General features: G+C 32.4%; 5 protein-coding genes across 7 annotated transcripts in view; 3 read left to right on the top strand and 2 right to left on the bottom strand.

The window, feature by feature from the left end:
- Positions 1–20,814, top strand: part of LOC148622346 (uncharacterized) — a 37,486-nt gene extending 16,672 nt beyond the window's left edge. The window contains exons 5-9 of one of the 2 annotated variants that reach the window (XM_088572190.1): positions 5,506–8,080; positions 10,789–10,906; positions 12,192–12,348; positions 14,088–14,178; positions 19,107–20,814. In XM_088572190.1, coding sequence (XP_088428316.1) covers positions 5,506–8,080; positions 10,789–10,906; positions 12,192–12,348; positions 14,088–14,178; positions 19,107–19,223 — 3,058 coding nt within the window. In that variant the 3' untranslated portion in view covers positions 19,224–20,814. The remainder of the gene's footprint in view (positions 1–5,505; positions 8,081–10,788; positions 10,907–12,191; positions 12,349–14,087; positions 14,179–19,106) is intronic. The other variant, XM_088572191.1, reaches the window with a different exon arrangement.
- A 7,208-nt stretch (positions 20,815–28,022) lies between these two features.
- LOC148622345 (homeodomain-only protein-like) lies at positions 28,023–32,117 on the top strand. The gene is made up of 2 exons (XM_088572194.1): positions 28,023–28,430; positions 31,250–32,117. Exons 1-2 carry the CDS (start codon positions 28,263–28,265, stop codon positions 31,325–31,327), a joined length of 246 nt encoding a protein of 81 aa, XP_088428320.1. The 5' UTR covers positions 28,023–28,262; the 3' UTR covers positions 31,328–32,117.
- A 4,542-nt stretch (positions 32,118–36,659) lies between these two features.
- On the bottom strand, positions 36,660–58,504 carry LOC148622344 (xaa-Pro aminopeptidase 1-like). Its single transcript, XM_088572192.1, has 23 exons — positions 58,425–58,504; positions 55,391–55,510; positions 54,582–54,645; positions 53,955–54,059; positions 52,820–52,860; positions 52,523–52,574; positions 51,934–52,077; positions 50,899–50,994; positions 50,504–50,585; positions 49,845–50,004; positions 49,431–49,475; positions 48,531–48,617; positions 46,464–46,514; positions 45,947–46,005; positions 45,504–45,581; positions 45,015–45,086; positions 44,457–44,517; positions 43,933–44,002; positions 43,482–43,586; positions 42,633–42,704; positions 42,334–42,410; positions 41,409–41,507; positions 36,660–37,082 (listed from the first exon to the last, which is right to left on the bottom strand). Exons 2-23 carry the CDS (start codon positions 55,505–55,507, stop codon positions 36,963–36,965), a joined length of 1,857 nt encoding a protein of 618 aa, XP_088428318.1. The 5' UTR covers positions 55,508–55,510; positions 58,425–58,504; the 3' UTR covers positions 36,660–36,962.
- Positions 58,505–62,595: 4,091 nt separating this feature from the next.
- Positions 62,596–139,622, top strand: LOC148622342 (biotin--protein ligase-like). Of its 2 annotated transcripts, XM_088572188.1 has the most exons (12): positions 62,596–62,677; positions 72,161–72,438; positions 74,573–74,728; positions 75,746–75,899; positions 76,354–77,141; positions 79,153–79,332; positions 79,890–80,149; positions 93,142–93,209; positions 98,714–98,874; positions 128,792–128,906; positions 131,864–132,077; positions 134,602–139,622. In XM_088572188.1, exons 2-12 carry the CDS (start codon positions 72,202–72,204, stop codon positions 134,771–134,773), a joined length of 2,505 nt encoding a protein of 834 aa, XP_088428314.1. In that variant the 5' UTR covers positions 62,596–62,677; positions 72,161–72,201; the 3' UTR covers positions 134,774–139,622. The 2 variants fall into 2 exon arrangements, with proteins under 2 accessions (XP_088428314.1, XP_088428315.1); XM_088572189.1 differs by lacking the exons at positions 128,792–128,906; positions 131,864–132,077; positions 134,602–139,622 and adding an exon at positions 110,805–110,981.
- Positions 115,789–117,329, bottom strand: LOC148622343 (syntaxin-like). Its single transcript, XM_088572187.1, has one exon. It carries the CDS (start codon positions 116,930–116,932, stop codon positions 116,072–116,074), a length of 861 nt encoding a protein of 286 aa, XP_088428313.1. The 5' UTR covers positions 116,933–117,329; the 3' UTR covers positions 115,789–116,071.
- Positions 139,623–144,179: the final 4,557 nt, after the last annotated feature.

The following is a 144,179-nucleotide window of genomic DNA, read 5'->3' as shown; positions in this document are numbered from 1 at the left end:
TTTGTGAAGAATTTCTACAATTATCGTACTATTAGCATAATGATTTTGGAAGCCTTATTTTCCCAGCTTCGCAATGGTATGCAACTTTAAGATGTCATTTGTCCTGGGAATTCACAGTGAAACTTTTAAAATCACTTTTTTAACATGTTAAGTAATGGAAACGTTAGAAGTGGTTAGTGAGACCATATTAGTAAAAATTTTGATCAAACCTTTCCATGTGGTATGAATTAATCTGTAGTATAGCATTTTACCAGTCAATACCACAATGTGGTAATGCCTAGTTACGAGTTTATAGAGTTGCATCCCCTGATAACGGTATCAGTTTCAAGTTACATGTAGATGTGTCAAATATGGGGTCACAACCATAAAAATATCTGGTCTGATTATAATTCATTTATTATTTTATTGCATTTTTAAGTTCACTACCAGCATTTTTTAACTTTTAATACTGTAATTCTATTTTCTATACTTGCAAGTGAAAATATACATGTATAATAAGTAACTGTAATTGAATATAGTAGATATTCATTGTCATTGAGAACTTGTTCTTGGCAGCATGTCCTTAAAGTACCTGGATGGTCTGCACCTTGATGTGGTCTCTTCCTGAAAAAGAACAAGATAATTCGTGAAAACAATCCCTGTTCTGTCATTATGAAAGCACTGGTATTGTAGGTGATACACAGCAGAAATCAACCTGCACACATGTACATTATTTAGTGGGATTATTTTCTATTAATTAATAGTTACAATTTAAATTGATAAATGTATTGCTGTATCTTGAAGTGGTAGTCAAATATTAAATAAGTTTTCCTGATTTTTTATTTTTATTAAGTGACAATAATTCATTCCATTTTAGCAGCTTACTTATGTTTTGTTTGACCATATAAAAACAAAGTGTCACTTCAGACTCCCTCATGCCCCATCCAGGTCCGGGGGTCAAAAGAATGGGCTGCAGCAGCGCTAAGCTTGTCGTAAAAAGCGACTAAATAGTGCTCAGAAATCTAGCCAGGGGCTAGGGCGCTCTGCCCACAGAGCAACTGGGATGTGTGCCCCAGGTGGTGGAATGGGGCACCCCTGGCTTGTTACATGCAGGAGTTGTCAGGCTATAATACGGAAAACCTGACTGCAAACCATAGTTGTGCAACGTGTCGGGAAAGATGCCACGTTCCTCGCACGTGAAAGAACCCTGCTGTGGTATTCCATAGGAGTAGGAACCTTTGTGCTCCTCCACAGGAGGCTTAATTGCCCAACCCTACCCGTCCCTCCCCTTTTCTAGTGGCATTCTAAATTTGTCGACCCTGTTGCCCTTGTGTCCCATCATTTTTTTTATTTCATCATCATTTCATGATCATTTTATCATCCATTTCATGTTCATCGTCTGAATATAGCTGTAATATTGCTGCTCAGACGTTGAACCCCAACAATCAATCAATCAATCAGACCCCCTCACACACAACATTCTGACTAAGCTAAACCTGCCAATTATCAATTTTCTTGTCAAACAATTGTAAATCTGTGAAGTCACTCTATGCATTAACAAATTAACAAGGTTTGACACCTAACTTCATTTGTTAGGTGGCCAACTGACTACTTCAGAGGTAAAACAGGTAATGCATAATTGGTAGTGACGGTTCTGGTCTCAAGTCTTATGAAAAATAAGGCAAAATTTAGATAGCCCATAGGACTACCATGAAATTTTTTGGGTAGTCCTCTCCAAAATTAGGGTGGCACAGGACTACCAGACTACTGCAAGTGCCAATCCCTGATTACTTTGTCATCAAGTTAAATAGTTAATCCAGGAACATTTTCCTTTTGTGATTGTTTCCTATGATTTCAAACTCATACATTCAAATAGGTTCTGCTGGGTTAATGCATTATCCAAGTCCCCAAAAGGGGTAAAATATTCCCAGGATTGCTTGGAACTATACTAGGCATCACATAAATAACATATCATTTGAATTTGAAATCAAAATTGGCCTACTGTTTTATTGACACCTACCGATTTTTAAAATGTGTAAAATAACTTGCTTATTCATATCATTGTATATATACAAAATGGCTTCTCCATAAAATGTGAATTGTTCAAATCCAATGAGATTTTAAACCCATATCACATTGTTTACATTGTCAAATCGGCTGTTATTTTGTTACCAAGATGTTTTTTGGTTGTTGGTGGTTTGAAGAAAACAGAGATTTACCGCTTTATTTTGTGTCTAAAATTCATTTGTTTATTTTCAAATTGGTCATAAATTATATCTTTGCCAACATAGAAATTAAAAAATACAACTATCAGTATTTTGTCAACAATTTGCACTTATTAAAAAAATGTCAGAATTACAATGGAATTTCTCATAAGGAATTATAAAATTCTTTTTGATTGTGCATATCAATCATAAGTGCCGATGTTTGGTTTTTATTAACTGAGAAACACATAACAAATAACATGAAAGACAACTCTGCCTTGATAAAAGAAAGGCTGAAAAAAATTATCATGAAATCAAAAATGGGCTTGAACTGACATCGAGTATAATGAAAATTAAGTGAGCTTCTTCCAATTTCTTCTTTTTGCTTTGAAAATCTGCGCCATTTTGGTTGTTTATTTCCTGGAGTGCTAGAGTTATCTCTCTTTGGTCAAATTTTACAGCGACTTCACTTCTCTTGAAAATACATGAGTTTTAATTTTAACCATTTTTTAAAATTCTTGATGACTTAAATCTCAATTTCGTTGCCTAGATTATGCCCTGCATGTCCCCATCACATATTAAAACAAAACTTTTTTCAACTATTAAAATCATTTTTCTCAGTCATGGTTCTCAGGAATAGGTCTCAGTCTTGTATTCTTTGCCCCATAGGCTTCTGTAGTATACCTTAATTTTTCATGATTTTTTAAAAATATACAAGGAGTTTCAATCTTACTTTTAACCATGTTTTTCAATAATTTTTATGTCCATTTAAGAGAGAAAAGGCACGAACTTTGGTACACCAGGACAAGTCAAACTAAAAATAGACTTTTTCTACTTTCACTTTTATTTTGAGTTCATAAAATAGACCCCTTTTCTGAAGCATTATTTTTCATGAAAATACTGTTTTTCCTCCAAAACAAGTTTATTGTGTCATAGCTTGATATTTACCCTGTACTTTTGATGAAAAATGGTAGCCATTTGCCAAGAAACAAAAACACTAAAAGACAAAAAAGAAGGGCACTATATTTTTTAGCCTCCATGTTTTGACATACACCCGCTCAGGAATATGTAATACAAGACTGATACCAATAATGTTGAGTGAAGTTGGGATCTTCTTTTTTTTTTGTGAACTTTCTTACTGTGTAACTGTGCTTTTCCTTTAATCCCAAGAGTTTTAATATCCATACAACCAGTGGGTACATAAAAATCCCGTTTATAAGAAATTTTATTATTTGTTAAACCATCTGTTTTCATATCTTTACTGACACATAACTCGAGCAGATAAGGACTCTTAAACTAATTCAATGATTGGGATTACCGTGTGGCATAGTCGCATTTCATCTTAGAATGACACATTGAGTAACTAATGTGTCGCGTCATTTGCGTGCATAAAGTTTCCATCATTGGTAGTGGAGTGTTGTCCACTACTTATGGACCCCTGCAGGTCTGGGTGTCAAAAGAATAGGCCTGCAGCAGCGCTAAGCTTGTCGTAAAAAGCGACTAAATTGTGCTCAGAACCTTAGCTGGGGGCTAGGGTGCTCTGCCCACAGAGCAACTGGGTTGTGTGCCCCAGGCTGTAATGCGGAAAACCTGACTGCAAACCATAGTGGTGCAACGTGTTGGGAAAGATGCCACATTCCTTGCACATTAAAAGATCCTACTGTGTTATTCTCCCATAGGAGGCTAAATTGCCCGACCCTACCCACCTCTCCCTATTTCCAGTGGCAGTCAAAATTTGTCGACCCCATTATCCGTGTCCCATCTCATTTTCAATTTCATTATACTTTCATGTTCATTTTATCATCCAGTTCATGTTAATAGCCTGAATATGGCTGAAATATTGCTGCTCAAACGTTATACCCCAACAAACGAACATCCGCTACTTGTGACAGTAAAAAAAAGGCATGTACGTGTCTTTCAACGATGTTTTTATTTGCTACAGTCGGATGTTTTGATCGTCTCGTTTTTGAGGGGATTTGAAGACTGGGGAATGAAACGGTACTTTATTGATTTTTTAGGTAACATATTTTAATATGTTACGTGTTTGAAAGAACAATAAACATTTTTTTAAAGAATAAAAATAAGTTGATAATATAAAAAAAAGTGTAGATTGGCAGTTCCATTTGAAATTGAAAATGCCACCGAAGACATTTTTAAGCTCGAAGTAATTATCTTTTTCAAAGCCTAAAATATATTAATGATGGTAATTACCAGAATCAAACTGCAATTGTCGTAGAAACTTACTTGGCAGCTGGACACGGTTATGAACCCCCAATTGAAAATATTGATAATGGTGGAGGCATATTATCTGGTCCCGAAGCACCCCAAAAAAATCCAAAATCTGATTGCAGCTTAACAAAAAATAGACTCTTTCCTATCATTTGTGATAAACTCCTTTAATAGCCAAGTTAGGGTCTAATTGGTGGGGGGATCTGTGGACCATGATAAAGGACTAGACAATACATTAATATAAAAACTCAAACAACAGAAAAGAATAGTGATTTGATGTGACTATTAATTGACTTGTTTTAAAATTGTTAACTCTTAATAAAACATTTGATCTGCAGTGTAAATTAATGTTTATGTTACAAATGTACCTTTGGTCTGCATTGACTTTCTGGTTTTAGCTGCTAATCCAAATTTTGTCCCTTGTTTTTTTTTAGAATGGCCCATTGAAATTGAAGGATAAGGGGGCCATAGTCCCATTGGCAAAATTTTAATTCCAACTACTGTAAAGAATGATTTACTGTATTTTTCAGACAATAAGTTGATATTCTTTTTAATAAGTTTTTTTCTGTATGTAAAGATTTTTCAGCAGAAGTTTATGTACGATGCATTTCATTTGAACTTAGTATCTTTTTTCAGTTTTACAGATACATAGAATTGCTTAAATGAATCAAATTTATTGTGAATGTTCGTAAAAATAAACAATTATTTATGGTCAGACCTCTGTTTTCCATGTGTTGTTTATTAATAATTTATTAAGCAATCAAGTTTTGACTAAGAGTCTAGAGATGGTCAAATCTCCTGAACTTAGTTTTCATTCTTTTACATCTATGAATATTAGCTTGCATTTGAGTTAATTACTGTTCACCATTCAGAAGTAACTTGGTCAATGTATATTAATATTCTTTGCACAAATGATAAATAAAAAAGGGTTCGAAACTTACCTCAATAAAGAAACCAGTCGTTAATCTTGCACAGACATAAGGAAGCAAAGCTCTGAAGTTATATTTTTTTGTCTGTATTACATGTTCTAGAAATTTAATCGTTTTGCCACTCATTGTGTTTGCCCTTGCATTTTTTTAATTTTTTTTTTAAGGTATTATGCTGCATTTCCTGCTTTGACTGTACAAAATGAGAAGGCCAACTCGGAAGACTACCACCATCAGGATATTTGGAAGGATAATCCATTTACAAAGCCACCACAAAATAAACAGCATGGATACAAATACAAAGAAAGAAAAACATCAAAAAGAAGGGATGAAAAGAAATACAAAAAGAAGTCTCCTAAGTCAGACACCAAGAGGAAAACCTTAGAAAAACCAATTCCTAAGCCAAAAACAAAACCCAGCGAGAATTTCCATGCCCGATTTATGAGTTGGCCCCAGGCAGAATTGATCCAAGGCAGTGATATTCACAAACAATCAAAGGAGGAGAAAAAGCTTTGTCAACAAGTAGAAACTATTCTAAAGGAAATGTTACTGAATGGAAGGGATAAGAAATTGAAAGGAAGAGTTGAGTTTGACAGTGATGGATGTGTTAGTCCTGAGCTTCAAGAAAATGCCTTTTGGTACACCCCACAGTTTGCAAATATGATCAGTTCAGTTGAATCTAGTCATCCTTTGTATGAGAGGCGTAGTTGTCCATTTTTCTACAATGATGATGTTTTTACAGATCCAGATTATGCAGTTGATAGTACCAACCAAGTGTCTGAAGATGATCAATTTGGTTTACATGATTTGATGAAGAATCAAGAGTTACAAAATGTGGCAGAAAGTGTTTTACAAAATGTTGATGAAGATTTCTCTAAAAGAGAATTTGAGACTGAGGCTGAAGAAGAAATTCAACCACAGACTCCCTTTGCGTTAGGTCAAGATATTGATGATTTCCTTGCATTTGATTGTCAGATGGCAAAACCAACTCATTCACCATATGATAACCATGGAGATTTTTCTTTTCAAGATCTTAGTGAATGTCAAGAACATAATCAGAAGATCAAGTCTAGTTATGTTGAAACTCCTGATCTACCTTTGAAATTAGATGTCAATGAAGAAAATGTCAACAGTTACTTTCTATTTGAAGATCAACCTGCTGAAACTACAAGAAATTTTTCTGAAGATTCAAGTCCAAGTTTGGTTTTCCCATGCAGCAAGTCTTGCTTCTTTGAATTTGGAGATAATGTGGATTCTACATACAGTATTGGAAATTACTCACAACTTTGGGATATTAACCTTTGGAACAAAACCCACAGTCAATATCAATATCAGAAACAAAATAAGAGTTTCTTGGAGGGATTTGATTCCACCTTTGATGAGTTCAAGTCTGGATTAGGCCAATTTAAAGAGAGACCACTTAACAACAGGAATAGTGGAATATTTCAAATTAACATGTTAAATGAAGATTTAGAGCTATATGCAGGAGAAAATGTCAACACTCTTATACCAAAAATAACATTTGAGACTGTGGACAATGACAAAAATGTCCGTAGGCATGAAGAAATAGAGCCACAAAGAAGAGATTATGATAGGAGTATCTCACTGACAGATGTTCATTTGTTGAGATCTATGAGGGATGAAAACCAGTCGTCAACTGATAAGCTGTCCAAAAGTTTTGAATTAATACCATCCAATAACTCTGCTTTTAAAGATGTTATCCCAAGAAAGATAACTCATGTTCTCAGTGATTCCAATATCAGTTATTTCTCAGCTGCAATAAATTATGAAGAAAACTTACCCCAGGAGGTGCTTGAAGAAGAGGACAAAAAAGAGAATTTGTACCTTTCACCAAAAACACATTTTCGACCTATATCAACATTGGTAGAGGATGACTTATCTGACCTACATTTGAAAGATCTTTTTGGAGGTCACTCATCTTCAAGGACCCAATATCAAAAATATCAGGATGTGGCAGAATCTGGAGATGATGAATCTTTTGTTCCAATGTTTAAAGTTTGCAAACAACATGACAAGTACATACAGACTGGCTGTAGTATTGACAATCAACCTTCTTCTACTGAACAAATATGTGAGGATAAAGGAAGACCACCTGAATGTGAAGATGTTGAAGATGAAGAAACTGAAGAATTCACACAAGACTTTGATGTTTATGGATATGTTGATAGTCTTACTGCTTCAGCCCAAAATACTCCTCAGAATCTCCTGGATGTTGCATGCAATACTTGTTTTGATTCTGGCTATGAGGAAGCGATTGATGAAGATAAATTAGCAGAAGAAAAGATTAGATTGCTACCATTTAGTAAAAGAACTAAGTATCGTGCTAAAACTAGAGAATGGTCTGAAAGACGTAAAGATGAAGATCAACATGTAATAGATGATGAGGAAACATGGACTGTAACAGACTCTAACAAAGTCAGAGAAATAGGTAACGGTGTTCCTGAAAACATCTGGAGCTGTAATGAAGAAAACTACTTCCCTGATATGTTTTCTTTCTTCTCTGATGACTGTGATGATCTGAAACCATACAACACAGTGGAAGAACAAATTATGAGCCCATTGCAGTCCAGCAAAGACGCAGAGAAAATGTCTTCCTCTGACATTCAATCAAGTTGTGTTGATGATGATGTAACTAAAGTGAAACTTGTGATTGGAAATAAGAAAAAGGTCCTTCAAGACATAGAATATTGCACCAGAGAAAACATCACTCCTTCTAACCTGGTATGTTAATCTCATCCATTGTATGAATATTTGGAGTAAATGGACTAGTTATACAACCTTCTTAGCTCACATTGCCATAGGCCATGTGAGCTATTGCCATCACTTGGTGTCTGTCATTGCTAACAATATCTTCAAACATTTTCTCCTATGAAACTACTAAATGGATCTGGATGAAACTTAAGATGGTTATTTCTTAGAGTATTCTGCACAAAATGGATTTTTGATCTGTTAAAAAATATGGCCGCCATTACTAAAAATAGAACATGGGGGCAGACAGCAGATTTTTGCATATTTCTCCAAAATCGTAAGGTTTAACCAAATTCAGACTGCGTAAATATATTCAGCATAATGAGATCTATCTGTGGTCAAATTTGTGTGAAAATCTGTTGTCCCATGTTGGAGTTATTGCCCTTTTTGTACTTTTTTTGCCGTTTTTGATGTTATTCTTCTCAGAACCTACTATACTGAAGTCAATGACAGTTGGTATTTTTGTTTTTAGGGTATCCTAAACAAAATGATCTTTTGGATTTTTGATCTGTTAAGACATGGTGGCTGTTACTAAAAATATAACATAGGGGTCAGCAGATTTTTGCATGTATATCCAAAACCGTAAGGTTCAACCAAATTTTGACATGGATAAAAGTATTCAGCATGACGAGATCTATCTGTGGTCAAATTTTGGTGAAAATCTGTTGATCCATGTTGGAGTTGTGTTGTTTTTACATTAAAAAATCTCCTCCTCAGAAACCACTATACAGAAATCAATGAAAGTTGGTAATTTTGTCTTTAAGGGTATCCTAAACAAAATGAAATTAGAATTTTTTTATCCGTAAAAGAACATGGCTGCCGTTATTAAAAATAGAACATTGGGGTCAGAGAGTAGTTTTTTTCATATATTTCCAAAACAGTTAGGTTTAGGTTTCAGTTGCTGAAATGATCCTTATTATAAGGCCTACAAAAGTCTTTAGGGGTCAAAGATGTCAGACGACTCCATGTAAGAGTTATTGTCGTTGAGAGGTGAAAAATTACTTCTTTTTAGCTCACCTGGCCGAAGGCCAAGTGAGCTTATGCCATTACTTGGTGTCCTTCGTCGTCGTCATGGATAAATTTTTAAAAATCTCCTCTGAAACTACTGGACCGACAGGTTTTAAACTTAGCATGATTGTTCCTTAGGGTGTTCTGCACAAAGTGACCGTTGGGATTTTTGATCCATGAAAAAACATGGCTGCTGTTACTAAAAATAGAACATAGGGGTCAGATTGCAGTTTTTTGCAAATAACTCAAAAACTGTTGCCTTTAGCAAATTTCTGGCATAAGTAACATTGTTCAGCATCATAAGATGAACTTATGCCAAAATTTTCAAAACGATTGGTCAACTGATGTAGGAGTTACGGTCCCTGAAACAGTTTTTTTTTTTTTTTCAGTTTTCGCACGTGCAACTTCGAAAATCTTCTTCTCAAAATCCATTGCACAGAATTCAATGAAAATTGGCATATATGTTCCTTAGGATATTCTACACAAAATGATTATTGGGATTGTTGATTCATGAAAAAACATGGCCGCCATTATTAAAAATTGAACATTGGGGTCAGATTGCAGTTTTTTGCAAATAATTCAAAAATTGCCTTTAGCAAATTTCTGGCATTGGTAAAATTGTTAAGCATCATGAGACGGACCTATGCCAAAATTTTCAAAAAGATTGGTCAATTGATGTAGGAGTTACGGCTACTGAAACAGTGTTATTTTTTTTTTTGTATTTTCGCATGTGCAACTTTGAAAATTTTCTTCTCTAAAACCATTTAAGATCATTGAATGAAAATAAGAATAACTCTTTAGTGTATTGTGCTCAAAATGACTTGTGATTTTTTAATCCATAAATAGATATGGCTGCCTATACTAAAAATGGAATTTAGGGGTCATAAGACAGGTTTTTGAAAAAAATTCAAAAATTGTTGCCTTTAGCAAAATTCTGATTCATGTCATGAAAATGCTATGAATAATTTTAGTTGATTTTAACTTAAGCTGTCTCATTCCTCAAGTTTTTCAAATAAGCAAATGGTTATCCAGGTGAGCGATTCAGGCTCTCTTGAGCTTCTAGTTACAGTATTCAGTCAGTATCTTGAAAACTATGATAGGTAGAATGAAACTTTCAATTGATGAAATGACCCTTATGATAAGTCCCACCAAAGTCTTCATGGAGTCAAAATTGTTGGACAACTCCTTGTTAGAGTTATTGCCCTTGTAAGGTATAAATTTATCCAGGTGAGTGATTCAGGCTCCTGGGAGCCTCTTGTTATAATGTTAACTTCAGTTTTGTTATGTACATTTATTAGTGTATGGATAGCTTCTATGCCCTTGGTTTGTACAAATAGCACTGCAATATGCATTTTAACTTGAATGTGAACCAAAGTGTGCTTGTCAGTTAGAAAATAAACTGTTGGTAGATTACTAAAAATATTATAATACTATAAAGCCACTTTCCATGTCTCACTGGATAGAAATAACTGTTATCAGGATCCATTCAGATGATCAAATTTTTCCTGGCATGCATGACACACATAGATAACAGTCAATCAAAATAGTTTTTATCTTGGTTCAGTTTTTTAAAGTAAGCTATCAAAGTATGTAGTACTTATCACTGTTACATTTATTTACTTATAACACAATCATGTCAAATGCATGTGCATATATTTTGTTTTATATTTCAGTCATTGAATTCAAAAGGTTATATGCCTATGCCAAGTGTTGCTGTATATTCCTGTGAACTAGAAAAAGAATGGTTGGATAGTTCTATGCAGTGTATTGTCAAAACTAAATCTTTGAAAGGTACATGTACATATAGGTAGTGCTGTTAATTCTTTGGTTCAACATTTACATATTTTCAACACAGCCAATATTCTGAACATGGTCCAGTCATAAAGCAGTGACTAGCATATTTTGATTTGGTCTGGCAAATTTTTTGTAGTGACTGACTTAAAGTCAGACAAACAATTTAGGAATCCAGATTGTATAGCATTAATATTATATCATTACTAGATCAAGAAATCCCATTGTTTGAATAGTACATGTATTTCGATTTTTCAAACAAGACCACAATTAAAAATACATTTGTTTGCACTAACGCGACCGACCCGAAAAAATGGGGCCGTCTCAAAAAGGTTTTTTTTTTTGGTGAAAATGAAAAAAAAAAAAATTTCGAATTTTTTGGATTTTTTTACGTCTCCCGTCCAACTTTGTTCTGTGTGTAACTTTTTCGACATTTCTGAAGTCCTTGGTACTTGCCGATGTAACCTACGATAACTTCCGAGTGGAAGCAGAAAGATGGACAGATTCACATTGTCATCATCTGTTCTGCTAAAATATACCGAAAACAACAAAATCAAACCGTTGATTCAATTCCAACAAAAATGAAACCCAATGAACGCCTAACCTCCCTATAACTCTCCTCTATTTGAGTGGTATGATTACATCATTTATTGTTCATTGAACTTCCTCAAAATAATTAGTATTACATACCTAAAAATCCATTAGATATCATTATCATAATTTATTGTATGCATCAATTCTACACTAATCTAGTGTTTGGCGGTAATTTATGACGTCTACTATTTAAGTCATTCACATCAATTCAATGTGCATATAGGCCTGCCATCATCAGGGATTGTCCTATGTTATGAAAACAACTCATTCTTTCATTTTTGTTGATATTGACCCACAATTCAATGGTTCGATAACAAGAACCATTGAATTGTGGGTACCATTCTATGAACAATTAATAATGTAATCAAAACCACTCAAATAGCAGGAGAGTTATGGGGAGGCAAGGCGTGGATGGATTAGCTCTGATTTTATATGAGTGCCTGGTCAATCATTCAAAAAAAAAAAAAAAAAAAAAAGCCTAGCTACCTGCCCATTGATGAAAATCAGGGTCGGGTTAGTGCAAACTGAAATATTTGTAAGTGTGGCCTAATACATAAAATTAATTGAGGAAATCCAACTATGTCTAAACATTCACATGTATTTATTCAAATTGATTCCAATTTATGTAGTGTATAGTAATGATTCAGTTGTTTTAGTTCAGTTTTTAAATATATTATCCTGTATCTTGTAGGAACTGGTAAAAAACCATGTACTTTTTACATGGAAGGAAGCTGCAAAAGAAGTGACTGTAAATTTTCCCATGATTTGTCCAGCATTACTTGTAGATTTTGGGAGGAGGGAGAGTGTTTTAAAGGTGAACTCTGCCCATTTTTACATGGATATTATGTGTAAGTCATTGTTCTCCCGATAAGTCTGTATATTTGGTGTTATTACAATATATTTACAGTAGTAATGTAAAATAGAAACGAACTACTCCCAAAGAGAGCTAAATGGAAGAGTCCAAAAAAAATTTTTATGATGAAAATTATGGATCTAATATGTTAGGGGTAGAAACAATTGAGCAAATTGGCAAAAAAAAAAAATGGGTTTTCACCAAGATGATTATCTCAAACTCCTGTGATATGATGACTTCAGAAGGGTACATTTGAAAAGTGGAATCAAAATTTTATTGAGATAAGCTGCTTCAAAGAGGATTGGTGTTAAGAACATAAATATGTTTTTACCTATTTTACATTTCTCCTGTATCATATTATTACATACTGGTTCCATGTTGAAATTGGGCCTAATCTATACATCAAGGGCAAGGAGAAGTTTTAAGTACATTCTGTTTTAAAAAATGACAATATTGACATTTTTTGTCTAAGTTATCTATTACAAAATTTTCTCCCTATCAAGGATTATTGGGAAAAGTGAACAAAAATAACTTTTTTCTCAGTTCTTCTTCTAGATTAAGGTCTCACTAACCACTTCCGGGTCAAAGACCACCCCACCCCTTCTATGTAGTACCAAGAAACACTGAACCTAGACCTATGCATTATAAGTGTATTATTTGTGTGTATTCTAATTAAAAGTAGTCAAAGTAAAGCTGAGAATGTGCACTTAAAAATCATATATGTAATTTACTACAAAGGAGTATGAATATTGTTTACATGTTTGAGTAATTGGCCTCCATGCTGTCAGTTAGCAGAAAAGGTAAAAATGTGGATTTCATGTGAATGTTTTATTTATTCAAGTAAATTTTGTGAAGAATTTCTACAATCATCGTACCATTGACGTAATGATTTTGAAAGCCTTATTTTCCAAGCTTCGCAATGGTATGCAACTTTAAGATGTCATATGTCCTGGGAATTCACACTGAAACTTTGAAAATTACTTTTTTTAACATGTAAAGTAATGGAAACGTTAGAAGTGGATAGTGAGACTTAAATCCTTTGCAGAGTTGCCTTCCATTATGATTTTGTGTAAGGCTCACTATTTTTCAAGCCATATTAGGCCCTTCCCATTGTTGTCAGATTTCTTACAAAATGGAAAACTTTTTGAAAAATGGTCTGATTTCTGGATTTTTTTATTTGACTGAAACTATTGTAGAAATGTTCATTTAAAAAGCAAAAAAAAAAAAGTAAAAAAAATTGTTGCAACATAGTTGTGAAGAAAAATGTGATGACCCAGCTAAGAAAAGACCGACCCGATGGTCATTTTGATGATTTTCATTTATGATAAGATCAGTTTTTTTTTTGTTTTTTTTTTTTTTTTTTTAGGATAAACAATGAACCTTACTTTTTTCATTAGAAAGGGGTAGGCAAGCTTGCCTGTAAAATGATTATTAAAATGAATTTCTTATTTTTGTACTTGAAACTTCCTGTGTACAAAAAAAAGCATAGATTGATTGGAAATAAACTTTTTGGAATAAGTGAAATGCTAGTCTAGTTTGAAGCTACCTTCATTTTCTTAATTGGGGTAAATATAGATAGTATATTTACAATATACCTATTGTAAATTTATTAACTAAAATGTGGTATGTTTACTATATATTGTTTTTAAACTTTTAACTCAACTTTAATGCAAAATTATAACAGTACAAGTAATAGTTTATTTGTTATTGTTAATTTAATCTTAATTTTGACAGTTCTGATATTCCTGTAGAGAGCAAAGAAAACATAGATGAAAATTTTGAATTGCAAGAAGAAGAATTTCCTCACCTCTCTCTTCCCTCAAAAGTGAGTAAGGCATGTTTGTTCATTGAAAAGAACTGTTCTGAAAGATTAAGGGCCAAATTGTCATAAAATAAGCCCATTTTTCAACAACCTTGTGAAAGAAAATTGTTGATGCCATTCATACTAAAGTTTTTTTATTTGAAGTACGCAAAAATATGAGTACAAAACATTTGTTTTTATCTATGATCATTGCAATTTAGAACACTCTTGAGTGTTCTCTTTACCACCTATTTCTGGTCATTTCTTAGATAACACATTGCCCTCAATTTACCTAGTGCTTTTATATAGTTTAAAGTGCAGGTAAGATGTTGATTGCATGATATGAGTTCTTAAACCACTAGGATTTAAATTTATTTTTATCTATGAAGATCATTGTTTATTTAATTTTTAGCTCACCTTGCCAAAGGCCAAGTGAGCTTATGACATCACTTGGCATCCGTTGTTGTGGACAAATTTTTAAAATCTTCTCTCTGAAACTGCTGGACTGACAGGTTTTAAACTTAGCATGATTGTTCCTTAGGGTGTTCTGCACAAAATGATTCATCCATGAAAAAACGTGGCCGCTGTTACTAAAAATAGAACATAGGGGTCAGATTGCAGTTTTTTGCAAATAACTCAAAAACCATTGCCTTCAGCAAATTTCTGGCATAAGGGTAAAATTGTTCAACATCATGAGATGGACCAATGCCAAAATATTCAAAACGAATGGTCAACTGATGTAGGAGTTCCGGCCCCTGAAATTTTGCATTTTTTGCATGTGCAACTTTGAAAATCTTCTCAGAATCCATTGCACAGAATTCAATGAAAGTTGGCATATATGTTCCTTAGAGTATCCCTCACAATTATCGTTGAGATTGTTGATTCATAAAAAAACATGGCCGCCATTACTAAAAATAGAACATAGGGGTCAGATTGCAGTTTTGGGGTGGTATTGTTCAGCATCATGAGATTGACCTATGCTAAAATTTTCAAAATGATTGGTCAACTGATGTAGAAGTTGCAGCTCCTGAAACAGTTTTTTTTTGGGCATTTTTCGCATTTGCAACTTTGAAAATCTTCTTCTCAAAATCCATTGCACAGAATTCAATGAAAGTTGGCATTTATGTTCCTTAGGGTATCCCACACAAAATGGTGATTGGGATTGATGATTCATGAAAAAACATGGCCACCGTTACAAAAAATAGAACATAGGGGTCAAATTGCAGTTTTTTGCAAATAACTCAAAAACCGTTGCCTTGAGCAAATTTCTGACGGGGTAATATTGTTCACCGTCATGAGACGGACCTATGCCAAAATTTTCAAAACAATTGGTCAAGTGATGTAGGAGTTGCGGCCCCTGAAACAGTTTTTTTTTGTGCATTTTTCACATGTGCAACTTTGAAAATCTTCTCAAAATCCATTGCACTGAATTCAATGAAAGTTTTCATATATGTTCCTTAGGGTATCCCACACAAATTGACAGATTGGATTGTTGATTCATGAAAAAACATGGCCGCCATTACTAAAAATAGAACATAGGGGTCAGATGGCAGTTTTTTTGCAAATATTGTAAAATTATTAAGCATCATGAGAAGGACCTATGCCAAAATTTTCACAACCATTCATTGACTATACTCGGCGTCACATAAATAACATACTGTTAAAATTTGAATAAAAATATTATCTACGACTTTATTGACACCTACCGTCGTTTAAATTGTCTTAAATGACTTGCTCATTCGTTTAGCCAAACGGCTTCTCCCTAAACATTGAATCGTTAAATTCCGGTCAGATTTTAATTCTAGGTGCCAATATTTACATTGTAAAAAGTCAGCCATGTTTACAGTGATTGGGTTGCTAGGAGATGTTGTTTACATTTAAATGGTTTGTCCAAAAACCGAAGAACCCAGAATGCATTTCAGCGTTATTTCGGATATCTCGGATTTATTTTACGCGAACAACGTACAATACCGAGAAGTTAATCAAGCAGACGATTGTCACCGGAGTTCGACGGGAACTTACGAACTTCGTTTGTAAACAAATCGCCCCGTAGAAACCAACATGGCGGATATTAGTATGGGATTTTCCCTTAAGGATTTGTTACGCATGATTTAAGCTAAAAGCGACTTGTTCAGGGAGAAGCCGTTTGGCTAAACGAATGAGCAAGTCATTTAAGACAATTTAAACGACGGTAGGTGTCAATAAAGTCGTAGAAAATATTTTTATTCAAATTTTAACAGTATGTTATTTATGTGACGCCGAGTATAATGTAGGAGTTGCGACCCCTGAAACAGCTTTTTTGTTGTTGTTTTTTTTTTCACATATACAACTTTGAAAATCTTCTTCTCTAAAACCATTTAAGGTCATTGAATGAAAATAAGTATAATGGTTCTGTAGTGTATTGTGCTCAAAATGACTGTTGTGATTTTTAATCCGTGAATAGATATGGTTGCCTATACTAAAAATGGAACTTAGGGGTCATAAGACAGGTTTTTGAAAAAAAATAAAAAATTGTTACCTTTAGCAAAATTCTGGTTCAGGTCATGAAAATGCTATGAATAATTTTAGTTGATTTTAACTTAAGCTGTCTCATTCCTCAAGTTTTTCAATAAGCAAATGGTTAACCAGGTGAGCGATTCAGGCTCTCTTGAGCCTCTAGTTTGCATACAAGACAAGTACATTCTTTACCATTCCAGAAAGATAATTGACTTTTGAACTGATTAAAATTTGAAATTTGCAAGAAAGATTCTGGCAATGAATTCCAAAGAGCAGGTGCAGCATACCTGAAAGATCTCTTACCATAGCTAGTAGTTTTCACACTTGGAATCTGCAATAAATTTGTGTATCTAAAATTATACTTTTGGTCTTTCTTTTCAACAATATTTGATAAGATAGTAGGTGCTAAATTATTAAGTATTTTAAATATTTCTATTGCCATTGTTCTTTTTATATACACTGTTGGCATTTTTGCCTTGATTAAAAGATCTTCATATGCTGAAATAGTCTTCATAAACAAATCTTAGAGCCCTTTCCTGTATTTTTTCAATTTTTCGAATATCACCTTCTGAACAAAAATGCCATGATAGTGGGCAAAAGTTAAAATTTGTATAAATGTGTGAAATATCATTAGTCGATTTAATTTGCTTAAGTTTTTACCTATTCTTTTTAAAATATTTAACTGTTGCACAGCCTTTTTACACAAATTCTGTTTATGGAAATTAAAATTTAGTTTAAAGTCTATGTCTACTCCTTACAATTTTACAGTTTCATCACAGCTTATATTTGCAGATCCAATATCAAAAGTGGGTGTTTTATCAAAAGTCTTTTTGCCAACAGCTATGGCCTGAAACTTTTCAGGGTTTGCCTGCATACAGTTAAAGTGAAACCAGTTTATCAAAATATTACTTTCTGATTGTAGTACATCTATTACTTCATTAAAATTTGGTGAATGAAAAGATAACGTTTTGTCATCAGCATAGTTGTATCAATCTCCTTTTTGAATAAAATAGAAAAGAAATAAGAGATAAGAATGGCTGCCACATATTCATTATTATCTAACACCTGTTTCCAGTCTTCTAATAACCTTAATAATGTTGCTTGGCAACCACGAACCGTGGCCTTTTCAAAATACACATAAAAATTTATCAAAAATAGTTTCAAAGAAAGTAGACAACTGTTCAGCTAAAACTTTTTCGAATATTTTTGATGGAATAGGTAGTTAGCTGACTGGTCTGTAGTTGCTCTTTGTAAAAGGGTCGTTCTTTTTAAATAATGGAGTGACTTGTGCCTCTTTTAGTCTGTTTGGAAATACTGAAGTTTCTATTGAATGGTTAACTAGTTTAGTTATTGTTGGCACTAAGGATGGTTTGCCATATTTCATGAGTTTAACTGATATTTTATCAACTCCTGTTGCTTTCTTCACATTAAATTTGTCCGTGACCTTTGATACAAAAGATTCATTTGTTGGAACAAATTCAAAGTTGTTCTGTTTAAAGTCCTTTTCTTCAATCTTCTGAAGACTCTTATCAAAATTATAATCTTTACCTAATTCTTTGGCAACATTTACAAAAAAGTCATTGAATACCTCTGAGACTTCTTCATTTTTTGTTATAATCTCATTTTCTTCTTGTAATATAATTCTGTTTTGTGTACCTTTTGATTTTTTGGAGAAATATGGCTTGATGGTTTTCCAAAAATCAGTCTGTTAACTGCCTCCCTAACATCTTTCTTGAAAATAAACATTTTCAGATTTTCTTTTCAGTTTATTTACTAAATTTCTTTTTGTTCTATATTTTTCCCAATATTTAGCATTTATGACATTGAGATATTTATTATAAAGCATTTTCTTTTCATAGCTTGCTTTTCATAATTCTCTATTCATATAGGGGAACTGATTGTTTTTAACATACATCTCTTTGATTGGTACATGTTGATCAAAGACATTGCAAATATCTGATTCAAACTTTTCATAAGCCTGGTTTACTTGTGTTTCAATTGAATCTGAACCATGACTTGCAGATGAAGGAATAAATGGTTTTACATTTGATAAGTCAGAATTTAGAGACGCAACATCTACATTTCTGAAGCTTCTATATTTTATTTTCTGCTTTTAATTCGAAGGTGTATTATTGTTTATTATGGTACTAATCATGTTGTGACAGTCACTTGTACCATTTGCAACATTTAATGCTTTCATGCATAAATTTTTTGAGTTAGTCAACAGATTATGCCAAAAGTTATTTTAGTTGCTAGCCTTAACAATTGATTTGCAAATTATTTCCTTTAAAATCACCGAATTCTATTAGCCTGAATCACTGGATGCCAGTGTATTGTTGGATGTAAAAAAAACAAAAAACAAAAAAGGCTGAGTGAGACCAAGGTGACACCCAGCAATGTGGTCCCATTAATGCACTGCACTGAAGTAACCTCAATTATTTGTTTATCCATTTCAGAAACAGAAGATAAAGTCGCAAAATTTAGAAAAGTCACATTCATATGTAGAATCAAGGAAAATTTACAGAACAAGTGGAACAAAACACAAATCTGTGGCAAAATCAGCTGATCAATAATGATTCATTGAAAATATCATACATATCCGGTATCAGTGTAAAAAGTGTAAAGCCATTTAAAGTCTGTTTTTTTTTTGTTTTTTTTTTTAGTATTATTATTATTCTTTTATCTATGTAAACATTTTAAGAGTTGAAAATAATACCATTATACAGTAACATGATGTTGGAAGAAATAAAAATTAAATTATATAAACTTATTGCTTCTATTATATTTTAATTTTTGTTTCCTTTAGTTATCTCTTTTAAAAAGGATAGGCATTTCAATTGTTTTATGTCAGACTTCAAAAACAGAAAAAGAACATTAAATTTGATAGCTAAACATTTTTTTTGTTTATAGATATTTTGTCTTACAAATATTTGTTATTGAAGTAACATGACATTTTCTTCCAACTTCATGACATTTAGACCTGATGCATGTTATTAATTTGACACAGAAATCCATTATTAACTAGAACTACTTTTTCATTATTTCCATTATATTTGAGCCTGCCAGATTTTTTTGTGTTTGGTAGCTTCCAGTATAGTATAGAGAGAAAAAAATTACTTGAAAAAAATCTTTGTTTGTTCAGCTTTGTCTTATGCAGATTTTGACATAATTTGTATTTTTTTAGGTGGGGGGATGGATCATTTGACTTCAACAGTTGAAAGTCATTGCTTTTTAATTAAGTTTATCTGCTTTAAATGAGTTAAATAGAATCTATGAAAACTTTAAGTAATAATTCATTTATAAAAATATATTACAAAAATGTATCCTAAGAATATTATTAAGTTATGATATTGTATCCTTACAAATGTACTTGATTTAATGGAAAGAAGTTATAAAAATCCAATAATATTTAGATATTAATAGATTAAACAGCTTGTGCATAAAAGTGCTTATTGGCCAATTTCTATTGCATACTTATTGGTCTTCAGACTGCCAATTTATATTGCATACTATTTAGTTGCTTCTGATAAAATACAATATTGTAACTTAAATCTATGTCATGAGTGACATAGGCTGATTAGGTATCATTCATATTATGTCAAATGGTCACCAGCTGTTGTTTTAGACTTTTAATAAGATTATATTTTTATTGTGTTACCTGTAAATAGTGTTATTCATACATCTGAATGGAATGTATTTAACTTTTTATAAAGTATGTTATTGGTCTGAAGATGTCACAGAGGGTTGATCATAGTCAACGTCACTTTCATTGAAACTCTCAAAAATAAAAATGTCATGGAAGTTTTAAAATAACACAAGGTGTTTAATTCATATTTTTCCTTAAATATTGAGTTTAAAATCCTGTGAGAATTCGATGTTAACATTGTTCAATTTGCCATGATTCTCTTATCAAGGTCATTTTCAGTTAGTGGTTATTTGAGTAAAAATCTACTGTGCTGCCTTAAGTCCTACTAAAAGTTATTGTTCTTACCAAATGTTTGGTAATTTTTTAATTTGTTGTAGATTACTCATTTGTCAAAAGAGAAGTTAAAAATTAATTGATCATTATTTGTCAAAGGTGTAATCTGGCAGAGTTATAAATGTATTTTCTTGTTCAAAATTGTATTATTCTGTGAAATTGAATAAATATTTTTAATTAAAAAACACACACAAAATGAAAATAAAGACAACTCTCATGCAGGAATAGAAGTTTTGAATATACCCCTGGTTCAATCAATGAGATTAAATTGACGTCGACTATATTTGGTCTGTTTTGTTTACATTAGTCAGGGCACTTGAAGTTGATTGAGAAGATTCTTTACAATACATTTTTTTTTATTTTCTATTGTCAACAAGTATAAATAAGAAAGGATGAGGTACAGTTAGGAGTGACTTTGGCCCCTTTTTATATTGGAATTAATAAATGATATTGACCAGATTTTCTTCCACTTTGAAGTGAAATTCCATTTTCAAATTTTTTTATTAGGACTTTTTTTTTCAGTAATGTACTTCCAATGTTACCAAATTTTCACTTATTTTGATGACCTTGTAAAATCTGATAAGGATTTCTATGTAAGAATGACTAAACTATTCTTTTGGATTACCACCTTTGTCCAGTAATTTGCTTGGACTATAAATTTTCACAAAAATTGGGTCAATTTCACGTGTAAATGTACCTCGACCTTTGGTAATTACATCTAGTGATTAAAAAAAAAGGTTTTAAGTAGAGTTATCTTGTGATTGTTTAGTAAAATGTAGACAATGTGATTACATTAATGTAAGAAAAGATATTGTGCGATTTTATATTCCTGTCATAGTTATAATTGTGTAGTAATATTGTAATTCATGTTATCTTTGTATTTAGTTTTTATTGTTTTTCTTCTGATATCTGATCATTGCGGCTCATTTCTGGTCATTGTTTGTAGATATCTTAAACAGAAACAGTACAAGCCACTTTATCCCTCTCCCTCTTCCATAGTCTAAACTTTATACAATGTTTTTATTTCTAATCATTATGAGGGGAATTCAAGAGGTGCAGTTTTATTTTTGATAAAGTTATTGTATTTTACAAGTAAGACCAACGTTAATCGTTAATGGTTTAGATAAAGTGAAAAGGAACTCCATGTGTTTCTAATTATACTCGTGCTCTGTTTAAATAAGTCAACTGTTTATTTTCAGTCACTATAAGAATCTTTTAAAAATAGTTTGAATAAAAAGGACTGAGTCACTTTGTGACAAAATGAAGTAAATATGTCCCTTCTTTGATGTGGACAAATTGTTATCAGTGTATTTTGTGTTGAATGAACTAGTGTAAATGAGGATTGTTAATTTATTTATGGTTTGTGTTTCTTTTTTTTTTTGTTGATAATGATTGTTAAGTTTGAAAGATTTTTTTATTTTATTAACACACCTTAGAGTTAATTGGCTATGTTCAATATATAATTAGTTCCAAATTGATGTTTTAAACATTGTTCCAATGAAATACATAGAAGCAATGAAGTACCATGTTTTTTTTTTAAACTTATTGGTATAAGAAGGAAAAAAAACGAAAGTATTGTGTGGCTTCTTTGTCAAGATAAAAAGTCAAATAGTGCAATAGATAATAGTATAAAAATCAAGCGTAGAATTTCATTGCTTTTGTGCAAAAGTAAGAACAAACAAATCCCTGCCACATATGTTTAAAAGGGACAACATGCATGAACAAATCTTTAGACATTGTGTATAAAAGGTTAAGTGTGCATGTATTTGGTATAAAAGATGATTATACAATCAATGTTTTATATTTTTATAAGTAAAAGACATAAAGGTCATTTGTCATTATTGAAAGCTTTATAGGATATGTACTAAGAAGTAGGATGGACACTGTACAGTGAATTATCTAGTCACCATACAGCTAGCTCTAGTCGAACATGAGAGGAATAGACTGAAATTAGAAACTGGGATTTGTAAGTTTAAATGTCATCTTTAATTGTTAGGTTTTAACAGAAATGTACAGATTATGTATAAACAGAACGTAATGAAATCTAATGTAGACGGAACAATTTGATTTCAAATTTAATTGAATATTGTTATATTGTAGAAAATTAAGAGATGAGTTTGAAAAAAAGAAATATTTGCTCTGTCTACCAACCTTGATGTGAAATTAAAGTGGCTTGTATTGGATGTTAGCCAAGAACTTTGATTCAATTGTTTCAGTCAAGATGGTTATTTCAAATGACATTAAAGTGTGGTCTTGAAAAGTGAGTAATGGATTGAAATCCACCCACTGTTTGTTACTGTATTAAAAAAAAAAACGTGTTAGCTAATTACTTATATTTCATACTAAGTCGGGGCTTTCAAAGGTAAGTAGTAGTGGGCAGGTTTCCACACACAATTTTCCTTGGCATTTTTTTTTTTTTTCTTTTTTTTCTTTTTTTTTTTTTCAGAAACAGAATGTTTACTTTTGATTTTGTCAATTTCCATTTTCTTGTTTGCTTTGTAAATTTGTCTGTTTCCTTTAGCAACCTACTTGAGCAAAATAGGGGTTGAATTGTATTAGTAAGTAGCAGTCTTTACCAACTGGGCAGCTACTCAGCTAACTTTTGAAAGCCCTTTGTATTTTTATTGGTCTATGGGTGTTTTATTTTCAATCAAGAAACTACCCATTTGTCTTAATAGAGACTAGTTGATGAAGCATTGGAGATGGTTACATTTTCATTTAGAATAGTAATTCATTCATCACATAAGATGTCACTTATATGCAACGTAATATCAATAATTTACCTGAGTCCCACGAATCTGTAATTTTAATTCATATCCTTGTATTATGTATTTTTGTTCAAAAATGTGTTTCAACTCTTCAGTTCTTTATTATACCTTATACAGTTTCACCATAATTTGATATAAAGTAGACTTAAAAATGCTGTGCATGATATTGTGATATAAAATTTTGTATCCTTGAATTATTTGTTCATTGAACATGATACTGTTTTTATTATTACTAAATAACTATAGTCCATTGGATAGAATAAACAAAATTTGTTTTAGATATTAAGAAAAAATTCATATTTAGCTTACATTTTTCTAATTTGGAAATTCATGTTTATTTCAGAGCACTTCTGTTAGGATACTTTTATATCTTATCTGATAACTTAGTTTTATTAAACTATAATTTTTTCTCTGGAAGCTTATAACTCATCATAAGGTTTTTAATGATGTGTGATTTCAACAGAAGTTTTCTTGATACAAGTGTAAATTTCATTTCCATGTGTAAAAGTGGTGTAAATGTATGTCTCAGTAGTACCTCATTCTTGTAGTAAGTGTAAAAAATGTGAAGAGATTGAATGTTGAATCATTATAATCATCATACTGTTGTTATAAATGAAAACTAAGTAAAAAAAAGGTGATGTACATCAAAGATGTCAATATTAGGACTTGAAGAGTCCTAGCTAACTAATAGTTATTAACATTTATATTAAGTTAGGTCTGTATGTTTAAAGAAGATTTATTCCCAAGCCAAAAAGATGGAATATTTTTCTTTGATTGATCTATACAGACTGAAATTTTCGCTAAAATGGTGTAATAACCATTGTTTTCGTTACTGGGTTTAAATGAAGATGATCACTGTATTGAAAGGCTTGATTCTTTTTGTTATTTAGTGTTTGGATGAACCCAGAATGTTTTATAGTACATTTTAGTCTATAAACATATAAGTTAATGTATGCATTATGAAAGCATTGCCATGTGGTTTATTACTGGAAAATATCTTTTATTAACATGATGCGGTTTATTCTGACCCTTTGATAAGACCGACATAAATGAATGTTTGGTAAATTAACCAACACAATGCCAACCATAATGTTATACATTTAGTATTTTTAGCTGTGTTTTCCATTTTTTTTTTCTTTTGTTTTTCGTTATTTCAGCTATTAACATGATGGCTTTTTATACTAGAAAATTGTTGTAGCTTTTTAATAAATAGAAAAGTGTTGATCCAAAACTCTCTTATAATTATTTCTTTTTAAATTGATGATAAAAATTAGTCATTACAGCTAGCAAGAAAATTTTGGAAAAGGTCAGTTTAAAAAAAATAAACTCAGCAATGTTTATAAAGCTATATGTTGTATGTAACCCTTGACCTTTGTATTTAGAATTAAGTGTCCATAATTGTGTATGGACATGATTGTATGCTCTCAAATGCATTTTTGTTGCTTTGTCTTGTACTGATTTAATGATCTTTAGGTAGGCACTGAATTTCAAAACAGATTAAGTCTTGTGCATCCATTTACTTATCTATTAAATAATTCTGGATTGTATTTATTATATTTACATAATAGTTTTAATTTGATTAATACATGCTGAAAACAATCTTTTTTAACAAAGATTTTATCTAAATTTGAGTGTGTATCCTTAATTGGAAGAACTTTTGGATACTTTCTTTTACTTTCAAACACTGCTATTCAAATAATTATTACAAGTGGATGTTCAAGACTACATTATAAAATTTGTATTCTAAGTATCATGCTTGTACAAGTCCAAATGTATATTATTGTTTTGTTACAAAATCTGCATGCCTGGCTTGCATATTTTGTTGCATTGTTTTGTAAAGATGAGAAGGGGATAAAAACTGATAACCAATTTACTGTATGAGATTAGTAAATACTCAGAAAATATTTTAGAAGCTTCTAATTCATATTATTAGTCACTTCTAAATTCAAGCATTAAATGAAGAAACTTGAAATTCAGAAATGTATTGGTTATCATAAACTTGTGCTCATACTAGCACATCAATTTCTGCTCACTATATGAACATTCACTACAGTTACTTTGTAGCTATATCTCAGGAATTCTGAGGAATGTACATGTTCTGTAGTGTCTAAAAATATCAATTGTACATCAAAAATAAAGGTGTAGTGCACAACTCAAACAAGTGCATTTATTGTACAGAAATGATATTTGTGAAAGGGAAAAGTGGAAAAAATCACAAAATGTTTGAATATTCCAGAAAGTGGTATGTTTAAAAAAAAAACAATAAAAAGTTTGAAGAGTGATTTTGTTCTTGTTGGCCTGTTGGTATACCTTGTTTCAGATCTTTTCATGTGTGTAGGAGAATTTAACCACAAAAAAAAACAAAATTCATTTATTCATGTAAATGTATATATATAATACAAATCCAGTTGCAAGAAATCAAGCAATTAGATTTAATTGTTATGAACAGCGTAACAAGATGTTTCCAGTGCTTGCTTGTTGCCTGAGGAGCATTTTAAATCAGTTTCTATGGCTCCATGAATTTTCTGGATTTTTTAAACTTTTTGATCAGCAGCCATTTTTTAGATTCCAGCTGATCAGAAGCCCTTATGGTGACTAATTTTTAAACCAAGATTGATTCTTCTGCAATTTTTTGTAATTTTTTTTCACAATTTATTTTAAAGTTTGGATGGTGGCCATGTTTGAAATTTCAAAACCATTGTGCACATCTAAGAATTCTTTCAAAAAAATTAGAAAAAAAAATAGTTAAAACATGTTCCCCAACTTCGGAGAACATCAGTATAGCCAGTATGTGAAAGGTTTTCTTGGAATTGAGAAATGATGTCATTGTGGTAATTGCTTGCATTTGGCTATGAAAATTAGAGCTTACAAATGCTACTAAGACCTTAAAGACCATGTAAGTTTTTGTCACCACTTGGGGTCCATCGCCGTCTCCGTCGTTAACTTTTCTTTAAACGTCTTCTCCGATACCACTCAATGGATTACTACCAAAATTGGTCAACAGCATCCATAGGGTATCTTCTTTAAAAATGGTATCGATAATATAGATCAAGCGTATAAACATGGCTGCTTTTTCTATTTTTAGACCACTGGGGTCAAGTCACTATAAAGATATTGTAAAATAAATTAGGCCTCACTTCTTCAGCTTGAAGAGTTCTACAAAAGTCACTGAGTCAAAGTTGTAGGATGACTCCTTGTTATAGTTTTTGCCCTTGAAAGGCAAAAAAATCAAGTTTTATGCAGCTTTTGCCAATATCTTGAAAACTATAAAGAACAAACTTACAATTGATGAAATGATCCTTATGACAAGGTCTACTACCAAGGTCTCCATTGGGGGAAAAGTTGTTGGACGACTCCTTGATGTTTTTGGGTTGTTTTTTTTTTTCATTTTTGCGATATCTTGAAAACTATTATGAATAGGAAAAACTTTCAATTGATGAATAATCCTTATAATTAGGCCCACAAAAGTTTTTTTGGGTCAAAGATGCAGGACAAATTGTTAAGAGTCAATGCTAAGGCGAAAAATGGGGGCTTTTTGCAGTTTTTAGTCAATATCTTGTAAACTGTAAGAACTTTAAACAACTTTAAATTGAAATGATCCTGATGGTAATATCTATGCTGAAGGCGTCATTGGGTCAAAATTGTCGGATGGCTCTTTGTTAGAGTCAGTGCCCATGAAAAACAAAAAAATCAACCAAGTGAGCGATTCAGGCTTCTTAGAAACTCTTGTTATAATTTAGATGTCAATGTGTACTTTTTGAAATTCAGTTTAATAAGTATTTAACGAGGTAGAGTGGTGTTTTTAACCATTTTTGAGTTAAATAGGTACAAAATTGGGCCACGCCAAAAAAAAAAATCAAATTTATGAAATCTATGCCTGTGTGTTAACGCCAAGTCACACTTCATCGATTAATTGATTGATTGATTATGGTTAAACGTTTTATGGCGGATATTTCCAATCTGATTACAATCAGCTGTTAGGATACGCTACATTGTCTTGCGCTCAATCAATCGAATGAAGTGGGTTAACTTGGCATGATTTTGGGTAATGATTTACTCCGATGAGTTAAAGGGTCACTGTTTTTGTTCCTTTCCGTAGATAATTATGGAAGTTACTGTGTAACTTTCATGGAATGATAATGGGGAATAATCGGCGACTGATTGTACTTTTCATTTTCAGTGCACATACCTAAAAACTAACTGAACCGCAAATTATTTCTCCCATTCGAGTATTTTTACCTTTTCAAAACGATACCAATTAATACCCGACACATTTCTGCTTGAATGTCAAGCTATCAGATCCTAAATGCACACCAAACCTCTAATTTCGACCCAATAAAGAATGACATATACATTTAATTTGGCCTTTTATCGTCACCCTGTGAATGGCTTGGTCACATAATTACGGCGAATACCACAGCGAATCATTGAATAATGTCCCCTATTTGCATAAAATCAACATATTGATTGATTTATTCTTGTTTATAGCCCTAACCTTTGTATATGTTGGTACAAAGTACCCGGAAATTATTATTTTAAATCTTGCTTTGTACTAAGACACAGAACATATAACATTAGTCTTCAGGTTGGTTACGGTTTATTGGTTAACATAAACAAACGATTCTATCGAAGCTATCACTTGACAGAGCAAACGTGCGCAGGATATCACTCGGAAGAAATTATTGTGTTGACTTTCCAATCCGATTATAGAAATCGTAATTCACTTAAAGATAATATTTACTTTAAATACCGGTAGTGACTTAACGTTTATTTTCAAGTTGTAAAACTTTAAGGTGTATACTTTATAGGATTTAGGTAGATATGGATTAATTTCACTTGAAATAGACGATTTTGTGGCTTACAGAATGTCACACAAGCTTCAGGCGCACCTGACTCCAACCAATTTATTGCCCAGGATCCGAGCAGAGCAAGAGCAGGTTTTAGAGAACAATTTTCAAAGAAATAGGAATCCAAATGAATTTGATATAACGATAATGTCAGCTGAAGCAGGTCTTTCTGAAAGCGATGTGAGGGTAAGATGATAAAATGACATTTATTTTCGTTCATCAATTCATTGGCAATGAATTCTTTCAATTTTCTTGTACTAATGTTTCAGTTTATAACCAAAATATGGGAAAACCCAGTTCAGTTTAGAATTAGTTTGTTGCACCAAAGCGAGACATTCCCACGGGTACATGTCGACATGTTCAAATGGATTTTTATTACTTATTGACATGTCTTTGTGTAAAATAATTTCTACACGAGAGTGAATGTAACAAAGCGATGTATTGAATAATTTAGAGTGTTGACAAATGTGCCGTGTCACCTCTTTAATCAAGAAACCAATCGACTCTATCGATATTGCCTTTATTATATCTGGTGCATTGATAATTTCTCTTTTATCTCTGAAAATAAGAGGAGAATTGAGCCATGACTAACTAGGAACGAAGAGAGCAGAGACAGATAGGCTACAGAATTGATCTGTTAATTAATTTCAGTGCATATAACATAGATAATATATGATGAATCAGTACTGTTGTCTTAATGAGGACACCCGACTGTGTTAATGCAGACTTTAATTAGTATTATCGTAGAGAGTGAATTGGCTGTTAACCAAATCAAAAGAAAAGGGGGCTCGGGAAGGTGCAGTGTGATGCGAAGTGAAAGTGCATTCTTAAAAAAACACAAAAAACAATCAAATCCCCGAAAAAGTTAAAAACTATAAAAACTGGATGAAAAAAGTCTGAAGATGTTGCTGAGTTTTCCAGGCCCTGTAGCTCCACCACAAACATACTTTCATACCTTTAATAGCTGTGCCCCTGTAATAAAGATAAATTAAGGGGACAGGTTGTTTCCCCCTGGTAATAGTGTTTACGGTTTAATTCAATCATTATATACCGTATCGTTTGATCTATACCTATCAAGAGAAAATGGACTTGAATTATAAAAAGTCAATTTCCATAAAGATGAAATATCCTATAGTAAAAGAATATGGTGATGAAATAAAATTACATTCATTAAATTTCAATAACCATCTAATGGCTTTTCTTTCTTGTGATTAATAATTTCTGCCTGGAGGAAAATTATGAAAAAAAAACGTACGTGTATGCGTAAACTTTCTGTTAAACTCCAAAATAATCTCAGAAATATAAATTGACAAATTTCAAAAAATTACAAAATATACAGACACATTATATGCCCCTACCAAGAAAATGCGTCATTACGGTAAACCCATCATTTCTCGATTTTAAATAATCATGTTCTCAAGTTTTAGACGACACAGATAGCAGTTAAACTAATGGTATACCCTGTGTAGGTGCGGATCCAGAGATTTTGAAAAGTGGTGGCTTCAAGGCTACTATTTGCTCCTTTTTTTGCTTCGTATGAAATTTACAAAATTTTCCAACAAAAATGTCTCGCCTGGAATTAAACTGGAATTAAACTCCACTGCTTCTCTTAAAAACGTCGTCCATGTATAAGCAATGACAACCTTTTTGTTCAACTTAAATAATATAAAAGTTATCTCTGTTGTAATATTAACCCTTTTACCCAAATTAGTTACAAACCAGAATCTTTTTTTCGTGAAAGCCAAATCTAGAAACTGTTACATCAATGCTTACTTTATGTAGATATGGAGTATTACATAATAAGATATCCAAGAAACGTAACTGGCTTATTTATATTTGACAAATTAACAACTAGGAACATTGAACATTGTAAACCCTGGAGAGAAGACAAATAGCAGTACTGATATTTCTTTTAATCACACCAAACCGGGCATTAAATTTCAGTTTATTTACATAAATTTAGTACGTAACCTTCATAACTCGTGGCTTTCGTGTAAAGTTTGAAATATAATGAGAGTATTACACCCTGGTGTGATTCTAATTTATGCTGGTAATTAATGAAACTTTATATCAAAATTGTGTTTGATGTACAAAATGTACATCAATGTGCAATTCCATTTAAAAATCCTTTATTGAACAGGCCTTGGTGCGCAAGCTCTCACTACATAAATAACTTCGTTGACCTTAAAGGGTTTGATATTTGAATTTTTGATGATCTTTTAAGACAAAGTGAAAGTTCTTAGCCTTACTTTTGCATACTCTTAAACACTTGCAAGCATGTTTATCTAACTTAGTAACAGTTCACAAGAAATAAAAGTCTTATTAACGCCTCCGTGTTTACTTAGCAATAAACTACACGAACTTCAATGATTTCTAACTTGGTAACACTTCATTAAATTGATAAAAAATGGAAGGTTTGTAACACGACTTGGCCACACAAACTTGTAAATATAGACTTTTTGTCATTTAAACAATTGTTGAATTTCTATTACAACTCAAGCTTCACCAAAGGATATCGTTGAACGTAACAAAAACAGAAGGAAAGTGTAAAAGAGACGAGAATCTTACCAATCGGTAAACAAAATAGTGTTTTTCACTTGTTTTGAACATAACCACAGATTATTTCAATAATTAGTACTTTTATACAAAAGGGGGTATAATATTAAATTTCAAATGAAAAGGGTATTTTCTGAATTAAAAAATAAAAAAGAATGCCAGGTGAAGTTAATTGAAAAAAAGTGCAGTCTTGACAGAAATTATACACGAATGATAGGGATAAATATGATATAGCCAAAGTTTAGAAGAGATGCCCAGCATGTGTTTTTTCTCTGTTACATATAATATGACTATCTATTCCTACAACATAAGAGGTTAGAAATCCGTTCCTTCATACTACAATTTAAGGTGTCGCAAAGTAGGAAAAACGCTTGCCAGACAATCTCTAGCACTGCTGAAGTAGTTACTATTATACTTTAGAACTTATTCTGTTGTTTTTTTTTCTTCAGAAATGGTATCAACACCGACTGGCCTGCTGGAGACAACAACAAGGTCTACCCGCCAACAGTGGTTCCGTGAAAGATTAATTCCAGCATCCCCACAGCTATAACATGCTTTTATATGTCTAAACTGATTGACTGGCTTAATTCAATGTTAGTCTAAGGGGTTCATGCATGCATTTAAAGACAAAATACTGAGTAGTGAACTTTGGTTTCAATAACAAAAATGGAATGGACATGGGAAGTTTTTTTTTTTATTTTGCAACTGTTTTTATTCACTGCGATTGGGTTGTAGTGTAAACATTTTGCTTTCTTTTTTTAGTTTACTAGCTACAGTCTTGTAACAAAACCTGGTTTATAACTTTCGTTATTTCAATAGGTCAGACCCAACTGTAGATCAGTACGTTCAAAATAAGGAAATATGCGGATAGGTACTTTGTTTTAACAAGAGAAAAGTGGAGAGGAACTTAACTGCTCAGTATTACTATATTGGTTTAATCATAAATGGTAGTAAACTTTATTTTCTTAATTTATCCAACAAATTGTTCGGTCATAAATGGCAATGATTGTGCAATACTTTTGTGTATTTTTTTTTTTTTTCAAAAGAGCAGAACAGGTTTTCAAAATGTATACCGATTCACTTAGAAAACCTATCCTGCTCCTGTGATAATTTTCATGTAATTAATTTTGCTTATATGGACATTGTGTATCGGAAATGTGTATAATGTGCAATACCAGTTACCCCCTCAGGGACAAATTGTGTGTTTTTCTACCTAAAGTTATGCTGTGTGATTGACAGCTTTTATATTAGTGTACACATGTTGAATTTTCTGTGTTTACATTATTCAAGATATTTATTAAATATTTTCGTAAATAAGTTGTTTTTTTTTTCTAACAACAGCAACATCGCAGTGAAAACTAATCGCACTAGTTCGTCAATTGTTTGTAAACTGACAATTGAAAGGTCTTTCACTTGAAAGTTGTCTCCCTGTAATGTACATGTTATGTACCTTTTGTTTGATAAAAAAAAACAAGTTATTCGTCACAAAAAATTCCTTTATGCACTTAGTGACCTTGCCAAATGCAACATTCCAGGTTTTTATCATGATTTCTGTAATGTACACTTGATGGCCTTTGATATGCAACAACCCCACTTTCTACGAACATTAGCATTTTGCACTAATAAGCCCCAATATGATTCTTTTTGGTAAAACGAAATTGGTATTTTTAATGTGTTTGTTACGACCTTTCATTTGATATAAGACAACATAACAAAATAAAACACTTTTATTTTCAGCACTCCTTGACCACACCCGACCTATTGTTCGGGGATAAAACATCGATATTTCGAAGGTACCCTTTAAAACCTTTCATTTGATATACGACAAATTAACCTTCGAAGAAAAACCATTGTAAAATATGAAAATTTACAATCGCTGTAGTTTCCTTTTTTTTATATTGGTCCTTGGTATTGTGCCAAACAACTGTACTTGTGCAGATCTTTCATTCTGTGTAAAGATTATTTGTGTATCTGTTGTGAATTTTGAAATATATACCCCTGCTCTAAAAACTAAAATTTCAATAGATCCAAAAACAAGACAGCCAGGATATCTCAAATCTGAAAACTGTATGATAATTTGTAGTACATATACAACACACTGAACAAAACAAATGGGCAATTTAAGAGCCCATTTTGGGCACAATGAATAACTGAAATATGATGCAACAACAAACTCCAGAACCGGAAGCTGTAAAGACGAACAACTTTCAACACAAACCTTGGGATTACTTGACCTTGATAAAACTTACAAAGTCAAGGTCTTACAATCACGTCAAGGTCACAAATCTGGCCACATGAAATGATTAAATTGTCATATTTTTTTTTAAACAAACGGTTGGATTGTTGTACACTTGAACTCAAAATGTAGAGCTTATCGAGAGGGTCATTTCATATGCAGTATATATGCACTTATCCTTTATCATTTTCTTAATATCAAGGCCTGAAACTTGCAGTAGCATTCTGTGACCATTGACCCTGGGTGCAAATGAAAGGTCAATGGACCAAACCTCTTCGGTAACGTTCCCATGTCTCTATAGCTTTCAGTTTTCAATATATAAAATTTTCAGAAGTTAAGTATGATATTTCAAGGGATATTATTCCCATAAAATTTGATAACAAAATACATGTTTATGTTTGTTAATTAGGTCATCTGTTTGTGTACTTGTTACCGTTTTCAGATTGATTCTATCTATTATGTTTTCAAGGTATGAGCAATTGAAAGAAATTGTTTCAAAGGGACATAACTCTAAAAGAAGAAGATGAAATCCTTAGCTGGGTCGTCTGCTTATAGAACATGATGACATATACATTTTGTATATGTTAACCAAGTATGACCAAGACATCCTTAAAAAAGAAGAGGGCGACCATGTTGAAAAAATGCCAATAAAGGGGGGAAACTTCTATAACGGATGATGAATCCCTAACAGAGTCATCTTGTAAAAGTCCAAAATGAGATTAATCGATGGTCCAGATTCAGTAATGATATCTTGAAAGATGATGAAACAGGTCCATGTCAAAGTAAATGTTGAAAAAAAGACGAAAGCCAGTAAGGTCTTTCGGAAGGGAAAGATCTTAACCAGTAATGGTTGCTTTTTGTTCGTATCTTTTCCTAAGTTTTCAAAGGTTGATACTGTACTGACAGGACATTTGCCATGAGTACTGATGTCTGTCAAAAACAAGCTTTTTAGTACTGAGCATCCTGTACTTCCAAAAGTAAGTGGTAGGCGGCAATATCCACCTACTACATCTGAATCATCCCCATATTTTACAAACTGATGCATTCAAGTGTATATAGAGATAGCCTGTTACTCTTGAAATTTTTGAAAGCAGTGGGTGTGCACCTAAAAACTTAAAATTAGATACTGTCTCTGAACTTCTACACAAGTAGGTACACATTACAAGTACTTGTTTTGAGCATTAGTAGCTTTTAACAAAGAAGTGAACTCCTGTAATAAGTACTCATGTCATACCATATCTGTTTTTTTTTTGCCCTTATTTGCCACTTGGTACAAAATTATCTCTAATAAAGACACTTTTAAGACTGGCATCTTATAATGTAGAATGGTAAATAAATATTACATAGTCACAAGTTATTTTTTGTCAATAAATACCAGTAAATGTTGGAATAATTCAGTGAAGCAGTATTCCACTGTTAATTAATGTGTCTCACCCCTCAGTGTTTTTATTGGTTGTAAGTCCCTTGAGTCAAAAAACACAAATCAGAAAAAAATGAACATTCAAAGGGAGCTTCCTTCCACAAAGATGTTTATGAGTTTTTTTTCTAGATTAAGAGTGGTTTGTTAAAGGATGAACATACTGTGGTAGACCATGTACAAAAAGAAAAAATATGAAAAAAATAGTATCTTAAATCAAAATATAGAACAATGCCTATTTATGTGATTATTAATTCATACATATACTATTTTCAAGTATGGTAATAATTCAATGAACTCAGTAACTGAGTAATCTGACAGGAAAAAAGAGCAATAATAGAGTTCAACAAAACCCAAAATTAAATACACCTAATAACTCTGATATTCAATGATCTAGAACACAATATGTAATTGAAAATTAATCAATATCTTTGGTATACAAATGAAACCTTAACAAACAAGGGGATTTCACAATTCTACAGAAATCAATCAACTGACAGGGCTTTCTTCTAAGTAATAATCCCTGTGTAAATAAACTGATTTGTAATAATCAATAAATACTTTCAGAACTACTGTCATAAAGTATACAAGTAACAGTCAAGTACCATTCAAAGTATTTCTCTACAGATAAGACCTTAAAACAATAACAACTGACAAATCTATGGTACTACTCCTGGTAAAATTCAGGTTAGGTTATTAGTTTGACCTAAAAACAATAACAACTGACAAATCTATGATACTACTCCTAGTAAATATCAGGTTAAGGTATTAATTTTACTTAACAACAATAACAATTCACAAATCCATGGTACTACTCCTGGTAAAATTCAGGTTAGGGTATTTGACCTAAAACAATAACAACTGACAAATATATGGTACTACTCCTAGTAAATATCAGGTAAAGGTAGTAATTTGACCTAACAACAATAACAACTGACAAATTAGTATCAATTAGACCTTAAAACAATAACTAATGACAAATCTATGGTACTACTCCTAGTTAGAATCAGGCAAACAAAATTCATTAACCTTGAAAAAAATCTAAGATACTAATCAATATGATAGACGATAGTTGCAATGTAAACACTCACAAATTACTGATGTACAAGCAAGTTCTTGTAAAACAGATCAAGTTATGTATAAGAACCAATAAACCACCTTAATGAGTTTTTATTCACATAAAACATATGAATTCTAATGTCATGTACTTGTTGAAATACATGCAATTATAATAACAATGAGAAAATTTTAACTGGAATTACAATATACCACCAAATATTAGCACATGTACTTGGTCAGTCATTCTTACAGACTGAACTGGACTGGGATATTTTTCACACAGTGCTTTGATCTATTGTCAAATCTTCATCATGGAACACTTCCATAGCAAAAAAGAAAACCCCAAAGCTTACATGTAGCACCAATGTTCAGGACTAGATTATTATATATATGTTGTACAGAATTATTCTTCCTAAAATATATTTCACATACACTGCACTTCAAGTTCACTAACTTTGTGTATAAACCAAATATTTTATTTGGGAGGGGGAGACACTGTACCTGACCAGAACCTAACACGGATCCACACAAAAGGTACTTAGTTTCAGAGTATAAGACATCTTATGTAGAAATGGAAAATCGGGGAATCATTGCAATACTTCAGTGATTGAATTCAGTGATATCTCATATAAGGCACATATATCACATTAAATTGAGGAAATTAGATACTTTATCTACATATCTTTTCTATAGAATAGCACATAGTATACCTGCCAGTACATATCTTTTCTGTAGAATAGTACATGGTATACCTGCCAGTACATATCTTTTCTGTAGAATAGTACATTGTATACCTGCCAGTACATATCTTTTCTGTAGAACAGCACATGGTATACCTGCCAGTACATATCTTTTCTGTAGAATAGTACATGGTATACCTGCCAGTACATATCTTTTCTGTAGAATAATACATTGTATATTTGAAACTTATTTAATCTGTCATGATAGAATACTTAATGATATAAAGATCCTTCATGAACATGCCTACAACTCTAGTGGTTTCTACAAGTATTGCTGCATAAATAACAACCAACCAGATTTCAGCCAGGAAATTAAAATATCATAGCCAATCCTCCCACTGGTTTAAAAAGAAATATAACACATTGCCTTGAGAACACATTCAACTGAAATGAAAATAATTTTGAAGTCAAAATGTAAATTTAGTTTAATTGGTTTCAATATCATATAAATTCATTTTACCATCCCAAACTCAAATCACACCTGAAAGGTTACTATATACACCATGACAAAAAAATTTTCACTGATCAAGTCCTTTTCACCAATTGATCAGTCCAAATACCAAATGTTAAACACTGTCAACTGATTTCAATACAATCATACATTAATCTGATTAGTACCAGTTTTACTAAAAAACTATCAGATCAGAACTCATTGACGTTGTCATCAGATTTCTACTCATTTAACTGTATATCATCAGATCATGTGTATGTTATCCTAATGGTTGGGTTTCTCTGATGAGCCAATCTAAGGCCTCCTTCTTGTTTTGTTTCTTTAACTCAGCTCCTACTATATCCCTGCACTGAGTATGGTAGTCATTTATCCAACTAATCTGTAAACATAAAAAAGGTCCAAAGGCACAGCTTGATATTACATAAAATTTGAAGCTATTTTGAACACTATATCCAATGGACATCTGAAGCTATTTTGAACACTACATCCCAATGGACATTTGAAGCTATTTTGAACGCTACATCCCAATGGAGATTTGAAACTATTTTGAACACTACATCCTAATGGAGATTTGAAGCTATTTTGAACACTACATCCCAATGGAGATTTGAAGCCATTTTGAACACTACATCCCAATTTAGATTTAAAGCCATTTTGAACACTACATCCTAATGGAGATTTGAAGCTATTTTGAACACTACATCCCAATGGAGATTTGAAGCCATTTTGAACACTACATCCCAATTTAGATTTAAAGCCATTTTGAACACTACATCCTAATGGAGATTTGAAGCTATTTTGAACACTACATCCCAATGGAGATTTGAAGCCATTTTGAACACTACATCCCAATTTAGATTTAAAGCCATTTTGAACACTACATCCTAATGGAGATTTGAAGCTATTTTGAACACTACATCCCAATGGAGATTTGAAGCTATTTTGAACACTACATCCTAATGGACATTTAAAGCCATTTTGAACACTACATCCTAATGGACATTTGAAGCCATTTTGAACACTACATCTCAATGGAAATGTCAAAAGTTTGATTTTGATTATGTACAACAAAGCAAATTTCCTGAAAAAGTGAATGAGATTGTAAACCTTTAAGTACGCTATGTTATACTAAACAGTCATTCGGTGAATAAGTTAAAATTACTTCACACTTTATTCTCTACAAAACAGATTCATTCTCAATTAAAAAACTGCATAGAAAGTGTTTAAATAAAGTAAGACAATTAACAAAAAAATTATCAGGTTAGCCCCTCCTTATGTCATTATACAAATGAATAACAGGGGGAAAAATTTGAAAGTAACCCCATTAAGATTGGTGTATTAAACAACTTATGTAGAGATGATATTGATTTATCTCCCTTTACATTTTCAGAAAGTTAAGTTTTATTGCCATCTTGTATATGAATTTCATTTAAATCCATTCAATAATACTCATTTATGATAGAAAACACCTAATATTTTTGTTAATGGATCTTGAAGGAACATACTGTAAAAAACATAAAAAGCAAACTTGATTTTGAGATAATTAAGGTTAAATACAAGTGATTTTCTATATTTTATGTAGATTCTGTAGAGAATTTGTAGGATTTCACAGACTTTAAAAAACAGGTGTAATGAAAGACACTTAACTGACATTCTTTAATTTTTCAAATTTCAAAATTGGGCATCACCAAACCTTTGTTCTTGTAATATTAAAAAATTTGAAATTTCCTTTATATTTCTATAGAACATTTTCCAACCAATTATCTCCCCCTTGAGAGAGGGTTTTCAAAATCATTGCTTGCAATTTTACCGTAATTAATTTCATGTACAAATTTCTTTTTAAAATAATACAAAGACAATTTATTTACATCTCCGACACTATTTTCTCATTAAAACCACATACTTAGCGATGCTTTTGCATGATGAAAGAAAAGAACGTTTCATGTAATAGGTATGATCTACCTTTAAACCAAGTAACCACAATAATTTTGGTAAAAGACCTATTGTTTTTAAAATGAGATTAATAACAGGTAGCTTTAAATTTCTTAATAAGCCATATTCAATCTAAAGACTTCGAAAAAAAAAACTGATTTTAGACTGACCATGTTAAATGAATTTCATAGTAAGTTTGGTAAAATGTACCATATTGGCCCCTTTCGTCCCTGTTGACCAAAATCAATCCTAATCCTTCATTAGTGACAATTAACCTAGTTGTTAAGTTTTAAATAGGTCCATGAACCAATTTTCAAATTATCATTCCAAAAGAGAGTATCTACAGATATCAAAGACAAGTCATACCATTATATGATTTCAAATTTGTTTGGTGATTTAAAATAAGGGAAATAAAATGCTTCACTGAGTGGAGCTAGATAAGCCAGCAAAGGTTTATCCCATAACAAGTGGGGAAAATATGGACACAAAATTCAAGCTTGATACAACTCTAAATTTTGTTTGTTATATCTGGTACATGCTTTACACAAAATATAAAATGAGTAAGGTAACAGCCTTCATCTGAGCATCACACACTTTTCTTACGTTGATTAAATCACTGAAAAAGGCACCACAGCTGAAAGGGGCGAAATAGGATCTGTAAACTGTTGTCCATTTAAATAATTCAGCGTACCAGATCTAATTTCTGTAAATAATACTTTTTAACATTTTCATGGCTTTTGAATTGCATATTTCAATTTTAAATAAATTTAAAATGCTACTTTCACTTTGAATTCACTTCCATGACCCATTCCGGTTTGACAGAACATCTATAATTAGCCTTGCTTACGATGTTTGGTATAAAAACCAAAAGGGATTGCATTTAATAAAAATAAAAATTTAACCAAATTTCATGAAAATTGCTTGAAGTCTTTTCAAGTTATTGTGCAATTGTGGATAATCCCATTTTTTTTATGAATAAAAAAAAAAAAAAGAAATCAGAATTTTTTAACAACTAAAAGATGACATTGCATCGAGAAAAATAAACTATTTTTCAAAGCTTCATGAAAATAGCTTCAACCACTATTAAGTCATAGTTTAAACATGGAAAAAGGTGTCCCTTTTTTATGAATTATGTTCAATAGTTCTAAATAAAACTAGAAATACCATGAGCAAACTCACGAAAGAATCCCCACTTCAAATTGAACCCAATGCACAACCCCTAAGTTCAATCATCTCCCTTTCCTCATTCTCCTTCAGTTACTGCATCCTTTCATGCATATCTACATAAATGCCAAACCTTCCCATAAAATTTCATTAAATTCCCTAGAGCAGTTTAGGAGGAGTTGCACTAACAAGGTTTTAACATGTAAAACTCTTAAGTTGAATTTTCTCCCCTTGGAGTATACCAAAAGTAATTATACTGCCTCATCAACATCTACATATAATGTTTAACTTGCTTATAAAATATTATCAAAATCACTTGAGCGGTTTTAGAGAAGTTGCTCTAATGAGGTTTTTACATGTAAAACCTTGAGTTGGATTATCTCTTTCTTAGTGCTCAGGCATGACAGTAATTATATTCTGTCATGCACATCTACATATAGTGCCCAACCTTCCTATAAAATTTCATAAAAAAAACCTTTCAGTGGTTTAGGAAGAGTTGTGTTTACAAGAAATGTGAACAGATGGATGAACTGTAGGACAGGCTGACGAACTGGCTGATTTTCCTCATGTAAAACCCTTAAGATGAATTATCTCCCATCTGAGTGCTCCAATGGTAACTACATCCCTCAATGCATATCTACATACGATGCCCAGCTTCCTATAAAATTTCATCAAAATCCCTTTAGTGGTTCAGAAGGAATTATTCTTTCAAGTAATGTGAACAGATGGATGAACTTTAGGACAGGCTGACAAACCAGGTGATTCCTATTTACAGCACCAAAGTTTTGTTTCGAAAGGAGAATAAAAAAATGTGAAATTACAAAAACAAAAAGGGAGCTTACATCCATATAAATGAACAATGTACCAAAGCTTCATTGACATTACTGTAAGTTTTTAAGTTACAGTTCGAAAACAGAAAATGCAGTCATTTTTATCGGAATAGTCATTAATCAAAAATAAATAAATAAATATATAAAAATTGAAAAGGAGCTCATATCAATAGAAAGAAACAATTCACCAAACTTTTTTAGTATTGTCCTGTCTAGAAAGATATTTATATAAAAACTATTTTCTGGAAAAATTACCAACTTGTATTGCTATATTAATGATAAATAGTATGCCTCCTTTAAAGTTTTTATTGGCTATGAACAATGAAAAAAAAAAAAAACACCAAAAACTCATTACCTGTAGGGGCAAAAAATGAACCTCCCTCTTATGTTGATTTTCAAAGAAATGCATAACAAATATGTACCAGTACTTTTTTTGGAATAGCACTTGTAAATGAAATGAATCCAAATGCAGGAGTAATAAATTATTAAAGAACTATCATGCAGCTGATTAATTTTGCACAACAAAAGTGTTGACCTTCTGTAAAGGCAGATACAATAATGTGAAAGAAGCTACTTAAGAGATAGCATAAATAAAAAAAATTGTACAAGATCAGTTAACTGGTTTCTCATAAATCTAATCCTTTTCATTCCTAGCAATTTATTAGAGATTTTTTTAATTGAGAAACTCAGAATACATTATTACTACATCTACAACTATGTCTGTGTGATTACATAACATATTAATATGTTTTTTTTTCAAGACAATATAAACTGTATACCTCTTTCTGGGAGAGAAGTGATGGATCAATCATCTTCTGTTGTAGTGGGACTAAAGTTATGGTTTCAAATGTCAAAAACCCTTTGTCTTTAAAATTATGCTGAAAATATAGTTCAATACAAATTTGTACATTTTGTAATACATTTACAAGTATTTCACTTTACAATAGAAAACAAAACAGTTAGATCTAAAGGTGGAATAAAGAATGAAAAAGGGTGATGGACAAACTAAGCAGAATACACTGTACTAGCAGCAGGGGTATAGAAAAATGTTTTAATACCTAATGAATCCATCACATATAAGTATTAAACATTAATTGATTGATTAAAGCCTGATGTGCTATTGCAAATGTTCCATGTATTTCTGGATGAAAATGGTTGATCAGTCAAACAGACTATGATTTGTACTACTAAAATGATACATGCTTGGTTGAGAAGCAGTGACTACCAATATGCTACATGCTTGGGTGAGAAGCAATGACAACTAAAATGCTATATGCTTCGTTGAGAAGCAGTGACTACTAAAATGCTATATGCTTGGTTGAGAAGCAATGATGACTAAAATGCCATATGCTTGGTTGAGAAGCAGCGACTACTAAAATGCTACATGCTTGGTTGAGAAGCAGCAACTACTAAAATGCTACATGCTTGGGTAAAAAGCAATGACAAATAAAATGGTACATGCTTGGTTGAGAAGCAGCGACTACTAAAATGCTACATGCTTGGTTGAGAAGCAGCCACTACTAAATTTAAATTCTTTGTTACAACCATGCCCTGGATTAAATTATCACTTCCTTTACTCAAGGCAAGAATCCTACCGTAGAAACATTAAGATTTTTTTATAATTGATAACATTTAATATGATATTATTTATTGAATAGAAAAAAAAACTCTTACATGACATTTAACATTCTAAAAAAAACTAACCTCTGTATCAGCTTTCTTTACTATTACCAGATTTTCAATTCTAACACCAAACTTTCCATCTTCATAAAAGCCTGGCTCTGGAAATTTTCATGAAAAAATTGCAAATTTCCACACTTTATTGGAAAAAAACAGACATTGAGAAAATAAATCATACAAACAAATTTATTTACAGGACCTAAAATAATTCTGGAAGAATAATAAGGTAACAAAAGCCAGACAAACATTTGAAAGTAAATTAAAAATTCACATTAAATAAATGAGAAGAATTAAATCATGATTTATTGTTACACTCTACATACCATCAGATAAAATCATTCCTTCTTCCAATGCTACATCAGTAAGACTCACTCTGGGACTAATACCACAAGGACCTGAATCAATCAATCAATGAAATGACTAATTTAAAAAAATTACAAGCAACAGCGAACAGAACTTTATTTTTCCACTGAATTTAAATTATATCAAATAAAACCTATTAAAATTTCTATGCAATTATAATAAAAGCTGTTCATAAACTAAGACAAATGATATGCCAATCCATTCTCTTTTTATGCGAAATGACCAAGATTCCTTCACATAGCCATATGTTCTATGCAGCTGATAAGATCTGAAGTTGGCCAAGTCCAATAACTCCTTCAATACTTGTTGAATTGAAAAAAGCAGTGTAGAATGTGTTTCAATTCTTTGTAACAATGCATCCTACCAAATATGAAAGTAACCTACCATATGGATTCAATGGAGATACATACACAAGGGGTTGTAGACTGACAGACTGATGGAGGTAAGAATTGAGGATAAAATTGTCTTACATTGTCTTATCTTTGCTTCACAAAGGGGACCAAATATATATATAATAAAGAGGACATTTCTTTTCACTGAAATGAAAAAATCCCAGAAAGCATTCTAGAGTTACTGTACAACTTGTTGATAAATGGACAGTTAGATTGGCAATCAGAAAGCAGCATACTATAAGACATTTTTCAAAAGATAGATGCATAAATAGTGAAAACAATTATAGATTCCAACAAAAATATGAATCAGTCTTGAAACAATTAAATATGAAATATCTAAAATTGCCAAGCGGTATCTGGGTGCATTTAATGGTTTTATCTTTCCAGATACTATTTAAAGTATATCAATATGAATACCTTCATGTACATTGAGGAAAGCTCCAACACCATGGCCTGTTCCATGCAGGTAGTCTAATCCAACATTCCATAATGATGTCCTAGCTAAAGTATCCAACATGTGACCTGAAGAAATTATCAATGGATAGTTAACATAATAATATCATTAAGTTTTTGAAAAATACATTTACCATTTACCATTATCATCTTTTTGGTAAGGCAGTTGACACTAATTTCTAGTCATGAAAATAAAATGAAATACAATGTGTTATAAACTTATGTACCAAAATAATATAAATGTCCAGAGGTACAATATAATTGAAGCATGGTGGGCTAACCAACAAACAGATAAATGGAATATTTCAAAGACCAAAAATCTATATACCTTATGGGGACCAACCCACATTTTCTCTACATTAAATACATTGTACTTGTAGCTTATTTACCTGTGTACAACCATGTGTGTTCCTACCTTTGACACCTTTAGGAAATATAACAGTGGCTAAGTTGATGTTCCCTTTCAGTACTCTGGTAAAACACTCCTACAACCACATCAACATTAAATGCTTTAAAACTGGACTTCAATCAAATAGGAAGTGATCCATGTGCAGTACCAACATGCATGCATTGCCATGCTAGGAATACCACCACTTGTACAGGAAGTTGATGTTGGACAGTACCCTAAATCCCTTACAATATATGCCTGGTTCTTATAAAGAAGCACACTAAATCTGAAATCCAATTGGGAGTGGAGACAATTGTCATGAAATTTAGACAGACAGATGGAATGACATATGGACTAGGTGATTCCAATATACCACCCACTCATTGAGTGTGGGTATAATTTTTCTATATATCTATATGTATCCTCCTTAAATGCACATTTCTTATTTTTTAATCAATATTTTGAATATATCAAGCCACATAGAAATACCAAGTGTATAGCCTAATAGCAATAATAGCCACTCAATACGTCAATATTAATATCTCACTTACTTTCTCAAAAGCTGTAGGTGTACCAAAGTGCATGGTCCTAGTAACATCTGTTGTACCATCTCTATAAATATATAATTCAAGGTATCAAATGTTCATTTCTAGTTCTTTGTAAAATTGAAGATCTTTACTGATTCTTGAGATGGAAATAGAAATAAACATTGCATGCATTGTTGTGCTAGGTATACACTAAATTGTGCAAGAAACTGATATTACATGGCAACCAAATTGCTTACAATGTATGTCATATCTATTTAAAGCCACACACCAAATTTGAAATCAATCCATCCATTGGGAGCCAAGAATTTTGTGATGCAAATTTTCTCTATCATTCCAAAGTGAAAAATCATGAAGGCCCACAAAACATAGAGTTGATAATGGACAACAACCAAAATTGCTTACAATATTAGCTTTATCTATATGAAGCCACACAACAAATTAGAAATTGATCCATCCATTGACAGCAGAGAAAATTGCTATAAATAAATGTGTGCCAGACATTCCAAAAAACAGATTTTTTTAATTTGTAAAAAAAATGATACAATTAATGTCAGAACTCACTTATACTGAGCTCCAGAATCACAGAGGTAGATTTCTGACGTGCTGAGTGGTACATCTGTCTCTGGTGTAACTCTGTCAATACATTACATGAATCGTAACAAATATGCTTACATTGCTGTACCAATGTATTTATGACCCTTTTTTTAAAGTATTACATACAAAATGTTTTTGGATTATTATCATCACTAATGTAGATAAAATGGAAGTAAGAATTAGTAAAATAAAGCATAGTCTGGAAGTTTTCTAAGACCTTTTAGGTCATTTTGTCTTTCTCACAGGTCCACTTTTAACATTGTGATTTACATAAAGGTATAGCTTCACAGGTGGGTATTTCTCATGTAAGTGTGCAATATCTGAAGAGCTGATCTAGTATTAAAATGATTAAACATAGAGAGCCTGATACAACAAGTTGTTTTGTATTGTTTCCACAGATGATTGTACACTACTGGTGACCATATGGACCTTGATAGGAACTCTAATAGGACTTACTTGTAATGAATGACAGCTCCATGTGCCCCAGTACTGGATATAGTATCAAAACTTAAACTTATATAGTCTGTCTGTTCCCTAAACCAAATAATTAGGAAAATGATAAAAACTTCAAATTATATAGTCATTCCCATAACAAACATTGTGTGAATAAATAGGATACATTTTGATAGGGAGATATATGAATATCATTCAAAACAAATATCTTTACCTGTATTGATGTACATCAAAGATCAGAAAATTAGATAAACAAATAAAAATTAATATATGTTCTACATGTATAATAATATGGCAATTCAGTAAATGTTTGGCAGTGAAAAATTCATACAAAATTGTTCACCCAAAAATGCTGGGGAAAAATATTATTTACACAATTGCATTCACAATTGGTTATTTCTCATTATTTTAAGTGGTAACCATTTTTCCTTATTTGAGATACAAACCTTTTTATATCTTCTAGTTTATCAGCTGCAGATATCTCTGTAACCTTGCCTTTAGGAACCTTAGAAGAAAAAAATATATATATATTCATAGATATACTAATATAAAGATCAAAGCTAGCAACAGGAAAAGCATTTACAGTTATCTTTTTCAACTACTAATCAAACATATACCAGTACATGTATTGGAAAGTATATGTAGTAAATTATTAAAGTAATTGTCCAGCAAGGTTAGAAAATAGTCAAGTACCTTAAGACTACATTTCATATCTGACAAAATGAACTATATATTGAAATATGATGTTTAGTCCTGATGAACAACAGACTTCTAGAGTTTCTGTTTTTGTCCAGCACATTTTTACAACCTTTAAGATTTTTTGTTAACAGAAATTTATGTTTGGAGTACAAAAGTAAACCTTACATACATGTAACAAATACTGAAAATAAAATTTTGAGAAAATATTCAGTATTATATATGTAATATGTGTTATCGACATGTATAAAAAGAGTGTCAACTAACCTCTTTCTCTAACCAAGAAAAGTATTCACACAATGTAACAGCATCTTTAATCTATGAAAACAAGCATAAAATTGACTGATTAGGCCATGATAAAGCAAAGTTAGTTTGTCATTAATGCCATCAAACACAATAATACCCCTTGATTTATATCCCTACAGTTTTAATTTTGCACATCTATTTATTAATCTATTTGTTAAAACTATGAAGTACTAATATTGGTATGAAATTATTCTCAAAAAGAACAATAGTTTGAGACTTTACTAGTTTACTTCCGGTTTTTATTGTGTAAGAATTCATTCAAGCGAAAAAATGAAAAATCTTTAACTTTCTTATAGTTCATTTTATTTCTATCATTCAATGAAGAAAAAAAATTCTTGAAAACATCATTCAAATTCTGGCACTATAATCATCATAATTACAATAAAAAAGCTTTCCATTACCCTTAATGCAAAATTTTCACCAAAGTGTTCAGGTAAAAGAAATTGCGCAGGTAAATGTAAACAGAAATAGAAACCATGTGCTTTCAGTGCATGTTTAGCTTGACATGTGTTCAATCAATTGTGGGGCTTTTGTTATTTATAATAAGTCAACACATGTTGTGCTTAAAATAGACCAAAAGCACATGGTTTTTGTTTTTATTCATATTCAAAAGGCTATTACTTTTATCTGATCAAGCCTACAGAAGACATAGTCATACTAAATGAAAATTTTGCAATAGGGGTAATTTTAAACTTTTGTCAAAATTTCTAACTGGATTTTTTGGTAAAATACTTCATGACTTTGTATGATAAAAATATCATTTTTCCTCAACTTAACCTTCTTGACTGATCTGAAAGGTCATCAAAACAGGAAGTAGAATGGAGTGCTGTTTGATCCTACATGCAATGACTGAATGGAACAATTAATGGGTCTAATTTTAATTAGATTGGTGTTCAGTTTACCAAGGTTAAAAAATATGTTAAAACTGACACAATGGTATACTTGTCATTTTTTGAAGATTTTTAGGTGGGACAACATGTCAACGAACATTTTTGGGACATATTTTGCAAACTGCACGAATTTTACTGTAGTAATATATGAATGAGACAACAACTATAGTATTATAGAACCTTTTCAGTTGAACAACATGTACATGTACTATAACAGATTGAAGTTTGTAAGTCCCTTTTTTGTGGTGGATTCTTCCAAATCTAATTGAAATTCCAAAGTTGTTATTATATAAAAAAAAAAAAGCAAAACGTTATTTTTAAATAAAAGTGTTTATCCAATCTGAGGACATCACTCCTCATCTACTGAATGTCAATTGACAGGGTGATCATGAGCAGAAACAAATTTAAGAAAATGTATTTCCAACAGCCCACTGATTTAAATAAAAACCTTTTCATTAAATGCATACCATGAGGTTAGGTATATGAGGAAATGTAACTAATACTCAAGAATGTTGCTACCAAATTTCCAAAATCATCATTTTTTAAACAAAACTTTTTAGAAATATACTGCACTGTTGAAATTACAAGAAATGTGAAAAAAAAGAATTTAAGACTGCAGGGGAAGTAACACATTTTGTTTATGTAATTTGTTTACATACATGGTTCTAGAAATTTTAGACCTGTTAAATTGACAGTATTTGTCAAATTAATTGTGTAGAAGAAATTAATCTTTAGAAAATGATTGGCTGTTCATAAAACAGTCGCAGATCCAATCGGGATTCATTTTCTAATTATCAATCATCATCGATAACCCTGATCAGCTGATTGCTCCTGGGAGATCATTTATCTGTCATAAAACATACCCTTACCTGTTTAGACAGCACTTACACCTTTTGTCAGATTTATGACTCTTCTAATCAAAGAAATGTGATCGAAACACAAATTTAGGGGTTTGAATTAGGAGTTTTTAGGTAATTTTGACAAAATCGGGTTTTGGGACAAATTTGACCTGAAAAATACAAATGGTCAAAATTGTGTAAGTTGGCAGGTATGATAAAGAGTTTAGTTTGGATTTTTCAACGTTTTCGTCTAGATCAGTTTCACCGTTTAATTTAAAAGGACAAATAATGAAATTTACATGAGCTCTTCTAATTCCAGCAATTTCTGTGGAGTTCTTAACAACTTTCATTGCAGAGACAGGTGATGGCTGTAAATATCTTCTGTTCTGTAAAATATGACACATTTTTTTTCATTTCATTTAAATTTTTAAAACAAGAAACAGAACAATCATTATATAAGGCATGTAATAAAAAAAGTTGTGTAAATAGTTTAAATTTAACCTTATGCAGTCTAATATCATGCCTATCAAAATGTCTGTTAACCTGATTAAGGCCTTGTTTCATTAGAAAAAAAAGGATGATAGTCTAAAATGACTGATCAGTTTCCATTGAAGTACATGTATGTAAATTAGGCTACTTTTAGCACTACACTGACACAAGCCTTAAAGGAGCATTTTGGCAAAATAAGCCACATGACTCTTTTAAAGTTATGAACCCATAAAAACTGCTTTTCAAATCTACAAAAAGAACTTTGATCTTCTGTAAGTTTACATTCGGGATCTCAGGGTCCCTAGGAGCACTTTTGTAAATTATGTACCCAGTGAAAACCTGTCAATATCCTATAATCTAATTTGTTGGTTTAAACATAGTATTTCTTATTTCATAGCGGCTATGTGGTGTCAATGTCAATGAACTTCTGCAATTGAGAAGGGAGTGTACTAACCTATCTGACATTCAAATGCATTAATGATGGTGACTGTAATAAGGTATGTTAATGTTTGACCAGAAATAGATCTTCATTTATTTTCGTGATTTCTGTTCATGGTAAAATCATCAAATTTGTCACTAATCATCAATATTAAGTTGCAAAGTAATCATAAAAGTATGAGCTTTGTAGACCATAAAAACATTTTTTTCTGATTTAAACCTTGTAAGTTATGCCAGTTGTCTGAAAACGAATGAAGTAAAATAGTCAATACCTTTGGCACCGCGTTGAACACAGCAAAACTTGACTTCGGATTAATCTGAGATGAGAAGTACAAAAGACATGTAGAAGCAACAAATATAAAGATGCTTATGAATAAGAAAATTAAACTTTTATCTTAATTTCTTTAATTTATATTCCCAACAAAATGTAAAATTTTATTTGAAAGATAAAGTATTGTAATCAAATCAATTAATTTTGAAATTGATATAATTTAATAAAGCCTTGACTAAAAGTACATCGACAGTTATTGTTACCAGTATATTCATTTGGTTGCATTGTCATATAAACCAACAACTTTTGTAGACATTAAAAAAAATCTTTCAACCTTCTCAACATTTCAAAACTTTAATTCCACTTAAACAAGAACATGTTTTTAAATCTTGATATTAAATAAAGTACTACAAACCCAAATTTTTTGTTCGAGTTCATCAACAAGATCAGCTACATACTTGGCAACATCACTATATGGATGGATAGTAACATTGACTTTACTGCTAGCTCCAGAGCCATTCAGATGGAGATGATCTTTAATGTCTTGTGTCAGTCTGTCATCATTTATAAAGAAGCTGTGAAGGAAGTTTCATAAAAAAATATATTTTCTTGTACCATTGTTAAAACAGGGGTGGGAAAATTTGTAAATTTGTTAACTTCGAAGTAGCTCCCGGATATAAATCTTTTTCATATCAAAGTATCATGCTCCATTCAGTGAAGGCAGGAATAATTATAGAAACTAGAAAAAAGTATAAACATGTTATGATAATAACTCTTTTCTTAGTGGACACAACAAACTAGAATATCATCAAAAACAATCCCTAATGAAGATGTGACTGGAAATTTTTGGAGCTTTCAAAACTTTCTGTCTTGAGAAGTTTTCTACAATTTTTATTTAATGAACTTAAGATTTAGAAATACTTGTATTTGTGATTCCATATCTATTTATAACTTCACTTCACAACCATACTATATCCATCCCTCTAATTGTTTCGTATTTGTCATAAAGTCAAACCATATATCACATTCATAGCTAAATAAGTAAATAAATCTAACATTTTTTAGAAGACATACTCAACTGTTTCCATGGTTACAACAACATATCCAAAGAAAACTGGATTAAACTGGATATCAGAACCTCTCAAATTTAAGAGCCCTAAAAAGAAGTTCAAGAAATAAAAAATAAACTACAAAAAAGTATATTGTTTATATTATTTTGGTTTAAATGAACAAGAAATCTGTGAGCAATGGCTTACTAGTAATACCTGCTTTCAATCACAATATAAGGAAAATAAACAAAGTCCTTAATAAACAGGAAGTTTTTTAAACAGTTAATTTGTAAACTCATCATAGGTTAAAAATGTTATAAATTTGGCAGAAGTTTGTAGACACAATAATAAATACACAAGGCATTTCCATTATTTCTGAAATTTTAGTACAGGTATACACAATTAATATATAAGTCTTACAGGCTAGTTCATCTAGTGGAGTTACAACAAATGCACCACATTTTTTGGATTTCATCTTCTCTCTCAACTTAATAACTTTATCTTCCCAGCTAAGTCCTACAAAATCAAATATATAATAATAAGTTTATGTAACATTAAAAATCAAACACTGAAGTCTTCAAAGTTGCTAATCGTCAAATATTTTCTGTCACTGACTTTGGCTTACTTTCAACATACGAAATGGCACAAATGTGATATGCTCTAAAATCTTGGTTCCCTTGATATGATTGCATACTCTTTCGTAACCATGATGACCCAAATGTTTTCAAGTATCCGGAAGCAGATTAAACAACTGGCAGTAGCTATACATTGATATTGGAGTCCTGATAATATATATGACTTATATACAGATAATTGTAAAGAGCCCCTGTGTTTGAATCTGAAACTGGATAATATTACATAAATTCAATGCTAACCGATCATTTCATCTTAAATGTGAACTTCCCGTTCTCATGCAAGCATACATGTGTATGATATTTTTTAAAGAGATACGTTGTAGCGATCTTTGGGTTGCTTATGATATTGACCAAGGAACTAGTTTAGGAACCAAATTATACAACTGGCAATGAATATTCATAGATATTGGGGTCATGCTGATGTATATGACCTATATAGTCTTGTAACAAGCCCCTGTGCCTGAATGGGAAAATGTGTAATGTTCAATGCTAACCGATCATTTCATGTCAACGTCCTGTTCTTGTACAAGCAAGAAACACACGTAGTACACATGTGTATATTTAAGAGGTACATTTTTATCTTGTATGCTATAGCAGGAAACATGGCACAGATTTGTAGCATTTCGTGGAGTATAAATATATAATTATGCAAATCATATGCAAATATAAAGTACTGAATTACGAGTGCAAAAAGTTGCTAACAATATTAGCAATTAAAAATAACATTTAAAAAGTAGTTTCAATTTTAATAAAAACCAAGAAAGATGTGCTGCAAATTTGCATGAGAACCACTATTACAATATATTTAAAGGGAGATAACCTGTGTAAGAATCTGGGAGAATCATGATAGGGTTCTGAGGTGGAGCAGGACGATCATCCCATACTAAGTCTACTAAGTTCTGTACCACAGGGACCAACATATGTCCACTTTCTTTCAGGGTTTTAGACAAAGGTTTCCAAGTTTCTGTAAAAGATAAGTTATGTGGGTTTTAGACAAAGGTTTCCAAGTCTCTTTAAAAGACAAGTTATGCATGTTTTAGACAAAGGTTCCAAGTTTCTGTAAAAGATAAGTTATGCAGGTTTTAGACAAAGTTTCCAGTCTCTGTCAAAGATAAATTATGCGGGTTTTAGACAAAGGTTTCCAAATTCCTGTAAAAGATAAGTTATGCAAACAACTGAAGTTTGGATAAAATCATATCTTTCAAGAGTACTTGACACAACATGAAAACAGCTAGTTCAATAAAAAAAAAAGACATTATAATAAAAAATTGTAAAGAAACAATCTACTATTCGCTACCTAGGATAAACAAACTGATTTAAGAGTAACTGAAAAGTGACTTTGTACGATTAAAAAAAGAAACAGTTATACAAATGTAAACATTTTAACATCATATTATCAAAATATTTACCAGAAGACATCAAGTAAGGATCTACCCCCACTCTACCATTAACTGGCAATTCCTGAAAAAGAAAACATTAAGTAAATGTATGGAAATTCAAATCATACATACAAGAAAAAAGCATATAAAAAACATGTAGAGAAAGAAATTGAATTTAAAAAACTTGTATACTAAGAAAAAAATGAAACGAGTTACACAAAATGTCAAGTTTTTTTATGCCAATAAAAATCCTATTAACAGTAATATAAAGAATCTAAATCTTTGAATAAGTTGATATAGGTTCTAAAATCAATCTAGAATAGTTACCTTAGACAACCATTCGGCTTGTGATGGTGTATCTGATAATCCTGGTGTAATAGAAAAAAAATCAACTAGAAATTTTGTCAGAAAGCTTACAAAAAAGAATAAATCTGAAGTTGGATGATCAGACATTCATCATCTTGAATCAAGCACATCTGTACATATGATACCTGGATGATCAGACATTCATCATCTTGAATCAAGCACATCTGTACATATGATACCTGGATGATTAGACATTCATCATCTTGAATCAAGCACATCTGTACATATGATACCTGGATGGTCAGACATTCATCATCTTGAATCAAGCACATCTGTACATTTGATACCTGGATGATCAGACATTCATCATCTTGAATCAAGCACATCTGTACATATGATACCTGGATGATCAGACATTCATCATCTTGAATCAAGCACATCTGTACATATGATACCTATCTGATTTCTTTTTAATCAAAATCCACTGAGCTGTTTAGGAGGAGTTGCACATACAGAGTTTTAAGAGATGAATAATACCATATTGCAATAATTGGATAATTATATCTACATATAATGTCCAACCTTCTTTTAAAATTTCATAAAAATCCCTTAAGTCATGGTTAAGGAAGACTTTTAACATGTAAAGCTTTCAGTTGAATAACATGTATATCCTTCTGTAAGATAACAGATGAAGGGACCGACAAACAGAAAGACAGAACAGCTTCTGTATACCCCCACACTGGGGAATAACAATACAGAATCTTGGTTATACAGCTTGATCATTTGTGTGTTAGAATAGTTCTAAGAGAAAAGTCCACATTTTTGTTGCTGGGTAGTTATATTTTATGTCTTAAAGCAGTCCACATCTGTGTTGCTGGGTAGTTATATTTTATGTCTTAGAGCAGTCCACATCTGTGTTGCTGGGTAGATATATTTTATATCTTAAAGTACAGTCCACATTTGTATTGCTGGGTAGATATATTTTATGTCTTTGTTGCATAGAGTATTATTGCACAAAATGTGGATATTATAATGATAAATGTTTTGTTGAGAAAATGACATTTTTGTTTTAATTTTTTACATTATAAAAAACAATGTTATAAAATTTAAGATATAAGTTTTAATTAAGTAATGTTATACGACTGTTAAGGTTTACCATCTTTCATCAGTATCCAGTTTGAGTCGAGCTGTTTTTCTGCCTGTAGATAATATCTCCCATCAGCCCACAGTGCTGCCTTACTCTGGGTTATTACAGCAGTACCTGTCAAAAATAAGTATAAAATATAGATAAAGTCAAAGGCTGCAGTATATTATTAATAATCCCAATATTTAAATACCATTCTGTGTAAGAACCAGGCAATGGGTGGCACATATTTTTTCTCTATTTGATCTTTGTTGCCTCAAGTATATTCAATACATCTGTAACATAGATATTATTTTACTGCTTACATAGGGAAAAACTGCAGGAAAATTTTCCATCCATTTTTCCACTGTACATTTCAACTGAATTTGACATGTCAATATCTTACAAAGCCAAACCTTAGAAACACTTAGATGGTTATTTCTGGAGGTTTTGAGATATAAAAATAATGCAATAAAATCTACATGTGACACACTAAATATTTGATGCACTATGTTTCACACACACACAAATATAAATTTAAGGTTAGAATTAGCATATTAAAGATCACAAAAATTCTATATCTGATTTGAACTTTTCTCTCTTTGCATCTCAAATTATAAGAAGTACAGTGACTGTGATGAGCGCTGGTGTTGTATGTACCTGCCGATCCAGTAAAACCTGATACAAAAGCTCTCCTGTTGTCACATGGTGCTATATATTCACTCTGCAAAAACATCAAAAAGTAGATTAACTTTAATACATATTTACTATAAAGTATTTGAAAAAAATGGATATTAGATTTATTTAAAAATTCTAATCAATATACCTTGCACAAGTACATTGTACTTCAAAGATAGAAAAATTCTGTCAAAACAAAAAAAAAACAGTTGTGCTTTTCGGTGGTATACAATGTATAAAGTAGAAATGATACCATTAGACTTATGTGACATTATCCAGGTGCTGTTTTATTTATAGTGTTAACATTGTTTTTTTCATTTATATATACAGGTCAGAGAGTAGATCTTGCCATTTTCGAGACAGAAACAATTCATGCCAATCTTCTCACAAATTTTATTCCTCAATGGAAACTGTTGTATGATAGCTCATTTTTTGACAGCAACATGTTACAGGTTGTCTAAAATTAAGAGCATGAACTTGGTTCATAGGAGCGGATAAAAAATCTGTTGGCAAGAATTACTTGCTGGCAATAACTTCTCTTTGACCAGTACCATCAGTTTGTCATTTTTTTTAAAATTCATTAGTTAATGATTAGTGGACTGGACAGATTTACATTCTATTTACTGTTAGGTTGTTATTAAGTATAGGCTTGGTTGCATGTTATTAGCTGAATGTATTATCACTGTTTTACTCTTTGTCTTTTTTCAACATCTTTGAAATCTCTATCAAGAAAGATTACATTAGTTTTGACTTTTCTAAACGATTACATTTTTGTATTGTGATATACAAACCTGATGTGCATCTCCAGATGGTACAATATAGGCATGAATTTGTTCTGTAACATAACCAGTATTACTTAGTAATGCTCGTAATCGTTTCAAAATCTTAGTGGTATTCTTCACACCCATAATCTGAAAAAAAGACGTGAAATGATACATTACAATTATCATAATACAGGGTTATAGAACAATTTTCTTCAAATTGGTCTTGTATTATGTCTGAAGTGGTAGTGGGTCGTAGATAGCTGATTTGGTCTGAGGTAATGTTAAAGCCCAATACAGCTATTCCTGGTCCAATTTGCCTGGGGACATTTATAAGATCCCAATGTGAAATAAACACAATCTTTGACACCTTTATTAACCAGTTTTATAGAATAAAGAAAATGTTGCTTGGTGTACATTTTTTTTTAAATATTTAAGATCTTTTTTCTTAGTACAGATAATTATCTCAAGAAAATTTATCGACAGAACTTGTAGTTGAATGATGAAAGAAAGCACACAATAAAATGCTTTGAAGGGCACAGTTTGATAAACTGCTAAAGTTGAATCCTGAAGAGTAGGGGCAAGTATGGACACACCATTCAAACTTACTACATTTTTGAAATTTGATTGCAATTACACTGTAAATATTTTCCAGCTAAAAATCAGGTCTTTTTAGATAAATGAGCAAAAAAATCACCTTTTTAAAGGTTTGTGAAGATGATTTGTCATTGAGTGTTTGTGAAAACTACTGCTTCTATTAAAATGAAATTAATGTCAAATGAAAGAGGGAAATCTGCTGAATGGCAATGACTATTTCTAATAAATGTGCTTTGAATAGCAATAAAATGATGACAAAATAAATGTACCTACGTCTTAAGAAAGACATATAATTTTTTTCTTTTAAGAAACTATACGCCAGTAAGCTGCTAATCATCGTGTTTTTCTGTTGGTTTAACCATACAAATTTATTACCAATTAAAAGATTAAAGAAACCTCTCTAAATTATTTTTTTTTGCATAATAATGAGTCTGAAATTAATTAACAGCTAGAAGTTGACCAATTTCATCAATTTTCCCTGGGGCAATTACTAATAACTGATAAGAAATTATTGATTTTTACAGGTAATGTTGACATTTTTACTCGGAATTCACGTGAGTGGCTTTGAGTATTGTAAGTATAAGAATGACAAAAGGGCTTCCGGCAGATAACTTCACAGACGGATATGCTTTCTTCAAATTAATGCATGATTCTCTTTTCAACTTTAAATATTTCAGCGATATCCAAAATGAATTATATTTCAAACATTTTAAGTGTTAATTTTCAGCTAAATATTGTCGAACTGGTAGAATAGAGACGCCAAACTATTTTTTTGCCACTCAGCCGTAGTAATTTCATAGAAGATATTTAAAAGTCAATAAAATTTAATTGGAGTTATCTCTCTTTGGGTGGTGTTGGATTATAACTGTGCCCCGTGAATGGTATTATAATCAAAATCATTTTATCAAGAAACGTCACAATCAAAATCAAGTTTAAGGTCTAAAGAATGTAAACAAATGCAATAATCTTTCACGATATTTGAGTACATGTTTGTGTTGTTTTGCTGCAGGTTGCAAGGGTAATATGGGTTCAACACCAAAACATTCTCAAACCTTATACTCGGCGTCACATAAATAACACACTGTTAAAATTTGAATAAAAATATTTTCTACGACTTTATTGACACCTACCGTCGTTTAAATTGTCTTAAATGACTTACTCATTCGTTTAGCCAAACAGCTTCTCCCTAAACATTGAATCGTTAAATTCTGGTCAGATCTTAATTCTCGGTGCCAATATTTACATTGTAAAAAGTCGGCCATGTTTACAGTGATCGGGTTGCTAGGAGATGTTGTTTATGTTTAAATGGTTTGTCCAAAAACCGAAGAACCCAGAATGCATTTCGGCGTTATTTCGGATATCTCGGATTTATTTTACGCAAACAACGTACAATACTGAGAAGTTGATCAAGCAGACGATTGTCACCGGAGTTCGACGGGAACTTATGAACTTCGTTTGTAAACAAATCATCCCGTAGAAACCAACATGGCGGATATTAGTATGGGATTTTCCCGTAAGGATTTGTTACGCATGATTTAAGCTAATAAGCGACTTGTTGGTACTAACACGTCAAGCATATATGCGAACTATCTTCATATTAAATAAAAGAGAGACAACTCTAGCAGTAAGTCCCGACGGTTTAAAAAGTAGAGCTTCAATTCGAAAATGTGTTGTATGTGACGTCGAGTATAGTCCATGTCATGACCAGCACTCTAGCACATTGCTTAAGAAATAACCATCGGGAACCTATCTTGCAGGTTGCACACCAAGTGACTTCCGAGTTTCAGCACCTTTGGTGCTTTGATTATTATAGGATTTTAGTGTTGTGAGAACACACCCCTGCAATATTATCATCATAACTTTGTCATTATCATTTGTAAAATTTATATTGTATATATCTGAAATCCTGAATAATTTCTCTTTCCTCAAGTATGCATAAGTCACATATAAATTTGATAGGCTTTAAGTTTAATATGTATAAAGAACAAGGAGTTATTTTTTTTTTACATTATATGTACTATGTTCGGAGTGATCAGTCCCAGTAATATAAAGTCCCTGTACCACTAGAAAGGATCTTGATAAAACCCTGCAATTTATGCAAAACCCAGAACACTAAGAATGTCCTTTGCCTTCTCCCACGTATTACTGAACAAACTTGGCAAAAATGATAAATTGTCTTCCTCATAATATTCATGTTACTGCATAAAAACCAAATGTCTACGGACGTCGACGACAACGCCATATCCTTATACGTCGGTCGTATCGGTCGTAAATTTTGCAATTGTACAAAAACGTAAGTAGGTTCAGTGATGTTGGTATTTGTCTACTTTCACTTCATATTGTTTTTTTAGACAGCGTATAAAGAATTTTAAAATAACATTGGCATAAAAAGAGCATTTTGTCACAGATTTTGCTATATTTTTTTCTTTACGCATTGCTAGTTTATGAAATAAAACACTTAATGTACCAAGCCTGTGAGTAACTTGGTTTGCACAGGGACAGGGAGACCGGGAACCTTGCAATTCTATGTGATTCTGGCGCTTCAAATTTTTAGCTAAAATAATGATCCATAACTCTACCTTCGTATCCACTAGTTTCCGAGACGATAAAAAAAAACTTACAGGAAAGATTTAACCTGAGTTTTAAATTTTGAATTGTATCAGAGTTAACCCAATTAATTTAGATCATAATTAACACTGTCAATAGATTTACCTACTTTTCGCAGAGATGATGCAAAATTGTGTAATTTTATTAGTTCAACTTGATTTCAAAATGACTGAGCCTTTGAGTCGGCAATTTCCAAACAAGATTTTATATACATTATATACAAAAAAATCTGTTATAACAAATCTGGATTAAAAATAATACTTATTCGACATTCATTCACATATAGCTATTTTTATATTGTTTTTATTAAAATAGAAATTTGGGGTCAAATGACAGCACAACAATATACGACCGCAAATTATTTTAAGGTCGTATAATTAGTATATGCACTTTAACTGTTATCACCATTATGGAAAATGGAAGCAGTCCCTACACACATATATATAGCGCCCACACAAGACTCAACGTCACTGTTGGTTCGAGTTAGTCATGCATGTTTCACAAAAACCTCTTTGACTTCATCACATATAACTCTCACTTTACTACACTCTCTTTTCACAAAACAAGTACTGACACTCCAGTTCATGAGCATCCTCATTATTATAGACTTGTGGCCATCATTTTGGATATTGGTTTCCACAGAGTCTTTAAACCAGTTTATGTTAGATGTCAAAATGAAGAAAAACGTTTATTACTTCCTCTATCGTTTGTCATAATAGGTTTAGATATTTTACTATAATATCATCCATGACAACCATCTGTCTGTTTTTGCAAAAAATCCCCAATAAAATATGGTCCTTCCGGTCATGTCATTACGAGAGATTTCAACATCATACAAAACTAATCTCTCAGTAGGATCATTTTCAACTACTTTATTACAGTGAACCACGCTCCATAAACTGGAATTATAACTTTAAAATTCCTTATGAATGCTATTGGGAACTTTGCAAGAAAATGGGTAAAACGAGAACAAAAAGACATTGATTATCTGTCATAGATGGTAAAGGTTGTTAGGTCTTTAACTTTGAAACGAGAAATGAGTGCCAATGCTACATTAGTTTTCAAAGACAACACTGTAGCCAAAACATAGCCTACTACACATGTCTGCTGTCGTGCCAGCAGACAAAGCCCCAAAACAACATTGTTTATGTCTGCAAGACGCATTACATCAAATCCTTCTTATCGGAATTACGTAGAAGATAGTAACAGTAATAAGACTGATACTGTTTCAACACTCTCCAAAGAAGAGATAGTGGAAAACTGTAAACCAGTGCTATCCTCTATTGGTCTCTCTACTAGAAACGATGATTGTAAATTGGATTCCAAAGCTCCCCATGCAAGAATCCACGCAAACAAAGCGTGGTAGCTGGATCTGCAAAATATACCACCAATTGAAAATAACTCTTTCAAATCTTTTAACTTCTATACTCACAGCTGTCAAAGACGGTTTGCAGTCCTACCACGACACTTATTACTTCTGCAGTAGTATTTATTCAGTGTGGATCCTGAAAAGTTCGAAAGATCTACTGGAAACTCGATTCAAGTTTTTATTATCAGAATACAATAGCATCCAGACTTATGATTTTTCGACCTTTATATTCCCCATATTCAGTTAAAATCCCGACTCAAATACATTATACATCGTCGTTACTCTAGCAAAGACGGTACACCTAGACATATACAGATACGTTGTCCTTGGTAGAGATTCCTCTTACTTTGCAAAACCAATTTCTAATCATTATTCTTTTCCTTTCCTCTACCCCGGACTTGAATTTTATAAGCAACGCGGTCGGTGTTTCTTGAAAAGCAGAGGACCTCACCCTAGCAGTCTCTCAGTTTTTAGTGAAGTCCGAGTTGCTCATTTGCTTTTGTTTCTTTGTACCTGTTGTTTTGGTTTTTCATGTTCTTTGTTATGTATATCTGTTTTCTCTGTCTAATCTTTATATACCCTTGGATTGCATTCTTTTGATTTCTATTAGAATCTAGGTTCCCTTGAATTTTCTCTCATTCTCCCGTCAAGGTTTTGAGTTCATTTTCTATCCTTAATTGATTTAAAACCCTAACTAGGGAGGATGCCCAACCCACAGCAGAGTAGATCCTGGATCTTGATCGCCTTGAAGCACAGCACCTATTTGGACATGCATTGCTTTCCTTTACGAACTACTTCGATACTGAGGCACAATTGTAGTATATGTACTATGTTCGGATGTCATCATAATCTCATGATTCCCATATGCGTTGTATTGTATTTTTGGTCATTGATATCAGGGATTGGTTTAACGTAAAGATCTGAAACATTGCCCGTAGTTCGAAAGGATCACCTGACACTAAATTAATGTCATCAGCTACGGTAGGGATCCCGCAATATGCTAGCTGGAGTTCCCAAAATTTTGTAACAGTGGGTCTATGAATGCTTTGTATACATCATTGGGAATATAAGCATTTGCTAGGCTGAAACAATTGTGTACTGTAATGTTGAGTACATTGGGTGGGAAATATTGTAAAACAGGCTAATCGTTTGATCTTTTCATGTCAACATCTATTAACAGTCCTTTTGCGATAAAAAAGAACAATCATATTAGTGGTTATATAAGGAAGTCTTTTTTTAAAGTTTGTTATACAATCTTTCATGTTAATTTCAAAAAACCTTTTGTAAATACAAATACGACAAAGAAGTATTTTCAAAAGTTCCAACTGTTTTTCTTGTTTTATAGGTTAGAATTATGATAATATTGTGCTTTCAGGAAAAGTTAAGCTAAGTTGTTCATTGGACATACATATCTCACCGAACACAGGTAAACTTTTTATTTGAAATTTTTGTCGACATACAGAAAGTCATTACGACTGCTGATCGTGCTTATCAACCACCACTTGTAATGCTAATTAAGATGTTGAGGGTACGGTCCGAAAACCGGAGATTGCGTGACTGTGGTTGTACATCTTATGACTTCTCATGATTTCAATCCGTTTTGAATTAACTTCATGGTTGACGTCTGGTACATACAAGAAAAGAGTCACTAAACCAAACATGCACACAACGGTCGTTGAACCCTATCTTTATTGTAATTATCCTGTATTGAAGTTGCTCGGTATCGCTCTTTGCCGTTAAAGTTGCGATTTTCTGAGTTAACAATTGCGCTTTTCGGAAATTTGTTGATTGTACATTAGCGGATCCAGGATTTCAGGTTAGGGTGTAAATATATTACTAAATGCCGACCGAAGCGAAGCAAACAAATAGTTGGAGGCAGAATTTGAGAAAAATCAAGATTTCATGTAAAAAATCCCAATTTAAGGGGCGTACGCCCGACACACCCTTCCTCTGATCCGCGCCTGTTGTGTCATGGTTTTAACGGATCGCATCATAGGAATAAAATTTCACGTTCATTGCTACTTGTTTAAAGTCACAATACTACATTGTGGACACTCTGATTTTTTAAATAAACGTTATTATGCGAGAAGTCTCTGTGAGTAAAATTGATTGCCCCGACACGTCTTAGAGAGCAAAATAAGAAAAAGAAAACGCATTTGATTTTATCTGTGAACAACTTAATTGCATAACGAATTCTTAATTGATTAGATATTATTTTTTTTTTTGAGGAAATGAAAAATCAGATTAATTAGATGTGTATCTGATATTATATTGTATACATAATTATCAATTATGATTAAATTTTTTAATCATCCATTGAAAAAAAAACAAAACCACATTTCCCTAATTATTTAACAAGGCAGATTTTCAAATAAAATTATCGATTTTGCTGGCTGCTGAAATATAGATAAAAACATTCCACTTCAACCAACCCCAGCCCTTTGTGCCAAAGTTTTTTTTTGCACGTCCTTCACTATATTTACGAGTCTCTCACAGACGGTACACATAAGGCAAAGCTCACAGTGCTCGTTCAATGCCTTACTCAAGGAGTTAAATATACTCCACTGCCCTACGGCCTTGTCTTCGTAAGCATTTGAAAATTGAAAGACGGTTTGCGATAATTAAGAACCGTGATCGAAATGCACCATATAACTACCGATATATCGGAATCACACGAGCGTTTTGCTTCAACGAGGGAAGTAACCTGCTGTCTAAAATTGATTTGTTGATGAAGACAGTCGAAGGTAAAACCGCAGGGATAAGGTTTTCTTTGAGTGAAGAAAGTGAAGTAAAATAAATAATAATGATAATAATAATAATAAAAAAATCACAAGTGAAATTACAGCGAGCACTGCGAAGCCCTGTAAGCTCCATGGTCATAACTAATCCCTTTTCAGGCTTTAAGTTTTGGGATTCAGTGTCCAGAGTACATCAGAAAATAGCTTTGGACATTGAATCCCGAAAGGGATTACGGTCATAACCATACCTATCATTGGGGTTACAAATGTTGATATGTTGGATTTTGCTCACATTTCATGCCATGTACTGGTTAGGCCACTTAGGCCTAGGCTAAGGCTAAGTGCGGGAGTACATGTAGATCTCGCCGGCAAGTAATTCTCGCCAACCAACTTTTCATCCTCTCCTGTGAAATAATTTCATGCCTAAAATTTAAGTAAAAATTGAAAACGGTGAAATCTACTCTCTGACCAGTATGGATAGTCCCTACTGAGAAAATTCAATGTTTCTTCATATCAATCAAATAGAAACATAGTGGTTAGGATTATGTTTCGGTAAATAGAACTTTCTCTTTTCTGATAAAATTTTTCTGCTTTATTTTTGCTTATTAAAAGAAGTGAATATGATGTGTTTTTCAAAAAGATTGGGAAAAACATGGACGTGCATACATGTACATGTTTTTCTGCTGATTCACTGTTCCTGTTGTCAAGAACCAAACCAGTTACAGAAAAAAATATAACTCCAGTTGTATTATCCAAATTGAAGCATAGCTTTTATAAGATAGGAAAGGCAATCATTTCCATTTTAGCTATTGAACGTGGCGGAAAACCATGTGAGCTATTGCCATCACTGTGTGTCTGTTGTCTGTGGTCGTAGTCTGTTGTCAACAGGTAACTTTTCAAACATCTTCTCCTCTGAAACTACTTGACAGAATGTAACAAAACTTTGCATGAATGTTCCTTAGGGTGTTTTTAACAATCTTTGGGGATTTTTGATCTGGGAAAATAATGGCCACCATTACTAAAAATAGACCATAGGGATCAAATTGCAGAATTTTGGAAATAATGCAATAACAGTTGTGTTTAGATTAAATCAGGCTGCAAGTGAATTTTTTCAGCATGACGGGATGGACCAATGCCAAAATTTTCTGTATCAGTTGAAAATCTTCTCTGAAACAATTTGATATATTGAAACAAAACTTAGTATGAATGTTAGGTAGAATATCTTTAACAATCTATGCATGGGGATTTTTGATCTGGCAGAAAACATGGCCGTCATTCAAAAAATAGGCCATAAGGGGTCAAATTACGGAATTTGCACTCAACTGAGTTACTCAAAAGCAGTTGGGTTTATCTAAAATCTGGCATGGAGTTTTGGGAGTAAAATTGTTCAGCATAATGTGATGGACATATGCCAAAATTTTTGGAAAGATCTGTTGACAGATGAATGAGTAATTGGTCCTGAAATGGATTTTTCTCCTGAATTTTACATTTCCAACTTTGAAAATCTTCTCCTGTGAGACAACTAGTAGTATGGACTGTAACCAAGCATGGCATGAATGTTTGTTAGTATATCCCTAACAATCTTTGTGTGGAGATTTTTGATCTGTCGAAAAACATGGTCACCATTACTAAAAATTGAGGATTTGTGGTAATAACTTGAAAACCAATGGGTTTAGCCAATGGGTTCAGCATGGTGAGACGATCCTATGCTAGAATTTTCATTAAGATCTGTTAATCTATGTTGGAGTTATTGCTCTTGAAGAGTCGAAAAATGACTATGTGAGATTTATTTTACATAATGAAAACCTGGTGGATAATTAAGTAAGGTCAAGAGTCTAGCTTTAGAAAGCTAAAAAAGACTATTTTTGACCAGGTGAGAGATTCAGGCTCTCTGGAGCCACTAGTTGTTTCCAGGTTACATATGCTGTCAGGTTGCATCTGAATTTTGTTTATGTCACATGATACGTGTAAAATATTCCCACCATCTATGGAGACTATAGTATTTCCAGTATCTGTACAAATTATTCAGACCTTCAAAAACTAAAAAGGATGTTTCTAGAATTGCTCTGAAGGGTAAAAAAACTGGTTAAGTATGTTGAAGTGCTACTAAGCTGTTGACCATTTTGAAAGCAAGTGGGAAAAAGGGGGAGGGCTTGGATCTTTTAAAAAAAAAATCAATCCAAAAATTTTGAAAAACAATTTTTTTACTTATTCATCAGAAAAAAAGTTAAACATTTCCCCCATTATTAAAAAAAAATTTGATTTAACTTGCTGCTGAATTATAAATAAAAATATTGTGCTTGCAAAAAAAATTCTTATCTGAACTCCCTTTTTTTGTGTTTGGTTTTTTTTTTATTTCCTAGGTTTTTTTTATTTGTCTTGCACAGACAAATGGTAAAGCTCACTGTCTTCGCAAATATAGGGGATGCCTACTCCATATTAATGTATTTCTGTCATTTTTCTCTGTAACTTTATATGTTCACATTTGTACAAAGGAACCAGTGGCAGTCTTGTAGAACTAACTTTTTGTCTCATGATCTGTTTTTTGTCCCATAACCCATGACCTGACAGCAGATCGGACATTCTGTTGTCTTGTAAGTATGTGGTGTCCCCAGATGGGAATCTTAGCACACTCACATCTGGTATAGAAAGTGTGCCGACCAATTCAACTAAAAGTACCCAATCACACGTTCAGTCTGCGGACCATCTATTCCAGTACAAAAATTCTGACTATTTTAAAATTATCAAACCATGTTCCATCACTTTAAATGATATATTTGACTACAACGATGAGGAACCACATTGTACCATATCAAAATGTAGTATTAAAAATTGCAAAACATGCAACATTCTTATAACCAACCCTTACTTCTCCAGTTCCCTTACAAACAAAACCTTCTATACAAGAAGTCACAATGACTTAAGTTGCAAATCAACAAACTTAATATATGGATTAGAATGTGCAACTTATGTGGTTTAATATATGTCGGAGAAACACAAGAACAATTAAATAAAAGAATGTGCGGTCATCGTTCGGGAATTAACACCACCAAATTCCCGAGTTTATCAACACTTTAATCAACAAGATCATTCAATCCTCTCCATGAAAGTCCGTATTTTAGAAAAAATTTACCATCCTATGAACAGTCCCGTTCTAAGTAAAAACTATCATAGGGAAAGAGAGGAGTACTGGATACGCAGACTAGGTACTGCAATACCTTACGGATGCAATGACAACATCAAAAGTATAGGAAACCTTTCAAGCCAATATAACAATAGCATAAATGTGATGAATTTATTTGACAAAAATCCAAGACGGGAAAGGAGTCTTGGCCATCGCCACTGTTCGTCACCTAAGTTACATCATGTCTCCATAGATGGTCTCCTTCCTTTCATACAAAAACCTCTTGGGCTTCATCACATTAGAACCAAACTTTATTCTATACCTCTCACTCTACTACACTCCCTTTACAAAACAAGTCTTGACACTCCTGTTTCTGACCACAACTCATCATTATACAGACTTGTTGCCATCATTTTGGATATTGGTTTCCACAGACTCTTTAAACCAGTTTGTGTGAAAAGTCAAGATGAAGAAAAATGATTATTTCTTCCACTGCCGTTTGTCAACAAAGGTATAGATGCAATTAATTTGGCTAACATCCTCCATCACAAAAACATTACCAACAAAATTCCCCCATATTTCAAAGACAAATCCATACCAATTATTTCATATTCCTATACTTTACCCATCTCATCCAAAATTTTCACTTATAAAAGGCTATTGCAGAACCTCGAGATTGAGGACTTCAAGGCTAAACCACCTGACTGTTCTTGCAAAACCTCTCCATTCAAATATGGTCCTTGTGGTCATGTCGTTATGGGAGATTTAACCATTATCGAAAATGAATCTCTGCATAATTTCCTTTCTAAAGGTCCCAGGTACCGTGAACCACGCTCCATAAATTGGAATTATAACATTAAAGTTCTTATGGATGCCGTCGAGGACTATGCAAGAAAATGGATAAAACAAGAACAAGAAAACATTGATTCTCTGTCAGAGTGGTTAAAGGCCGTGAGGTCTTTAATTTTGAAACGAATGAAAGTTTTAAGTAGGTCAATGAGTGCCAAGGCTACATCAGTTTTCAAAGACCCCGATGTAGCAAAAACATTGTCTACTATACATGACAAGTATATTGTTGTACCAGCAGACAAAGCCCAAAACAACATTGTTTTTGTATGCAAAATGTTTTATATCCAATGTTTATTATCAGAGGTAGACATAGAAAATAATAGCAGTGGTAAGACCTACACTGCTACCACTCTCTCCAAAGAAGAGATTGTGGAAAACTATAAATCTGTGCTATCCTCTTTTGGTCTCTCTACCAAGGACGATGATTGTAATTTACGGTCTATGTACTGGATTCCTAAACTTCACAAGAATCCATACAAACAATGTTTCATAGCTGGATCTGCAAAATGTACCTCCAAACCTCTTTCAAAACTTTTAACTTCTATACTCACAACTGTCAAAGAAGGTCTACAGTCCTACCACAACACTTGTTACTCCCGTAGTGGTATTAATTCAATGTGGATCCTGGAAAATTCGAAAGATCTTTTGGAGACAATCAGTTCAAGACTATTATCTGAATATAATAGCATTAAAACCTATGATTTTTCAACACTGTATACTTCTATTCCCCATACTCAGTTAACATCCCGACTTAAAAACATTATACATCATTGTTTTTCCAAAAAAGATGGTACACCTAGATACCAATATATAGTTCTTGGTAGAGATTCCTCATACTTTGTAAGAAATAATTCCAAATCATCTTCCAAATATACAGAGGAAGATGTTTACAAAATGCTGGAATTTTTAATCGACAACATATTTGTCCAGTGTGGTGGACGTGTTTTTCAACAAACGGTCGGCATTCCAATGGGAACAAATTGTGCTCCTTTACTTGCTGACCTATTCCTTCACTCTTATGAGGCTGACTTTGTAGCTGATTTGATCAGAAAGAAAGAATATCGTTTGGCTAGATCCTTCAATCTCAGTTTCCGCTATTTAGATGAAGTATTATCTTTAAACAATCCTAATTTCGGGGATTTGATACATCGCATCTACCCAAAAGAACTTGAGATAAAGGATACTACAGACACTGTGAAGTCAGCCTCATATCGTGACCTACACTTAGAAATCGATGGTAAAGGAAAACTATTGACCAAACTTTACGACAAACATGATGACTTTTCATTCAGAATTGTCAACTTTCCTTTCATCTGTGGCAACATACCTTCGGCCCCTGTGTATGGAGTGTTCATATCACAACTCATACGTTATACCAGAGCTTACCGAAACTACGCAGACTTTTTGTATCGCGCTAGAACTCTAACAAATAGGCTTCTGGAACAAGGTTATGTTGCTACAAGATTGAAGTCATCACTACAGAAGTTTTATGGTCGTTATCATGAACTCATGGATCGTTATGGTGTATCCATTAGCACCATGAGAACTGATTTATTCAACGGGTCATAGTTTTCCTTTTGTCGTTTGTCTACCCCGGACTTGACTTTTTATGAGCAACTCAGCGGGTGTTTCTAGAAAAGCAGAGGACGCTTACCCTACCGGTGCACCTGGTCCGTGCTCCCAGTTTTAGTGGAGTCCGAGTTGCTCATTTACTTTTGTTACTTTGTATGTATGATTTTAGTTACTTTATGTTCTTTGTTGCGTATGTCTGTTTTCCATGTCTGGTCTTTGTCCCTGGATTACATTCTTTTGATTACCGCTATAACCTTGGTTCTCTTGATTACTCTTTGCTAATCACCTATGTTGCTAAATCTTTATTAATGCAAATTATCATTTATCAAAGCGTTTGATTAGGTCACAGCTGTACCTATTTTGGATCTCTTGTTCTTGGCAGGCAATAGTGGTATAACAAATGTTTTTACCAAAATTTATACAATACTGGTAGCCATAATGTTGTAGATCTATGAACTTGGTATTGTGTACTGGTATTGTATGTAAGATAAACATATAGGATCGTAATTTTATTAAGAAAATGTGATACTGGATAGTAAGATTGGCAGTATATTTAACCAGTTGCATGGAATTAGTCAGGAGCTTACATGTATGTTTTTTCATATATTCTACAACTGCATTCAGGTTTTTTATTGAAGATAGCATTTGGAGCTAAATTTGCCATACTGTTTATAGAGGAGACTTGTACTAAATGTTGATTTTGTATTTTGGTTGGTTATTTAAGTCAAAATATAGCCTGTTTTTTTTTCATATAGTTGAGATGGAAAGAATTCATTTTTAAATAACAATGAAAATTATCAAACATTATACAATTCAATTCCTTCACTAACAATTAATCAACAAACAACAAAGAATGCAAAATTATAATCACAACATCAAAAGACTTTTAATCAACACACCACAAGGATTGAAGCAAGAAGAACTAAACTCCCATATTTTTAATGCATCATTAACTTTGCTACACAAATTAACAGCTTATCCATGATATACTTGTATCTGATGTTGACAATATCAGTAGTAAGACAATAACAAAAAACGTCAGTTTCTTGCTACCCTACTGTGCCTACCCTACACATTTTATGGCCATTTTGGCTCAAGCACTGTTAAAGTCTACATTGTTTCCACATTTACTCAATGTAAAATGTTAATGAAAAATAAAATATTTTCCCTACCTACCTACCCTATTTTTTACCTGTTGGTGTCAGGAAACAAGACATTATTTTTTTTGTCTAATATTAATTATGACAATACTTACTATGATTCCACAGTAAATACTGAGAAAAAAAATCACAATACTAGAAGACAATACTTACTCCAAAACGACAGAATTCTTTTTTAAATAACAAAACTGGAATACAATACTGGAATTTGTTTTTGTACCAGTATTGTGTACAATAATAGTATTGTGATTGCTAAGTACAAGAAATCCCCCATTTCTATTATTTTAACACCTGCTATGATCTTAAACACTGGACCATTCAATTGATCAATGTTCAGATCCAGGGTTTCCAATTTCCTTTCAAGTCTTGAAAGCCCCGAACTTTTTTAAGTTTAAGTCATTGGTTAACTTGAGGAAAATCTAAAGACAACAATAAAGTGTCAATAAAAATGGTTGAAGGTCCAAGATGTAAGTGATTGAAATTTCAGAGGTCCTAGGTCAGAAATTTAGGGTCCTAGATCTTGGACCCAAAAACTCGGACCACTTCTACAAAACATGTAATTTGAACCCCCTGTTATTAGGATACACTCAAAACAGTAAATATTTATTAATTAATATTTACTTGTCCACCATTTTTATGTCTATTTATTTAGACCATATGTTGGCGAAGTTAATTATGCATATTGCATTGATAAACACCTAAAGCTCCCCATGCCCTTAAAGCACTGCGCTATACAGTGCTATAGAGTTTGAGCACTGTGCTATTGTTGTTGGTACAGTGGTATCTTGCTACCAGCCCTGTAAGGTGCTGTGATTTGTTAATTTGTGTGTTGTGGGGATCAAAAACCAATATGACAGGAAACCCATGTGCTCCAAGGTCAATTATGGCATCCTACAAGGTAATTAGCTGGATCATAGCAGTCAACAAATCACTGCATGAAGCACAGGTGTCTGAAACCAATCAATAATTATGACATTGCCAACAGTTTTTTTTTAATGAATCACCCCACATTGGCCACAAATTAATTTTAGGGAGGTGTCAAATCAAATGTAAATGTCTATTGAGCCAATTCAAAACTGACTATGGTCAAAGTTAACTCAACCCTGACCAAATGCACAAGTAGATGCCATAATTGACCTCGGAGCACATGGGTTTCTGTCATATTTATAAATGCAAGGTTGGATGCAGAGTCAATTTTTACACAATGTGTTACATTTAGAGACTGATTTACCTTCTGAAATTACATATAAAATTCCAAAATAATATTTATTCCATCAGGTACTTCCCAAACACTTATAATAAAAGAAGAAGGAAATTTTTCTTTTGTTTACACTGCCATTTTGTTGTGTATCTTCCTCCAATGTCAGGAGAATACATGCTTTTTGGGGGGAAAAAAATCAGTAAGAAATAATAAGTAAGGAAATAATATGGACTATTGTCCTGACTTCAAGAATGTAGATGGTGTTTCTATCATGAATGAACTCCATTTTGATAAAAACAGGCAATGTGTCAGCTTCATAAGAGTCATACTTATCTATTTTATTCTACCGACTATGCTGGCTCCATTTAATTGTGAGCCAAGCATAAAGTACTAAGTTTCTTTTTAAACAAAGTAGAGTTCATGTCATTTGCCACTTTTGTTGAGTGAGATAAGGATATTTTCATCAGAAGGACCAGGCAAAGGACATTCAAAATATTTGATATATTATTGATGAAACATTTTTTTTTCGTGTTTGGCACAGAAAGCAGGGTTTTATCACCAGTTCTTTAACCTGAAGTAGTATTTTTTACAATGGCTGAGTAGTTCAGATCAAATGACATATACATCTTTGAAACTTTTTGTTTAGGCAGTGTTTTTGACTATTTCAAAGCTTCAAAAGATAGCGATGCAGCATTTTGCTTCAACGAAACTTTTTCAAGCTGTCAGTATGAGAATTTTTAGACAATTTTTCTATACATTTAAGAGCAAGCTTCGTTTGCTTGTTGATTAGCACTACCTTATATTTTTTGTATCTGAAGTCAGATCACTTGCACAAAGTTTTTATCTGAAGTCAGATCACTGGCAGAAAGTTTTTTTATCTGAAGTCAGGTCACTGGCAAAAAGTTTTTATCTGAAGTCAGATCACTGGCAGAAAGTTTTTTATCTGAAGTCAGATCACTGGCAGAAAGTTTTTATCTGAAGTCAGATCACTGGCAAAAAGTTTTTTAAGTAGCATCATAGACACAAAGTTTGACATCTCTACTTTAATTACCTGCTTTGCTGGCAAAGGAAAATTTCAGAAAGAATGTCAAACAGTACAATGCTTCCTGGTACTTGTATACATAGTACCTTTGCAGTACACCTCATTAGAAATCCCCCTCATAGTACAGTATACAATAACACAATATAAGTATTCATTTTCTGTCAAGTTCAGGTATATATTTGCCTGTTAAATACATATTAAGTTCAATTTTGCTTGTAGAAATTTTTTTGCCTGGCTAAAATTTGCTCGTGGAATTCTGTATGTATTCGTTCAGTACAGAAATAACCCAAGAAACTGACATTTAGTGAGTGTAAATTTTCATTAAGTTAAGTTGATGGAAAAAATCTGAAGTTCGATCCATGCTGATAGGTAACAAAATTTTGCTGTAATTTTTAAAGAATACATGTAGTGAAAGTCCTGTCATGACTGCCAAGAAAGATAAATCAAATGGAATCAAGTGTCATAAACTTTGTTGAGAAAATTCATGTATTCCAAAACTGATTGCATGATTTAGATGAGTATAGTGTATTTACTTTTACAGCTTACAATGTAGGTCAAACTTGATTGGCTTCACTCATTGAGATGTTCTTGACTGCTGGATGTCTGTACTTGTATGCTGTCCATTGGTTACGAAGGACACGGAAGCATGCCCTTTATAAGAGGACAGTGACGGATATTTTCCAGAGAGGTTCTGTTCTTGTGCACAAATATGGTACCCACGATACATTAACAGATCAGTTATTGAGGGATGTAACATATTTACAACGAGTAAATCACATCAGTGATGTCAGTACTATACTGTCAGAAATCATACCTAAGGTATACATTTACATGTATGAAAGATATTTTATGGCATGTTAACTATAATTACTGGTATGTTCATTATAGATGGATATTTGCTTGTTGTAGAATACTTTTGTCCGGTATAAGTATTTAATATTTTAAATCAAAACTTTTTTTTCCTGATATTCATACCTGTTAACCTTTGAAATAGTAGGTTCTCCCCATCGACAAAAAAATACTAGAGGTTTCTGAACTAGGAAAGGCACAAATGGTGGGGAATCAATGTTGGCCCAAACCCTACCCTGTCTGCATTTAATGCTGACAGCAAATTACACAATAATATTAATTTAAGCTCATATAAAAACATACATGTATCAGAGTTCAATATAAAAATAGGAAACATAAAATAAATTTGATATTTTTGGCATTTGTTTGACTCATAATCTCTGGCCAGGTTGCACTCATAGAATGGTGAATGTTGCTTGGAGGGTCAGCTGGATGTATAAAATATATTTCGTTACACTTTTCTCAGCAACTTTAAGTCATAGCTACAGTGAGCTACTAGATATTTGGTACACAAAGTGTCTTATTGTGGGATGTGATTTCAGGTCTGTTGCACTTCTGCTTGCTGTTTACCAACTTGACAAAAACCTGGCCGTGTCTGTCTTCCACCCATTTTTATCTTCAAAAATTGTGTCAAGTTCAAAATCAGTCTTGTAGAGTAAATAGCATAATTTCTAAACTTATGAAATGTGAATTGTGTAATTGTAGTTTAAGCATTAGAATATCAAAGCTGTAAAAGGGGAACATAATCTGTGTGATATCAACAGTTAGATTCAAAACACGGTGTATACATGTAGAAGGATATCAACATTCACTCCGAATAATGCTATCTTTAAGGACTTTATAATGATATGATAACTATAACTGTTGTAAATGATTTAAAGGTTTAGGACAGATAAAGATGTTTTCCTTGTTTAAAAAATGATTTTAAAAATTACACTTGATACATGATTAACAATTCCTGGTCCTTATTGGTGAATATATATGCCCTCTAATTATAATTATATTCCTGACGTTGATGCAGATAGTGTAAAGTGATCATGGTCCATCTGTTTATTTGGGGTTACAGTTTCATATAGAACTACTCACAACAGCCTTTTGATGTTTTGACAGAAGCTTTATATTTATGTAACATATTGTAAAATTTGATTTTAGACTTGAGCAACTTTAATACCCTGACTGAGAATTAATATACCCCACAAAAATGACATAATGGGAGGTATATACTTCTCATGCTGTCTGTCTGTGTTCTTCCATTCTTCCATTCCCCCATTCCCAATTCTAATCCACAACTCATCTGCAACCAATAAATTTTAATGAAACATTTACACATTCTTCATCACATGATGCCTTTATGCACTTATTTTGTTTTTCCATATAAACCACTTTTGAGGTTCCTGATACTAAGCATGAACTTTTTCATTTTCCTAAAGGTGGGGGGGGCATCTTTTTACATGCAACTCCTCTAAAACAAGTGACTAGAATTTGATGTCATTTACTCAAATTCTTTATTGCATCTTCATGATTCCATTCACCTTCTAATTTACAAATGTATGTTCATATCTGAACGATATTTGGGGTTTCCTTATGCAAAACATTGACTGTGTCATTTGTTGGCCAAGGAGGGACCATGATATAATCTACAACCCCTCTGAAAGCGCTATACGGAATTTAATGAACATTTCACAAATTTTTATATGACCACAAAAAATTTACAGTTGTGTATTCGCTGTCATTGTCGTCATCTGTAGACACTTGGTTTTCATGACATAACTTAAGTATTTTTTGTTGATCTTTATAAAATTTTATAACATGGTTACAAACTACAAAAGGAAAGTATCATGCTGCACTCTGGTAAGCTTTTTATTTATTACATGATACCATTGTGCACATTCTAATTTGTTTTCCCATCTGAATGACTTATGGGTTATCCTATATTGTTTCTGGGGAGGGGAGTTGAGGGTATCACCAAGTGAGGTTTGCTTATGGTTTTTTTAGTTCCTAGTCTGTGTTTACCTTTGGTTGTTATCTGATGAGTGTTGTCTAAGTTCAACAGTTGCTAAGGTTAGAAATATATTTAAAATTGGTTTTGTATGTTTCTTTCTAGGTGAAGATTGATTTGAAGGATTGGACATCTTACTATGCCTTAGAACCTCACCATTACCGAAATACAGCAGAGAATATATGGGTATTACTGGAAGCTGTTCGCCCAGAAAGCTCACAACTATTTGCTGAAGAGGAATTTAATCATAGAAACATACATGTAAGAAGGAATTTAACAGCAACCATGAACTTCCTGGATTATGAATAGTCTGTATGGTCTTTGCCAAGGCCTTGGTTTAGGATAAAGATGAGCCATTTAGAAAATTCTGTAGGCCATTGTTGCATTTCACTGAAAGTCTCAATGGTCAATTTGAAAAGCATTTTGGCTTCTTTTAATCAAAATGTAAGGGCCATAGGATAAAGTAAAGGAACTATGGCCCCAGAGCTCCTCCCAAAGTAATCCCTGATATATGATTACTGTATGTTGGTCTACTTTGGCAAATGTTAATTTGCTGATTTTTAGACAAATGGAGGTACAAAAATTTGGGTCTTTTAGAATCTAATTTTGAAGTTAAATGCTAAGTGGTCTACTAAGTATAATAATTTTCAGAATTCATGTTTTCATTTTTAGACAGATCTTTAAAATATGTAAAAATTAGCAACCTATGAATTATCCACTGTATTGTACACAAACCTGTTATGGATTATTTTGTCATGTCTGATGATATTTGGCCAGAAGAAACAGGATATATACTTGCTGAGCAAAATTGTAATTTCTTTGACCAAAAAGGAGCATCAGTAAAGGGGGGAAGTTTCAAAATTTTAAATTGAATTGTAACTACAGTACAATTTGTACAGACTATATAAATTACTTTGAATAATCCATCGTGATATTTCTTTATCTATGTTTACTGCTATATACTTCTCAGAATATGTTATTCAATGCTGAAATGTTATTATTGTCTTTTTAACTTGCTTTGTTTGAAAATGAATTAAAAAACTCTAAAGGCCATCAGTTCTAAGATCTGTATGATAAAGAATTTGCCTAAACTTACATGTATATGTGTCATCTACATGTATAACAATAAAAAAGGCTTATTAAATGTTCTGTTGGGATTTGTTTGTATATATTTTTGAATTCCTTTCCTTAGATAAGAGGTATGTATATCATAAGCAGAAACTGTTTTAATTCATTTTTAAATATAGTATTAAAGCAGCTGAAAATTTTACTTGGCAGATGTTAGACCTTGGAAAGCCTATTGCATGGAAAACAGGGCCACCTTTTGGTATCATAATGAAATGTTCAGAGGAGAACTTTGTCACCTTATGTGTAGCCTTCACTGATGATGCCTTATCAATGGATGAAGATCTCTGTGTTGAAAAAGTTTTAAGTATGTACAAGTTCATGTAAAACAAATAATATCCATGTCAGCACTATTTTGTTCTGTTACTTTTATTTTCAAAATAAGACCATACAATTTGTTCAGGTGTTCATGGTCTGAGGTCAATGTCTTATCAAATATTGAAAGAAACCTTTGATATTAGGGTTACCTAGAATAGGGGCCTTTCTTGTATACTTATGCTCTCTGAAAGCAATATAAATTCTCATTTGATGGATTTTTGGCTTTTTCTCACCCTTCTGGTTCTTTCCAGTATTGTAACCACTGTTGTTAATAATTATTTAGAGAAGATCAGTTTTGAAGTTGTCCCTTGACAGTTCATTGCTAGTTAAAGCTATTTTTTTTTTTAAAGATTTGACATGTTCCATCTAAAAATAAATTGAATTTAACTTTTTGGAATAAACAATTGAAAACCTTTCAGTTTAATATTATTCTCTGCTTGAAGGTGTTGGTGTAGAAGGTCATCCAAGTAATCTGCTGGAGAAGACAGATGATATATCAAGTACTATTAATAGCTATGATGAAAATACAGAAGTAGGTAGATGTTCTAATGAATCAATGGCCTCGTCTAGAAGTGTTGGAAATTTAGATATTGAGAGCATTGATGTTGATGAAATTGATGGATCAACTATGAATGAAGATGATATGCAACAGATGATGGAAGAAAGTGGATGTGGTGATATTTTAAGTGACATGTCAAATGCTTTTATCTCTCCTGATCAAACTCATACATCTAAACCTCCAAACATTCTAGTTTATGCTGGGAAGAAGGATTCTACAAGAAAGTTTCAAAATGTCAAATCAGTATTAGAGCAGTGCATCAATCCAGACTGTTATTTGATGTACCACTTAAAACATGACCAGGTATCTACCCTTCCATGGGCAGATAACTGTGCTCTGTTAGTTGTGTCATGTGATAATTTGTATGACAGGGTTGATAGTGCATTTCTCCAGTTTATTGAACAAGGTGGAAAAGTCATAAGTTTTGGCAGTTCTCTGGATTCAGATTTTGTTCCAAGGAGGGAGTTAAGGACCCATCCAGATATCTCAGTTATAAATTATAAAAACTTTACAGGCATTCCTTTATTGTGTGGAAGATATTGCTACTTGCCACAAGAGTCAGTCAGAAATCTGATGTCTATACAATCACTATGTAAGGATGAAAAAGGACAGGTGATGATTGTTGAAGTCAAACCAAGGTCACAGAGTCAAGGTCATGCTATTTTGTCTCAGGTTAGTTTGTAGGTGTTCTTAGTTGTGCGACTATATCACTGTATACCTTTAGTACAGTCTAACTTCTCTAACTCAAATTCTGATTGCTTGAATACTCAGGATTTTTCTAGCAAATTGTCAAGTATCAATTTTCCCTATGCTTCTAACCTTTAATTTCTCAAACACTTGGACTGAAGTGTTTGTGTCTTGTAATGAACCTCAGAGAACAACATTTCCTAACTAGCACTCATCTGACATTTTGTTGACATGGGTAATTAATGGTTTGATAAGACAATCTCCATCACTGAATGATGTGCCATTCAAAGAAAATACAAGTAATGATAAAGTCATCACTACTGTGACAGTACTTCAATTCATGGATACCAATTTTTAGCTCACATGGCCAAAGGCCATGTGAGTTATTGCCATTACTTTGTGTCTGTTGTTGTCATCATCCGTCGTCGTCGTTAACAACTTTTCAAAACTCTTCTCCTCTAACACTACTTGACCAATTTGAACCAAACTTGGTATGAATGTAACTTGAAGTAACCTGGATAGAACTGATGTGGGGATTTTTGATCTGTTGAAAAACATGGTCGCTGGTACTATTAATAGAACATAGGGGTCAGACAGTAGTTTTTTTGCTTATATCTCCAAAATCATTAGGTTTAGCTAATTCTGACATAGGGTGAAAGTGTTAGCATGATGAGATCTACTGCGGTCAAATTTTCATTTTAATCCATTTAGCCATGTTGGAGTTATTGCCCTTTTTCAACATTTTTTTGCTATTTTTTGTTATTTCTTTCAGAATTCTTCTTCTCTGACACTACTTAACCAATTGGAGCCAAACTTGGTATGAATGTTCCTTGGGGTATCCTGCATAGAACTGATGTGGGGATTTTTGATCTATCAAAAAAACATGGCCCCTGATTCCAAAAAATAAAACATAGGGTCAGACAGTAGTTTTTTGCATATATCCCCAAAACTAATAGGGTTAGCCAAATTCTTTCAATAGCTGAAATGATCCTTATTATTAGGACTACAAAAGTCTTCAGAGAAAAAAGTTGTCTGACGATTCCTTGTAAGAGTTATTGCCCTTGAAAGGGGAAAAATTACAGGTTTTTTTTAACAGTTTTCAGCTAATATCTTGAAAACTATTTAAATTTACTGCCCTTGAAGGACAAAATTCAACCAGGTGAGCTAGTCAGGCTCCTGGAAGTCTTTTGTTGTGGATTAGGGAAGATACACAAGTTTGTGGATTCTTGAATTCATGGTTTTGAAGTTTACAGTGTACTCATCACGGAGATTCTCCCTTTTGTTTGGAACCAAATTTCGTGATTTGGCCTACCCATGAAAACTATAAAAATTGGTACCCCATGAACAAAAGTACTTTCACAGTATTAAGCCAATTACACTCCCAGCAAAGTTTGTGGAGAATATGGGGATCAATCTGTCAGTCTATCTGTCTGTCTGTCCATCTGTCCACGTTTACTATATCTCCTATAAGCTCGATTAGTCCTTAACCGCTCTAGGGTTTTTGATGAAATTTTATAGGAAGGTTGGGCATCATATGTAGATGTGCATGAAGGAATATCGATAGGGTCTAAACGCCCAGAAGGGAGATGACAAACCACTCAAGGAGTGTGATAAAATTTTATAGGAAGGTTAAGCATCATAAAGGTAGATGATTACTGTATTACTGTAGGAGTACTTGTTAGGGAGATAATTGAACGGAAGGGTTATACATTAAACACTATTTGGAGTAGGGTATATTCTCTTAGCTTGCTCACATTATTTATTTTCAATTTTATCGGCACTGATTAAGTCTGTTAGTGTTTGGAAGTTTTTAGTAGCACTCAGTCTTCACAGTAACCATTTTGATTCACAGGCCCAAACTATATTTTTTATTACTGGCCTGCTATTGCAATATTTACAGGCCCACCATCATCTTTACCAGCCTCAGACTTCTGGTTTATTGTGAAGACAGTTTAGTAGTGAATTAATTGAACTTTTTAAACCTTCTAATGATTAGGTTTTACTTGATCAAGATCCAACAGATATAGCAGCCACTGTTGAGATGTTCCACACCTTGAAAGATTCCAACATTGCCAGAATAGATATATTCATATCTCTTCTCAAACACATGGAGTATAACTGTGACAAGGGACAGCTACCTGACTTCACACCTGCTTACCTCATTACAAAATCACAGGTAAAATATGGGTAAACATATATTGAATCTGACAAGTCAGTTACCTGTCATCAAACTGACCTACACCATCACTAAATTCAGGTAAAATGTATGGGTATATAAATTAAAATATGACTGAAGACAGCTACTTGACTTCAGATCTTAGTCATGATTTTCATCTGCTTTAATTGGAAAGGTAAATGATTGAAGTTAATTTCTTCTTGACAATAACATTGACAATTTCTTCATAGACCTATATGTATTTGTTTTGAGAATTGCCACTCTTCAATTTATTTTTTAGGAGGGGGTGGCAAAATTATTATGATTTTACTTACATGTAGCATGTCAAGCCAGTGATATACTGAATGAAGTACAATGATTACATGAAAGAAGAAAACTTGCTTCTTGTAGGCTGATTTGTGAAGTGAGCAAGCACATATCTCTCTATTTCAAAACAAGATCCACTAAAATGATTTAGTTTTTCATGTCTAACGAGGTATAACAATAATCAATAAATCCAACACATTTATATTTATGGTTTATACTTAGCTAATTGGAATACGATAATTATCTTCCAGAATTTGAAGTCTTCCTTTTTGTCCAGTATTGAGAAACGAGTTACAGATGGAAATTTAAAATCACCAAACTTGACATTAAAGTTTCTGTCACCGGGACAAAAATTTTCTGCTACTGTGGATACACTGCCTGTTATTTCAGCTTCTGTAGAGAAAATAGAGTTTAACCCTGATGCATACTGGGATAACTTGTCTACAAAACGCCTTGGAAATACGATGTTTTATATTGATGTAATTCCTACCACCATGCCTGTTCTTGATAGGTAAGAAACCCATTGATGTATAATGGAGGCATTCTGCCAGACCAGTGAATTTTTGGTTTTTGTTTTACTGTACTAAGTACTATACTGCTTAATGATAGTATGTGCTTCCAACTAGAACAAATTTATAGTGAGCACCGCGAAGCGGTGAGAGCTGTACAGTTATTACATGTACTATCTAAATTTCCCCAATATACTAACGAAAAAAAAGTCATGTCCCGGCAGTACCAAAAAGTGACTGTCCTTATGGAGAAAATTCACCACACCCTTAAATCAAACAAATAAAAATATATAGGTTAAGATTACGTTTCAGTAAAAATCAATTCATCTTTTCTGATAGTTTTCAAGTCTTTCTCTATTTTTTTTTACTTATTAAAAGAAGTGAATATGGTGTTTTTAAAAAGTTCAGGAAACGTGTGGATGTACGTACGTGTATCTCTGCTGTTCCTCCGTTGCTGTTGTCAAGAACCTAACCCACCTTGGAAAAAATATAACTCCGATTATAATTTCCAAATTGAAGTATAGCTTTTCTAAGATAGGAAAGGCAATCATTGCTTGGAGTTCAGATTTGCGGCTGTCAGTTGAGTCTGAACTTTGTTTACGCAACACGATATGTGTAAAATATTCCAGCCATCCATGGAGAATTGTAATATTTCCGTTATCTGAACAGATTGATCTGACCAGCCAAAACTGAAACTGATGTTGCTAGAAATGCCCATAAGGGTTAAAAAATATTAAGTATTGCGAAGTGTTATAATGTTATCGACCATTTTGAAAGCGAAGGGAAAGGGGATATTGGGTTGGGATTTTGGAAAAGCTTTTTTTTTCTCAAGTAATTCGTTAATTGAATAAACACCCCCCCCCCCATTATTTAACAAGGCAGATTTTTAAATAAAAATATTCATTTCACTTGCTGCTTAAATATAAATAAAAGCATTGCACTTGTGAAGCAAAAATTTTCATCCGACCCCCTCCCCCCCCCCCCCCCTTTTATAATGTTGTATATTATTTTTACGAGTCTCGCACAGACTGTACACTAATGGTAAAGCTCACAATGCTCACTGATTTAGACAATGCCTACTCCATGTAAATGGTATATAGCTATTTTACATTATTTTCATGAAGTCAAGAATGCTTTCACATGTTTTTGATGAACTTTTTGCATCAATGTTTTTCATGTTCATTTTGTCAATAAGAATTTCCTTTTTTCATTCCTGTTTTACAATAAAACTTAAGCACCTTAAAGTAGATCATACCTCATATTACTTGTTGATAAATTTTCCTTCATTTTCTCTAAGATGACCTTAAATGAACATATCTTAGAATTTTAATGTTAAAAACATAGGTCACCGAACTAGATTTCAAGATAATAAAGCCTTATTAAAGGCATTTTTTTACAATGTTTTGTGTGGATTCTGTAAGGAATTTTCAATATTTTGTAAACTTCTATTAAACTAGAGGATAGAATTTTTCTTGTAGTATTAAAAAATCCAAAAATTCATATTGCACTTCAATAGAACATTTTCCTGCCAATTATCTCCCTTTAAAAGAATTTTCCCACAAATTATCTCCCCATGAAGAATGCTTTTTTCAAAAAATGTTTATGATTTTACCATACTAATTTTTATGCAAATAATCTTTTAAGATAATGTAAATATAATGTTGTTTTTACATCATTTCAAATACTATTAGTTAGAAGATGACAGATAATAATGCTCCTTGTAATAGGTATGATCTACCTTAAGAAGAACTTCTTGATTTCATTGTTGATTTGATGAAGTACATGTATGTCTATATTTCTGGATCAATTTTTAACTCCAGAGTTTACTTATTATTTAGAAAAGTTTTTACACACAGTGCATCTTAAAAACTGATCAAGAAATTGCCTATGTTGCATGGTACATTTTTGATAGAGAGGTTTCTAGAGAATATAAGAATCCAGTGAATGATGTTTTAGTATAGGGATACGCATATTGTCATTTTTTTTATTTCAACAAGTTTCAAAAAGATAAGCCCATAGACTTGAGCATTTATCAGCTAGCTGTCTGATACATTGTTGCCCACAACTCCTCCTATAGTGTTATGTACGAATCATTTGTGGGCACCCTATTTGATAATTTGTTCTAAGAAGAAGATGTTAAATTTTAGCTGTCTTGAAGGTTATTAGTTCCTTCAAGGACAGTTCTGGTTGACATTTTTATCATGATATAGAATTTTATGACTAAAGTTTATGACATTTCCTTTGATATGGCAACAGTTTAAGAGCAATGTAGTTTTAATTAAATTGGCATTTGGGTGATGGATGTGCTTCAGTGCTGCTTTTTAATTTACAAACCTCAACAGATGGCAACTACATGTTAATGTAATAGATCTTCCTATCTGTAAGTAGATATCTTTGGTTTTGAAAGTGATTACTTCTTTGTAGTCTGCGCTCTCAATCATTTCTGTAACAGTTGGAATGCATATACAAGTACAAATGTACATGTATCAACAGATTATTAGGTGCATCAAGTCTTTGTTTTCTAACCACAGTCTGTTAAAGTTTTTGGTGCACTTGATACCTTAGTTTGGTGACTTCTACTTCTTAAATGAATAAATTGAAACAAGCAGTTAATGCTTTTTTTCACAGATTAAGCTGAAGCAATCAGGTTAGAAAGAAGAAATATGATTTTTATGATCTGTTTTCGTAAGTTGCTGTGGACGACTGAAGTGACATGTATAAACTGTAATGTCTGTGATGATAAACTCCACTGAGGGTGCAAGACAGAGAAATCTCAGACATTCAAGACCTGAAGTGAAAGGTCTCAAGTTTTCTAGTATAACAAGGCTCTGTCAAGTTTGAGCATATTGAATCTTATTTATAGGTGTCTAAGATTTCTAAGTTTAGCATTTTCTTGTGGTGTTTGAATCTCTTTCTCAATTTAAAAATAATTTTATGATTAATATTCCAATACAGAACTGTCTACTTGACAAAGAGTTCGGATATCCTTGATAAAAAAGTAAATTACTAAGAGCATTGATTATTTCTTAGCCATACATCATTTGACCTCTCATAATATCAGTGTTACTGCATTAAATGAAAAAATAACACTTTTTTCAGTAATAAATGTTATACCCCCTGAAAACAAAGTTTTAGTGGGGATACTAGAAATTACCATGTCTGTCTGTTCCTCAGTCCTCATATCTTGTAAGTACAACTTCCTCTTAACCATTGAAAGATGTAATTTTAAGAGACTTTCTAGTGTTATTAGGCATGTACTAAGGTAGATAATAATTGTCCACAGTCTGCTAGGGAAGATTACCAAATTTAAGGGTTTTACATATTAACCCTTGTCGTGCTGCGCCCTGACTTATCCAGGATTGGCCCTGTTTCTGCTTTATTGGTTCTGGCAGTGTTAATCTTAGTTGAGGAAATCTCAGTCTGTTTCCACTTGCAAGCAGTGTGACTGTGCTTTAAAATGAGACTATCTGATATAGAGTTTGTAAAAAATAATGACTGGAGAGATGAAAAAAGAGGTCATGAGTTTCCAGTACCCAAAAAGTGAGATTTTTGAGGGAGTAGGGTTCATTTCTCAGCCCCTCATCAGAGTAGAATTTATCTATAGTGCTTTATTTTGTCTGGAATCTAAATAAGAATGATGTCTCTCACCACCATTTCTATGTCGACCCCTTGTATTGACTACTTCCAGTTGACGACATGACAATGCCAAAAATTGGAAAAAATCCTCATTTTTTCACATGAGTGAACCTTATTTGGTGTCAGTTTTCTGGATTCTAACTATAAAATGAGTGAGGCCAATTTAAAAATTCCTTCAGATGTAAAAAAAAATATAATTATAATCTGTTGAAATAATTCTTGTTCTTCCCAAAAAGGCATAACTTTGATTTTCACAAAAATCAAATAGAAGAAATTGTTGAAAATGCATCACACACCAAAAGGAACATTTCAATCAGAATATTAGAGTTCAATGAAAAAAATTATTTAAAAACCTCCTTTTCTGAGTTCTCAGCTCCTGACCAAAATTCAAAATCTGAGTTTCAAAGTTTATTTTTTATTTGACAGTCTTTGTAGTAGCTAAACTACATTGTAATAGCCAAAGTACATGTACACCTAGTTAGCTTTTTATTTGGAAGACATCTAGTAAAAACTTGTTATACTATAGGATTAAACAGCAATTTTTGGTCGTTCATGCATGTACAAACGGCATCTGTTTTGAGCAATTTTGGTTGCTCTCTAATATCAACTAGCTGTGTCATCAGACTTTGCCATTTTGGGTTTTTGATTCTTCAGGATCAAAATACTTTATGTCACTGGTTTAGGTCAGGAACTTCCCTACTATTTCTGAACACAACACAAAAAATATAGTCCAAATGTAACTCCTTTTGTATCATTCAATACCTCCTTTATAATCAGAAATATGTTTCTGGCAATTATTCAGCTCAATTATATTTTATTATTTCTGCATATAAAATTAAAGATCTAGTCTACAAATCAACTGAAGATTTGAGGGACTCATTTTTGGCCTTTAAAGATGTTAAGTTTTTGCATTTACAGAATTCAGTTCTTGCATTATTTTGTTAAGAAACATTAAATGTGTTAAGCATGTTCCATTTAACACACTTATCAATCACAAACTTAATCCTATCATTAACATTTTATGATTAATATACAGGAAATGAAGAGGAGTGATTTTAACAAAGTAAACTTTGCGGGAAAATTAAAATTGATAAAAAGTGTCTAGTTTTGGAAAATCTTATGTTCATCAAGGAAATTATTTCTTCTGTTTTTGTTGTTTTTCTATGACAGACAGCCCATGGCAGACAGGTGCACATGACCATGTCTTTTATGGGTAAAATAGCAAATTACTCATTGTAATTCCACAGCTTTTGACTGTAAAATGGAAGAAATATTTTCTTACACTTTCTACCTATTGAAGATCAAGGATTTCTTCCATGAGTGGACTTTACTACTGTTTAACTACTGATAACATTTTATACTTAATAAATCAGTAGTTAAGATGGACATTGAGTTCATACAAATTAGAAAAAAAAAAGTTATTGCAAATGCTAATGTATGATTTCACATTTTTTTTTACATCATCTAATCTGCTGAAATTTTGTTCATGCTACAATTTTCACAAGAATCATTAACCTCCAGTGCTATCAGCATTTTGATTCTCTTTTGGGAATATTAGTGAAAATTTTTGTCACAAAAATCTCCCAATGAATGGATTGATTTCAAACTTGGTGGGTGGCTTTATATAGATTGGGCATATGTTTTAAGCAATTTTGGTTGCTCAGCACTATCAACTTCCTGTTTTATGGAACAGAGCCATTTTTAACTATGTGGAATGATACTGAAAATTTTTGTTACAAAAATCTCGGCTCCCAATGGATGGATTGATTTCAAATTTGGTGAGTGACATCATATAGATGAAGCATATGTTGTAGGCAATAATAGTTGCCATTCGATATCAACTTCATGTACAAGTGGCTGTTACATGCATAGCACGACAAAGCATGCAATTTCATGTTTTTGTTCTTTTAGGAGTACCACACATTCCTGAAATTAACAAAAATTCCACTTAAGCCAAGCTGTTAATTTCAGATTATGTATTTAGATTTGTTGAAGTTGAAGAAATGGAAACATTTTAGGTTTTGTTGAATTATGTTATCTCTTTTAATGTATATTCCTAGAAGCAGTAAAGAAAAATGGTTTAAAATTTTCAATCTTTCTGTGCTCCTACCAGTTAGTTGCAAAAGCACTTAACTATACCCCCACTCTGAAAGATAGGGGGTATACTGTTTTACTCTTGTCTGTGTTTCCGTGTTTCTATAACACTTTTTTCATCACAGTATTATCAGCAAATACTCATCACAGCAGCTTGAAATTTTAACATATTCTTCCTGTATGTATACCGTATGGTGGGATTCAATTTTGGAAAAAAATTGACAACTTCCTGTTTTCAGAGGACTTTATTATTTTTTACATATTTTGAGAATTGGAAGTTGAGTTGCATTCTCAGCATATATTTGAACACAGTCTTCCTGTATCTGTGCTATATGGTGGGATTCATTTTCAGAAAAAATTGACAACAACTTCCTGTACTGACGTCTTTGTATATTTTTTCATACTTTTGAAATTTTTGTTGCTATTTTCTCAGCAACTGTTAAATCACAGCTGCTTGAAATTTTAACACATTTTGCCTGATGGTATGCCATGTAGTGGGATCCATATTTGGAAAAATTTGATCACAACTTCCTGTTTACCAAGGACTTTATGCTTTTGCAAGTTGAAATTTTCCTCATACTTTTCAGCAACTACTCATCACAGCAACTTGAAATTTGAACACATTCTTATTATGGTGGGATCCATTTTCAGAAAAAATTCAACAACTTTCTGAGGACTTTGTTTATATTGTGATTGAAAGCGATGGTATAACCAGTTAATCATCCCTCACAGGTTTCTTGTACAACCTGTATTTTGTATATTCTGGCAGTTCCATTTTCCAAAATAACATTTTTATATATTTTTCCTTAGCACTCTCAAGTGTTTTTTTATGAAGTTATGCAATCAAGTTAATAGTCAATTTTAGAACTTAACATGATATTATAGACACCAGACCCATAGGACTTATAAATGGTTTATATGATGTTTGGTGTGTAATATGTAGTATGCATTGATAAAGCAGTTGCCATTTTGTAGAATGATCTGCCAAATGAATTGCGAAAAATGTCAAATTTGTGAATACTTTAGGCAGAATTTTTCACATAGTTGAAAAGCAATACTTGTTTTAAGTTGATTTATTCATTTAATTTCCTTAATTTTTATATTTCTTGAATTATCTTTGAAATGACCAGTATATGTAAAATGAATTTCTATTTTTTGTGCTTCATATATGACTATTTATAGATATAGTTTTTTTTTTAAGGTTTGTAGTTTTTATTCTGTTGATACAATGGCATTTATTTTTTTTTATTCTTCATATATATGTACTTGCATTTTGAGTGCTTAGAGTAATATTTTTTTAGATAAGCTCTAAATAAGCACTGTAAATAGTAATAATAATGGTAGTCCAATGAGTATAAGATCAAAACCTTATGTCTATAAGGAAGTGTAGAATGAAAGTGTTCCTTCCCTTTGCTCATAGAAGTTGTTTTAATGAAAATCTTACAGTGATTTTTAGGTTGTGTAGATGGCACTTAGACAAGAATTTTCATTTTTTCCCTATTGACAAATTATAAAAGATGTATATGTTTTTCCAAATACAGGTACAAAAGAAAAAAAAAACACTATTTGTCTGTGATAATATATGTCTTTTGTGAAGAAGTACACTTGCTGAGATGCACACAGACATTAATTATACCCTCTGCAAAGTAAGTTTGTTTGGGGGTATATAGAAATCACCTCACCTTAATCTGTTTTTTTCCACATTGCTTGTAAGGACAATTCCTATTTAAATGCTCAAGGGGTTTGGATGAAATTTTATAGAAAGGTTAGGCATCAAATGTAGATATGTATGAAGGAATATAGTAATTGTCTGGGCACTCATAAGGGAGACATCTTCAGTAACATTTGAAAACCTTCTAAGCCCAACTCCGCCTAAACTGCTCTAGGGAATTTGATGAAATTTTATGGGAATGTTTGGCATCATATGTAGATGTGCATGAGGGAATATGCCCCCCCTTTTACTGTCAGAGGACTCCAAAGGGAGATATTTCAACGTTAAAAGTGATTTACATGGTAAAATATAGTGAGCACTAGTCTTCCTAAACCGCTCAAGTGTTTTTGATGAATTTGTTATTGGAAGTAAGCATGATATTTAGATGTGCAAGAAGGAATATAGTTACTGTTGGATGACTCCAAAGGGATATAATTAAGTTTAAGAGTAAGACTTAAAACTCCATTTGAAGCATTGGGTATTATTAAACTTCTAGTTATGTGCTGTAATTTAGGTCTGTCTAAAATTTAAAGTGCTAAAATTGTACTGTTGAGGAAACTAGGCTAAAATAAAAGTCTGGATTAATTTTAGATTTGTATTTATTTGTTTGTAATTATGTCTGGTCATTTAAGAATTGATGTTCAAGCAGTTTCTATTTCATCACTGAAAATCAGGAAAAGTGCCTCACATAAAAAAATAATATTGAATTAAAATTATGTAATCACCCAAAAATGTTTTGGATTTTTAGCACATATGTGTGGTACCTTTAAGCAGTGATCTATTGCCATCACCATATGTCTGTATTTGTGTGGTACCTTGTAGAGGTGAACTATTGCCATCACCATATGTCTGTATTTGTGTGGTACCTTTAAGCGATGAACTATTGCCATCACCATATGTCTGTATTTGTGTGGTACCTTTTAGCGGTGAACTATTGCCATCACCATATGTCTGTATTTGTGTGGTTACTTTTAGCAGTGAACTATTGCCATCACTGTATGTCTGTATTTGTGTGGTACCTTTGAGCGGTGAACTATTACCATCACCATATGTCTGTATTTGTGTGGTACCTTTTAGCGGTGAACTATTGCCATCACCGTATGTCTGTATTTGTGTGGTACCTTTTAGTGGTGAACTATTGCCATCACCGTATGTCTGTATTTGTGTGGTACCTTTTAGCGGTGAACTATTGCCATCACCGTATGTCTGTATTTGTGTGGTACCTTTTAGCGGTGAACTATTGCCATCACCGTTTGTCTGTATTTGTGTGGTACCTTTTAGCGGTGAACTATTGCCATCACCATTTGTCTGTATTTGTATGGTACCTTTTAGCGGTGAACTATTGCCATCACCATATGTCTGTATTTGTGTTGAACCTTTTAGCGGTGAACTATTGCCATCACCGTTTGTCTGTATTTGTGTGGTACCTTTTAGCGGTGAACTATTACCATCACCATATGTCTGTATTTGTGTGGTACCTTTTAGCGGTGAACTATTGCCATCACCGTTTGTCTGTATTTGTGTGGTACCTTTTAGCGGTGAACTATTGCCATCACCATATGTCTGTATTTGTGTGGTATCTTTTAGCGGTTAACTATTGCCATCACCATATGTCTGTATTTGTATGTTGTTGTCTTCCCCATCATGATTTTTTCTTCAAAAACCTTCATTAAAACGTCTGTGTATATTGTCATCTTTATGTTACAAAAAAGAGGAGAGAAGTTACCAGTTTTAATTTATACCTCCAAAACAAGTACTGGTAAAATATACAGAAAAATACATATGGCTTTTTTCTTCTATTTTGAGAGTTTTTTTTGTCTCAATTTGGTTGAAATTGTATGATAACTCTTGATTGAGGATATTACCCTTGATAGATAAAAATGACTATTTAGCTGTTTGTTGCTTCCATCCTAAAAATGTGATAGGGGAAAATTTCACATGATGGAAAGAGACTAAGAAAGACCCAGTCATTTTTTAAGGGTCAATGTTTCAAAACAAATAGAAGTTTTAGTCCCATTCAAGTCTGTTACTTATCTACTGCCTGCTTAATGACTAGGTGTACTTTTCAGACATTTGTAGTAATTGATTAATGGGGGAGAGCAGGATATGCCCAGTGAGCAGTAGCTGATTAATGGGGGAGAGCAGGATATGCCCAGTGAGCAGTAGCTGACAGAAATCTTTTAATGTTTATGATTTGAAGAAAAATGTTTTTATAACTGTACCAAACTATTTTGCATATGGGGAAATAATAGACATTAAAAATATTGCAATACGCTTTTAACCATGGCAAATTATAGTGATTATACCTTCTGTTCAAATGGGTTAATACTGTATGATGGATTATTTTCAGGGGGAAAGGGCAAAAAAAAAATGGTCTATTTTTAGGCAAAAAGGAATTTGAAAAAATTATGGATTTTCTATTTTGGCAGATGCTAAGTGGTGCACTAAATTCTTAAGCAGTGAGTTAATATTTAGCAGGATTTATTTTTTTTTTTTTTCTTTTCCTCTTTCCTCTACCCCAGACTTGACTTTTTATGAGCGTCTCAGCGGGTGTTTCTAGAAAAAAAGAGGACGCTTACCCTACCAGTACACCTGGTCCATACTCCCAGTTTTAGTGTAATCCGAATTGCTCATTTACTTTTGTTACTTTGTATGTATGATTTTAGTTAATTTATGTTCTTTGTTGTGTATGTCTGTTTTCCATGTCTGGTCTTTGTCCCTGGATTACATTCTTTTGATTTTTGCTAAAATCTTAGTTCCCTTGATTACTCTTTTAAGCCTGACTGCTAATATGCTGAAATTAACACCTTGCAGTACATGTGCTGTTTTATACTTTTTAAACTGTCAGTCTGTCTTGCCATGAGTGCAGCACAATTTTTTTGGCACTTTCAGATCAAGCTAATAATTATTATTTTCATACCCCTCCTTCATCAGGAATATACTGTTGAACTTCAAAACAATTCAAGTTATCTGACAAGTCCTCATTATAGTGATTGCTTTTGAAGGCAGATATGGGGTAATTGTAATTGTAATTGTAAGTGTTAATCAGCTGTAATTGATTATATTTATTCAAGTAATCATTGTAATCATTAATCAGCCAAAAATCTGATTGCATGTAATTTAATTTAATCAATTACTTTTCAAAATAATCCCTGTAGTTCTGATTACTTTATGATTACATTATGATTACAATGGAAATATTAAATCCTCAAATAGTATCTATGACTACTGCATTGTCAACAAAAAAAAAAGAATAAAATGATTGTAAATCATTCAATTTTTCATTTGTTTTTTCTTCCTTTTTGTGAAGATATTACATAATGTTAATTCAATACCAACAAGTAAAAAAAATCTAATTATTTTAATGAAAAAATGTTTGTTAGAGCTATCAAAAGATCCTATACAATTGTTTTATTGAATTTATTAAGAAGTACAAAAGTAAAATTCAGAGGTATTATGCCTACTTTCTTTTATATTCAAATATCCCTAAGGGTATAACTGTATATGAAACAAGTGCAATGATTCTTAAAAATTCAAGTGAAAGTCACAAATTGTTATATTGAACTTATATATATATTATAGATCTATGTTGTTTAATGAATTGGTGAAGATTGATGTCCTACTATTCTTAAAAAAATAATATTACATGTTCAATTCAAAGAATTTAAGGCCTTATGAAAAAAATAACTTAAAATAACATGAACAAAATAATCCAAACCTTCTAATTAATTCATAGTTATTTGCAAATTCATTTTAATCAGATGTAATCATGATTACTTGCCAATTTAATCAATTACTTTCAGAAATGCTGTAATCATTAATTTAATGTAATCATGCATTTATACAAAGTAATTGTAATTTAATCAATTTCATTGAAAGTAATTAGATCCATCTCTGTTTGAAAGGTAAGAAAGTGAGAGGACCAGATTCTCTAGAGCCTTTAGTTCATTATATCTTTGGATTTGATTTCAGACTTGTGTTTGCCAACTTAGTTTATATTTTGACCAGATGGTTTCAATAAAAGGTTTGTATTTTTTTCTGCCCTACCTCTCACAGTTACTTGATATTTTGATACACACTTCATAAAGGTGTAATGTATTGTGGGAAGTGATTTCAGACTAGGGATACAATAACTTCATGTTTGCTGTATATATGAAGCATATATTTTTTCTTTACAGACTTCTCTGCAGCTACAGCAGATGTAATTGATATTTTAACATTTGCTTTATATCGGTGTGCCATATAGGGCTTGTAAGTCTGGTCACATGATCCTGTAAATTTACAGGAATACCTGTTGTTCCCATTCTAAAGCAAAGGTAGTGATACTATACAGTACAGCCTTATCAACATAATCATAAGATGATGATAATTATGACACTATTTCTAACACAAAATAGAAACATATAATAACTATGCATATTGTTGTATACAAAAGAGGCAAACTACAGACATTTTGTTCAACAGTTTTGAATGCTTTCACCAGTAGAAATTCTACTAGATAAAAATAAATCTTACAAGTCGTATTTTCGGATTTGATAATGGACTTGTGCAACAACGAAATTTAGTTTGATGACTAGGTTTATATTTTTACCATATGATTTTCATGTAATTTTTTAAATGTTTTCTCCATTATTACCTGTCACTGTTACATTTAGTTTTTCTATTTTGGATAATTTTCCACCATTTCTGCATTATTTACTTATTTTCATCCTGATACTTTTTTGAATTGAATGGCATTGACCAAGTGTGAATTATTTTTGATGGGACCACTTTGAGACTTGTGTTGCATGATGACCTGTATGATTGTTGCTAGACTATTACTTGGCTATACTCACTTGCAATTTGATGGGTACCACTAGTGAAGCAGAACCCTTATGGAGCACTTGATGTCAGTCTCATTTTTTTTGTGGTAGTTGATGTTGCTAGTGCTGTAGTTTTTTGTATTATGTCTTGTCTACCTTGTAATCTATTTTATTCAGTTTGGTACATTGTGTATGAGATTGTTTTTGTTTCTTGTGTTCAGGCCATGCTCTTGGATTTGGAAGTATTTAAATTATTCCATTATTCACACTCCAGGTTTTTTTTGTTTTTGTTTTTTTGCTCATATTTTTAATTTAAAATTTTTACACTAACTTCATAAAGGTGTGCTGTATTGTGATGGAACAACTTCCTGTTTGCTAAATTGGTCTGAACAAACACTTATTTTAGATTGGGGTGGGAGGGTATCACTATTGGGTATTAACAGATTCTTGAGGAATTATGTGTTATAATTGGATAGTTACTGCAAATATATTAATTATTGCAGTTTCTTATTTTCTTGGATTCGTGAGTATCGATTTTCACATTTCAAAAAATGATTAGCACTATATTGTTTTAAAAATCAATTTTGCAGGAACTTTTTTTTCACATTTTTCTGCCCTCCTTGAAAATAGGGAAAATTAGGACACTGCAAATGTTAGCACATTTACAGTATTTGAAATTGAATGAAAGAGGTGCATAAATTAGTTTATGAAAAACTAGTAGTTTGTTTTTTATTAGTATTTTGCTTTTCAGTTTACAGTTTTCCTGTGGTGAAGATGTTGGACTGATAGCGGTAGCAGGAAGACAAACTGTAGGCAAAGGTTTGTTTCAATTCTTACATAGTGTCTTATGTGGGCTAAACTAAAATCACCTTGTCCTTATGTCTGTCAGTCTGTTTTTTGTCTGTTCACACTTTCATAGCACTGATTTCTCAACTTAATTGGTTTTTTTATCTAATATATGGCTTTGTGGCTTATTCATTGTCTCCCATTCACAGCTGTCCATCACATTTAATGCCCTCTAAGCTGCAACGATTATAGTTTAGCATATTTGCAGATTATTAGTGATGGTATGTAATCTGGGACAAAGCATGCAACTTCTTTTCTATGAATGGGCTTAGAAACTGTACTTCATCTAATTAACAAATCAGACAGAAATAAGGGTTCCCAAGAAAAAAGGGGGTGGTCAGAACCATCTATTCCCCAACTGCATCTGGAAGAACACACTGATTTTGTACAAGTACAGTCATTGGCATGATAAAGTTTTTGTTTTTTGAAAGAGATCAGAAGTAACATAAACAAAAATAAGACACTTTGAATGTGAAAATTTTGTTCAGTTTGAGTATTTTTATGTGTACATTTAGAACGTAATATTGCTGTTTTGAACATACGTAAGAAAATTGAAGGTAGCTGATTATTTCAGATAAAGATACTTTGTTGCGACATTAACTTTTTAGTCCCTACTTGTTTCCTGGAAATATTAAATCGTCATGGTTTTTTCTTCAGGTTAACCACGTTTTTCACATAAGTAGATGATATGTACTACATTAATCTAACTTTCACCATCATGAAGGATTATGAAATCTTGTGGTTAAAATTTGAGAATGAAAACTCTCAATATCCTTTTACATGTATCATATAATCCAAGCAACTCTCCTTGTCTTAGCTAGAACCAGATTGTTAATGTTTCCTCATAGAAATCCAGAAATTTTCCAATCTCTTCTTCCAAATGACCATATTTCAAAAAGTTTCTTCCTTCATCAATGTCCGATTGAGTAGAAGTATGAACTTTTAGGTAAAACCATAGTACCATGTTGTTCAGAAAAATGATCTAATTTTTTTTTTGCACAACCCCTCCCCCCCTCATGCCTTGCACATATAAATTCAATCATCTCATAAATATGCATAAAATATGATATAGTGGTAGACATAGTGGTTAATTCATGGGAAAGGTGTTTATTGAATGTAGGTTGGTATGTCATGATTTTCCCATAGGTTATCTGATTCCATGAGGTGTATAGCCTTATCCTAAAGTGTCTAATTGTGTCCTAAAGTGTCCATTGAAAATGTTGAACTGGCTGTGTAGATTCCAATGTATATAACTTTCTTTATAGGCTTCTTCTTTTGACCTTTAACAGCCTTGTCAGTGAAAAATATAGCCCATAGTTATAAAATGAAGCGTATGCATATATAAGGGCAATTACCAGGAATTTCCTTTGTAAGAACAAAAAGGCTATTTTTTGCTTTTTTTCTCCTGTCTTGATTTATCTTTTCTTCCATTCTTAGACAGTGAAGAAAAAAATGCATGTGATATTTTAACCACCCAGTAGTGATTTAATTCCTGCCATTTTACATTGTCCACGTTTTCTGTCAAGCAAGATATTAATTTGGTGAGGCACTAACTTCAAAGTATACAGTTCTTTTACCTCGTGATGGTCAGGAATTTGTCTAATATAAGTCTCAGTCCAAATTAAGAGCTGGATCAATGTTGTTTCTATACTTCTCCCAAATGTTCAGGGTTCAAGGTCTGATGTCATATCAAGATGTACCCTGTGAAGTATTTTGTTGGCTCTTAAAATAAAAAAAGGATTGTAAATTGTTCATTTAGGCAGAGTGATATATAGGGCTTTTGATTGTCATTAAACCAGGGGAATTATAAATTCTGTATGTTAGTTGTGATTTACAATAATTTGGACACATATTTTGATTGAAAACAAATGAGATTTCCACCAGTTCACATTATCAGCTTAATTTAATATTTGCCTTGAAAGGGTTTAATTAAGGAGTTGGTGCTATTGAACTGAACATCAATTTTTCTGGTGAGGTGAGCCATTTAGGTTTTCTTGAGGCTCTAGTTTAGACTTCCATGTGATGTATTGAGGGCCCCACCATGAAAAGTGGCAGATGATGTTTGTCCATCTGTGCATCTATCTGTAACAAATCCTGTCAAGGCTGTAGTGTAACTTTATTGTCTTTTGATGTAGGCTTTTGATATATATATCATTGGGTAGATCAGTTCAATACAAAGTGGGGTTGGTGACTTTTGACCTAGAACTTTGAACTCAAAGTCAAACTATTGATTTTATATTCCAGCTGTAATGAGTTTTGTGTGATAAATTGAATGTGTTGTGCATGTCTGATGTACAGGATTTTAACCACACCAGGACCCACAGAGATGGAATCCATCTCAATGATAATAATGTCTACTGGGTCAAAGTTGTATGATGACAAATTCAATATTTAATGAATTAACGGGCATTATTTATTTCATCTGTCAGTCATGAAGGAATTATGAGTATATGACAAGTCTCTTGTTGTGTCTATTCCAGGGATTAATTTATTGATATTCCATTACATGTACATTCACATGATATCATTAATAACTAGCCATTAACATAGATTGTTATTAATAGAATTGTATGGTGTCTGAAGATAGGTTAGCATTTTAAAGTATATAGTTTATGAAGGACATCTATAGCAAAGTTGGTGTCCATGTTTGGTTTTAAAGATTTTTTTGTGGCTCTCAAATTTTGAAGACCCAATTATTCCATTTTGATAGAATGGCATTGTAGGCATAATATTGCTCAAAGTTAAGTTATTGGTATGAACATAGATCACTGGGAGTATGTACAGTACTCACAAATAAGAGAAAAGAAATCACTTTTTATGAAGTTGGTTGTCTTATATGTTTTTAGTTTTATATCATTCTTAGAATTTATGTAAGTGTTTTTTTCTGTTTTACTTACCTACTTTGGAAAAGACTTTTACCAAGTTATTGTCAGCTGATGAGTGAACATATAACCCCTGTCAGAGGAGATTTTTGATGTCAATGACTCCTATATTCAATCAGATTATATAGATAGTTATGACAATTATAAAATGTTTTTTAGTATATCTTAATGTGATGACCCAAAATCTTTCCAAAAAGAAGTGAAGGTTTTATAAATAAAAAAATTAAAAAAAAACTACTGGTGTTTGTGTTTTAAGTAATATAGGCTAAAAACCACTAATTCCACTTTCCATAGGCTTCTATGCTAATTTCACAATATTCAATGGCTTCTCTGGACTTTACCTTAACTTTAACCTGCAGAGGACTATATATCAGCATGATTCTACATATGTCAGCTCACAATCCTCAGAATGGCATGTGGGGTTAGCAGACTTGCAGTGCAGTACTGGTCACCGGAAGTGAAGGGTCTATAAATAGCATGGGAAATCCCAGTGTTTTCACAAGATAGGGGTATATTTAAAAATCATTATGGAGATTAGGCTTCACATCATAAGAAGCAAAATGCACCTATAAAATGTACAGAAATGTTTTTCCTTTCAGAAACTGTTTAAATTTTTTAAATAAGATGAGAACTTTTTTCACAGCACTATGAGGAACAGGGGTAATTTCTGCGTAGGACTATTTTTGCATACGTTCCGAATGCTCATTGGTTGAATTGGTGGTCTGTTACCTAAAGAGTCACTTTTTGTCTTAGAAAAAATAAATAACTATACAGGTATCTTCCTACACACATACTGAATGCATTTGCAAAGTTTCAGTGAAATGTGACAAGCACTTTTTTAAATATTTGATTTTTAAATATAGGGTAACCAAGTTGTGCGAGCAAAAAAGTGACAATATTCTACCATACTTAAATGCATTAAATATTTGCAAAGAACTTTTTCTGACTTTTCAAATAAAAAATATCAATCACAACTTGTTTTTTAACAATATTAATGAAGAAATAGTTTTAAAAGTAATCATTTTCTGAGAAATTGGTCTATTTTAAAAAAATTATTTCTGACATGCCTCCCCCTTTTTCTTGATCACATGTCAAAAATCCTAAATCTTTAAATTTTCACAAAAGGTGATATATTTGGCTTTAAATTTGTAAATACAGTGTTTTCACATTAAAACATGACCAGTAAAGGGCACCTAAAGCAAAAAAAGGACTCAATAATGGATTTTCCATGTTGCCATAGGGGAATGTTGATATGGCCTTAACCGCAGTAATGAAAGTGAGTTTTTCCTCATTTCTAACCTAATTTTTGCTCAAATCTACACAAAACTTGATTTCAAGTGCTTATTACCACCATATTTAGGTAAATATAGCCCTCAAAGTTTAATATTTGATATTTTTACTAAATTTTCTACACTTTTTACAAGATAGGACATAAAAATCAGCCAAAAAGACCAATTTTCCATAATTTGGACCTATAACTTAAAAAATGCATATTTTGAAGGATTTTTGTAGTGTATTCCTCTCATGGCAAAGTTAATAAGATCTTCAAGTAGTTTAAAGCTATTTCAAGAAACTTTTCATTTTGCCATGGCTTCATCTTAAGGCTAAAAACCACTAATTCCACTTTCCATAGGCTTCTATGCTAATTTCACAATATTCAATGGCTTCTCTGGACTTTACCTTAACTTTAACCTGCAGAGGACTATATATCAGCATGATTCTACATATGTCAGCTCACAATCCTCAGAATGGCATGTGGGGTTAGCAGACTTGCAGTGCAGTACTGGTCACCGGAAGTGAAGGGTCTATAAATAGCATGGGAAATCCCAGTGTTTTCACAAGATAGGGGTATATTTAAAAATCATTATGGAGATTAGGCTTCACATCATAAGAAGCAAAATGCACCTATAAAATGTACAGAAATGTTTTTCCTTTCAGAAACTGTTTAAATTTTTAAAATAAGATGAGAACTTTTTTCACAGCACTATGAGGAACGGGTAATTTCTGCGTAGGACTATTTTTGCGTACGTTCCGAATGCTCATTGGTTGAATTGGTGGTCTGTAACCTAAAGAGTCACTTTTTGTCTTAGAAAAAATAAATAACTATACAGGTATCTTCCTACACACATACTGAATGCATTTGCAAAGTTTCAGTGAAATGTGACAAGCACTTTTTTAAATATTTGATTTTTAAATATAGGGTAACCAAGTTGTGCGAGCAAAAAAGTGACAATATTCTACCATACTTAAATGCATTAAATATTTGCAAAGAACTTTTTCTGACTTTTCAAATAAAAAATATCAATCACAACTTGTTTTTTAACAATATTAATGAAGAAATAGTTTTAAAAGTAATCATTTTCTGAGAAATTGGTCTATTTTAAAAAAATTATTTCTGACATGCCTCCCCCTTTTTCTTGATCACATGTCACTTTTTTCACAGCACTATGAGGAACAGGAGTAATTTCTGCATAGGACTATTTTTGCGTACGTTCCGAATACTCATTGGTTGAATTGGTGGTCTGTAACCTATACTAAATACATAATTTAAACAAAGCCAGAAAAAAACTAATGTTTCTGTATTTCTCGTCACAGGTAGGGGAGATAACTCCTGGTTAAGCCCAGTTGGATGTGCTATGTTTACTATCCATGTATCAATGTCCCTTGGAAGCCATCTAGGGAAGGCAGCATCTTACTTGCAGCACCTGACTTCTTTGGCCCTTGTGGAGGGGATACAATCATTACCAGGATATGAGGTAAGACCTAAGATTTCTGGAAGTATCTGATGAGAAACAGGGTATGAAGTAAGACCTGACATAACTGACAAGAAACACTATCAGGGTGCGAGGTAAGACCCCAGGTCTCTAGCCCTAACTGATGAGAAACAATCACAATCAGGGTACAAGGTAAGACCTGAGATTTCTAGCCCTAGTGGAGGAGATCAACACAGTATCAGGTAACACCTGAGACCTCTGGCCCTCATGTTAGGGATGTGATCATTACCAGGGTAGGAGGTAGGCCCAGAGATTTCTAGCCCTTGTGAAAGGTATAGGATTATTGACAGATCTCCTGTTCACATGGAGTGGATAGGATCATTACTAGAGCATTGGGTTAGTCTGAAGTCAAAATAATGTCTTTGGTAGGTGTCATTTCTTTGGATTGTTGCTTTCAACTGATAGAATTTTTACTAATATAAATAAAGATCTATAAAATTGATGTCTGCAATCAGTAGACTTGTATTTTATTGTAAAAATGTACAGACGCATGAATTTTTTTTATACCCTAAATGCAGGGAGATCAATAATCAGGATGTCCATCATTCTGTCTGTTTATCCCTCATGCTTTTGTACCCTCCTTTCATATGTTACTCCGCCTAAACTGCTTGATGAATATTTATGAAGCTTTCAAAGAATGATAATGAGAGCTATTCCACATAAACTGGCCGACTCCCTATAGCGATTAGTCTTTTTATCTGTCCATCTTCTATGTCACCTGTCTATCTGTCCCGTTTTTTTTCTTTCAAAATAGGCTTTTTTGTAGTGTGCCGATGAACTGCCTCAAGACACTATGTTCCACCAGCCTTGGTGATTTTTTGCTCTAAACATCCTCAAGGTACTGTGAGTGATATAGGCCTACTGAAATTTTATTTTTACTAGTTGATTTAACTAACAGTGTTCAGATTGTATTTAAAAAATAATTTTGATAATAGGATTTTGAAATTTAGCTTATGGGTTACCATCGGTCTGTCTTAACAAATGTTTCAACAAAATTTATAATGGCAGAGTATACATTGTGTTATCTAATTTCATGATATCTGGCATTAAAAGTACTGTTTTTACTAGCCCACCTTGCCTGGTCATCACTTGGCGTCTGTCGTTGTTGTTAACAATGTTTCAAAAGTCTAAAACTACTGGACTAATTAGAACCAAACTTTGTATGAATGTTCCTTAGGGTATTCTGCATAGAAATCTTATGGGAATTTTTGATCTGTTAAAAAACTTGTTAATAAAAATAGAATGTTAGTGTCAGACAGAAGTTTTTGGAATTTATTTCCACAACCCTTAGGTTTATCAAAAATTTTGATGTGGGATAGAATTGTTCAGTATGATGAGATCTATCTACAATTATATTTTCAGATAAATTTCATATAAATCTTATAAGCCATGTTGGAGTTATTGCCCTTTTTTGATGTTTTTTTCACTATTTTGATGTTATTACTTTAATAAAATAGTCTTCTCTGACACAACGAGACCAATTAGAACCAAACTTGGTATGAATGTTACTTAGGATATTCTGCATAGAATTGATGTGGGGAATTTTGATCTGTTGAAAAATAAGGCCACCATTGTGATACCCATGATTAAGCCAGTATCAAAAATCAATTACCTAATGTTTTGTAGGTATTGATAGAAAGATTGATGATATTACTGACTATATGTAGATGTAGAGTATTCACAACCTTAAATTAGAGATATTTACAATCTCAGTGTGACTGTTTACAAAATGTTCACTGTTTCAATATCTGCCTTTGTCATTTTCCTAATCAAACTTTATCAAGAGGGTGTCGTAGACTATTTATATGTATTAGATATACAGCATTTTATTTTCCTCCCGCCAGCCTGTTCCTGACAATAGCTCCCTTGAGAAACAATATAATAGGAATTGGCACACCAGACAGGAAACACATTCCCCAAAACAGTAGGAATCCATCATACTATATTTGTCACAGGAATTGGCTTAAAGTTGTGTTTTGGTATTGATATATAAAATAGCACTGGGATGATTATCTGTCAAATAAATGGAATAAAAGATATCAAATCAGTTAGTACTACATTTTGTAACACCAATGCACTCATAAGATAATTGGACAATTTTTTCTTTAATGTAATAAAATAATCTAGTAATGTCAGGTTCTTTATGAATATAAAATGCTCCATAGGCTAGGAGGGTATACTGTTTTGTCCTTCATTCTGCCATTCCATCATCCTGTAACACATTTTTTAACAGATTTTGTTCATTTCTGTTGAAGGAATTGGTTAGATATTTGGTATATTGCTTTTGCATGGTGACTTGTACTGTGTCTCCCCTTTTCAGGTGCCTTACTTATCTACTTCCTGTTTACCATCAACTGAGTAATTTTTCAGGTTTTGCAAAATGTTAGTTTTGTAAGCTTCTACTGAAGGGAAATTTTTATACTCCCACTCTATAGGGAGAGGAGGTATACTATTTGATACCCTCACTCTAAAGGGAGAGGAGGTATACTATTTTATACCCTCACTCTATAAGGAGAGGAGGAATACTATTTTACCTGTGTCCATCATTCTGATTCTGTAACACATTTTTTTAACGAAGTTCTCATCACAGGTTGTTGATAATTTACACAAAGCTTCACATGGGTATAGTTAATTGTTGGATGTGTTTTTCTACTTATATTACATCTACTTCCTGATTGCCAAAAAAGCAGGGATATCACTAGTGAGCTGTTGCTCACAGATTTCATGTTTTGAACTGTTATTGTATTCCATATTTCTCGAAATTGTCATGGTAAATTTCCTGTCTTCAACCACTGGTTAATTTGTACCCCATTCTAATGGTACTGTTATATCACTCTCTGTTTATGTACACATTCAGTATTAACTTTTACGAATGTTGATTTATGTATAAACTTTTCTTGGGTGAATGTTTGTATAGATTAAGGATATCTCCTTTGTTTTTTAGTGTTTTCCTAGTTTTTGGGCTTTTGATGCCTAAGACAGGGGGATAGTTTCTAGCCCAGTTATTTATTGAACTTCACAAGAAAATGAAAAGAAAAACATGCTGGCTTTTAATTCTTTGTCTCTATAATTTTGATTATTAATATGTGGAACTACACAATTTATTTTTATACCCTGGGTAAACTAAGTCTAGAGGGAATACAAGAACCACTCCTTCTGTCTGTCATAAGCACAACTCCTAACCATAGGAGATATTGATGTATAGGTAGGTTAGACATCATATGTAGTTATGCATGAATTGAACAGGAACAGGTATGGTGAAACACAAACAAAGGTCACTAACATAACCTAAACCTAAAACAGTAAATACCAGCAAAGGTCACTAACATATAATCTAAACCTAAAACAACAAAGGTCACCATAAAGTCACTAACATATAACCTGAACCTAAAACAGTAAAGGTCACCATAAAGTCTTCACCATGCAAGCTCTGACAAATCCTGACATCAAGAGTAATTTGTTTAAAAGTTGATACAACATCCCTCCAAAAATCAATATATTTTTCACTGAAGTACTTGACTTTGAAGTCTCATGACCAAATGGAAGGATTAGGAGTTTAGCCATGAATTGTGATTCATAGCAGTTAGGGAAACAAATTACCTATAAGAGTAGCACGATAGTGTCCATTGGAATGCCAACAACCTGTATGTAAACAAATTACCAAAGAGAATAGAAATTCAGTTAAACCTGTCAAAACAGACCTCTTTTGGAAATTAGATTGATTTAGATAGTTGTTCAGATTATCAAAGTTCAAAAATTCATATAAACTCATATAAAGGGAATTTAGTAAGTGTTTAGTTTACTGTTTAGACAAAATTTATGATTATTCAAGTTTCAGTTTAGACAGGTTTTAGAATTATTCAGGTTACAGTTTAGACAGGTTTTAGAATTATTCAGGTTACTTTTTAGACAAGTTTTAGGATTATTTAGGTTTCAGTTTAGACAGGTTTTTTGGTTTATTTAGGTTTCAATTTAGACAAGTTTAAGGATTATTTAGGTTTCAGTTTAGACAAGTTTTAGGATTATTTAGGTTTTAGTTTAGACAAGTTTTAGGATTATTCAGGTTTCAGTTTAGACAGGTTTTTTGGTTTATTTAGGTTTCAATTTAGACAGGTTTAAGGATTATTTAGGTTTCAGTTTAGACAGGTTTTACTGTATTTCTTTAAGAAATTTCAAAGCACTGATTATATCTTAATAAGTCCAAACAATATATATCCATCCATTCTTGAATCACCGAAGGCCATGTGAGCTATTGCCATCACTTGACGTCAAACGTCATTGTCGTGGTCAACAATATTTCAAAACTCAAAACATACAAATTGGTATGAATGTTCCTTGGGGTTTTTCCCTTTTTTTACTTTTATTTGCTAGTTTTAATATTATTTCTCTCAAAAATCTTCTCCTGAAAAATAAGTGTGAATGTTCCTTGGGGTATCCTGCATAGAACTGATGCTGGGATTTTTCATCTGTGGAAAAACATGGCCACAATTACTAAAAATAGAACATAATGTTCATACATATTTCCAAAAGCGTTAGGTTTAGCCAAATTCTTCCTATAGTTGAAATGATCCTTATTATAAGGCCTACAGAAGTCTTAAGGAATAAAAATTGTCAGACGAATCCCTGTGAGAGTTTTTGCCCTCGAAAGGGGAAGAAATGACTTTTTTTTTTTTACAGTTTTCAGCCAGTATCTTGAAAACTATGGTAGAAAGAAACTTTCAATAGCTGAAATGATCCTTATGATAAGTCTGACCAAAGTCTTCTAGAGTCAAAATTGTTGGACAACTTCTTATTAAATTTATTGCATTTGAAATGCAAAATTCAACCAGGTGAGTGATTCAGGCTCCTTGGAGCCTCTTGTTTCATTCAGTTTTTGCAGTAGTGTTGTATACAGTATAGAAAAGCATAGCTTTTGATGGAAACATACAAATAAGGGTTATAAACATACAAAGGGTGATATATGGCCTAAAAAAGTTTTTATTTCCAATATCCATACCTTATTGAAAAATATTATGTTTCTGACAAACATAATATAGATATTGGATTTTCATTTTGTGTACAAATTTTTTACTTATATATTATTATTATTTCACCTTGAACTTGACGTACCTTCCACATGAAGTTCATGACTTACTCACCTTTTGAAAAAGGGGAAATGCTGCTCTTTGCATTTTCTGAAAAAAAAAGATTATCAAAATACAAAAACAAAACCATTGCTACATGACCTTGGCAAATGGTAATCATTTTGACAGATGTCTTTGATTTGTTTGTTAAATTTGAAAAATTGCTGGAATTGTTGAAATAGTAACAAAAAGTTTATGATCCTTAACTTGCTGTTCTCACACTCTAGCTTGACAGTATGGTGTGGTTGATTCAGTGCCTTAGTGGAGATACTTAGTGTTGCTGAGTGTATTAGATATAACTCTCAGTAGATTCTGTAACAAATATATATTGATATATATATATATATAGTTCTGGACCTGACCGGGTTGCATACTGATGAAACTTGTGATATAAAAGCCTTTAAGAGCCTGCTTTATATTAGATATGACTAACTATTATTCCACTATAATATATTGCTTTGTACTGTTGGTAGTTTGTCATTGTTTTATTGTCTGTGATTATAGTTACACTGTTGCTAAGACCTTATTACCATGAACTTTATTGCTTTTATTAGAATCTTTGGCAACCAAAAACATAGAAAATAATATAATTCTAATTTGTCTGTGAATTTAATGAGAGTTAAATGCAATGTACTGGAAGTAATATTTGGCCTTATACAGTAAGGATCGACCAAGTCAAGCTTTGTCACTCTGAATTCAGTTAGTCATATTTCTTTTTTTTTCTTTAAAGAAGAACTGTCAGATAAAGAAAGCATGCACATACTAACATTTTATCAGATGCTTTAAGGTCAACTAAAAGAAAGAACAAAAAAATGAATTTTGAAAAGTTGCTTTCTTTGTTTAAAAAATATCTACGTTCATACCCTTTGATAGTGGTAGTGGTAGAGACATCCAACCTGTCTGTTCATTCATCCATCCTGTCTGTTCATCCATCCAACCTGTCTGTTCATTCATCCATCCATACTTCTCTTATGCAGAGGGGTACCTTTTTGTTACCACTCACTCTCATGTCACTGAATTGAATTTAATGAAAGTTCCACAGGATATTGATGTGTACTGCCTATTTCAGATTTTACTCAGATTTTGGCCTTTAATGAATGTAGGGTATCCATCTGCTACTCCCCCTACACCACTGAATAGAATATAATGTAACTTTCACAGCATATCATTACACATTCCAACTGTGACCTTCTTGTAAGATTTTCCCGCGATGAGGAATGTGGGGTATCCTTTATTGAGCTTAGCTCACAATTTGTTTTTAGGTATTTCTTGAAGTAATGTGATGTACATCTTTTTCAATTAGAGAACACTACAATTCTCAGATTGAAAAATCACTTAATCAGTAATTAAAACACTTGAGATTTCCTCAGTAAACTCTGTTTGCAATCATCAATTGATACCACCTAATCTTTGGAATTTTATTTGCATTTCTGTCCTGCTAATTACCAAAGTTTGCCAGTGAAAGTTTTGAGAAATAGAGATAGCTGTTAAGTTTACTTGTTTTTTTAACCCTTCCTTTCTACAATGACAAATTTCAATGTAAACATCTTGATTGTGCCCTTCACACAACAGGTGACAATAGTATATTGGAATTAACCTTGTCCGTCCGTCCGTCATTTTGTCAGTCCATCATTCCTGGCATCTTAAATTTGTAACTCCCTATGGATGAATTGATTTCAAATTCCTGTTTTGTGTCCCTTTTTCATTTCTTAGAGACAATTCCATTGAAAAGTACCAGATATGCTTTAAAGTGGGATATACCTACAAATTTTGCTCAAGTATGCATCAACTTTGTGTATGTCTTATTGCTCGGTTGAAGTATTCTTTGGAGAACAATATAAAGTCTGCCTCAGCTTTGACACTATATATGAAATTTGTCACATATTGCATTCAAATCTAATGTGATTGTCAGGATATCTATTATTTCCTTCAAAACTATAAATGGTATGAAAATCCCTCTTGTCAATCTTTCCTATTATTTTCTGTATCCACAATCAATAAATATTCATTTATGGAAATGTTTGACTTGCTGCATTATTTTGCACAATAATTTTATCTCATGGTATTTGGTTTGAATGACATTGTGTTATTATTTTCTGTGTTAGGTCCCTTCCTAGTCTTGCATGATAAGTTTCAATCCTAGTCATTAGCAAATGCTGAAATATAACACAGGAAAACAGGTTGGATTGTTTAAGTAACAGAAATTATGAAAGTATGACTTAATGCTCAGTAGCATGATACAATTTAATGTAGTACATGTATTTTTCATGGTAATGAGAAAAGGATGAACGGATATTGCTGCCTTTGCTGCATGATGTAAGGAATTAATTGGTAACAGGAAGCTTCATGCATAGTTGTCAACCTGTGATAGATTGTGTTATGGGAGATATTTGTCTCCTTGATATGCCTCATAGGATAAAGTATGGAGTGAACTTGATTTTAGAAAAGAGTTATGGTTTTAGTTTAAAATGCTGCAGTTAAGGTTTTTTTGTACCATCAAGTGCATTTGTGTCTGTCTTCTCTACTCATGAAACTATGATATTTGTGTAGGACTTCTGTATTTATCTGAGGTCTTTGATTGCCATGATCAGTTGTTGTGTCATTTTCCAAAGATTGTGGAAATAGTTTCAAAATATAAGAAGAGTGGTGTCAGAATTTAAGGGTTAGTATTCTAATACCAAGAAGGAAGTTTTTTTAATACCAAGCAATCTATAGTTTCAGTTTCTGTTGCTTAGTGTAAAGTAGTGTTTCCTTTGGTTGGTTTCTGTACAGAAGACTGTAGTACATGTTTGTCCAAAGGTTTAGAGTGTTCCTTTTTAGTAGTTAAAAACCAGGTAGGTACATGTATATGTATCTAATGATCATAGAAAGATTGGATGTCAGGTTATATAGTCTTGTGGAGTCATTTTCTGATATAGGTCTCACTAACCACTTCCGGGTCAAATGGCCACCCCCATATGTAGTACCAAAAACACACTGAACCTAGACATATGCATTGTAAGTGCATTATTTGTGTGTATTATGATTAAAAGTAGTCAAAATAAAGCTGAGAATGTGTACTTTAAAATCATATATGTAATTGACTACAAAAGTGTATGAATATTGTTTACATGTGTGAGTAATTTGCCTCCATGCTGTCAGTTTGCAGAACAGGTAAAAATGTGGATTTTCAGTATTATTTATTCAAGTAAATTTTGTGAAGAATTTCTACTATCATCGTACCATTAGCATAATGATTTTGGAAGCCTTATTTTCCAAGCTTCGCAACGGTATGCAGCTTTAAGATGTCATTTGTCCTGGGAATTCACAGTGAGACTTTGAAAATTACTTTTTTAACATGTAAAGTAATGGAAACGTTAGAAGTGGTTAGTGAGACCTATAAGATGTTTTCAGAATTTAATGAAAGATGGTATTGTTGTTTTAAAGTGTGTCCTGCCCCGTGCAGAACTGGGTGTCAAAAGAATAGGCCTGCTGCAGTGCTAAGCTTGTCGTAAAAGGCAACTAAATAGTGCTCAGGAACCTAGCTGGGGGCTAGGCACTCTGCCCACAGAGCAACTGGGATGTGTGCCCCAGGTGGTGGAATGGGGTACCCCTAGCATGTAACATGCCAGGGGTACCCCATTCCAGGTGGTGAAATGGGGTACCCCTGGCATGTTACCAGGGGTTACCTGACCACTAACCGTAGTGGTGCACCATATTGGGAAATATGCCATGTTCCTCGCACGTTAAAGAACCCTGCTGTGGTATTCGATAGTAGTAGGAACCTTTGCGCTCCGCCACAGGAGGCCAAATTGCCCAACCTTACCCATTCCCCCTTTTTCTAGTGGCAATCAAAATTTATCGACCCTTTTGTCTTTGTGTCCCATCCTTTTTTTTTCATTTCATCATTATTTCATGTTCATTTTATCATCCATTTCATGTTCATTTTATCATCCATTTCATGTTCATTGTCTGAATATAGCAGAAATATTGCTGCTCAGACATTAAACCCCAACAAACAAACAAAAAATTAAAGGGTATCCTTAACAAAATGACTATTTGAATTTTTGATCTGTTATAAAGCATGGCTGCTGTTACTAAAAATAAAACATAGGGGTCAGACAGCAGATTTTTGCATATATCTCCAAAATGGTTAGATTTAACCAAAATTTGAATGGGATAAAATTATTCAGCATGAAGAGATCTATCTGTGGTCAAATTTTGGTGAAAATTTGTTGACCCATGTTGGAGTTATTGCCCTTTTTGGAACGTTTTTTGCTGTTTTTGATGTTATTACTTCAATAAATCTGCTCCTCACAAACTATTCAGCAAAATTCAATGAAAGTTGGCATTTTTGTTTTATAGGGTGTCCTTAACGAAATGACCGATTTTTGATCGCTGAAAAAACATGGCTGCCATTTTTAAAAATAGAACAATGGAGTCAGACAGCAGATTTGTGCATTCATCTCCAAATCTGTTAGGTTTAGCCAATTGCTGAAATGATTCTTATTATAAGGCTTACAAATGTGTCCAATGAATCAAATGGAGACAAAATTGTCTGACAACTCCTTGTTAGAGTTATTGTACTTAAAAGGCAAAAATTTAACAAGGTGAGCGATTCAGGCTCCTGGGAGCCTCTTGTTTAATATCATGATCATGATTAGATGACTTGAGTTCCAGAGGTCAATGGCTATAATATCCTATGTCCTGAGAGTTACAATGTCAATCCCAAATACCCAGAAAACTTATATGTCAGTTTCTAAAGACCATTTTACTGTGATATCAGTTCCAATGCCCAAATAATGATACAAGTATCAAGTTTACAAAGACTGGATTCCTTTGTGTCAGTCTGTAATGAAGAGAGGATTGTAATAGCAAATGTGGTTCACACTCCTCCTTTTATTACTCTTCAAAATCATGTTGGGTGAAATTTTCTGTAGTAAAGTATTGAAATAATGATAGGAAAATTTTAATTTTAAGGGATAGTCTGATAGCTCTATCTTATTTAATGAAAAAGGACACTTAATATCATAAGTTTCATGAAGAATTCAGTATATCCTACTGTTTTCTATTGCATTTATGTGAAAAAACAACAGTTTTACAAGATTCTCTCAGTAGGGGTATGTTTAGTTCTGAAGTTTTCGACTTTTACAAAATAATGGATTTCTTTATATAACCTTGTCTCAGACAGATAATTATTGTTGTCAGATATCTGACTTATTATCTTGATAGGAATAACTTATTTTTAAGGAGTTTATTGTAAATGTTGTCATTGTGTGGTTTTCTCAAGAAATCTATCATCTTGATTCTTTTAATTTCCAATTACTCATTAAACCTTTTGCACTACACTTTTGACAGTATGACATTTTGATAAAGTAATTATTCCCTTCAGAATACCCTAATTTAGCAATACATGGATAAAAAAAGGCTCTGACACTTGTGCCATCATGTTGTCTTGTGATGTTTTCTGTGGTGGTATGGTTTTGTAAGAACACCTGCATTTTACGTGATAAGGTTGATAGATTGACTGGAGAGGTTACATGTAACTTATGTGTGATCTAGTAGACAGAGTACATGTAACTTTAGTCTGGTTTCGTATACTGAATACATGTTTTGTTTCTGTCTTTCTGAGACACTAAGGTTAAAACTACATTTTTTTTCATGTTTACATGTAACAATTCATAGTCAACATGTGTATGTAGCAATACTTAATGTTAAGTACTGCGATGAACTCAAATCAAGGATTTTTAACTTATTTTGATACTGGGTGTTCAGAAATACAAATAAAGAGATGGACTGTTCATACATTGAAATCCATGCACGTGGCTAAAACAGAGACAATCTACAATGTAGACAACATAATGAAACACAATGGCTCTCGTATTTTCATTTTGATTTCCACCCTTTCAGTGCTTTTTACTTTGAATGACATAATGAGAATAACATACCTTGCTTTTTACTAGGCTAACATGCAGACTCCAAATTTTATTGTGCTGGCTCACAGAGGCAAACAGCTTGCAACAAGGCATATCTCCATGCTCAGACACACACCACCTCATATTTCACGACATGGAAGAGGTGTAGCGACTACCAAATTTTTCAGGTTTTTTTTTTTTTTTTGTATGACTAGGACTGGGGTAGAAATTACATCATCCCATTCTTGATGTGAGCATGTTACCACAATCTCCCTGGAAAGATCAACTTTTTAGACTACTATATTTCCATGATTAATAATGTGCTTAGTAAAACTAACAACCTTTATTCCCACCAGAACATTAATCACACAGTACCTTTAATGGAAATGGATGGAATATTCAACCATACAGGCAAATTCTAATCCTACATGGGGATTTATTTACTGCAATTTTACAGAATTAAGACTAAAAAAAAAATAGTGGTAATATGAGGTTGGATGGTGTTATATTTAAAACTAGCATATTTAAAACCAGTATCAGTCATTTCAATAGTGATTTTCCATGTTGCTCTATCCTGTGATATGTAAAATTGCATGATGCATACTTTTCAGATATCAGAAATGAGTGGTATTCATATGAATGACAGTAGATTGTTGTTTATTTGATGATGAATACTATGAGGATAGGCTGTTTAGATCAGTCTACTTATCTGGGTGTCAATAAAAACATCAAGGGAAATCGTAAATTGGATATAATCAGATAAATCTCTTATAAATCTGTACACCAATATAATAACCAGTCATTATATACATTATAGTTTATCTGTGTTAACTATTACATTTGACCAAACCCATGTCAGTATCATGTAGTATGATATTTCTCCTTTACCTTATAGGTCAAATCTATGGTAACATTACTGGGGTCACTTTCATGCATGTAGGTGTTAACCAGAAATTGCTTCAAGACATGAAAGTGTAACCTGTGTGGCATTCAGTAGTTCTTAATTTAGAGACAACAGTGGTAATTTGTGAGATACAAGCAATGACCATGTCAGAGAACTCCAAAAATAGATGGTTTAATACCTTTTAGTGACACTTTGATTACAGTCTTAATTGAATATGATTAAATCCTTTTGATGAACACACCTTGAACACATATGACCTTTTCATTAAAAAGTACTATTAAATGTATTGTTCCTATTATCAATGTCATACTGATATCTTGTATTACTTACTAGTCTATAATAAACAGTAGTGTTATGTCCTGTCATCTTTTAATCCTCATTTTAAATGATGAAGTTTAAAGTTAAAAAAGACTTTTTATACACCCACTCATTGAAACATGCATTTTCACTATATCCAGAAAATAACAACTAAAAGTCAATGGATCTCTGTGAAATTGTACCATGGAATGTCATGCCACAAAAGGAAGAATCAGATTGAATTTGGAGGTTGGCACACTAATTTTTTATAAATTAAGGGACAAAAAAGAGGCCACTTTGGTTAATTTTTTATCTTGTGTCCAATATTTTATTGGGATCAAAATAGGAGCTGTATCAAGCTTGAATGCTGTATCCTTACATGCCTCAACTGTGCAGGCTTAGACCTCTGCAGTCATATTAAGCTATAACCAGCAAAGTATTTTCACTATATGGAACGATACATACATTTTTGTCACACAAAACTCAGTTATAACTGTAGTTTGTACATGTGACAATTGTTATTTAGCAACAGGGGCTTGCTTCCACTATCAAATATGCAGCCCCATTTGTATATAAACTAGAAAAGGGTGATCCCAGATTTGGGGATGCCTCCTTCAACTCATTTTTTTCAAATAAAATTGAATATAATATAATCAGAATAGATTTATCACACTTTTGATCATTTGTTACACATTAATTAGTTTTGTTCCTGTCTTTGTTTAATCTCTTAATCCACATTGGCACAGTCATTAATCTTGTCTGTACCATGGTCAGTGCCCTGATGACATATTTAAACACCGAAATATTACCAATCAGAAAAGGTCTGAAAGTCTCAAACAAAAAAAAACAAAAACAAAAACAAAAAAAGATAAAATAGTGTGTTATACAAGTGAAACTAATTTTTTTTTAAAGTGAAAAGTTTTAAGGAAAAAATTCATTTGCAATTTGATTTTGTGAATGATGTCATATATTGTGGTCTTTCAAAACATGAAGTAATTGAAAAGTAATTAATTACATTTTAAAAAGTAATTGAAAAAAAAAATCAAATACATTTTAAAAATAAAAGTAATTGCAATGTAACATATTTAACTAAAGTTCCAAAGTAATTGAAAATATTTAATTACTTTTAAAAGTACTGGAACCAATCCCTGGAGTATATCACTATTTACTGCTCAGAAATCACTTGACGAATGATGAATCTAATGAATAAACACAGATATCACCATCAAATACTTCTTATTAATCATCACAATGATTTGAACATTTAAACTCCATATTTCTACAATGGCTTGGACAGAAAGTGAAACTACTCAGACCTTCAGATCAGTTAGAAGTTTATCTCATATATCTCCAAAACCATTAGGTTTAGCCATATTCTTTTAATTGTGGAAATGATGCTTTATATAAGTCCTACAAAAGTCTCAATTGGATCAGTTATTGCAAGACTCCTTGTTAGAGTATTGCCCTTGGAAGGATAAAAATGACAGTTTTTGACAGTTTTCAGCCAATATCTTGAAAACTATGATAGATAGAAACTTTCAATTGCTTAAACAATCCTTATGATAAGGCCTAGAAAATTCTGCAGTGGATCACAGATGTAGGACAACTCCTTGTCAGAGTAGTGCCATTGAAAGGTGAAAAATTGTGTTTTTAGCAGTTTTCAGCCAGTATCTTGAAAACTTTCAGTTGTTGAAATGATCCTTATGATAAGTGCTAAGTCAAAATTGTCAGACAACTTTTTGTTAGATTTGTTAGCTCTTGAAAGGGAAACAATTAACCAGGTGAGTGATTCATCCTCCTGGAAACCTCTTGTCCTTCATTCTTTTTTATTGTTATATATGTATCTTTTCGTTCTTTTTGTTGATATTGTTAACATAAAAAAGTGGTAGAATTTTGTCTATTAATAAAGCACACTGATACCCCAATTTTTATTGAAATTACCTGGTCTGTCCACCTAATTTCACAAATAGCACCTCAACTCCCTATGGATGGATTGATTTCAAATTTGACATGTTGCTTTGTATAGATCAGTCATATATTGAGTTTGATATGTGATATCAAATTCCTGCTTTGCAGAACTGTCATTTTTTTTTACACAACATGAAAATTCACGCATTCATGCAAATTCATGTTGGTTTCGGTTTCTGCTAGTTCTATTATGAACCTTTGAAAAATTAAATGTTTGACCAGAGCCAGCAATGTGTTTTCAAATATTTTTTTTCTTCAAATCAACTTAGATTTAATTTTGAAAAAAACCTGTCTGAGTGCAGCATGATACAACTACAGCCAGTTGAATTCTGTTGTGGACACAATATTAGTTTTTTTACACATATAACATAGATTTATAGTTCATTTTTGGCACACAACTTATTTAGACACAATACTGCACAATATTTTGAAATTCAATTTTATTATAAAGTTCTGCTTCAGGGTGCATTCATGGTTCATTATGTACCTCATTATCTAAAAATCAAAGACTTAAGTCTTCAAAGTCGCTAAACACCAAATATTCACTGTCACTGATTTTGGCATACTTTCAACATCCGAAATCGTACAAATGCAATAAACTCTAAGATCGGGTGACTTCTGCTAAAATCTTGGCTCCCTTGATATGATTGTGTAATCCAGTCTTTCGTAACTGTTATGACCCGAATGTTTTCAGTGATCCAGAACTGGCAATGTCTATAGATGATATCGGTGTCCTGATAATACATGTGACCTTTACATAATCAATTGTTACGAACACCTGTGTTTGAATCTGAAACTGGGTAATATTACAGGTACATAAATTCAATGCTAACCGATCATTTTATCTTTTAATTTAAATTTCCTTTTCTAATTCAAGCAAAGAATATCCATCAACATGTGTATGATATGTTTTAAAAAAAAGTACATTGTAGCAATCTTTGGGTTGCTTATGATATGGACCAGGGGACCAGTTTAGGAACCAGATTTACCATTCATAAATATTGGAACATGCTGTTGTATATGACCTATATAGTCTTGTAACAAGCCTCAGTGTCTGAATCGGAAACAGGGTAATGTTCAAAGCTATCAGTCATTTCATGTAAACTTCCCTTTCTTGTACAAGCAAGAAACACACTTAGACCACAGGTGTATGATACTTAAGAGGGACATTTTTATCTCATGTGAAGGTAGAACTACGACACTGCGGCAGTAAACACGGAGAGGATCTGCAGCAATACGTGGCGTGTAACTACATATTTATGCAAATTATATGTGAATATTAAGTACTGAAATTACGAGTGCAAGAAGTCGCTAACAATATTAGCAACTTAAAAACTGAAAATGATAGGGTTAATTTGGCATGCATACTTCATAAAGCTCTTGTACTTAGGCAGGCTGGATTCCAATAAAAAAAAATTCAACTTTGATTCAAAATTTTAAAAAAAAGTACATTTTTTGGAGCATGGTCTCCTTTGGCTCCTTATACCTCAAAAAACCATCAGAGATATCTGAAATCTGATTGAAAAATGTAGGCAATGATTTTCATAAAGAATTTAAGAAAAAAAATCAAACGCAGACCCAAAATAAACAAGTTATTGTCAAGAAATCAGAAATATACTATAAAAATACTTGTTTCTGGCCTTTTTTGATCCCTTATTCTTACTTGGTTCATGTCACAACCCCAAAATTCAATCCCTTTCTTCCTTTTGTGTAATACAATTTCAAAGATTCACTCACTAATAGTCAAGTTATTGTTTGGACCAAGGCTCTGGAAACAGATTTGTTGAAAACAAATTTTGCTAATGACCAATGACCATTTTCCAATATTGAACATCAAAAATGGACAACCCTTATAAATTACTGTCTGAGTTGTAATATTAGTGTCTAAACATCTTGTCTACATGTCTCCTAATTGTTTATTGAAAATTAATTGACAGGTGTGTAGCCACCTGTGACTGTGATTTACCAGTAACTGATTGGTTGATTGCATAATTGAAATAATGGTACATGTGCAGCACAATTGCATAAATGAATGAATTGAAGTGACTTGAAGAATTTTCATACATTTATTACTTGATTTATAAAATTAAGAAAAAGATAGGATACTAGGAAAATGCATGTTTCTGGCCCTTCTTTTTTTGCCCCTAGTTTCTGAAAAGTCTTTACCCCAAAAATCAATCCAAGTCTGACCATTGTGGTATGCTGTAAAAGTATTAATTTTCACTGTATACCAATTTTTGCTATTTTTGAAGTGGACTGAAAATTGATTTTTGAAACTATAGAATGCTTATCATGTTTTGAAATTGCAAAAATTGATACAAGTGAATATGTTAACTTGACAGAATCTGTGTAATTGGCAACTGCAAAAAATTAATATGTTTACAGTAGAATCTTTTGGAACAATATCATAGACATACTATTATTTTATTGCAGTTATATAGTTGAATTCTATGAAATGCTAGGTTTAGCCCCTTTTGGCCCCTAATTCTAAAACGGTTGAGGCCATAACTTCAAAAATCAATACCAATCTTCCTTTAGTATTTTGGAACCTTGTTATAAAGTTCATAGAGATCAACCAACTAATACTCAAGTTATCACATGAAAACCAAGTGTCTATGGACGATGACAATGACGACTGCGCCATAACAATATATATGACCCATTTTATTTTTGTGGTCATATGAAAATGATATAGTCAGATACCAGTATGTCAACTGGGAAAAAAATCAAGTTTTATTAGAATGATACAAATGATAAAATCAAAGATATTAAATACTGGTTCACAAAATAACAAGATTCAGGGGAAGACCATTTCTTTCTGAAGGGAGGGAGGGAGTTGTGGGCATATAGTAGTTTGGCAATAAAAAAAAAAATTTTCAAATTTTTGAAAATGTATTTTCTGCCTAGGCCAAAACTGCAAGGCTCTCCTCCTCAGTATCAAATGGTCGTCCCCTAAGTAACAATATTGATTGGACTGTACGAGGACGGTTGAATTAAACAGTCAGAATAATAATAATTACAACGCCAATCACAACAATAACTCCTAATATTGCTGCACATATGAATTTCTTTTTTCTGGCTTTACCCCTATAAACTTTTGCTTGTTTCAGTACTTTGTTTGTTTCTGTCACATGTTTTACAGCTTCTTCAACATTAGATTCTACATGATCTAACTTTTCACCTTGTTCAGCAACTAAAACATTCATCTCTTTGAAAAGTTTATTGACTTCATATATTTGACTTTCGAGATGATGGAGTTCTTTTTCCCGATTTTCTAACTCTTGTAAACCTGACTTAGCTTCCTGCATTTGTATTATAATGTCACCAGTGAAGACAGAGTGTGTCTGAGGGTCAACTGCATTCATGTCTATGCCTCCTTCTTTGGTGACAATTTCCACCTCTTTTACGAACCTTGCTCTAGTTTTGTCAATATAATCAGCTTGATTTGCTCTGAATGTGTCCATCATCTCCCTAAGTTGCTGTGATAATCTCTCCACTTGATTCACACATACTTTCTGATAAGCATCATTCTCAAGAATCTCATTATTATTAGAAGATAAAGCTTCAATTTCTTTCCGTGTTTTCACAGATTTGGTTAAAATTTCATCGGATAATTTTTCCATGTTTTTTAGATCAGTTTGTGTGACGAAAGGTGAGCAAAAGAGATTACACTGTAGCTTGGTTACCTCAGCAACCTTCTCATTTATTTCTTTTATTTCATTTTCCAGACATTTGACCTTCTTCATCAGTCTATTGATTGGTGTATCTTTTCTCTTGAATGAAAATCTCTTACTGTTTCTTCCTAAGGCTTCCCTCAATCGCTGCATTTCTGAAAACCTGTCTTTGACCACCATTTTTCTATTGATTAATTATTTACCTGAGAGTTAGAAATTCTCCAAGAATATTTTGGTCCTGTAAGCAACCTATTAATTATCTTGATGTTTAGTACAATTGCTGTTGGAAAGTCATGACTCACATAAGTTAATATCTCACAGTTTTCATTCCTGACACCTGAAGTATTAGTACTTTTAGTTAACTCTCCAAGAGATCTATCCGTTTCTGATAACTGGTAAAAATACACAATGAATTATTATTGTTGTGTATACTCCTAAAGTAACATCTAATCTATACAATCTGAAAGGGAAACCTATAAACTTTATACAATGGTAAAATTTAAATTTATGATTCAGAATATCTGTCCATGTTTAGTCATTCTGTTTACACATCATTGATTCATTCGTAGTATTTTGATTTGATACAGTTGAAACTAGAAGGTGGAATGATGGAGAGAAATTAACATGTTCATGCTGTTTTTTTTTTTAATTTTGTCATTAATTTAAAAAAATAAAATAAATATCTATAACAGTCTTGTTTCACAACAATTATTTTGGTCGAAAAAGTATTTGACAGATAAACACTCACTTGTTAAAAATAGATATATGGGAAAACAAGTATCACCATCACATTTTGTAAAAAACCTTTAAAATCATGTCAGAATATGTTATTTAGTCAGTTATTTTTTACAAGAAGTTTTTTCTTAGCAGTAAAATATCAGCTACATGTACATGTATGTACAGCTGAAATGGTTACTTGTACTGTAGGTTTGACTGTGTTAGGTGTGTATTGATTTCCATTGATTTTACCTGAGAGGCCAAATAAGGGGAAATTTTTGTCTTGTTAGAAGAAAAATAGTTTAGTTATTTATCTTTTCGTTTGTGTGATTTATATTTCAACTGTAGAGTTTAATATCTACAAGTTCATGTTTAAAAGGCTAGAAAGGGCGGTTTCATTTATAACTCTATATATCTGTTCCTAAAATATTTCAAAATCTAAAAATATTGAATGCACAACTTATCAGTACCTGTAAAAAACAATAGATAATAATTTTCTGAAGAAATTGTATAGGTGTCTTCCCGATTGTCCTACATTTGAAAATTACAAGTAAAACAAGGTAAAAAAAATGTTGGACAATTGGGAATGTTTTGATAAGAAATATGCATGTAGATTAATTAGAAAATGTTTTGATGAAGATAGTTTTGAGGTTCTATAAGGGGTGTTCTTGTCTTGTCAGTTTTGAGGTTCTATACGGGGTGTTCTTGTCTTGTTAGTTTAGAGGTTCTATACGGGGTGTTCTTGTCTTGTCTGTTAATTAATTTGCATTGCTTGAATTTATACTTAAATCAAAATCATTGCTAATTTATATAGTGTTTGATTCCTAAAGCATGAAAAATACTGGATATTTAAAGAAATATATTAAATATATATTTTTTTAAAAGTATGATTTGTTTTGATAATATTGTTTGCTTCAGATTAAAATTTCCAAAACAATATTATAAGAAATAAATATATATATATTTCAAAATTACCAGTCATCTATTTTTAGAAATTTTTTTAAAAATCTATATTAATATTTATTCAGAACTTTTGTTGTTGGACAAACATAATTTTAAAATGTCGGACAATCGAGAATAAACCATTGTATAGTAGTATCTAAAATTTGAATAGAGGATACATCTTAAAATTAATAACTTGAAAATATTTTAAATACTGTAAACATATTTATTTTCACGGTTGCTAATTTTTTGCGGAGTCTGTCAAGTGAACATATTCGTGGGTATCAATTTTTGCGGTTTCTAAAAATGATTAGTGTTATATAGTGTTAAAAATCTATTTTGTGTGTATTATTTTTCTGTTTTTCATGATTTTCTGTCCACTGTGAAAATAGTGAAATTAGTACATTTACAGTAGCTGAATTCTATGGTTCATTTATCAATGGAGATTATAGACTTGAAAAATCCTTAAGCATTAAGTTATGATATTTGTACATGTTTAAAACTTTGTTTGGTAGAAGGTCATTGAATTTCCTCAAATCATGGCCTTACATAACCCATGAAACATTCACTTATGACATTAAAGAAATTAAATGTAAACCAGGATGATGTAGGGCAATGAGTATGTCCATCTGTCCTTCTAACTTTGTCTCTCACATCAATAATTCACAACCTCTCTTATACAACAAAAAGGAATTTTAAGAAACTTGGTAGAAATGTTCCATATGTAACATACTTTGGACTAGGTTGTTCTATTTTTTACTGTAGAATTCCCACAACCTTTTTGCAGGTATTCCATAAGAAAGTACTTAGGGTTTTCAGATATTCTGTAAGAGGTTACTTAGTGTTTTTAGGTATTTCATGAGAAAATACTTTGGTTTTCTGGTATTTCATGGCCCAGTGCAGGTCTGGGTATCAAGAGAATAAGCTTTCAGCAGTGCTAAGCATGTCATAAACTGATTAAATAGCACTTAGAACCCTTCCTGAGGGCAAGGACACTCTGCAAATGGAGCAACTGGGTTGTGTGCCTCAGCTGATTGAAAGGGAAACCCCATGGCGTCCTACATGCTGGAGTTGTCAGGCCATAGCACAGAAAACCTTACCGCAAACCATAGTGGTGCACCATATAGGGAAAAATGCCACATTCGTTGGACCTAAAAAAAGCCCTGCTGTAGAATTCAACTGGAGAAGATGCCTCAGTTTTGCTCCAGGAGGCCAAGTTGCCAACCTTCCCCACTTCTCCCAAATTCCAGTTGCAACTGAAACTCATCCACCCTGTTATCCTTGTGTATCATCCCATTTTTCATTTCATTTTCATTTCTTATTCATTTCATTATCATTTCTTATTCATTTTATTATCTATTTCTTGTTCATTTTATTATCCATTTCATGTTCATCACACAGATATAGCTGAAATACTGCTGCTTTGGTGTTAAAATGCTAATCAATCAATCAAGCAATCAATCAGGTATTTCATGAGAAAGTACTCTTTGGTTGTCAGGCATTTCTTGGGAAAGTAGTTAGGATTTTTAGATATTCTATGAGAAAGTACTTTGGGTTTTCAGGTATGTTTTGGTTTTCTGGCATTCTGTGAGAAGTTACTTTGTGTTAATAGATTTTTTCATGAGAAAATAATTTAGTTTTTTTTGGTATTTCATGAGAAAGTAGTTTGGGTTGTCCAGTATTTCACGAAAATACTTTGGGTTTTCTTATATTCATTGAGAAGAAACTTTCAATTTTCAGGTATTTCATAAGAAGGTTCTTTGGGTTTTCATGCATTCAATGAGGGGGTACCTTGGGTTTTCAAGCATTCAATGAGGAGATACTTTGGGTTTTCAGGTATTTCATGAGGAGGTACTTTGGGTTGTCATTAACAAAAGGTTGACTTTTCCATTGTCCAGTTATGATTGATTATTTTTATTTTATTCTAAATAAATGGAGATTCAATGTTCATGAAACATTTACTATAATACTCCGACAGAGACATGTAACCCTATAATATATTCAAATGTACTTCAGCACATTATCAACACCTACCATAAAAAGCAATTAAATGTTTCTAGTGAACCTCTATAAATAGTGGTCCATTATAAGAGATTGAATAGGAAAGAGTAGCATAAAACTTTATCATATTCTACCATGTGACACAGTAGTCAACTGCAATTATATGATGACTAGAGTCATAGATTTTGTTATGCCACCCATCATTCATTGATATGACCAACTCTTTGTTATTTTGAGCAAAAATGCTCAAAGAGTCATGCTATCACTCTAATAATGGCACCTGATTTGAATTTGAAACTCCCCTTGTATCACTTAATAAATTTTTGTGAACTTTCATTATATTTTAGAACTTGTGTCACTGAAGTGAATGCCTATAAGTTTTCATGATGTCTGTTTGTCCATCTGTCAACAATTTTTTGTCAAAAACCTTTCATAGTCATTACCTGAAATCTTGTATGATTATAACTTATTGTTTGCAGACCTGCATATTAAATTTTTGTCAAAATTAGATTTATGTTTTTGTAAAAACTTTAGTTGGAGAAAGGGCTTTAAAAGCTCTTTTTTGTTTAAAATACAACTGAAAAGTAATCATCAACTGTTTTAAGTGTTAATTGTAAATTTGGAGATTTGAATTCATAACAACTGACAATATATTAAAACTTGTGAGAATTTTTGCATTAAAAGACAAAAAAATTGCTTTAAGTTTACTGAAATTCAGAGATTCTTTTTACTGTGAAAGTACTATTGTTTGTGGCTTACCAATGTCCGAGGTTTTCATGGGTAGGCCAAACCACAAAATTTGGTTCCCAACAGTATATGAGATTTCCATTTGTGTTTAAACCTCAAAACCACGAATTCAAGAACTTGTGTTTCTTACCAAATCCACAAAAAATGGTATCCATGAATTAAAGTACATTCACAGTATATTGTACTTTTTGGTCACCTTTATCATGGAAATGTGTCCATATCCAAAAAACAACTTCATATTTAGTGAATACATTCATTATGACATAGTTTACCATATGTTAAAATTTAAAAGTTGATTCTTGGGTGTGGACATAGTTTTCTGGATGTAAATATGTTAAAAAAAACAACAACAAAATTTACAATTTTCAACAGTTTTTGTTTTATGACATATAATTGTGGCACAAATCCTTCGTTTTCCTTCTATTTATATATTTTACTATATTTTGAGTAACTTAAAATCATTACAACAATGTTGATATTTATAGGCTAAATGTATAGCCTTATTCTCTACAGCTTTTGAGAATCAGATTTCACAAGTATCTGGAAGATGTTAGGTAATTTGTATGTTTCATATTTTACTATATGTATACCTGTATTGTACTAATTTTTGCAAATTCAAAGAATGATTTTGTAGGTAAACTGGTTGATGACTTTACATATTTGAAGTTTCTCTAGCAATAACTTTGGAGTCTTTACTCTATAGATCTCTATTTTTTAGGGGGTGGGGGTAATTGCCTTAGTGGTTCAAGAAATAGAGACAAATAAGGGTCAATAAATGCAATTGATAACAGTTAATTTTATCCTTTCTGGTGTGAGGTTCTACACTACATATGTCGGACTTGAATTGAATTTAGTGGTAATGAACTTAGCTGTTTAGGCTTTTATGACCAAATTTAATATGATCAGAAGGTTTCATATCACAAACATATCAAACATTTAAACACAATCCAAAATAAGAGCTGTATCAAGATTGAATATTATATCAATAATTGCCTCTTCTGTTCAGACCTCTGCAGTTGTGTCAAGCTGTGCCCAATGAAGTACTTTCTCATAAGATCATTATTAAGTTCAACAAAATCATTTTCATGCTCAGAACAACAGAGTGATTATCATAGTTCTTGAGTAATTAGTTTTGTTAAGTACATTTGTATATTATAACTGTAGAAAGATTTGCATTTTTCAGTTATAGGTATATGACTTTTTGTTAACACATTATTTAGGGATGGCTTTGTCAGTATTATAGTTTGCTATTGCCAGCCTCTAAGTTATATCCATTGCAAACAAAGTTTGGGAGGGTATATAAGAATCACCTTGTCTGTCTGTCTGTCTTGTAAGAGCAATTTCCCATACTCTGCTCAAAAGATTTTGATGAAACTTTAAAGGAAGATAGGAAGATTGGGCATCATATGTAGATGTGCTTGAAGGAATATAATTACTGTGTGAGAACTTCACTGGGAGAAAATGCAACTGAAATTTTATTGGAAGGTTGAGCAACATATATAGAAAGAATATGCAAGTACAATCATTGTCAGACGATTCTGAAGGGAGATAATTGAACTGTAGGATATATAATTTTTTTTGTGATCTTGCTTGCCATATTTTTAGTTAAAATTATGATTTTTGTTTAGTAAATGTTTTAATATATATATGTGAATATTGAGTAGTAGGGTAATCTCTCAACGTTACAATAGTTTAAAGGAAATCTTTTGTCTTATTTTAATTACTGTGTATTCTTGTAAATTATTACAATATGGAAATAAGAATCAATAAATGAATGGACATAACATTAACTTTTCTTTTTATATTAATGAAACTTCGTACGGTGTTTACCATAGTTTCTATTTGAAATGATTTTCCATTTTGTTTATGAATGAATGTTTAATATGACTGCTGTCTACAAATACAGATATATAGAAGTTCAAAAGGCTACTAATGTAAAGATATTAGAGAACACTTACACAGTGTCTTTGATAATTAATCTGTATTCCAGGGTCAATCCTATTTAGGCTAGACAGATCATTACCATTTTTAGCTCTTACTTCAAATATGCATTGAAACAAGCCTGAATTACACTCAGGACAGTGACTGTCTGCTATTATCAAAGATATTAATACTGAATTTTCCAGTATTACCAGTGTTATATGGAGTAAATCACTTATTTGTAATTTTTCTGTTGGGTTTCTTACTTCATTAGAACATTAGGAACGTGAGGTGATACCAGAAAATATCTGATAATGTGTTCTGTGTTCATATTTTAGGATTAAATAATAGACAATTGTTATGGTTAATTCTTAAGAGTTTTGAGACAATAACATCCTTGCTAAAAATACCAAAGAAATATTTTTTTCAGTAAAGATTTCAATATAATCATTTTTTTTCTCCACTTCCCCACTTTTCCTTCATGACCTTTATTGACTTTAATCAAGGGGCCAATAACAGCCCACTTTGATACTTGGCAATTTCTTATCCTCTGTCAAATACTTAATGGCAATCTAACATCAGAGATGAATCATGCCTGCATGGTGTGTCCAACTTGCCTCAACTGTTAAGGATTCAACCTCTGTGGTCATTTCAAGCTGCTCTGTGAGAAGCATTTTATTCTACTGTTAATTGGATTTTTCAAAACTTTTTTAACTGTGCCTTTCTACATTACCTTTGTACTGTGACATATCCCATTGTTTAGTACCCCAATTCAATTAATAAGAATGTATATGTTACTGATTGAATTTTTTTTAAAAAATATGTCATTAATAAAGCATGATAAAATGTAGCACAATATGTATGTCAAACTGATATAACAGGTGTACAGTTTTTGTTCTTCTGAACATGCAGATATATATGTTAATACTTGCTTTAGGCATTTGCACTCCCAAATGAAGTTCAGAGGCATGGTCTTGATATATTTAGTTATCAGTTTTCAGATTAAGATTTTATTAGATATGCTCAGATCTTACATAAATGTGTTACATGAGGTCAACCTGTAATACATAAAAATAAAAATGACACAGAAATGAGCAATAATAAATACAGAGATAAATACAGTTAAAACTGGGTTGCAGTTATTTATGGTTGAAAAAGGTGTGGTAATTAGTTATAATGTTTTTATGAGTCAAGGTAACGTGCTGTGTTTAAGGCTGCAATATGTAAGAATCAGACAAAATTAAAAAAATAATGAATCATACTCAGAAAAAAGCATACAAATTTGACAATGTGGTCACATTGTTTATATTGTCTATCGAAGACAAACTGACTGTTTGTCTTGGAACTTAGTTAGAAATGTCAGAGGAAAGGCGAGTTTGAAGTTACAATAGAATAATAGAGGAAAAAGTGAGGTATCTCCCTATGGTAATGACATTGCAATGCTTTTCATATTATTTTTATCTCAAATTACTGACACTTAAAAAAAAAAATGTCTTTTCTGCATTTCAGATAACATTTTTAATAAGATTTCACGGAAAGAATCGTGTGGTTTTTTCCTTCATGATTTACCCACTGCCTGATTCTTACAGAGAATAGCACTTAGGCTTCATTTGGAAGTATAATTTCACTCTCATGTCTAGATATTCTATTTGATACTCTTGGCAACATAATTACAAGTACTGTATACCTAGATCAGGTTTATAACTAACAGTGCTAGGGACCTTTGTTAACAATACATTAATCTGAAGTATGAAAAACATGTATCTATTTTCTGTCTGTATGCTGCTTAACATATTTTGGATGTGTTTTGAACACTTGCATTTATATTTAAATCTAGAAGTTAAGTTAGTTTGGGCAAATTACTTGAAGCTGATTGAAAGCTATGTAGTAAAGATTTGGGAGCGTGAATCAACTAGAAATGGTAAAGAGGGCTGCATTGCTGGTTTATTGGTGCCTTTAGTTGTACTCTATTCAGAAATGGTAAAGAGGGCTGCATTGCTGGTTTATTGGTACCTTTTGTTGTACTCTATTCAGAAATGGTAAAGAGGGCTGCATTGCTGGTTTATTGGTGCCTTTTGTTGTACTCTATTCAGAAATGGTAAAGAGGGCTGCATTGCTGGTTTATTGGTACCTTTTGTTGTACTCTATTCAGAAATGGTAAAGAGGGCTGCATTGCTGGTTTATTGAGGCCTTTTGTTGTACTCTAATCAGAAATGGTAAAGAGGGCTGCATTGCTGGTTTATTGAGGCCTTTTGTTGTACTCTAATCAGAAATGGTAAAGAGGGCTGCATTGCTGGTTTATTGGTGCCTTTTATTGTACTCTAATCAGAAATGGTAAAGAGGGCTGCATTGCTGGTTTATTGGTGCCTTTTGTTGTACTCTAATCAGAAATGGTAAAGAGGGCTGCATTGCTGGTTTATTGGTGCCTTTAGTTGTACTCTAATCAGAAATGGTAAAGAGGGCTGCATTGCTGGTTTATTGGTGCCTTTAGTTGTACTCTAATCAGAAATGGTAAAGAGGGCTGCATTGCTGGTTTATTGGTGCCTTTAGTTGTACTCTAATCAGAAATGGTAAAGAGGGCAGCATTGCTGGTTTATTGGTGCCTTTTGTTGTACTCTAATCAGAAATGGTAAAGAGGGCAGCATTGCTGGTTTATTGGTGCCTTTTGTTGTACTCTATTCAGAAATGGTAAAGAGGGCTGCATTGCTGGTTTATTGGTGCCTTTAGTTGTACTCTATTCAGAAATGGTAAAGAGGGCTGCATTGCTGGTTTATTGGTACCTTTTGTTGTACTCTATTCAGAAATGGTAAAGAGGGCTGCATTGCTGGTTTATTGGTGCCTTTTGTTGTACTCTATTCAGAAATGGTAAAGAGGGCTGCATTGCTGGTTTATTGGTACCTTTTGTTGTACTCTATTCAGAAATGGTAAAGAGGGCTGCATTGCTGGTTTATTGAGGCCTTTTGTTGTACTCTAATCAGAAATGGTAAAGAGCGCTGCATTGCTGGTTTATTGAGGCCTTTTGTTGTACTCTAATCAGAAATGGTAAAGAGGGCTGCATTGCTGGTTTATTGGTGCCTTTTGTTGTACTCTAATCAGAAATGGTAAAGAGGGCTGCATTGCTGGTTTATTGGTGCCTTTTGTTGTACTCTAATCAGAAATGGTAAAGAGGGCTGCATTGCTGGTTTATTGGTGCCTTTAGTTGTACTCTATTCAGAAATGGTAAAGAGGGCTGCATTGCTGGTTTATTGGTGCCTTTAGTTGTACTCTAATCAGAAATGGTAAAGAGGGCTGCATTGCTGGTTTATTGGTGCCTTTAGTTGTACTCTAATCAGAAATGGTAAAGAGGGCAGCATTGCTGGTTTATTGGTGCCTTTTGTTGTACTCTAATCAGAAATGGTAAAGAGGGCAGCATTGCTGGTTTATTGGTGCCTTTTGTTGTACTCTATTCAGAAATGGTAAAGAGGGCTGCATTGCTGGTTTATTGGTGCCTTTTGTTGTACTCTATTCAGAAATGGTAAAGAGGGCTGCATTGCTGGTTTATTGGTGCCTTTTGTTGTACTCTATTCAGAAATGGTAAAGAGGGCTGCATTGCTGGTTTATTGGTGCCTTTTGTTGTACTCTAATCAGAAATGGTAAAGAGGGCTGCATTGCTGGTTTATTGGTACCTTTTGTTGTACTCTATTCAGAAATGGTTAAGAGGGCTGCATTGCTGGTTTATTGGTGCCTTTTGTTGTACTCTATTCAGAAATGGTAAAGAGGGCTGCATTGCTGGTTTATTGGTGCCTTTTGTTGTACTCTAATCAGAAATGGTAAAGAGGGCTGCATTGCTGGTTTATTGGTGCCTTCAGTTGTACTCTAATCAGAAATGGTAAAGAGGGCAGCATTGCTGGTTTATTGGTGCCTTCAGTTGTACTCTATTCAGAAATGGTAAAGAGGGCTGCATTGCTGGTTTATTGGTACCTTTTGTTGTACTCTATTCAGAAATGGTAATGGGATATCTGCCCTTCAGTCTGCATTTCTGTACATAATTCCATCCATCTTTCCTTATGTCATTACTTCTGTTACACAGAGAGGTACCATTCTAGTAACCTCTTACACCACTGAATGATATTAAGTGGAAGTGGAACTTTCGTAGATAATTTATTAAATACAATTTCAGACCTTGATTTTTTTTGTGTTTTGTTTTTGTTTTTTATATGTTTGTTTATTTTTCTGTTTTTTTTTAAGGGGGGGGGGGGAAGGTTTCAATATCAGTGGACATTGCCTTTTATGAATACATGATATTCATTTCAAATCTGAATCTTTATTATATATTCCCATTGTGCACTTATTATTATAGATTTTGATTCAAATCAATTTAGAGTCATAAGCTTCTTCTTATCAAATGGGAGTTGGGATATCTACTGAGTGAGCATTACTCACAGTTTTCGCTTTATACCTGTTTGGCTCCCCTTTAATGTGGCATGAAATTGATGCCAGGTTTCAAAAGAAATTTCAAATTAAGATCTTCCTCAAATCCTTCCTCATCTCAAATTTCAAACAATGAGATCACCTGGCAAGTGTTATGAGAACTTCGTCCTTTATGATAGATGCTCGACATTCATAGACTTTACCAGCATTAATAGGACTGCAAATGGAATCAAGTCCATCTATTTTTCAAAATTCAAAATGTTTTTGAAGTTGTTTATATTATTAGCGACTTCATGCACTTGTATCAAATCTCAGTACTGTACATTCGTATATGATTTCCGTAATTATATATTACTACACCACCTTATGCTACTGATTTGGTGTCATAGCACCTTCAATTCTAGCTTCATACAAGATCAAAATGTACCTCTTAAATACAATACATGTATTTTACTTGCGTTTCTTACTTGTATGTTTATATTAAAAGATGAAATAATCTGTTTGCATTGAACTATCTGTAATATAACTGAGAAACGCCTAGTTTCTGAGTTTTTGTGATTAAGAAACATACGTATCATCACCCAATTTTAAATAGAGCATATCAGAACTTTGCTTGAAGTTTGCTGATCTATCCAATTGATGAACTGTTGCATTACACAACAAAGTTCAGAATTCAAAAGGGAAGTCTGTACATATAAAACATTACAACACAAGATCTAATGAGCTTTTAAAACCAACATAAGCTTTGAAATATTCTAAAATGTCAAGTATATATTATTTTTGTGAAAGGAATACACTTATTTTGCTAGTAATGTACAAATGTACAACACATCAAAAGATGTGAAATGGAAAAGAACATGAATGTATATTATCAATCGACCTAAAATCTTCAAGTCTCAGCTCATGAAAATTTGTGATTTTTTTAGTTCAGAACGAATCACTGATCGATTGGGAGTTTAGTAGATCATTGAATTTGCTTGGATGTTGAAAGCACGCCAAAATCAGTGGCATAGGAAATTTGACGCTTAGCAACTTTGAAGACTTCAGTCTTTGATTTTAAACTTGATATAGGTAGTTATTTGAAGTCTCTAAATGCTGATGTAAAAAGTTATAGTTTCCAAGGTCAACTAAAGCCTACTCATTTATCTTCATAGGTCAACAAAGAGTTCTACATGATAGAAACATGTATTTACAGAATTAAGTTCTACGTTATAGAAACATGTATTTACATTTTTGTAGATGTATGACTTACAAACCAAAAGATGTCTTTTTTAAACCTAAATATTCTTTTTTCTTTTTCAGGGTATTGACTTAAAACTTAAATGGCCAAATGATATTTACTACAGTGACAAGATGAAACTTGGTGGTGTTATAGTTAAATCCACTACTATGGGTAGTCAGCTTCATGCTTTAATAGGTGAGTTTGTAGAGTAAAAACAACTTTTAGGGGCATCTCATAAGTTGGTGTACACTGTAGGCTAAAAAAGAGAATCCACTCACCCTTTTAGGCCAGTAAATGTGCCCCCTTTTTTGAATTTGTGGATCCCCTTCTGATGAGATCATTGAAATCAGTCGGAGGACAATTCATAGTTTGTTTAGTAAGCCTGTTTTTTGGTAGATATATCATATCATGAAATTCCTTCCATTCATTTGTCAGTCCATTAAATGAGAAGTTTTCTTTTAGCACTTTCAAAAATTTTCTATTTCTTTTTTAATATAGTCAGAATTTTGCAAAGACAAAGACATGACCAGGTTTTTTTTCATACTTATGCTTAGTAGAACTCATTAAGAATATGACAAGTTCATTATAATGTGGATATGTTGGGTGTTGTAGTACAAGTTTTATTTCCCATTTTACAGTGATACAAATTTTTCTCACATGATGCCATTGTACACCCTTCTATTTTGTTTTTCCAGAATGCCTTAAATGACTTGCAAGGTTTCTGGGGAAGGGGAGGGTATCACCAACTGAGCTTTGCTCACCATTTTCTGGTTTTACAGTCTTTTGTATATAATTTGCTTGTGAGTAAATATTTACAGATGTCTTTATGTAAATCAGCAGTGAAATATTGTACTGTTTGCCAATTTTAATAAATTTTTTATTTAGACATAATTGGAAACTGATTTTTTTAATTGCAGCATATGAGTGAATACATTTATAATGAATGGTATTTAGTTTCTATAGAAAAAAATGAGAATGTGTTTTGGAGTCTTTATTTCCTAAACAAAATCAATTTGTTTTTTGATTATGCAATAAGTTCTTATAGATCTATGTCCCATGCTTAGATAGGCGAGTTGCTTAATGCTGAACTGAATTCAGGTGGGTATGCCTCTCTATGCTTGAACAGAGTTGTTGCTGTTAATTTTTAAGTTTGTAGTTTGTCCACTAACATATAGTATGGCTATGTTATTAGTTGGTCCATTTACCCACAACACCTTGATATGCATGTTACAATTATATTTTCATTTCATAGAAAAAGAATGGATATGATGAAATGTAACAAATGCACCAGTGTATAATATTAATACAAAATAGCACATACTTTAAAGATCACCAAAAAGTCTTCAAACACATCTTCTGGGTGACCCCGTCAATAAAGTAATAAAATCCACGGTAACGGAATGAAGACATTTTCAAAATCAAACTAAAAGGTAATATAACAATACAAAGGTGCATTAATGACCAACATCTCCCGACTGTGGATAGGCTTATGAAATCTGTGATGGGGTTAAACTAGGTTAAACACCCCCTTAAATGTAAGGGAAAAAATGAAGGAAAAAAAACACCATAAAATTAATTCAATAATACATAATACATCCAATTCTCTGTATGGAATACCTCAACATTAACCATATAGACAAATGAAATATCCATTTAAAGAACGCTGGCAGTTACTAAAAGCTATTTCAGAACATAATAAAGAATGGCGATACTTATTTTTAATAATTCTCATAACTAGATAACTTCAATACTCATCTCCTCTGCAACCAGTTGGCTCATTATACCCCAAGCAACAAAGTTGCGGAGGGTATAATGTTTTTGACCCATCTGTCTGTTAGTCAATCTTCAGTTTTCCAGATTTTTTTTTTGAAACGCTTGCAAATATTGACATGACTTTTAGTAAATAAATTCACCATGATAAGTTACAGGACAGGTTTGTGTTTGGTTCTGCTCTGATAATTTTTACTGAAATTATGGGCCTTGAACTTAGCAAAATTCACAGAAGTAACCGTTTTCCGGACTTTTTTTCTAAACTCCTCCAGATATTCACATGATTTTTGGTATAGAAATTCACCATAAGTTACAGGACAAGTTTAGAGTTGGTTCCACTTCCATGATTTTTGCCTAAATTACAGACCTTGAGCTTAGCTAAATTCACTGAAATAAGCGGTTTTCAGACTTTTTTTCTAAATGCTTGCAGATTATGACATGATTTTTGGTATATAAGTTCACCATGATAAGTTACAGGTAAAGTGTATGTTTTGTTCCGCTACAATAATATTTACTTTGGATTAATTAAAGCTGAAAGAAATCACAGTCTGGAGTTTGAAAGTACCAGTTTGAGCAACAAAATTTAGTTAGAAGAAAAAGTCTAAAGACTGAAAAAACACTCTAATTCAGTTTTTATTGGGCCTTTCGACATTTATTTCTCATACAAATTTACTTGAGTATCAAACATGGGGACATGTAGGGTATGTGAGCGCACTCACTAAGGTTCTTTACTTGCTTCCATATCTCATAAAATATAATGTTAGGAAATGAAAATTCTATACCTTTTTGTTTAACAAATTTTTGATGAGTATGAGTATTTTTTTTTATCATTTCTCTACACTAGAAACCATTATGGATGCATCTTCTCTGTAAGCTCTTGGCAAATTGCATCCACATTTTATTGAGAGGATGTATACTCAACACAGGCAGTTTGATTCAACAAATTTGGTTTGAGTTACAGGACTTCATAAAATCATAAGTGACCAGATGTAATCTTATAACAGTTGAGTTAGTGTTGTTGGAATTAATCACTTATTTTGTAACTGACATGATTTCACGTTGAGTTGGTAGTTATTTAAGTTGAGAATCATGGTTTATATGCCAGGGAAAATTACAAATGTGGTAGAGGAGTCCACTTAGTTTTACTTGGTGCTGCTTATCACTACTTGCTGCTAACTGCCTGGCGTTGTAATAGAAATCATGGAATTTCTCTTTTTTGTCCATTATCTAGCAATTAAAATCAGCATATTTCAGTCTCAGCACATTACAACTTGTTCTGTAGTTCAACCTTATCATAAAAAAATATTTCTAAATTTATGTTATATTTTGCTTGCAATAAGCTTAAAATTTTTTATGCAACTTTAATCCTTTATCCATGATAGGTTGTGGTTGTAACATAAGTAACAAGAACCCTACTATTTGTGTAAATGATGTGATCACTCGATACAATGCTGACAACAACACAAACTTATCACCACTCAGCATAGAGCAGGTCATAGCTAGAACAGTCAGCTGTATGGAAACACTGATAGACCAGTTCCAGGCTGAGGGCTTTAACAGCTTCTGTCAACAGTATTATAAATACTGGTTACATAGGTATTTATCTAGTCTTATAATAAAGGTGGAGCATTTTAATCTTAGAAACAATTATGTTGGTATATTCAAGTATGTACTCGTATATTAACAACAATAACATATTGAATAAGTATAATTCATTTTAAATATAGATGTTGGGGGCTCTTTAAGATAAGTAATAGCAGGATTCTCTTAATTGGTAGGTGCAAGTAAAAGAATACTGTTTGTTCCATTATTTTGTAGAATTAGTTAATTTAAAAAAAAGCTGAGTGCTTAATAATTGGCGCTACTGTCCGTAGCCTGTTTAATGAGTTTCAAAGTCAATTTCACAGTATGTAAGTATATAATGCAATGGAGCATTTCCTACTTAGTTTTATGATTTAGTTTTTTCTAAACATCAGCTTAACTAAACCTAAAAGAAGGGTCAGCAAGGGTAGTTCCAGTTTGATCTGGAAATTAGTTATTGCATTGCTCATTTTAAACCCCATATTGTCACTGTGCTGTTAGCCATTTTCATCAATAGATATTCGTACATCCTACACAGTACTCAGATAGGATAAATCTTAATGTTGAGTATCTATCATTGACTTCTATAGTGATTCTAATCTATTGTTATCAAACTTCGTCCTTTTGAGGGTAAAATCATTAGGAATATTTTAATAATTATTCTAGATAGCTCACATTTAGTCTAGGCATTTTCCCCAATACAACGTAATATAATAACCTATATAAAGATCTTGTATATGTTTCTTAAGATGATGGCCTTAATTAATTTGCATATGATGTTAAGAATGAATATTGGATATGATTTATTTGGCTCTAAAACTAAATGTTAATGTGATATAAGTTTACTTTGAGGTTTGTGATATTGAAATAAATTCTCTAATATTCAAAATATTTCGAAAAATGTGAGCTATTATTTCACAATTTCACAGTACAGATATTCAAAACAAGGTATTATTTGAATTTGGAATTTAGAAAATGACCAAAAAAATAATTTGTAAATCTAACCTTTAATAAGGGGGTTAGTCATGCCGGCATGGCTAAGAGGTAAGGTTAGTAGGATGACAAAAAGCAAGGAAACTTACTAACCCCCTTTAGTCATGACAGCATGACTAACCCCCATAGTAGGGGTAAGTTTTGTAAATAATTATTTTACTTATTTTCTTAAAATCAAAAAGAATTCCAAATTCAAATAATACCTTGTTTTAAGCTTTTTAAAAAGAAATCTATTGGTCACAAGTTGACTTTGTATCCACTAATTGATAATCAAATTCCCTGAAGAAATAAGTGATTAAATGAGTACATACTAGGTGTAATGGTGAGTTCAGGTAAGTGAACCTGTTCCTATACCAATGGTGGGTTCAGGTAAGATAATCTGTACCTATCCCAGTGGTGGGTTCAGGTAATTTAATCTGTACCTATACCAATGTTGGGTTCAGGTAAGATAACCTGTATCTATCCCAGTGGTTTGTTCAGATAATTTAACCTGTACCTATACCAATGTTGGATTCAGGTAAGTTAACCTGTACCTATACCAATGTTGGGTTCAGGTAAGATAACCTGTACCTATCCCAGTGGTTTGTTCAGATAATTTAACTTGTACCTATACCAATGGTGGGTTCAGGTAAGTTAACCTGTACCTGTACCAATGTTGGGTTAGGGTAAGTTAACCTGTACCTATACCATTGTTGGGTTCAGGTAAGTTAACCTGTACCTATACCAATGGTGGGTTCAGGTAAGATAACCTGTACCTATCCCAGTGGTGGGTTCAGATAATTTAACCTGTACCTATACCAATGGTGGGTTCAGGTAAGTTAACCTGTACCTGTACCAATGTTGGGTTAGGGTAGGTTAACCTGTACCTATACCAATGTTGGGTTCAAGTAAGTTAACCTGTACCTATACCAATGGTAGGTTCAGGTAAGTTAACCTGTACCTATACCAATGGTGGGTTCAGGTAAGTTAACCTGTATCTATACCAGTGTTGGGTTCAGATAAGTTAACCTGTACCCATACCGATTGTGAGTTGAGATAAGTTAACCTGTACCAATACCAATGGTGGGTCCAGATAAGTTAACCTGTACCTATACCAATGGTGGGTCCAGATAAGTTAACCTGTACCTATACCTAAGGTGGGTTTAAGTAAGTTAATATGTTCCTATATCAATCATTTATGATCTGATTGTTTTAATTTTGACCTATACATTATTCCCCATAGTGTTTTACACATCAGCTTTCAATTTACTTTGTTATAAATCTGTTCTTCCTGGCTTTGAATATTGTTAATGAAACTCAAATATGATGCATTGAGCAATCATCATACTGTAATATTTCTAATACCTGAAGAGTGATGTATATGATCCTCAAAAGGAAAATAACTTCTTTTGCTGGCTGGCTTTGATTTCTTTGAAAATGAACACTTAATTACCTTATATAATGGATATCATCATGTGTTCTTTGTTGAGCCTTATTTATGTGGACTGTTTCTCAGGGGTCTTTTTAGTGTTGATATTCTCTCTTACTTTCTTTTTCACGTTTTCAGCAATGTGAAAGTTAGATTACAGCGGGAAGGCCATAAGGAGGTGACAATAGTAGGACTAGATGAGTTTGGTTATCTGAAAACAGTTGATGGTAACAAGAAAGTCATCATAGTTCAGGATGATGGAAATAGCTTTGATATGATGCACAATTTGATTAAGATGAAGGAAGTGTAAACATGCTCTAACACAATGATATGGAGTGTTTGGACTACTGCTTATTCTTTTCATTGATTGATAAATTTCTTTTTATTAATTTTCTTATTTCTTCCTGAGAAAACCACTGTGGAAACTAACATTAAAGATTAACATTGTGGTAAAATTTGGTAATATGACTCTGTGACTCTTTTTCCACCAACACAAATATCAATGTGCTGTTCACAAAATTTTAATTTATGTTGAAAAAAGCAATGAATTATGAAGAAAATCTATGTAATAAATAGTATAATTGATTGGTTATCATGACTAACCACAATATGATTATTTGTGCCAAAAATGTCTGAATGTTTAACACTGTACAGAACAAGTTCCACACACTCATTAAATCTAAGCACTCTTTGGCACATGTTTTGGTTGTATTTTGGTTTTCCATTCTTTCCAATTAATTATCCTTTTAGAAATCTTATCAAGTTTTTTTATTAACTCCATAAATCAATGTACGCTTTGTTATATTACCTACATGTAGTTATAAGGCTCACTATTAGGTCTGTAAAGTAACTGTAGCCCTCAAAGTTGCTTTCATATTCTTTTTGATGAATATGAAAATAAAAAAAATCATTAACCTCATATGAGGATTTCAGCCATTGTAGTGTCTTAATTTTGAAGTTTCATACTGTTTTACAGAAGGTAACAAAGTCTGGTATATAATGTATTAACTAACGAAACCCTGATTTCTTTATTATTCTGACATCATACTGTTGAACGTTTTATTTTTGCTGTCATGAATATTTTCTTCGAAGAACTTTATAGTACAATTTGATGAATGATCACGAATTAAAAACTGTGCGAAAGCAAATTAGTAGCAGAAAATGGTAAAAAAAGATGGTGCAAAAATTTCCGTTTACAGTATGACATAGGTAAAAGCTGTATTGCTCTTTTGGAAACAAAGCTTTAATATTCTTCCCAAGTCAAGAATTAGTACACACATTTTCTGGAACACATGAAAATTGTCAATATTTAATTATTTTAATAAATAATGGACAGAAACCTTCTGAAATCCTTGTATGCATTACATACTTTTCTATATATTTCTTCTTTTAACAAGATATATATGTAAATATTTTTTTTTGGGGGTACATTTTTTATGTGACAAGATTTTTTTTAAAATATGCTAAGCCAAGGCAAGGCATATTTCATGGCAAGATATATACTTCCTCCTTAACATGGTGTTGACATCCTCTTAATGTGGGATTGATTGAAATTTATACTACACAAAACTATTTTTTTCACTTTAAATATATTTCTCCATAAACCAAGATTGGGATGACCTCCACAATATGTAATAGAAACTGTTAACAAATATTTTAGAATAAAAATATCTGTTTCCATTGCCTGTGTAATTTTAAAAGCTCTTAAATTGCCCCCAAAAATGTATATGCATGAAATTGACATTTTCACACATTTTTTTGAGAAGTAAAGAATTGCATTATGAAGTATGAAAACTCTCCAGAACATTTCAGTTTATTATTTATTTAAATGATTAATATATTGATATTCTTATATGTGCATCCTATATCTTGACCTTTAGTGAACTGGTGTAGTGGCTTATTGGTCTTTGATTCTATTAATTGATAGAAATGGCATTACATAATGTGTTCACTAAAATGACTTGCTCAGTGTTTATTATTGTTCTTTACAGAATGATTTGTGATTTTTTGTCTGAAATAATATTCATTTTGAGTGACTTTTATACTTTTTTATATAATTTGGATATGATTTTTTATGCAATTATGCTCGTGGAAGCCCACAAATGGAGGGAATTTAGCATTTCAACTTAAAGTTACAGTTGGAATATTTTGGTTTTATGAATATTACGAAATTTAGGTACATTGTATTTGGTGAACTGATCTGACACATGACTATTTCAGTCTAGTCAGAATGAGGTATTATTATTGATAGAAGTTAACATTGTGGTAGTGGAGGGTGAAGAAAAGAAATGAAAACAAGAGGGTTTCATTCAGCCATGCAATATTTGTAGATTTAAATATATTGGAAGTTGCCATAGTGCTTAATTTATTCAGTGTATTATATTCAAAATAGTGACATCAGTTATTGCTATTATAGATATTGTAGGGTATATGGACCTTATCCGTCTCTTTGGAGATTGAAAGGGTATTTTATTGAAGTTATCTTGTAAGTGGTATTTCCAACAGAAGATAATCACTGGAAGTTTTAGTTTAATTTTTAGCTCACCTGGCTAAAGGCCAAGTGAGCTTATGACATCACTTTGCGTCCGTCGTCATCATGGACAAATTTTCAAAAATCTTCTCCTCTGAAACTACTTGACTGACAGGTTTTAAACTTGGCAGGATTGTTTCCTAGGGTGTTCTTCACAAAATTGCTGTTGGGATTTTTGATCCATAAAAAAACATGGCCGCTGTTACTAAAAATAGAACATAGATGTCAGATGGCAGTTTTTTGCAAATAAGTCAAAAATCATTGCCTTTAGGAAATTTCTGGTGGGGTAATATTGTTCAGCATTATGAGAAGGATGTATGACAAAATTTTCAAAACGATTCGTCAACTGATGTAGGAATTACGGCCCCTGAAACAGTTTTTTTTTGCATATTTTGCCTTTAGCAAATTTCTGGCATAGGGTAATATTGTTCAGCATCATGAGACAGACTTATGCTGACACTTTCAAAATGATTCGTCAAATGATGTAGGAGTTATGGCCCCTGAATTTTTTTGCATAATTCGCATGTGCAACTTTGAAAATCTTTTTCTCAAAATCCATAGCACAGAATTCAATGAATGTTGGCATATATGTTCCTTAGGGTACCCCACTCAAAATGACCATTGGGATTTTTGATCCATGAAAAAACAAGGCCACCGTTACTAAAAATGGAACATATGGGTCAGATTTTTTGCAAATAACTCAGAAACCGTTGCCTATAGCAAATTTCTGGCAAGGTAATATTGTTCAGCATCATGAGATGGACCTATGCCAAAATTTTCAAAACGATTCATCAACTGGTGTAGGAGTTACAGCCCCTGAAACAGTTTTTTTTTTGGCAATTTTTCCTTGTGCCACTTTGAAAATCTTCTCAAAATCCATTGAGAGAATTCAGTGAAAGTTGGCATATTTGTTCCTTAGAATATCTCACACAAAATTACTTAGAATTTTTTATCCATGAAAAAACATAGTCTTTGTTACTAACAATAGAACAAGGGCATCACAAGGCAATTTTTTTGCAATTAACTGACGAACCGTTACCTTTAACAAAATTCTAGCTGGGTAATTATAGTATTTAACATAATGGACTTGCGCTGAAATGTTCAAAAGAATTTGTCAACCGAAGTAGGAGTTTTAGCCTCTGGATTTTTTTAACCAAATATGTACACCTTTGAAAATCTCTTATACCATTTACGATCATTCAATGAAAATAAGCATATTTGTTCGATAGGGTATGTGTTCAAATTGACTTATGTGATTTTTAATCCATGATAAGATACAACTAAAAATGAAACGTAGGGGTCAGAAGATCTTTCTTTGGCAAATAATTCAAAACCTGTTGCCTTATAAGCATATTGATATTGCATGTAACTCAAAAACCGTTTCCTTTTGGAAAAGCTTTGCAGGGGTAATATTGTTCAACATCATGAGTCCTACCAATGCTGATATTTTAAAAATGATTTGTCTACTGATGTAGGTGTTTTGGCTCCTGAAACAATTCTGAAATTTTTTTTTCCACATGTACAACTTTGAAAATCTTCTCTAAAACCATTTAAGATCTTTTAATGAAAATAAGCATGTTGGTTCTTAAGTATATTGTGTTATGACATCTGATTTTTAATTTGTGAATAGATATGGCTACCTCTACTTAAAACTGAACAAAGTGGTCGGAAGACATTTTTTTGAAAATAATTCAAAAACTGTTGCCTTTAGCAAAATTCTGGTCCAGGTCATTAAAATGCCATTAAAAGTATTTACTACCTTTGACAATTAAGTTAATTTTAACTTAACCTTTCTCATTCCTCAAGTTTTTCAAATAGGCAAATGGTTAACCAGGTGAGCGATTCAGGCTGTCTTGAGCCTCTAGTTTTGTAGTTGTATTTTTACATGATATAGATAATTTACAATCTTTATGTATTCACAATTGTTTGCATGAGTGTGTGAATTGTAGTAAAAGTTGAAAAGTAAACATTTAATATTATCCCAAGGGCACTTCCTTGACTCTAATTATTATTATCACCTTATTGTGTTGTTTATGTATATAATTTAAATGAGATTTATTTGTTTTACATCATATAACATAACAAGGTATTTTACAGAATAAAGTGTAAATTTAACATAAGTAGAAAATTAATTTAAGAGATTGGTGCAGGTTTTAAGAAAAGAAAGAAGAGAGAAAAACGTTTGGTTAAAAAATGGTTTACCATTCAATGAAGAACATCATTTACCATTTCATGTAAATATTTTACTTTTGTGTGATGGTAGTATGACATCCAAGGGTTAGTGATATATATATATATAAAATTGAGTATATACTAATCCTTCAAGTCCAGATTTGACCAATCAGATTGCTTGAAATCGAAGATGTTAGTTAAAACTGTTGGGTAAATGGAAAGTGTCATTAATTTTTTTTTTAAACCATACCCAGACACTCTGACTACTTTGTGTTTTGAAATAATTGATGGATTTGCTTTATGTAAGTTTGTTGTTGGCACAGTTTGTTGTTGACACAGTTTGATGGTGTTTATAATATATAACTTTTTTTCCTGTTGTTTAGTAAATCCAGCATGTTTAACAATTTTTGGTACTAGAAATGTGTTGCTTGTTTTCATTAAAACTTAGTAAAAATTGTGATGTTTTGATTTTTTCCTTTCAAGTACAAAAGACAGGACCTGGAAAGATTGGGTAAAAATTATCATTGAAGGGAAGCAATCTACACCCAAGAACAAAAAAGAGTACATTTATTTCTTTCTTTAAAAAGTTAGTTTAAGCTTGTGAAATAGTTGTATAGTTGTGATTCCATGAAAATCTCATCCTCTTTTTCAAATGAACTGATGAGCATGACATTCCAACTAAAGAAGAGATGATTCAGGAAATATTCAAATGAACTGATGAGAATGACATTTCAACTAAAGAAGAGATGATTCAGGAACTACATTGTAATTTATATGCTGGAAACAGAAACCACAACTGAAATACTGCAAATATATCAGGTAACAACCTCTACAAAACTACAGATGTAAGCACAGTCAATCAAGCTGCTCATGATTTTCTTAGAATCGTGTTAAATATCAACATAGTCGACATTCCCTACTATATAGGATAGATAAAACTTTTTACGTTTAAGTCGATATATAAGATAGATAAAAGTTTTTTATGGTAAAGTCAACATTCTCTACTATATAAGATAGATAAAACTTTTTACGTTAAAGTCAACATTCTTTACTATATAGGATAGATAAAACGTTTAGGCAGAAAAGACATATTTCAGGCAAACTCTGACATCAACATCAAACGTCTTGAACACTTGCGCTCTTTATTTTAGTCTCGTCACATTGGCATCAAATGATGTGGAACTCCCAGGAGTGGTTATAGAAGTCATATTCTAAGTAATAACAATTGTATGCCTCCATTGATTCTGTTTATATTTGTACTAGATAGATATCTGCGCTGATTAGAAACATTCATCTTTAAAATTGAAGATGTCTAGAGTTAAATACAATTCCGTCATTGAAAAAATCCTGAATTAATTGCTTCAGTTTTATTTTGAATTATATCCAAATCCTCTTAAAATACTAGCCTTTGCAATTGATATGTAACAATTTTTCAGTATCCACAACTGAAACGTGGTAGTTTTTTTATTTGTCCTGACCTTTTCAATGAATTAAAATGAAAGCTATTTTATTTGAAATTTAAATATAATAATTTACATCTTTCAACAAGTGGAATTATATATGCAAGAAAATTCTTCAAAACGTACTTCAATACAACCAATACAAGACAGAAAGGAGGACGAGAAAGAAACTCCTTATAAAGTAATCTATGGCGAAAAAAACTTTGAGGAAAATATATTTCAAAATATTTTAAGAGGCTGATTCTTCATTTTCCTACCTCACATTGGTACTTCTATTATTCTAAATGTAACTCTCAGACAGATTGAATTTTTTGAAGAAAATCAAATAAAAATTCAATGTATTAAATTTTCTTTATATGCACGATTATTAAGTGACTCTGTACTTCCTGACTACATGTATTTAGTAGGATCTTGAATATGGTAATACTTTGGTCCTGTTGTATCATAGTTACGTAATTCATCCTAACCTCGCGTCACTTCATTACCATTAACGTTCCCGGGAGAATCTCCATATTGCTATTTGTTTAAAGTCATTCTTTAACATTGCGAATGAATCGGACACCTAAAAATTCTGAAACAAATCTTGTTAGAACACCATAGATTAACACTTGTAACTTTTCGAAGATGAACTTATTTTCATCAATACTTAATTCATGTTCTTGTTAATACTTTGTTCATGACCAAAAAGCAACTATCTCAAAGTTACAGGAGCCTGTAAAAATTGCAGATCATAAAATAAATTAATTCTCTTCTTTGTAACTCAAATCTGTAACAATATAAGAAAAAGTGTAGAACTTTCTTGGTCAAAGCCGCATGTACATGTATCATTTTTAATTAAGTTTGCCTTATATAAATCATAATTTAATATGCTAAATTTGTTTCGCAGCTCTGCTTGCATGATATAAAGTTGTCTAAACAGGAAAAATTTCGATTTCTATTTTGGAACAGTATGGAAATATATGTTTCTGTGCCTATAAAATCACATGGAAACAAAACTTTTTTTTCTAAATTATATAAAAACCATACCTCTCTCATATTTTAAATCCTATGGAAGAAATAAATTACCATTTGACTTTTCTTTATCTTTTTTCATGAATTAGTTTGTCAGTCTTAAACATATGTTTTTCATATGTTTTCATGATGGTTCTAAACATATGAAAAATATATGTTGCAGTTTTTCTAACACCTTAATAAAAGTTTCAAGAACATATCTTTTGTATTAATTTCTAACTTAAATAAATAATAAATGTAAACATAGATAATGAGGGGCTGTGCTGTGTGGCTACTTCGAGAGAGTTCAACAAGATAAGTAGCACTCCAGCTAAGAGTCATGCAAAATGTGATTCATTGTTGGAAAGCCTGCGCATTTTATTTTTGATATTTTGTTTAAAATGTCATAGTAAACAGAAAGTAACATTAGCCTTTCATATATTGGCTTTTTATATAACCCTTGTTCATAGGAGATCAAAAATATGTAGAATGTAAAGCAGAATTCAAAATTAAGGGAAATAACTCTGTAAACGACACTAAAATACAATAGAAACTATTAAATTTTCCATTTGGATTATATCCTAAGAGCAGACAGATTGTAATGAATACATATACATTTCCTCATATAGACCTATAAAGAAACTTGATATAAAAAATAAAAATGTATAGTCTTTTTTGGGTGTATCACATTTTACAGAATTTGGTTGATTCTTACAAAGACTGCCACTTAATTAAATAGATATTTTTTTATTTAGAGTAGATATAAAATATATACAATGTAACATGAGCTCTGTAGAGCTCTTAAAAGACTATATGATGAGAAAGAGTAATCAAGGGAATCAAGATCGAGCGGAGAAGAATATATTCAAGGGATAAAGACTAGGCAAGCAAAACAGACACACACAACAAATATGAAAAAAGCAAAATATCACGTACAAATAAACAAAAATAAATGAGCAACCCAGACTCCACTAAACACTGAGAGCATGGACCAGGTGCTCTGAAAGGGTAAGCATCCTCTGCTTTTCTAGAAACATCCGCAGAATTGCTCATAAATTGTCACGTCCGGGATAGACGAAAGGGAAAATTCACCACGACTCACAAGATCATGGAAAAAGGGCTAATAGATTAATAGTGGGTGGATTGGAATTAATATATTATAGCTGTTATGCAAATTACGATTGCTTATCTTCGAAACAGATTGTGATACTAAGTCACACAAGTAATCGAGAGCCTGTCGGTTCATCATTAAAAAAAACGTAACTTGTCGTCAAACTTTCAATTTTTCCTAGCCTGTTTCCTGATTGATTGACCGATAGTAATACGTGCTGCCACCAGTTGGATTTTTCCTTATCTATCCACATTAACATCTCCACAATATCTCAGACCCCGAAAGATTATTCTAAAACTGGTCTTATAAATGTTTTTTGATATATTTTTTTCATGTACTCCCTTCCCAGTCTAAATTTCAGCTTTTGTAAAATGTTTAGTCGACGCGATATTTTTTTCTACCCATCCAACAACATGATGTGTCTGTTTACAATCACTGCTAAAAGTAATACATGATGTTAATGCTGATTATCTGTTCACCAAACTCGAAAGAAATGTTGCTATCTGAATTTTTTTAAACTTAAACTTACAATATCAGTTTTTGTCGGGATAACCTTCATCAAAAACGTTTATGACCATTTTTTTATATTTGAAATCGTTATCTACCATGTACCTTTGGTCATTCCATCATTTGCCACATGACCTTTTGACGTATCGTCAACAAAGAGTCATATGATACTAATATACTATCTGGTATATCGTTCATACACAATAAAAGGGTCAATGGTCATTGTCGTTATCCGTAGACTTTTATATCCGACTAATTTGAATGGACTGGATGAAAGTATAAGTACTACAAAGTGCCATACCAACGAAGGAAGTCTGAATTGATTTTATTTTTTGTTCTAAATTGTTCGCATTGGAGGCTCGTATTTGCCAAATACTATTTGACTTTTTCGATTACACATGTTTGAAAAGTACGAAATGGGTGTATTTTTTACTAAATTGAAATATAAGACATTTGGGTCTAGCGGCTTACATTTCTCCATATTTCAGTTACAAGTTCTATCGGTGGTTAACACATCTGACAATGACAGTGAATTAATATTATTACTGTTGTGTAAAGATTCAATTTACAAATGTAGCACATTGATAAACGATTTTTGTTCTCGCGGGTGTATTCTATACAATATGAAATGTTTACCCATATTCATCTTTCATAATATCTTCATATTACTTTTAATACTTCCAGTCATAAAGAAGTATGGTCCCGTCATCAGATGGACCACCTCTTACTTCTGTTTTGGCGCTGTCTACAATGGTTGAGCCAACTTAGGTACAAGGTCTCAGCTCGGAACTACTTTGCTATCCAATTCTTTTCATCAATGCTTCTTAATATATAACTATCCTTTGGTTTATGCTCTTTCAACAATTCCTGTAGTCCTTAATTCCCTCTCTACGAATCCTCCGTACACTACTTCTACCGTAAAAATCCAGACTTTATAAGTAATGAT

Source organism: Perna viridis, chromosome 3 (assembly GCF_037379345.1).
Source record: "Perna viridis isolate PV_CMFRI_1.1 ecotype Kerala chromosome 3, ASM3737934v1, whole genome shotgun sequence".
Classification (NCBI taxonomy): Eukaryota; Metazoa; Mollusca; class Bivalvia; order Mytilida; family Mytilidae; genus Perna; species Perna viridis.
This window is presented reverse-complemented; position numbering and strand designations above follow the sequence as displayed.

What these genes read in the sequence shown, in the direction of transcription:
- LOC148622342 (XM_088572188.1), top strand. Translation starts at nt 72,202, where the DNA reads ATGTTCTTGACTGCTGGATGTCTGTACTTGTATGCTGTCCATTGGTTA. An exon ending in AAGACAAACTGTAGGCAAAG is followed by an intron (nt 93,210 to 98,713) that starts GTTTGTTTCAAT and finishes TTCTCGTCACAG; the next exon opens with GTAGGGGAGATAACTCCTGG. An exon ending in TCAGCTTCATGCTTTAATAG is followed by an intron (nt 128,907 to 131,863) that starts GTGAGTTTGTAG and finishes TATCCATGATAG; the next exon opens with GTTGTGGTTGTAACATAAGT.
- LOC148622344 (XM_088572192.1), bottom strand. Translation starts at nt 55,507, where the DNA reads ATGGGTGTGAAGAATACCACTAAGATTTTGAAACGATTACGAGCATTA. An exon ending in TCTCCCAGATTCTTACACAG is followed by an intron (nt 50,995 to 51,933) that starts GTTATCTCCCTT and finishes TTGATTTTGTAG; the next exon opens with GACTTAGCTGGGAAGATAAA. An exon ending in TTTCTTGGTTAGAGAAAGAG is followed by an intron (nt 46,006 to 46,463) that starts GTTAGTTGACAC and finishes TTTTCTTCTAAG; the next exon opens with GTTCCTAAAGGCAAGGTTAC.
- LOC148622343 (XM_088572187.1), bottom strand. Translation starts at nt 116,932, where the DNA reads ATGGTGGTCAAAGACAGGTTTTCAGAAATGCAGCGATTGAGGGAAGCC.
- LOC148622345 (XM_088572194.1), top strand. Translation starts at nt 28,263, where the DNA reads ATGTCACACAAGCTTCAGGCGCACCTGACTCCAACCAATTTATTGCCC. An exon ending in TTTCTGAAAGCGATGTGAGG is followed by an intron (nt 28,431 to 31,249) that starts GTAAGATGATAA and finishes TTTTTTCTTCAG; the next exon opens with AAATGGTATCAACACCGACT.